The sequence below is a fragment of the Nilaparvata lugens genome, chromosome 11, assembly GCF_014356525.2.
Source record: "Nilaparvata lugens isolate BPH chromosome 11, ASM1435652v1, whole genome shotgun sequence".
NCBI lineage: Eukaryota > Metazoa > Arthropoda > Insecta > Hemiptera > Delphacidae > Nilaparvata > Nilaparvata lugens.
Genome location: NC_052514.1, coordinates 790336 through 934514, shown reverse-complemented (window position 1 = coordinate 934514; position 144179 = coordinate 790336). Strand labels below are relative to the sequence as shown.

General features: G+C 34.2%; 4 protein-coding genes across 8 annotated transcripts in view; 1 reads left to right on the top strand and 3 right to left on the bottom strand.

The window, feature by feature from the left end:
- Positions 1-2680, bottom strand: part of LOC111056180 — a 7872-nt gene extending 5192 nt beyond the window's left edge. The window contains exons 1-2 of the mRNA XM_022343514.2: positions 2265-2680; positions 581-818 (exon numbers count right to left, since the gene is read on the bottom strand). Of these exons, the coding sequence (XP_022199206.2) occupies positions 581-818; positions 2265-2326 (300 nt within the window). The 5' untranslated portion in view covers positions 2327-2680. The remainder of the gene's footprint in view (positions 1-580; positions 819-2264) is intronic.
- A 2576-nt stretch (positions 2681-5256) lies between these two features.
- On the bottom strand, positions 5257-20349 carry LOC111056184. Of its 2 annotated transcripts, none has more exons than XM_039437377.1 (4): positions 19940-20022; positions 10106-10355; positions 6936-7205; positions 5257-5936 (listed from the first exon to the last, which is right to left on the bottom strand). In XM_039437377.1, exons 2-4 carry the CDS (start codon positions 10322-10324, stop codon positions 5763-5765), a joined length of 663 nt encoding a protein of 220 aa, XP_039293311.1. In that variant the 5' UTR covers positions 10325-10355; positions 19940-20022; the 3' UTR covers positions 5257-5762. The 2 variants fall into 2 exon arrangements, with proteins under 2 accessions (XP_039293311.1, XP_039293310.1); XM_039437376.1 differs by lacking the exon at positions 19940-20022 and adding an exon at positions 20040-20349 and having other exon boundaries at positions 5258-5936.
- A 6961-nt stretch (positions 20350-27310) lies between these two features.
- LOC111060949 (zinc finger protein 622) lies at positions 27311-42643 on the bottom strand. Its single transcript, XM_022348637.2, has 3 exons — positions 41491-42643; positions 38532-38645; positions 27311-28498 (listed from the first exon to the last, which is right to left on the bottom strand). Exons 1-3 carry the CDS (start codon positions 42435-42437, stop codon positions 28387-28389), a joined length of 1173 nt encoding a protein of 390 aa, XP_022204329.2. The 5' UTR covers positions 42438-42643; the 3' UTR covers positions 27311-28386.
- Positions 42644-42970: 327 nt separating this feature from the next.
- Positions 42971-139926, top strand: LOC111050644 (eukaryotic translation initiation factor 5). 4 transcript variants are annotated; one of them, XM_039437371.1, is made up of 12 exons: positions 42971-43117; positions 43226-43362; positions 44152-44284; positions 106712-106829; positions 113095-113665; positions 120042-120347; positions 122424-122548; positions 123333-123530; positions 127325-127444; positions 131848-131985; positions 135338-135526; positions 139481-139926. In XM_039437371.1, exons 5-12 carry the CDS (start codon positions 113506-113508, stop codon positions 139604-139606), a joined length of 1362 nt encoding a protein of 453 aa, XP_039293305.1. In that variant the 5' UTR covers positions 42971-43117; positions 43226-43362; positions 44152-44284; positions 106712-106829; positions 113095-113505; the 3' UTR covers positions 139607-139926. The 4 variants fall into 4 exon arrangements, with proteins under 4 accessions (XP_039293305.1, XP_039293304.1, XP_039293307.1 ...); XM_039437370.1 differs by lacking the exon at positions 44152-44284; XM_039437373.1 differs by lacking the exons at positions 42971-43117; positions 43226-43362 and adding an exon at positions 43645-43790.
- The last annotated feature ends 4253 nt before the right edge of the window (positions 139927-144179 follow it).

Genomic DNA, 144179 nt, shown 5'->3' with positions numbered 1-144179 from the left:
CTTGTGGATTGGAAGAGAGGTCGACAATGATCTAGAAATCCACTATAAAGGTAATAATGCGGATCAAGGTCATTGATTGCAATCAAGAATAATACAGGTCCTAGAACCGAGCACTGAGGGACACCATGATTTACAGACAGAGCCCTTGAATTTGCACCTCCAATGGATATGACCTGTCTTGGATCCTTCAAGTATGATTTGAGAGCCCGGAGAACAGCACCACCCACACAATATCGCTCAATCTTGCCAATCACTACGGTATTTCATGAGATATGCAGTCAAATGCTTTACTCAGGTCGCATAATGTCAGAGACAGGCAGTTGGTACTGAATAATTATTGAGTGGTATATTTCTAATTAATTCATTAATTTCAGTCATCTAAATTAAAAATTTATAGTTTCTTTGTTTATTTTGGATTAAAATTGTATAGAAATTGTACACGTGAAATTATAATCTTATCTGGGACTGTGTCATCACCAATAAATTTGGAAGGAAAATAGCACAAGGGCTATCTTATTATTTTATCTACCAATGTAATAACATCAGTGTCATTTCTATTGTAAATAAATAAATGGAATACCTTATCAGTTTTCTCGTCAAGTGCCGCAATACTAAACCCTTCTTTCAAGTTTTTCATGCAATAGTCATCCATCTCGGGCTGGGGTTCACCCCGCTTGCAAAGCTTCAAAGCGGCTAACAGCGGTTCGTCAACATAGAAATGATTTCGAAATAGATTGACCACTTCTTCGAACCGGCTCTCGGGCACTGGATATTCGAATTTTATTCCTTCCAATCTATTTCTAGGCTTTGATGAGTATCTGTGGAGTAGAGCAGAGGTGCTAGACAATTATTATCAAGTACCTAAGTGAAGCATGTATGTTCACTTTGTTAGGACTGCCGTACTTTTATGTACAAATAAATTAAATATTATGTAGTAGGTACCCTTTTAATATATAAGGTCTTTCAGTGGAAATCATTTAGCACCCTTTTATTGAAGAACAATAAAAGTTATCAAGTAACGTACTCTTTTTTCTATCAAAACTATAGCTTAGCTTTATTTATAAAATATAATTACCTATAGTACCCTTTGTAATTAATAAAATAATAGATTAAGAATATAAATTATAACAACTAGTTTTTGTAACCTGACGATGGTGTCAACACTGAAACTAGTTGTTATAATTTTTATTCTTAATCTATTATTTTATTAATTTCAAAGGGTACCTACTATAAAATTCTATTTTATAAATAAAAGAAAGTAGCCCTCAATTCATACATTGAATCAATGAAAATTCTCTTAAAGAATTATATAGTCACTTGTGATGATGATTGAAGCTAGAAACTAGTGGTTTTTCTAAATACAAGGAGAATTCTTCAATGTTGTTTTCCATCACGAACTGCTTATTATTAAATCACTTTTTACTGTTAGAAAAAACGACTAGCAGTCAGATATTTTACAATAAATGAATTAATCACTCACTGTGACAACGACATCTTTCGGCAGGTCCGCCATCTTCTTGGTTGCAACCAATGGCGTTGTCACAGTGAGTGATTAATTCATTTATTGTAAAATATCTGACTGCTAGTCGTTTTTTCTAATAGCAACAAGGAGAATATTGTTATCAGGTGTACCTGGACATCTATATGGGATATAGAGCACTCTACCTGATCTCAGATTGTAGAGCACAAAATTACGCCCAGAGGGATTTTGAATTATACATTCAAATGATAAAAATGAAGAATTGTTAATCAAAAACTAAAATTTATCAAAATTTTTTTTTTACTCTCATTTAAAAAAATTGTAACTCAGTACTCATTGCAGGTAGAGAGTTCCAAATAATCTCATTTTATTCAAAATTTAATAATTTAAAAATAGGCGAGAGCAAATTTATCTGTCCAATTAACGGTACTGGATTTGGTGGAAAGAGCTGAAAACTAAAAAATGAACCAAAAATACTGGCTTTTTGGACCACTCTGTATCCAACACACGGAAATTTTATCTGAAAAAATTGGGTCTGGACTTCTCTTATGTAGGTAGGCTATTTAAACAATATATTAAAAATCTGAACGACAGTATAAATTTCAAGCACGCTCTATGTTTTATATCTATGTTGGCTGAACTAACTGTGGTAAAAAATACAGTAATTATATTACTACGGTACTATATTGGGTAATATAGTTACTGCAGTAAAAACTATTTTTATGCACATTGAAACCGCAATTTAAAGCTATTTATACATTATTTATTAAATCAAATTACATACCGGTATATCATAGGCTTGATTATTTTCTGATAGTTGCTTCTCAAATTTAAAATTCTAAACATTGTAAATATATTTTCAACTAGAATTTATAAATAAATATTTAGGTTATTGTGATGAATTGAATTTTCAACTTTGGAACTGAGTTGTTTGATAATACCAGCTGTAAAATAGGCCTACAGGTTTTCAGTTGAAAAGACGGATTTCCCTTTTCTGCTTTATCTTGGAAAATTTATACGGTATCTAATTTAATAATATTATTACGATACTTAATGACTTTTATTTTAGGAAAAAATGGCTTCTTGAACGTTATAACTTAGACATGACTATATAAATTTAGATAAGAAATATAATAATTGATTTAGGTGTTTAATGAATATTCGATTACGGTACTTTAATTTTTTTCAACAGGATTGATTGTCACTTAACCGTAAAGCAGTCATTTTCTTTATTGCTGGACTATCTCCTGAATAATTTTGCTTTACTGTAAAATAATTAGCATTAATAATTATTCTGATTAATAAATATTATCATTCTGCTATTATAAATTATCATCTACTAACTCTCCAATAGATTTTTTAATCATCACATTTTCACATACCTACTGGTTAAAATCTCAATCAAAGGCAGATTGACTTTTCATCAATGTTTAATTCAACATACAAATATAATATCACATATAGCGTTAATATAATGAACAACATTTGTTACATCTATTACATTTTTTAAAAATCCATCATAACCAATATACTTTTAAAATAATGATATTCCTTTTCACCTACATTTATTGTCTGTAAATAATATTGTGAACAACATTATTATGAGTACGGTATACATAATATCATATATATTGTTAATGACTAGATGAAATTCTTTGAATTTCAATAACAATATTGGTAACTTAGTTACATTCATAATCAGCTCACATTCAATAACCCATTAATTTATTACACACAATAAATCATTCATATTTATGACACCATAGTATATAATATTGTTTATTATCTAACAATAAACTTACTCTATTATTAGTGAATCTATATATGTAGTTGATTCCCAAATAACGTACGATATATATACCTAACTCTTATTGTCTCTGTTAAAAATAGAATAAAAGGACTGAAATATGTTTTTCTACTTTTTGTGTAGTTGTCAATCTCTGATAATGGTGTAATAACCGAAACCGGTCTTTCTAAGTATCAATAAATCTGTGGTTTTGACAATTTCTTAGTCTTTTTAATTCAATATGAAATAATATTTTTTAAAATCGCAAAGTTCAAATCGTCATTTCAACGCAGCATGATTTTCTACTAAAACTGGTCCATTAATATTGATGATTTTTTCATGCAAATTATTTTTATTCTTAAAATTTATTTTAATAGCCATTGAGTTTAAATACTAGTTGTTTCCCCATTCACATTTATATTTCAAAAACATTATTGTCTATTAATATAGATGTATTTTGATAGATGGCGACCTAAAACAGGATAATTTTTATGATAAAGATGAAAATGAGATAACTGATTTCCTCAGAACATGCGTATAGTAGCAGCTTATGCTGAAAAAGATTGAATTTATGAACTCCAAATGAATAGTCATACTAATATTTTAAGATCTTTCCCATCATAAATAGAAATACAAGTCTCAGTACCCTTTTTTTGAATTATTTTAACACAAAATGTTTCAACATATCACTTGAAAATGGGATGAATGTTGAAACATGTTGTGATAAAATAATTCAAAAAAAGGGTACTGAGATTTGTATTTCTATTTATATTACAAGCAGCCCTAAACAGAAGAGAGTCTTTCCCATCATTATCAAATCATCAACATCCTTGTCAACACCCCCAACACCCCCCACGCATAAGCTTGATGCGACCTTATGTGGACACTACCTTAGAGAAAATATACTGTTGAAATATGGCATTATTCGTCTCTGAGACCACCCTTATTAGAAAAAACACACACAAGAGTGTTTCGATATGTGTTCCAAATAGCTTTCATTCATCTTATATCGACATAACTTCCCCTGTCATCCAAGTACAAGCCAAAGGCTGATGTGAGAATCATCCTCATGAAAAAAATGATCAAATCAATAACAAAATTACTTGGAACGATTTTGTTTGATATGATAATTATGATATTATATAGACAGTGACTTCTTGGTGTACCACCTTATCATATAAATATAGACTATATCATATTATAGTGAGGTCCATGTTATAATGGCGGTGGAGGAAGATAGGAGAACACGTTGCTGATTCTCTGCCTCGCCACTGCCTTCAAAAGACGATAGCTGATATACTTACTGTATCTGATGTAATATCAACTGTTCAATTTTGTTAAAAATGGTCAATTATTTTGTATTTGTCGAAGAAATAACATATTTTTCAATGACTATGAATAAAAATTTTTTGAGATGAAATGTTTTGTTTAATAATTGACCGAGCGAAGTGAGGTCTAAGATTCAAGTCGACGGTTTGGCATTTCTCTTAATGTTTATATGTTGCGCATTTAAGGCGAAACACGGTAATAGATTTTCATGAAATTTGACAGGTATGTTCCTTTTTAAATTGCGCGTCGACATATATACAAGGTTTTTGGAAATTTTGCATTTCAAGGATAATATAAAAGGAAAAAGGAGCCTCCTTCATACGCCAATATTGGAGTAAAAATCAGCTATAGAATTATTCATCATAAATCAGCTGTTTAGTGGCCTATAATACTACCCGTTCAAAAACATCGAACATCTTGAAAATGTATCTTTCCATCAACGTTAGTAGACAGTTGACTACAATACTTCCCGTTCAAAAACATTGAACATCTTGAAAATGTATCTTTCCATAAACGTCGTAGACAGTTGCAGCCAGACCTTATAACAGCGCTCACACTCACATTCTGGGACGACACGTCACGGTACGATAGGACAGAAATCTCATGTTTATTTAGGTTTTTTCTAGACCCTTTAAATGATAATTATTATATATCAATTTTTGAGAAAACATAACAACTGGTCAATATAACATTAAAAAATTAAGTATAAAACTCAAGGAGTTTTTAATATCATTGTGTCTGTACTCCCTGCAGGAGTTTGCAGATAGCACTGTGCGTTTGTGATTGTTGATTATCGATTTTTGTTTATTTATATAGGAGGTAAGACTTACTACTTTTTACTCTTCTACTACATTTTATGTTTATGTTGTTTGTATATTGACGCTGTTCCTAATGTACCTGTACATGTTCATGAAAAAAGATTTTTTCAATTCAATTCAATTCAACTTTCTGAGCGCGAGGTCTGTTGTTCACAGAACTACTAGTTATTTTTTTACATTGATAAAAAACAATCTGGCAGTGTTGCGGAGCTAGAAAAGGGTAGAGCTATCTGCTTTGTCGAATGATAGACAAGGATAACAACAACAATGACAATCAAATACTGCCATTATAACGTGGACCTCACTATATATCTCCTAAGTATTTATTGTCTGTTTAATGGTTGGTGTTTTACTGTAAAAGCTTGACCATTATTTTCAGCGAATTATGCGGTGGAGGTGTGTTGAAAATGATCTCGCCATCTTTATTCGTGTAGCTGGAATATTCCATTTCGTAGACGGTTTCGTGGCCCAGACTGGCCGCTATTTTTTGCGAAAATAGTCCTGTGGCGTCTTCTTTGAATACCTTCAAGCAAACAAGAAACCAGGGTTCAAAGTTCATTCAGAAATGTATAAATGGAAACAATCAGGCTCCACAATCACCGATCAGTAGGTTAGAAACACAAGTCTATCACTAAAAGATTCACCTTTCGTCCAAAAACTCACTATTTTCATACAATACTGGAAGGCCACTACTAACTCTTACTGGTAAATACTCTGATCATGAGAAAAAAACAGCCACTAACATTTTAAATTTAAGAAAACTACGGACGCATTTCACGAGCAACCATTCACGGTAGCCAGTGCTACCAACCTCCTTTTAGATTCTATTAGATTGCATATAACTTATCATACACATGATGAACATATGTGTTTGTCAAGTTCCCGTTCAATCTAATAGAATCAATAAGGATTAAGCTATTAACATTTTGTTGATAACTTTGGTGAAACCCAGCTTGAGACTGTTTTCTACTACTTTTTATGTTATGTTTGTTTGTGTTATATTGACGCTGCTCCTGATGTACCCGTATATGATTATGAATAAATATTTTTTTTTCAATTCAATATACCGTATCTCACTTCAGAATTTTCATTCAATTACACCTCACTCAAGTTTGCTCTGAGTAGTACCTACCTAATACCATAGAGAAACAATAGCTTAAGTAGATATCCCATGGTATAGGGCGTTTATGTCGCAATTTTCAATGTTAACTCAAGCCAATAGTCCACGTAGCTCTTTCCTGTGAAGCTGTGTGACGCATGTAGTCTCTCATATTGTGCTGTTCATACACTCTCACCCCCAAAAAACAGTGAAAATCGGCAAAAATCAACAGTGATCGACACAATAATAGGCTTGAGGTAACAGTAAAAGTTGCGACATAAACGCCCTATACCATGGGATATCTGCTTATGCTATTGTTACTCTATGCTAATACTGCTAAATGACGAAATAAACTTGTTTTATCATACAACACAAGTCATAAATATATCCAAAACTCCTTTCGAGAAAATATCCAAACCTCACCTTGAATCCAGCATCCTTAGCGACTGTCTCACTCCTGCTCATAAGCTCCTTAGCCAGCCCTCTTCCTCTAAACCGGGAGTCAACCGACAGTATACGGCACTCGAAAATGTTCTCCACTTCGTACTTGGAAAACAAATCCAGCGTTTGGTTTAAACTGTAGAGTAAACCGAAGATCTGCTTGAAACTGCCGTCTGTCATCGTTTCAAGCTTCTCCTGAGCGGCGTTTAGGTCACCCATGTGCTGAACCCCGTTTAAGGCAACTCCGATCACCTGGGAAAAAATGTATTGATCATGTTATTTTTTCAAGATAAATTATAAAGATTTTCACTTTATTTGAGTTGATGATCCATTCAATTGTTGCTTATAGTGTCAAAACATGTTAAATTCAATATATGACTATTGTTATTCTGTAATGTAATTGTCATTGAATAGAGATTTATTTATTCATAATGTGGAGCGGTGAAGCTCTCCTCTGCTACCTCTACATATAACTCCTCATATCTATGCCTCCTCATCACTGTGCGCATAGAGAAACGAAAAATGTATCTTCCTTTATCTCTGATGTGTGGTTACCCTAGGCCCTAGATTCTAGACGAGGAGTACCTCTCTAGGAGTAGGCTCTGTACAAGATGTGATTATTTTAAACACTCTCCAGTTCTGGCCTACTACAAAGTTTTCATAAATATATTGTGTATGATAATATCTAATCAAGTATTTTAATAGGGCTATTTTAATGTTAAATTATTACAAAAAAAAAAACACTACCCTTATTAAAAAGCTTCAAACACGACTAGTTCCGGTGAAAATGCCATTATCATTGTGTATAATACACAATATTTAATTATATAGTACAGTATAGTACTATAAGACCTTGCCGGACAAAGGGCACATAAGGCAATAGCTCATTTTTGGGAAATGGCTTTTGAAGATTTAATTTTTGGCACTGTCTCTTTTCACATTTGTGTGATTTTTGTGTTTTGTTTTTGTTCAACTACTACTTCCATGATGATTTTATAAAACTACTAGCCGTCAGGCTCGCTTCGCTCGCCATATCCGTCTAGCCAGGGGGCTCCGCCCCCTCTGGACCCCCGACTGGTTCGTCCAAGAATAAGATCAGCAGGCTCGCTTCGCTCGCCTGCATTTTTCTTTTGAGCATTTTTATCATATGTTAGAACAATCCAGTCGGGGGTCCAGACTAAACGTCTGGCTAAACGGATATGGCGAGCGGAGCGAGCCTGACGGCTAGTAATATAATATTCCCAGGATTGAAGTAGCAGTGCCCAATCAATTTTTCCGCGATAAATGCATTTAAATCTTCAACTTGGTGCCAACCTAACAAAGTCAACTCAACTTAATGCCAACCTGACAAAATTATTAATTTAGTAGCCAGTTAACAACTGTTTCGAAGAGGTACTCTATCTAGATTATAGTTCTATAGTAACATATGATATGGAAATTTCAATTATAATTAAGAGATTGGGAGAAGAAGAATATACATGCTAAAAGACGAAATTTAAACCCTTAAAAACAACCCTTAGAGTTAAAATATTGCCAAAAGATTTCTTAGTGCGCCTCTAAAGAGCCAACTGAACATATCTACCAAATTTGAACGTTTTTAGTCCGGTAGATTTTTAGTTATGCGAGTGAGTGAGTGAGTGAGTGAGTGAGTGAGTGAGTGAGTGAGTGCCATTTCGCTTATATATATATAGATGAAATAGTAATCTCATGAACATAAAACTAACAGTTCACAAGCTCACTTAATAAAATCTCTGAACAGTGAACGAGGGAACTATTTCAAAGAACATCAGCTGCCACCACTTCAATCAAGTTTATGTTAAACATCACAGGAAAAAGATATCTATGTGAAACTTGGCAAGCATGTACAGGAAATCATGGCGGTTCGTTTGAAACGATTGCCGGAAAAAGGGCACATAGACCCATGTGCCCTATGTCAGGCAAGGTCCTATTATAATAATATAGGCCTAATAATTATATACAATGTATAATTTCCAAGGTAGTGGAAAAAATGATCAACAACACCTCAAATTATGGAATATAAAATACATAAATCCACTAGATTTTTATATTTGAAGAACCAACTGTATCTCGGTATTTATTATATACCACTGCATCACTACCCTTATTATAATAAAGTATATAACAAACACGACTAGTTTCGGCGAAAATGCCATTATCATTGCGTATGTTACACAATATATAATTATAGCCTATACTAGCCTACGTATAATAATTCTAAAGTAGGGGAATGATCAACAACATGATCAAAATGATCAACAACACCTCAAACTATGGAATATAGAATACATAAATCGACTAGATTCTTATCTTTGAAGAACTGTATCACGGTATTTTATTCTGTTTGAATTATATATGGATCAATTCATCCACAATTTTTCAAATTCATGCCGGTTATTATGAAATACTGATATAACATTCATAATAGCCAATTATATGCTTCATTACAATCTCATATGTTTCTATACAATAATTAAAGAATTACCGTATTCTTTTTGTAACATCATCCCTTTCTTTTTCTTCCAATAGGCTAATGTTATTTAATCTGAATAAGACAATAAATTATTTAGTTTTTTATTCATGAACAAAGTATCCGTGTGCTGCCAAATTGTGCGAAATTTCAATCTTTTAATGCAAGCTTACATTCAATTTGACAACACTGCTGCATTGACATTAAAAGAAGATGGCATGAAAGATATCTGATAGGGCGTTTATACTCCAAATTTCACTGTCAACTTAAGCCGATAGACCTATTAGTTGTTTTTCGTGGAGCTACGACATGTGACGCTGGTAGTCCCTCATACTGTGCCGATCTTACACTCTCACCCGGCTAAAACAGTACCGTAATAATTATTATAATATTGTGATTAATAGTAGTCGACAGTAGCCAGCTTGTATTAACAAAATAAAATCGGCTTGAAATTTGTAATATAAACTAGGTACCTATAACGTGGGTTATATTTTTATTTATTATTTATTTATTTGTGGATACAATCACAAATCATATAAATATGATTGGGAAGGAACAACAGACTTGGCCCAAACTATTCCATTATGCTATCTCTATGCTTATGCTATCTTTTCTCTATGGTGTATATCATAGATCTGATAGTTTTAATGTATGTTGAACTTACCTCTCCAGTGTGGGTGTCGAGAGCCATAACTGACATGCCGTCTTTGAGGGTGGACAAACTGTGCTCCTCCAACTCGGCATGCGGCTGGCCTGGCTCACACAGCTGCACCGACCGGTTGATCGGCTCGTCGGCGAAGAAGTTGTGCCGCAGATGCACGATCACGTCCAGGTACCTGTCCTCGGGTACCGGCCACTCGAATGTGATGCCTTCCAAAGTCATTATTCTGACCACGGTGGATGACGGCTGATTTCTGTGCAAAAACCGCGTTAAAATTTATTCTCAATTAATTATAAATAACACTCCAAGTTGTTCGTCATTCTGACCACGGTGGATGACTGATTTCTGTGCAAAAACAACGTTCAAAAACTCCAAATCTATTCTCTATTCATTACAAATGGAATTCATACCAACAAAATTTATATATAGGGGCTTGTTCACACTAGATCAACTAAATTGTAGAACAGCAGGTAGGATTTTACAAAAATTATACCTCTGGCACACTAGAGCAACTTAGTTGTAAGAGTAGCTGTAACTAAAAGGAATTCTTGATAAAATTTGTAAATCCCGGGATTGACATCCCTAACTGTAATTGTTTCAATTCAATTCAATACCGTACTAGGAGTGGAAGCGTGGTAATATTCTGTTATCCATATGCTTCACCGCACTCACCCTACAAAATAGAACAGTTATGCAGTGTGCTCAGTAGATAGGAAAAGCTTGTGTTCTATTCCTTACAGAAAAGTTGCTCTCAAAAAAGTTGACAGTGTGAACCGGATCTAAACTGCCGGCCGGGTTGGTCTAGTGTCTAGTGGTAGGAAGCATACTAACTTCGGTGTCAGAGAGAACTTCTATAATATGCTGTATTCTGTGCTTCACCCTGATAGCACCGCCTGGTTCGTGGGTTCGAATCCCGCTGTTGAGATGGACGAGGTAGCACCTATGTGAATGGGGGCATGGGATGGTCGATACAATATACAAACGTAAGACCCTTCGGCATGTAAGGGCGAGGACACATTTGGTTTGCAACGTTTTGGTCCAACTTGTTTAGTGAGGGAAAGAGCTGAAGCATTTCCAATCTGCCTGGCACACTGACAATCTGTGGTTGTTCTATTTTGTTGGGTGAGTGCATAGTGAAGCATGAATAAAATGCAACTATTTGTTCGTAGGAGGTTGGCATGTACACTATCATATCATTATCAATTATGTGGAAAATTGAGATAGGTACTTTAGAAGTACAAACAAATGAGAAAATTGGAAAAGCAAACATTTTTAATATGTTGATCATAAAATGTATTATCTTTTTCAATTTTTTTTAGAATTTCTAATCTTTAATTAATGATTAAATTATATATTAATTATACGATTGTTTATTTGATTTATCTATCTGTATTGTACTAGTCATGATCATATTATAGAGAGCTGTATAAATCTACCGATGAAAATTACTGAGATATTGCAATTATTCAAATGCTAATGAATTAATTATTATCATTATTATTATTATTATTATTATTATTATTATTATTATTAAACGAAAATTTAAAATGTTATCTAAATTTAGGAGAGAAATAGTACAAGGAGTATCCTAAGTTTTTCTCTCCCAATCAGTGCTACCTACTTTGTAAAAATTATAAATTATAAAATTCAAATCAAATGCTGTAATTCACCCCGAAGACTTCTGCTACTACAAATATTGATAACAGGGTAAACAGCTAGATGGGAATTCGATGAGCGCTACTATTCAAAAATTATTTGTCAGCCCGGGAATCGAACCCAGTACCTCCTAATTGCCGGTCAGGAATGCTTACCCTAGTCAGTTTTATAGAATTACAGCATTGAATTTGGATTTTCGTTTGATAATAATAATTGGCTGTATGAATTCTAAAATCATGTTAAATATAGTAAGGAATGTTTGAACTCGTAGCTAGAGCACAATATTTATTTTTCTAGCCACATCAATTATTAAAAAAAAATATTTTCTTGTAACACTGTTGTTAATTGGTGAATAAATTTTATTTTATTCACTTCTACTTTCCACTTTTTCATGAAATTCATATAATGTAGGTACCCAATATTGAGATGTTGTACAGTACGGTACCGTACCGGTATTGTAATTACTGTATGACGAAACTCTATGCTTGTAAAAGCTCTTGAGTTAATAATAAATTCTTATTATTTATTAATAGAATATGCTGACCAGTGATGAATTTATTAAAATTACGGACAGACAATTCAAAAAGTCAGTCAGATAAGCTGAGGAGCCCACTTCAATTTATACAATACTGCACTAGAGGTACGGTACCTATTGTAAAATAATAAGGCAAGTGATTAATTAAATTATGAGCGTGTGTATCGACAATACCGTTGGGAAGTAAATAGATAATTTGATGAAGTTTAATTAATTTAATGGATTCAAGGTTTATAGCCACCGTACCTTAATGAAATTTAAAATTTATTATTAATAATGACAAAGTGATCATCATGTTGATCAATATTTTAAAACTGGGAAATTAACAAATAATGGAAAACCTCAAAGTCTCCATTACCAGCACTTGTACACTTAAAAACAATAACAATTTAGAAGTACATTGGTTATAGTATGTTGTCATAATATTTACCTTGAGTCATAAATTTTCTTTTAAATCATCATTAGTAACTCTGCAATATATGAGTCTGGCAACGTGGAGAATTATAATTTATTGAAAAGCATTAGCCTAATTCAATGTTTTCTTTACATTTTATTTAAATCACATTTCAGAATGTCTATTGGAGAGTTAAAATTGGAAGTGCTACAATAAAATGAAGAGTACTAGATAATTATTTATTGTATTTTAATAATCAGTACCTCTAAAAAGAAGATTAAATATTCAATAATACTCACCTATGACATTACAATTGAGAATAATATTATGTGCTGATCAATTATTCGCTCGACTATTAGTTCAAAAATAAGAAAAATCAAATTCTATAATGTAGATTAAGAGGTGTTTTGTGGATAACATATTCATAGAATCAAGAATTTATTTGTCAGATGACTTATTAAATCAGTAGAAAAATTCACACAACACAAAAAAAATCAAATAAACTTTAATTGAGTCAAAATTAAACTTTAAATAACAATCAATATTATCACTTGTATATATTTCAATATTATAGAAAAGATACCAATGATGCTATCATTTCTTCACGCTAGTACCTATCCATAAACAAAAAACCTATAAGTGCATGCGAATTGAATTTTTTTTTTGAAAATGAATTAAAAATTACCAGTAGCCTCTTTTTCAAGAAAAATTCTTAACAAGTCGATATTTATTGTTCTGCTCATATTGAAGCAGAGGATCTTTCTCTTACATAGAATAAAATATATATCCCAGTACTGTGAATATTCAGTCTTGCATTCCAATAACACAGTCACTACATTCTCAAAACTACAGTTTCTACAACCCTACATGAAACGGTTTGTAGTGTAGTGTATTGAATAATATGTAGAATCCCGTATTTCTAGCACACACTGACAATACAATATCAATAACTACTATCCTATATCAAACGTTTTGTATAAGGTATTGATTAATATATTCAGATCCCGCACACTGTCAACACAATCGCGCAATAATTGTTATCCTTCATGAAACGCTTTTTAGTTCATTGAATATATTCAAATCCAGCACACTGACAATGAATGAATTTTAAATGAATAAATGTTTATTGCAAAAAAAATAAATATTTTAAACAATATTTTTGTTGTGGCTGGAATAAGAGGAGCCTTGCGCTCCAGACACGAGTTCTATAGTGAAGTCCATGTTTTAATGGTAGTGTGGAAAGTTAGGAGAAAAACGTTGCCGATCCTCTGTCTAATTGTCAATGCCTTCTATAGACGGAATGATGATACAGATTTATAGATGTAATAAACGGTTCATTCTCATTTAAAATAATCAATTATATTTTACTATGCAAGTAATTATATTTGACAATAATTTCATAATGAAGTTTTATAATTAAGATGAAATATTTTGTTAATTAATTATTAATTCTACATTTTTAAAAGGCGATCTGGCAACAGAGCAAAGCGAAAAAGATACAGCGCTATCAGCTTTGTTGAATGATGGACAAGTATAGCAATACCATTGCTAATCAAACACTGCCATTATAACGTGGACCTCACTATATGCATTTGAAATTCTGGGAAAACTATTACAAATTTACATCAATTTTGGTTTAATTGACCGAGCGAAGTGAGGTCTAAGATTCAAGCCGACGGTTTGGCATTTCTCTTAATGTTTAAATGTTTATATGTTGCGCATTTACGGCGAAACGCGGTAATAGATTTTCATGAAATTTGACAGGTATGTTCCTTTTTAAATTGCGCGTCGACGTAAATACGAGGTTTTTGGAAATTTTGCATTTCAAGGATAATATAAAAGGAAAAAGGAGCCTCCTTCATACGCCAATATTAGAGTAAAAATCAGACTATAGAGTTATTCATTATAAATCAGCTGTTTAGTGGACTATAATACTACCCGTTCAAAAACATCGAACATCTTTAAAATTTATCTTTTCATCAACTTGAATAAAAACACAAATATGTTGTCAAATTCTTCACTGTTTTATTTAGTACACGACCAAGGTTTCGTGACCACACCGGTCACATTTTCATGTTGACTTCATATTTGTGTTTTTATTCAATTATGGAACGGTTCTACAATATTGACAATGACTCAGTCGAATTTCCATCAACGTTGTAGACAGTTGCAGCCAGACCTGATAACAGCGCTCACACTCACATTCCGGGACGACACGTCACCGCGTTCGACAGAAAGCTCTATGTTTATTTAGGATTTTTCCTAGACATTTTAAATTGACAAATTATTTATTATTTTTTGAAAAACATAACAACAGGTCAATGTAACTTACTGAGCGCGAGGTCCACTGTTCACATAACTACTAGTAAATTAATAACAGAAACAAAAATTGTAGAATTATCCTGAAATGAGACGTTGATACAATTTAAGTGCTGAATAAAACAATACTATCTCAATAGCTGTAACCAATCCTAGAGAACGTTTGCCATCCTTATAACAAAACAACATTGTTGAATAAAGAGGGAGCCAGCAATCAATAAAGGATAGCAGTGAGATTCAGGTTGAGCGGTCAGCATGCCTCATAAATAGCAGCAATACTCTCCAATCAACTGTGTGCTGACAGTTTGAAGTGAGTAGCAGTGTGCCTGAATAGGAATGTATACAGGTAACCATGGAAACAATGAATGGTGAGCCTTGTAGCTTACTCCTGCAGCCTTGCAAATATTTGCGTATATGACTTTGACAGCTATCCAATACATATCTGGACCTGTTGAGAGCTTTTACTACACGGAATCAGCTCAATCGATTTTCCCATCACTTAATTTGATTGCTATACAGCTCCGCAGTTTGGGAGGAATTGAGATTTAATCCATCAAGCACGTTCCCAGACAGCACAGAATATTCTGATATTATTATCAGATTAATCAAAATGTACCCAACTCTATGTATTATTCTCAGAACAATCCATGAGAATATTTGTATTGAACTTTCATAGAGAATAAACTAATTTTATCCTGGCGAATGTAATATTAACAATAAAAATATTTATTTATTTATCACATTGTGTATATATACTTGACATGAGGAAAGGCACAACAGGCTCATGCCCAAAACTGTCCCATTTCCAATTTATACTATACTGTCCAAATCAAAATATTGTCATTATTGTCACTGCCGCCTGCCTCAACGATAAAAATGTACTATTACTTGTGTAAAACAATTTTTCCCTTTTCCTTATTATTTCATTCCTTTCTAATAAATTCTCATTTTTCCCTGTTTTTATTAATTCTGTATCAAAATCTGATGTATATACATATTATTTTATGTTTGCATTTTGTATTAGTTTTCTTTCATTTTTTACTTGAAATCTTCGAAGTGTAATATTTATTTTGTCTAAGTTTATTTATCTTTTGTAACTCATTTTTTTCCTGTAACTGGGCACCCCTCGAAAAACCTTTGGGTTTGGCAGGACCCTAACTGTTTGTATTGCTGTGAATAAAAAATTTTGATTTGAAAAAAAAATTGATTTGATTTGGTTATGTTACTTTCACTTTTCAAAATACAATTTACACTCTTCAATACTCAGATAATATTCTGGTAGTTTCAACTCCAAACTTTCTAGGAGTATCCTACGATTATTCTTCCCACACTGTTTTTTGGGCCAATGTTGGCAAATTCTGAAACTTTGTCTGTTTATACTTTTGATGAAGAGTTATAGAGATTTGGAAGAGTTTCTTCCACTTAATCTAATAATATGCTATATATACAGCTCCGCATTTTGAAAGAATTTAAGATTTAATCCATGAAGCACCGCATTTTGAAAGAATTTAAGATTTAATCCATGAAGCACAGTGTCTCTTCATTTTTGGTACAACGTTATATAAGGGATCATAATAATGCATTTTATGAATTCTATCGATCATATTTTGGTACTCATATTTGGAAGCAAATAGGTAGGTACTCATATTTGAACACGGAAAAAGAGATAATTTTACCTATATAGTTGTGTATTTCAGAATTTTTATTTACAGTATATTCTTCTGTCAAATAATGTAGGCTAATATCAAGCGAATATTCACTCAGATCTATCAGAGAAATGATCTAATTGAGTGAAAAAGATTATCATTGAGTGGAAATCATTTGATTACACTGGGATAAGAGCCATGTCAATTGAGCTGCGTTCACACCAAAGTTATCAACAAAATGTTAGTAACTTAATTTGTTAATAGCTTTATCCTCATAGATTCTATGAGATTGAACATAACTCATCATACACATGATGAACATATGTGTTTGTCAAGTTTCCTTCAATCTAATAGAATCTATAAGGATTAAGTTATTAAAATTTTGCTAATAACTTTGGTGTAAACGCAGCTCTAGGTTACTGTGTTCTATGTTGTTATTATCATTATTAATTTTTTTCCAATACTATGGAAAATATTCATGAAAAGGTGTGGAACAACCAGTGAGGAGAGTTGATTTCCTGAATCAACTTTGGTATTTTTAGACTTTTTTTTTAATTTGAAGAATATTCGAAAAAATGTGAACCTGAATCTTAGTTTGATATTCTTTAAAATTGTTTATTTTATTTCACCAGATTCAAACCTTCCTCTGTAATTAGAAAAATACAGTTCTATTTTCTCCCTTCCCTTTTTTCCTTATTACTTCTCTTCTCTTCTTTGCCTGCCTATTACATGGGAAACCATAGTTGGCTAGGTATCTTCCTCTCTTTTTTTCTCTTCTCCAACACACCCAAACACAAAGCCCATGGTTTTTAATATTTGTAACATTTTATTGTGTTTTATTTGTTTCGTAATTCTTTGTAATTTTGTTTTTGTCTTGTTTTGTGTGTTTTTAATAAATTGAAATTGAAATTGAATTGAAATTGAAATATCACATCCCGTAAAGGTCGATGTGACAAAAATAGAACTGTGTTTTACAATTAAATATGGAGAAATTCCACAATATTGATTCCTATTTAACATACCTTCCTCAGTAGGTTAGGGTAGTAGAAATGAACCCAAAATGTCGTAAAAGGCAGCTAAAAGGGTGTAACTATGACCGTTGACCCAATTCCTTCGACCAATCCCAGCACAATAATTTATTGCCTAGTATTTTTCAACCTCGAGGTGTAGCGTGATCCCTACCTCACGGTTGGTAGAAGTTTTACTTCATCCTACAAACCAGGATTTTCCAAGATAAGTTTGATTCTGTTCCTATCCCTTGAAACTCTTTCAAAAATAATGTAGATTATAGTAGAAATCATTCATAGACCTGACTATTCGAGGAAGCTTCAATTCAAAGTACGGTACTGCATTTTTATATGAAGTTATAGGATTTCAAAGTTGGAATGTTGAAGAAAAAATATTCAATAGCCTATTCAATTTCAACTGTTTTTTTTTCATTGGTTGATGGATAACAATGGAGGTACCCACGATCTTCACATACATTTGACGATATTCTTTTTATTGTAATCCCATTCCACCAGTAATAAATTCAGATATTTAACTCTTTATTTGAAATGGATTTCTTAGATTAGAATATTATTTCCTACCGAATTCAAAACTTAACAACTCCTATGAATTTTTCTTCTACAGGTGATTGTAAAGTTGGAAATATTTATTCAATAGATTAATCATGAATTGAAATAAAGAGGGTCCACTTCCTAATACCCTAATCCCTACGTAATTCGAACAAAGAAGAGATACGGTACTATGTTGATTTCTAAAATGTAATTATAAATTTTTATTTTATGAATCAAGCTATAGAGGCAGTAATTGTGATTCGAATATATCAATCATAACAATAAACTTCATTCCTAGCCATGAATTTCAAGTAATTTGAGAATATTTCCTAATCATACCATAGAGAAACAATAGCATAAGTAGATATCCCATGGTATAGGTCGTTTATGTCGCAACTTTTACTGTTATCTCAAGCCAATAGTCCACGTACTTCTTTACCGTGAAGCTTTATGACGCTGGTAGTCTCTCATATTGTGCCGTTCATACACTCTTACCCGGTCAAAACAGTAAAAATCGACAATAATAGACAGTAATCAGCATGAGATAACAGTAAAAGTTATGACATAAATAAATAAATAATATATTTATTACTATTTGATTCACAACAAACATTGGTCATTGTCACATAAATGCCCTATACCATGGGATATCTACTTACGCTATTGTTTCTCTATGCTTATACTAACAATAACTTATACTATGAATAATATGGTTCCTTGCACAACCTCACCGATAAATCATTATCCATTTAAAACTCCAGTTTCTCTTTCAAGTCCAATATTAAATTCTCCTTGTATTTCTGTTCTATTCTATCGTCATATAATTGACTTAATATTGTCATATTCATATTTTCTATTGCCTATTCATTCTATTATCTTATCTGTGAGGTAGTTACCTACTTTAACACATCCAGAGGAGTTTATTCATGAATTCAGGAGCATTACATAATATTTTTTATACATTTTCAATAATAAAACATTATTGAAAGTTTTCAAAATGATACCTCACTATATAATATAATATATGTGTCGAGGATATCATTCAATGATTGAATGATTTTATTTAAGCCAAAGTACATCAGTACATAAGCCAGGTCATATACAACATTCATTATAAATAAAAAAAATACAATATACAATGTCAGCTTTTAAAAAGTCCAGTGTCTAATTTATTGTCTTTATGTGATGACTATTTTCACTATGTCCAACGTATATTAATCATATAATATGTCCACTTCTATTATCAATATAATATCATAATATACAATATAATAATATAATAATATGCATTATGTTTAATTTAATGTATGTTACAAAGTAAAAAAGTATTAGCTATCAAATTAATACAAAATTATGATGAAGCAGACTAATACAAAAAATTCCGAAAATCGAATACTATATTGTCTCTTTTCTGTATAGGGCTACTTGTAATATAAATATAACTAAAAATAAAAATCTCAGTACCCTTTTTTTGAATTATTTTAATGTGATAAAATAATTCAAAAAGGGTCCCGGTACTGAGATTTTTATTTTTTTCTAATACGACATCTATTACCCTAATCATCACCTTGTACATTGATACTATACCGTATCAGTGATGTAGATATAAATTCACTTAAAAGTTCTATTCCACTCCAATCAACGTTTGAATACAGTGTTGATCTAACAGAATATCTGTAGCCACAAAGAAACCAGATACACAATTTAGAATGGAAAAAGTAAATCTACCTGTTGAATATGCTAGCTGTAAATCAGCGCCCAACCCAGGCGAAGGAAAGTTGCCACAAAAAGATACAGCTATAAAAGAGGAGAAGAGTTACTCACTCACCAGACTACACTGTTCTATTGTGAGGAGGAGGTTTTCCAACCGCTTTCCACGATTTTCCAAGTGCTTTCCTCGTCGCGCGATCTATTCTAGGCAGAGAAAAGCAGGGAGCTCTACATCTGTCTCGGTGGTTGGCAGTGAACTGATTGAATTTACAGATGTTGTGCACCCCCGTATTGTTTCCCACCAGGGGCTTGTACCCCCCTATAAATCAATTCACCCTGTTGCACATACAGCCCCGAAAAGTGGTGGGGGGGGCAGGGGGACACACCCTCTAAACTTAACACCCTTACACACTGTGAGACGAGACGCGAGAGACGTTCTGACTTCATCCAAGTAATGGAGCGCCTGTGTAGTAAACCCCTCCCGCTTCCCAACCCTTGAAACCACCCCCTCCCGTTGCCATGACAACGTGTTTTGTGTGAGTGTGTGTGTGTGTGTGTTGACCTACAATGCTCAGTTGATTTGTAGTGGTGGTAGTAGAGCGAGCGTGCAGAACAATAATAATTAATCATGAGCCGCGCGTTTTCCTGAGATTCACTTTAATATGTCAGTACTCCTTGTATAAATAACATTGATGCGTCCATTCAACCAATGCCGACAATTCGAATAAATTCTTACTACAATGAGATTCATTTTAAACCGGCAGCAATCCTTGTAAACAACAAACTACGCGTCTCATTCAATTAATGCTGCCAATCAGAACAAAATCTCACTACAATGAGATTCATTTTAAACCGGCAGCAATCCTCATTAATAGCAAACAATGCTTCTCATCTAACCAATACTGACAGTTTGAAGTGGGCGGACGGACAAGAGGCGCGTGGTTTCTTGATTGGAAATTCACTTGGAAAGTTTTCTGGGCAGAAATTTTGTGATGATGCTGCAGATGGGTGATTGGGTTTGGTTTTATAGAGATGAAAACTGGAGTTGTAGTTTATGATACTGTAATAAATAACTAATTATTTATTTATTTTTAAGGATAATTATCTCAGGATATTTTTTTTTGTTGAGGATGATCCTACATTAGATCTAGGCTTGTATACATTGGTATGATTATGAAAGATGAAATTATAGTTTCATGAAAACAAGAACTAATATTTTTGTTGAGGATAATTATCCCAGAATTTTATTTATTTATTATTTATATTTTTGTTGAGGATGATCCTACATGAGCAGATCTAGGCTTGTACATGGGTATGATGATGAAAGATGAAATTATAGTTTCATGGAAACAAGAACTAATATTTTTGTTGAGGATAATATTATCACATAATTTTATTTTTTATTATTTATATTTTTTGTTGAGGATGATCCTACATGATATCTAGGCTTATACATGGATATGATGATGAGAGATGATATTATAGTTTCAGGAAAACATAAAGCAGATGGATTCTGTGGAGATGAAAGCTAAAAATGATGTTAGTTGACATGATGAATTTGCGAGGAAAAATGTAGCAGGTGTTATGGGCTTGAGTGGTGCCAAACTTTTCCTTACAACTGGCATTTTTTTCTTGCAAATAACTTGTTTAGTTTTTAAGTTACAGTCGTATGAATCTTTAAATAAATGTTCGAATATAATATTGTCAATTGCAATTTCAATTTTTTCACTTGTGAGATCAGGGTGGATAAAAAATTATGAATTATACACACATACTACTCCACTGTGATTACATTTGATGCTGTAAAATTACTGGTAGTAATTAAAAAGTTGAGGTATTGTTGAGGAAGGTTAAAAATAAGATTTTTATTACTGAAAAAATCAAAACTAATACATTTCTTGTGAGGCTGTAAACTAAATAAGTAACTTATAGATTACATATACAAAGGGAGATGTAATGAAGAATTATGGGAAAGGACCCAATGCTACAAAACATTAATTCAATATAATTGAACAATTCAGTTTAGTGAGGAACTGAGAATACTCCAAGGGAATATTCATTTGTATATTAAAATCATTATTTTAAATACTGTGAGAGTCTATATTCTATTTTACCATAGTATACTGTTTTTCCTCTTGAGCTTGTGAGTGAGCACAATAAAATCTTATAACACTGTTTCTAAGTGCATGTCTATCAAACATTAAATTTATTGAAATAATCATTCATAAACGTATCAAGTTTTCATTTAACACTGAAGAACACTGGCGAACAAGAGTCAGCTTGTCTTTTTTTCTTTAGGGCCACTCTTGAACATAAAAAAAATAGAAATCCAAGTACCTAACCCTTTTAAAATTATTAGTCACAAATGTTTCGGCTATATATGATGCCATTATCAAGCCTTCAAGTTCTTGAAGAACTCTATCAAGACTTGATAATGGCGTCATATTATCGTCCAAACATGTGACTAATAATTTTAAAAGGGGTTGGTACTTGGAATTCTATTTTTATTTATAACTGTCAAAGTTATATTTGTTGCATATTACATTCTGTATTCCAAGTAATTCTGTTTCATAATTGAATAAAAACACACACATGTTTGTCAAATTCTACACAGTTTTATTCGGTACACGACCATGGCTTCGTGACCACACCGGTCACACTTTCAAGTTGACTAAGCTCAAAGGTAAACCTTTATGGTTTAAAGTTAAAAGGTTTACCTTTTAACTTTAGTCAACTTGAAAATGTGACCGGTGTGGTCACAAAACCATGGTCGTGTACCGAATAAAACTGTAGAATTTGACAACATATCTGTGTTTTTATTCAATTATGGAACGGTTCTACAATATTTACATGACTCAGTCGAATTTTAATTCTGTTTAAATGTATAGGAAGCAAACGATCTATACCTGATTGATGTCAGTAGAACTGTTCAAAACTTTACACCCAATTGTTGCATTCTACCTTAGGCCTATAACTCTATCTATCTATAATAACTGTCAAACATATCTATGCTAAATATCATATTCCAAGTAATTTTATTACAATCTAGAGGGAACAAACGTTCTATACCTGATTGATGTATAGGGTAGGGAGAACCGTTCAAAACCTTCCACCCAATCGCTTTCTGCCATACAACGAGATCGTTGAAATGAAATAAAATTGGGAGAAAATGTGTCTACTGAAAGATACGTTGAGAAGATAAGGGACAAGAGGACTTGGAATTGAGGGAACGGGGGGGTTGACTTATGGGGTTGATTAGAGGGTACACGAGACCCCCCCTCAACCCAAGGGGGGAGAAAATGGAAGGGATAATGTGATCGCTCACTCCAGTGTCCCATTCTGAACAGCAGAGAGACGGCTAATGCTTCACAAAATTGGAGGGGGCTTTGAAACCCTTTTCTGCCCCTAATCTCTTCCCCCGCCTCCAATAGGAAATGACCTTCAGTAGAGGAGGATTTTCGGGTGGGGTGTGGTGGAGGAGGAGGAGGAGGAGGAGGAGAAGGAGGAAAAGGAAGAAGAAGGAAAAATGATCTAGGCTCCAGCTAGTTTCCATGACAACTGGCCTTCATACACAATGCTTTCATAGACTCAATAACCTGACAGACGACAGAATATTATGCAGCCATAACTCAGTCGACCACCGCTTAGCCTATATTCAATGCAATGCCAATCCTTTTAATACGAATGTAGAGTCTATATACATTGAATATATACACGATTGCTATCCCTGAGATGAGATGAGGAAGAATATAGTGAGGTGGTCCACTTTATAATGACAGTGTTTATTTAGCAATGGTATTGCTATCCTTGTCTATCATTCAACAAAGCGGACAGCGCTATCTCTTTCTCGTTTTGTTCTGTTGCCAGATCGTCTATTTTACAATTATATAAGCCGACTACTAAGGAATTTATTCCTTAATACATTTATAATTTAGTAAGGGTGTAGAGTACATTGAATATACTATTGTTATCCCTGTAATAAATGTATATGGCCATGCTAGGGTCTATATATCAATATATATGGATATGAATACAGCAGAGGTATATAGTATTGGTAATAAACTATAGCATGTTTATTAAATGGGTGGGCAGACTATGAATATATCCTATATATATTAGATACGAATTCAACCCATGAGATGGATAATACAGCATAAATATTGAATATATAGGTATTTGAAAGCTATTGCAATCCTTGAGTGATCTATTCTGTGAGGTATTTGGGTGCTTGGGATATGAGTTTCAGTAGACTCGAATTATATTGCTTGAGAAATGAGTTGAACCTCACTCTGAAATTGTTGAGATGATTGGAATAGTTGTATTTCACTGAGAGCAACAACTGTCAATAATAGCTGAGTGACAGAAATATTCCCTTACTTTATAATAATAGGTAGCCTACTCTATAAATGTATAATCAGAATTTGTCATAGTCATTTCCAAGTTGAAGATTTACAGATATGAGTTCTGCTTTGTAGCCTATATTTTGTATGTCAAAACAGGATGTTGAATGCAATCACTGAGTATGTTGGGGTTCTCAGATTGGTTGAGAAATTGGTTATCTCTAATAGTGAAATAAAATCCAAAAATCTGGGGTGGTGCACTCAACTTTCCTTGCTCATTAAACTGCATTGAACAACGCAGCCTCATTCTTACTGCTCTACTAAACGAGAATGATTTAGGGGAATAACATAATGACGATTGGCGGCAACATAATTATTTGAAACTAAGATCAGACTACTGTATAAATGTGTATTATATAATAATTGTTTTCAGAGTACTTTTTCCTTTGTGTAAATGTATTGTGAAATTCTATGATTTTTTTAAAAGTCGTCAAAACAGCTGTTCCACAGATGAAATATCACGACTATGTGTTATTTTTATAAACTGCTCCACCTACCTACCTCATGCACGAGAAGGACAAAAGACTCATGTCAGTTTACAAAGTCCATTTCTCAAGGATGGGGTGGACCCCATTAGTTTCCCAGGAAATAGACTCATACCAGTTGATAGAGCTGATAAATAACTATACAGGGTATGAATTTGAAATAAAATCGGTCAAGTCTTTTGAAAGAATCGTGAAAAACATGGTTTTTTACTAACTATCCGCCATTTTTCTCAAGAATATTACGGAGCTTCTGAAATTTTCCAAAAATGAGACTCATGTCAGTTGATAGGGCTTATAAATAGCTATCCATGGTATAAATTTGAAGAAAATTGTTAGAGCCGTTTTCGAGAAAACCGTGAAAAACATGGTTTTTTAGTAATTATCCGCCATCTTGAATTGAATTTCTTATTGTCGGGTCCTCATGCTATAAATACCTTAAGTTTAAAATTTCAAGTCAATCGGTTAATTAGGAATGGAGTTATCGTGTTCACAGACATACACACACAGAGACCAACATCAAAAAATCATGTTTTTGGACTCAGGGGACCTTGAAACGTATAGAAAACTTGAAATTGGGGTACCTTAATTTTTTTTGGAAAAGCAATACTTTCCTTACCTGTGGTAGTAGGGCAAGGAAAGTAAAAATATAGAATATGGATAATCCATGATCTAGCATTACTAGTATAATGGTAGCCTTCTATTTTCGTTGTTGGTTATCCATCTTGTATTATTATTACTATCATATTATTTTTATATAACTTGGAAGTGAAAAAATACTCACATACTTTGGTGTGGCGACGACCGCTTCGTGCTGGTATTGCACATTCTCAAGCCAAACAGAAATAAACAGGAATCAAATTTTTGTTTGGCTTGAAAATGTGCAACACCAGCACAAAACGGTCGTCGCCACACCAAAGAATGTGAGTATTTTTTCTCTTTCAAGTTATATAAAATACGATACTTCTATTTTCTCTATAATGACACGACTGGCTTCGTCATCAAAGAAGTGATGAACAAATAAGTAATGAAAATCAGAGAATTTGAAAAAGTAGAAAGAATTTCCAACTACTTGAAATTTAATGAATTATTTTTTTTGTAGAAATGATTTGATTAGTGGAGAAATCTCACAAGTGTGGACCTTGCTATCAAAAATTTTGTTCAACTATCTACTTTTCAGTTTTCCATGCCAGAGATCTATTAAAGTGCACCCACATCAAAGCGATCTTCGGTACCATATTTTTTTTATATCTATATCTGGATCGCATATCTTAAATATAGATAATATATAGAAACCCAAGAGATTGTAGATCGCTCTTAATGTGGCCGAACCCTTGAGGCTCAACTCACACTTACACGACTCAGGTCGAGAAGAGACTCGACTCTAGTGGAGAGCATGTGTTTGCAAATGATGACGTCGCGGAGACTGGAATCGACTGGTCTGAGTGTCACCATTTGGAAACACATGCTCTCGACTAGAGTCGAGTCTCTTCTCGACCTAAGTCGCGTGAGTTTGAGTTGAGTCTAAGGCATGGATCGAGAAGAGACTCGACTCTAGTCAAGAGCATGTGTTTTCAAATGGTGATACTCAGACCAGTCGACTCTAGTCTCCGCGACTGTCACCATTTGAAGACACATGCTCCTGACTAGAGTCGAGTCTCTTCTCGACCTGAGTCGCGTAAGTGTGAGTTGAGCCTTTGATAAAAATACATATTTTAATGATAGAAATGAACTCTAGGCCTAATGAATATAATGAATCGAAATAAATTCATAAAAGAGTTCAATAAAATTAAGTTTGTTATCCAGTTAGGAAAGGACGGTATAAATATTGAGTGATCTATGAATTTGATAATTTAAATTCAATGATCTTCAATTCAAGTAAGGTAAGGTATAGCTTATCTGACTGTCAAATGTTGTTATAAATATTCCACTATTATGTTAGAAATATCGTATAGATGGACTTGAATTGAATCAACAGAATTTGTTGACACTTTTAGAGCCGGTTGCACAAAAGTCTGTTCAATTTCAATCATGATTAAATGCAACGAGAAGCAATCAGATATGGCTTTTTTGAGAAGAAGACTTCTCTGATTGGTTCTCCTCGAGGCATTTAATCACGGTTAAAATTAACAAGCTTTTATTAAATCGAGGCTATTGATTTCTTCAATGTTGTTTTCCATCACGAACTGCTTATTGATAAATCACTTTTTGCTATTAGAAAAAACGACTAGCAGTCAGATATTTTACAATAAATGAATTAATCACTCACTTTGACAACGAGATCTTTCGGCAGGTTTGCCATTGGTTGTTATTAAAGAAATCCTAATGATTTCTTTCCAATTTATATGATATTGTTTTTCAGTAGATTGATCTATTGATAGTGTAGAAATAGTACAGGCTCAGCCTAGTTTTTCCTCCAATTACATGACATGATTGTATTATGATTATAGTGTTTTATACAATAAATGAATGTAGAAGGCATTGGTTATAAGCCAATAAAAGTGGAATTTCAAATGAAATAAATATTTTATTCACAAAAAATTCCTACAGCAGTAACATTTCAACATGTGAATCTATAACTTTGCATTCAGAGTTGTTGATGTGGAAAAGATCTATTGATAACAAATGAAATTTCATCAATAAATATTGAATGTTTCAAAAATCTGTAAACATTGAAAGGTGTAGTGTAATTGAGGCTAAGTTTCAATTCAATTAATAAGTAGCATATGTGTAAGAATAAAATATTATAGTAAACAGAAATAATCTGTTATGTATCTATTATCTGTAAAATAATAATCTGTGAATAATAAACTTGTAAGGTACGGTAATCCTGAAATGAATAATTGTAAGTGATTTCTATATTGAGGTCCACGTTATAATGGCAGTGAAGAAAGATAGGAGAACAACGTTGCCGAAACTGTCTTGTCAATACCTTCTATAGACGGTAACTGATACAGGTTTATTGATGTAATATTAACTGTCCATTCTCGTTCAAAATAATCAATTATATTTTATTAAGCAATAAATTATATTTTTCAATAATTTCATAACCAACATTTTGATTTGGACAGTATAGAGTAGTATAAATTGAAAATGGGACAGTTTTGGGCATGAGCCTGTTGTGCCTTTCCTCATGTTAAGTATTTGTACACAATGTGATAAATAAATGAATAATCAATTGACATAATTAAGATGAAATATTTTATCGATTAATTATTAATTCTGCATTGTTAAAAGTCGATCTGGCAACAGAGAAAAGCGATAAAGAGAAAGCGCTATCCGCTTTGTTGAATGATAGACAAGGATACCATTGATAATCACAAATACTGCCATTATAACATGGACCTCACTATAGTATAAAATTATGGGTCTTATTATCAAAGGATTTAATAATATGGAGTAGCACATCTATTTTTATGACTTTTTAGTCACTTATTTGTTTAGACTGAACTATCCACTTCAAAATAGAATATACACTGTATTACGAATGGAATGAAAGTATCATTGAATATTTGGAAAGGAAGTTCACTGGACCGGCAAGACTCTAAATACAAAAACGCTTCATAATTCAACAATTCTTCAACTAAAAGTTGACTTGTGGCCTGAAATGTTTCTGAAGTTTGTTGGCCTTCGTTCCCAGCATCATTGAATACTTGTTCTGCACTCGCCGCATGAAGTTTATGTCTCTGGCTTTCCTGAAAATTAGAAAGAAAAAAATTAGGCACATTTTATTGCCGTGCTACCAATTTTTCCTTAAACGGTTGGAATAGCATATAACACCTATCACACTAAGGAAAGTTGTCGGCTCCAATAAAATAGATACTTGATAAACTGTGAATGGATCTATTGCCTATGAATGAGAAATCCAGTTTTCAGAGCAAATTAACTTATAATCTTCAGATGAAAATTTTGGCAAAAACACAGAAATATAAAACGAACAATAACTTACAAGCCTAATGATTTCAGAATTATTACGAACTAAAAAATACTTATCTAGTTTACAGTTGAAACACAGTGGCTATTGGCTTTACTACACTAATAGCGAATTTTGCACAAAAATTTATATAAACTTCAATCTAAAACATTAATAAATTCATTTAAACAGACAATAACTCAGAGCACAAAATTATACAAGCAACAGCCAGCCATGTTTTTCAGAAGAAGGTCCAACAGGAAAAAAACACAAGTTGCCAGTCACGAAAGACAACGCCCTCTTCAATATCGATCTTTACAGACACGTCAACACAAAATTATAACTTATAAGTTTAGAATTCACATTCTACATCTGTTCTCAATAAAACTTTAATTTGAAAATGTTATTTTAAATTTTTATACATATATTCTATTCAAATAAACGATTTATTTAGTAATTTGTTAACCCTGCCTCGGTGACATTATGGAACAATGCAACAAACATTTACGATAATAAATTCTCCATCAAAAAATTTGTCCGTCTATTGATAACTCTGACATTTACTATAAAGTTCCATAGATCTCGAATTGAAGATTCGATTCCAATGTGAGAAGAAAAATGTAATATTACAAATACCCCCCTCTTGACATAAAAAAATTTTACTGTTTGAAAATTCAAAGAAAAAATTTACATTGACCCTAATGAAAATTGTTGAAATTTAAATTTGAGAACAGTAACAATTTTTTCTAGAAAAACAATACATGTCACCCTATAATTGAAAATTATTATAAAAATTCATCAATAGCGTTTGTTATATGTTTCCAAACAATATTTCAAAATATAGAATATCAATCTTACTTTTGATTTAGCTTTATAATTTAAAGAAAAATATCTCAACAGAAAGTTTAATATGTAAAGAATAGTTTTTTTTTTGAAATTGCACATAAATTTAATAGATAGAAAATTTAATTTTTATTGCATAAAAAAAAATTTAGTATGTTGAATGAAAAATTTATTATTATTATTATTTTTTTTTTTTTTTTTTTTTAAATGAATTGATGAATTGTTACATTTAATTTTCACATAAAATTTCAATAAATCAAAAAATGTTCATTTCTTTCACTATTGACGCGGTTGATTTTATTGATGCACATTTTGGAAAACAGTCCGTTAAGGCACTCAGTATGATTTTCAGTTAAGTGTGACTCCAATGTGATGACGTTAAGTGTTGGGCTGATCTGGATGCACGTAGTGTTGGGCTGATACTTGTAGTCGACTGATGCATATCAAACTCGATACAGGTGACATCTCAGTTAGCATTGCTTCATGTTTGTAGTAGACGGCTGCATTCCAAACTTGATACCGGTGACATCTCAGTTAGCATTTCTTCATGTTTGTAGTAGACGGCTGCATTCCAAATTCAATACAGAGTCACATAAATTTTGTATCATATTTGTAATTATACAATGTACATTTCAGGCTTGAAATGACAATGTAATTTGTTTTTTTTTTTTGGAAAAGAGATAGACGCTGCATACAGGATTAATTTAGGTGAGGATTAATTTAGGTAAGGTTTGGTTTTTTTTGATATTTTCAGCTTTCAAGGTTTAGAGTTCTGCATACAGGAATAATTTAGGAGAGGATTTTTTGAATCAATTCTTTCATGATACTGTGACTGTTCTTCTGAATTCAAAGTTGTGAATGTGAACATGGATGGCAATTACCTCCAGGTAATGCAGTAGTGTTGAAGTTTGAGATACAGAGTCAGCAATAAGCATTGGCATTGCTATTGGTGTATGCTTTGGTGTCGGCTTTGGCATCGGCGTTGATATTGGCATTGGCGTTGGCGTAGCTATTGACATCAGCACAGGCATCGGCGTTGATTTTGGTGTTGGCATCAGCATTGGCGCAGGCATTGGTGTAGCTATTGGCATTGATTTTTGTTGTTGGCATTGGCATTGGCGCAGATTTTGGCATTGGCGTAGCTATTGGCATTGATTTTTGTTATTGGCATTGGCGCAAATTTTGGCATTGGCGTAGCTATTGGCATTGGCGCAGGCATTGGCATTGATTTTTGTTGTTGGCATCAGCATTGGTGCAGATTTTGGCATCAGCATTGGCGCAGATTTTGGCATCAGCATTGGCGCAGATATTGGCTTCGGCGCAGGCATCGGCGTAGTTATTGGCGTTGGCATCAGCACAGGCATCGGCGTAGATTTTGGCGTAGTTATTGGTGTAGGCCGCAACGTTGATTTTGGCGTAGATATGTCACACTAGTTCGAAAATCACCCAAATGTTCTTAACACTCTTCATGGCGTTCACTTGTTACTGATTTCGAGATTCACATGATAACTATTTCAATGTTAATGTCTGTGCTGTACCTGTTATCTTAAAATGCTTATAAACTAAGAAGAAAAACTTGATTAGGCTATCAATACAATCTAATACACATAAAAATTATTTTAAGTATCTATGAAATTGAAATTTGTTAACATCTTATTATACAGTCAGCAATACATAAATTGTGAAATATGGACATATCAATGATAAATTTAAAAAAAAAAAAATCATTCATTTTCATCTATTCACTGTTCAAATATCAAAATTTTAATCCATTCTTCAAAATAGAAATATAATTTCATAACACCCTGTATCATTATCAAAATTGTAAAAAACAAACATCATAACAACACAACAAAAATTTAATTTCAATACATATTTCAATAATTTCAGACATTTGGTTTTCTATTCAATCATTTCATAATATATTGCATTTCATTATTATTTAATATAACATTTCATTTATAGCATGTTCATTTCACATTTATGATTTATCATTCAGGGTTTCAAAATTATTTAGTTTTAATTTTGTTCAAAAATTGTATAAAAAGCAAATTATCTAATATTGTTAATCATCGTTTGTTGGATACTACAGTTTATTTCGACTCTTCAATGTTCTAAACACAAACTACATTTCATGACAAAACTTTACTATCAAACATTAAACAAGAAACCATTCAAAACATCAATAATATTCTGCTTCAAAGGCAAACAATATTCATAAGTAATCATCATTTTGCATCTATGGCAATCAACATTATTAATCATTAATTTGCATCTATGGCAATCAACATAAGTAATCAACACAAAAAATATTATCTCATTACTGCCTCTCTAAGTCATAACCTCTGTTATTCCTTCTTTAGGCAATAATGGGTTTCCATCTCAAAAAACAATCACATACCAGCAAAATTCTAATCAACAAACCCCACTAAAAATTCTACATACACTCCAGCATCCATTTCAAACGATAATCAATCATATCAAAATTTATAGAACAAACAGTTTTAAAATTTAAAAAAAAAATATCAATTACAAAACACTTTAGAAAAATTTTAGCCTTTAACTCATTTCAATTGATAATATAACACAACGTTTTAAATTAGACCAATTATTTTTTAAAATAATTTAAAATTTAAAGACTGTATAATAAGTATAAACATTTCAAGATTATGATACAAAGATGATCAAGATGAAATACTGGGTAAATAAGTTCCCTAAAAAATACAAAAAAGAGGAAAAGAAAATTGGGTAAATAAATTCCCTAAAACAATACAAAGAAGAGAAAGATTAATTAGAGCCTATCCTACATGTCAGTACTGAACTTTCATGAGGAAGTATATTTAATAAAATATACTACTATGGAATTTTGTAAATTCCAAGTATGACTCTAATTTGTTATAATTGTGAGCTATCACTCCCACAAAAACAACTGGTGAAGGAAAAAATATGTTGACTATTGTGACTGGGTGGAAAGTTCCTAGATGTCTGTAAGGCAATGTGATAGCAGACTCTAGTATCGGACCACAAAAACAAAAGTATGCAAAAGGTTTTACAAACATTTGTTGTTGCAGTCATAAGGTTTTTATATCGCAAACAAGTAGGTCAGATAATCGAGTCCAGCCGTATGTGGTTCACGCCCACACCTCTAAAAAAAATCACACCTACTTGTCTACCAAAAATCCAAAGTATTGGACAGCAAAGAAAAAAAAAATAAAATGCAAAATGGGTTAAAAGCCCAGAAGAAAACTATAACCTAATTACATATGGCTTATGGCACAATATGCAATGAAAGATGAGAACATGGGACATAATTGCTCTGAAAAACCTAATTACCTAATATGATACCTAAAAAAAAATAGACATGATTAAAATATGTAATACATGATGAAAAAATATACCACAAGCAAACAATTATTTACACTACAATGGATAGATTTTAGAAAAGTTAAGTTTTATCAACAATTAAAGATTAGGAAAATAAGCTACTATTTCAACTTCTAATATTATTTCAGAAAAAATACAAATTTAAATGACTATGGACAAGATTGGTTAAGATATGTATCATAGAAGAAATTTACTGAATATTTCACAAAGACAGGAAAGAATTGAAATTTGAAAAGATCAAGGGCCAAGAAAAATAGGCTATAGGAAAGAAAAAAGACACAATTATGGACTCTTACCATACACTGTGTAGCGATTATGCTATTCTGAATCCCGGCATAACACAGGATTCCTAATCATTGTGTGTTGGGGAATACCCTTTCATCATGTGATTCACTGTCATCATCTTGTAAATAAGCAACTTGAAACAACCTTTGAATACTAATACATCAATGTAAACTTTGCGTTTTGTTTTCTTCAATAGCATGATTTTCTTCATGGGTTCATTTGTTTTAACAAAGCAATTTTGCTCACAAAAGTCAATCATGCTCACTTGAGAATGCATTGCATACACCTTTTCAATTCTCAGTTGAAAGTTGAACTCATCAACTTGACTCAAAGCAACATTCATTTTGTTCACATTGTTCCTAACCTCCACAGAAACCTGTCTCATGTAATCATTCATTTTGTTTACAATCTTCCTAACTTTTGATGTAGTAATCTGATCCATAGAAACATACGATTTGTTTACTGTTTTCCTAACCTTCAATGTAGCAATAGTACTTTCTTGATAGTTGACTTTCGATGAAGACAACTCCCTACCTACTTCTTTACTCAATTCTACACTTTCACTATGGTTGACTTTTTCAACAACAGTAACTAGGCCTACATTGTCAGAAACTTGAATGAGTTGATCTTGTAACTTAACACTACTATCATCCTGCTTCAATTTGTTTTCATCTTCATGATTATCTTTCACTGATTCATTTGCATTTTTCAATAGAAGGTTTATACTAACCTGCTCTAGTCTAATGCTAGTACATTCTTGCTTCATCTCATCAAACCTAGCATCAAAATTAGCATTTAGCTCATCAAATCTAGCATTTTGTTTTTTAAACATTTGGTCTAACCTAGCATCTTGCTTATCAAACAGTTGTGTTAAGGCAGCTATTAACTCATCATCAATTTTAATATTTTTCATATTGTATGCCATTTTGCTAGTCTGCACAGATAATATATTCATTAGGACTTGATCTCTCTTGAACCGACTTCCCACTCAGCAACAAACCATTCATAACCTATCAAGATATCTATCCTACTAATAATTTTTATAACCAGGGATTTCATAGTGTACCATTTGGGACATATTTATTTTGTAATTCTGTCCCACCACAGGGCGTACCATTTGGAACAAATGTGGTGATTCAGTCCCACACCAGGGCGTACCATTTGCCGTGCTACCAATTTTTCCTTAAACGGTTGGAATAGCATATAACACCTATCACACTAAGGAAAGTTGTCGGCTCCAATAAAATAGATACTTGATAAACTGTGAATGGATCTATTGCCTATGAATGAGAAATCCAGTTTTCAGAGCAAATTAACTTATAATCTTCAGATGAAAATTTTGGCAAAAACACAGAAATATAAAACGAACAATAACTTACAAGCCTAATGATTTCAGAATTATTACGAACTAAAAAATACTTATCTAGTTTACAGTTGAAACACAGTGGCTATTGGCTTTACTACACTAATAGCGAATTTTGCACAAAAATTTATATAAACTTCAATCTAAAACATTAATAAATTCATTTAAACAGACAATAACTCAGAGCACAAAATTATACAAGCAACAGCCAGCCATGTTTTCAGAAGAAGGTCCAACAGGAAAAAAACACAAGTTGCCAGTCACGAAAGACAACGCCCTCTTCAATATCGATCTTTACAGACACGTCAACACAAAATTATAACTTATAAATTTAGAATTCACATTCTACATCTGTTCTCAATAAAACTTTAATTTGAAAATGTTATTTTAAATTTTTATACATATATTCTATTCAAATAAACGATTTATTTAGTAATTTGTTAACCCTGCCTCGGTGACATTATGGAACAATGCAACAAACATTTACGATAATAAATTCTCCATCAAAAAATTTGTCCGTCTATTGATAACTCTGACATTTACTATAAAGTTCCATAGATCTCGAATTGAAGATTCGATTCCAATGTGAGAAGAAAAATGTAATATTACATTATCTACTAAGAAATTTCATATTTTAAAGTCATGAAGTCAATATTACAAAATCAAGTCATGCATCACTGAAGTTAATACTCCCATGGAGAAAAGATAGCGTAACAAGATATCCCATGGTTTGAAGAATTCATTCAAATGTTGGATGTTTTGTATCAAATCATGGTGTTGTGTATCAAGATCAGATGATACTGTATCAGGTGTGGTTAAAACCATAAAGGGAAAGATATCTTAAGAAGATATCCCATTGTATAGGACGTGTATGTTCCAAATTTCAATTTTAACTCAAGCCGATAATCCTAGTTGTTCTTTTTCGTGAAGCTATGTGACGCTGGTAGTCTCTCATACTTTGCCGTTATTACACTCTACACAGAATAATAACAGTAGTCGGCTTAAGTTAACAAAGAATCGGCTTCAAAATTGGAACATAAACGATCTATACAATGGGATCTTTGGGGATCTATGCAATCTTCGTCTCTATGATAATTCTACCATGAATTAATTGCTTCCCTGGAAATTTGAAAGACAATTTTTAGGAACGTTTTTTAACTGAAACTATACCATAGTTGAAAGTCATGAAAATAATAACAAAATCAAGTCATACATCTGTAAATAGAGAATACTTCTACGTTTTAGTACCATTAGGATTTAGTGAAGTGGTATAAACTGTTTCAAATTTTACATGTATATTGAGGATCATACTGATATTTTTATACTGAAAACTAAGTTCAGTCTCTTATTTACAATAGGCTATACGATAGAGGATCTAAGCTTTTCTTGTCAACCGTATCAAGCCGTAGTGCATTCGTGTGACGTCAGCACAGGTAGGCCCCCTACAGCAATGAAAATTCGTTGATTTCAGCTGATCTATATCAGCTAGTGTTTTTATTGGTGTAGGAGCCCTACCTGTGCTGACGTCACACGAATGCACTACGGCTTTGTTTACGGAGGTAGTGACTGATGGTTTTAAGTATGCTGATTACAATTTTTGAGTCTTCAAGTTTGTATTACGTTCACAGTCCGTGCAAGCCCACGATTGAATCACTGGGCTCTAAAGCCAATTATTCTTTCCATATAATAGGAGCACACTGTTGCTGTTTCTAACGAAAAGGACTACGCTCTATTTTCATCTGTTTCTCTTACACAATTAGTTGATAGGCTCTCTGGATTCTGTGAAATCTGGCAACACTGTACTCCATAATAGCAATGCTGCAAACTAAGGTTTGCACAGACAGTATTTGCAAAATTCTGTCAATATACTTTCAGGCTTATATTGTTCACTTCATATTCCAGATTACTAAGTAATGTCATAGAGAAACAATAGCACAAGTAGATATCCCATGGTATAGGGCGTTTATGTCGCAATTTTCAATGTTAACTCAAGCCGATAGTCCACTTAATTCTTTCCTGTGAAGCTGTGTGACGCTGGTAGTCTCTTGGAGTCGTTCTTACAGTCTCACCCCAACAAAACAGTAAAAATCGACAATAATAGACAATACTCGGCTTGAGTTAACAGTAAAAGTTGCGACATAAACGCCCTATGCCATGGGATATCTACTTACGCTATTGCTTCTCTATGGTAATGTACTAATGTAGTTACTATAATAAAGTAAATCATGAGGAATCAAGAATCTGACTATTATCAGGAATCTGACTATTATTCCTCAAACATCCTACATTATATGGATAATTTACCTTCCATCTTTCAGCTTTACGATATACTGAATTTAATTTGTGATTGTGAAGTTGATCAGAGAATTGAGATCATAAAAACCAGAATGATACTGGCATTTGAAATCATTTCAGATGTGGAATAATATTTTGTGAAGAAGGAATAAAAGTGGATTTCTACAGATCAGTGTCAGATTCAGTGACCGGTACAGTGAAATATTATTCCCATGAGTTATAATGGGACTATTCCCACTCAGTCTGAACGAACGAGTATGAATAGCCCCATTATAACTCATGGGGAAGAATATTTTCACGATACCGGACACCTACACTTACAGTATACTGATATATGCGAATACAGCTTTCCTCTGTGAGAGTGGATTTATTTATATTTTTTGCGGTTGATACCCACATAAGCGTTTTGCTTGTGCGTTGGTAATGATGATTTGATGAGATGGTCAAACGTCCATGCCTACCGGCGGGACTCGAACCTGCGACCAAGTAGCTCTAGCAGACTGAAGGGTGTAGCTCCTTAGTCGTCTCGGCTATCCTGGCCGAGCAAGGTCTATAAATACAGGTCATGATACAATCCCGTGATGCATTGCAAAATCTCCATTTTATGGGGTTCTAGTTCACCAATTTTCAAATTTATCAGCTGTTCTCATAATGGATTGAACGACATGATGTGTTATTTTGTAATATTGTTCAAGGGATATTGCTTGACTTTGAATTGTAATATAAATTGTTCCGACAGAATAATAATAAATTTAGATTCCAACTAGGAAATGAATTGTTGGTTTTTAGATTTAATTGATCGGGAACTTTAAACTCTTTTTGAAATTGGCCTCGCATATTTCTGTCTTGTCCCAATGCCTTTTGAATCATAATCCTTAATTTACAAGAACAAGAACAATTTTTAAAAATAAATAAAAGAATAATTGAAGCATTTATTATTGAAATTTCATTATTAAAAAAATTGAAAACCTGAATTCACATATTATCTGAACTAAAATATTGTTTTTTAAATGCATAATTTTGTTACGAGCAAATTGAATTAGATTGGATTTTTAAATGTACCGCCATAAAGACCCCATAAAATGGCCGCTCCATAAGGGACATGAGTGTCATGACCTGTATTTATAGACCTTGTGGCCGAGGTATGTTCCCGATGTACTATCGGGAGTACTATCATCCCCGAGGTAGGTATTATCCCAGTATACATCCTTAGCTTTTTGGATAATTCACTAGAACATATTCATTTTTTGTGTGGATAAGTTATTTTCAATTTACCGCGAGTTTTGAGTTGACAGCATATTCAATAAATCCTCTTCGATAAACTTTTTGTGTAGTTGAGAAGTTGATATTGTGGTAATTATTCATATTGAATAATAAAAATACTAATTAATTGTCAAAAACCACAGATCTATTGATACTTAGAAAGACCGGTTTCGGTTGTTACACCATTGTCAATCTCTGATAGAGATTGTTGTGGTGTAACAACCGAAGCCGGTCTTTATAAGTAGGCCTATCAATAAATCTGTGGTTTTTGACAATTTCTTGGTATTTTAATTTAAAATCCGATAAACTTGAGTCAATATTTTCATAAAATTGACTCGGTTTTATTCAAATTAAGATCAAAGATTCAAGAGTTAATACTTACTTGACGACCAGTTGCTTGTCGCTCTCCTTGTAACCAAGGGCACGGTACTGAGACAGGACTCGGTTAATCTTCCCACGGTAAGGAGCTACCACACGGTCAGGATCAAAGTTTTGTCTGGAAACAAGAATTTAAATTCATTCAACACATAGAAAATACGAACGTACACCAGTAAACATTCAGATTGGATGAGATTAGATTTCTTTATTTATGTATGTTACAATATTTACTGGCTTATACACTAATTTACATTAAATGACGGTTATGCTAATTATTCAACAAATTTTACAAAGTATAAACAATTAATCAATGACAATAAAGATTGAATGCAATTAGAATAACGATAATATAATAATGTGATGTAACTTCATAAATCGGCGGTGTTTCAACAAATAATAAATTATTGTTTATAGAATTGAATTATAGAATTACAATCAAAAAATTATTGTCGATTCTCTAAGGATATAAAATATCCTCCCCATTAACACACGACAGGGAACTCAGATAGACACATTTGTCGAAATCGGAGAAACCCTATACAATCAGACCTCTCGGCTAGGTGATTTCAGGGCGCGCTGAGGGGATTGCTGGTGATAACCCCATTGTATTACACCGATGAGATCTTTTTGAGGGTAAAGTGGAAGAGGGGGCTCTTATTGCTTCAACTTCGCTCACATCACTTTTTGTAATGTTATAAAGTGAAAATAAAAGCCATTCATCTATCTATCTATGTTGGACAACACACTGATGAGTCCATATTTTTTACTTTTTTGTTGTGACTAGCTATTATTAGTTATAAAGATAATTAGCTAGGATATTAGCTTTCTTTCTCGTGTTCATTTTATGACGTGTCCTTCTGGTTTTTGTAATCATATTATGAACCTAAAATACTAAATTGTCCTTTCGATGACAAAATCTATCCAGAATGAGGCTGGGGTCCTGATCAACGATTGAATTGAAATGAATGACAACGGTCAATGATTGAATTGAAATAATGTGCACAATTCAGTACATTTCATGAAATATCTAAACAAATTATTGAAATTTCTCAATAATATTGTTTGGTGGCACCAATATGCTCTAGAATAGACGTCATAAGTAAAATTTAATTTGGAGTCAAATACAACCGGTCCTAAATTCATATCTTCAATGATAATTAAGATATTTTGAAAAAAAATGTGCAAAATTCAATATATGAATACGCAAATACGTATTAATCAAGTCTGGCTGTATAGTTGATACTCCATGTTTGTTATCGTCTGCGATCTCTTGTCAAATACAGCGTGTTCGGAGAGTGACTACTCTTAGTAGAGCACTTGAATTATGAAAATTGAATACTTGGTAAACAGTTAATTTCCGAACACTATACTATCATAAGAATATGTACTCATTTAATAGAATAAATGACTAGGCCTACTTTAAGCCCTAATTTTCAATTAACGTTTCTTCAGCTGAACAGAAAAATTAGACCATATAGAAGTGATCACAATAACACAATTATTGCAGTCTCAGCACTTCCATAAAAAACCAATGATATTATCAAGGCCAAGCAACATGAGGCGTTATTCAGACGAGCTGTCAGAGCAGGAAGCTCTCCGATTGGCAAATTATCAGCTGATTCCCGAACGCCAAACCCAATCAGCTGATAATCATCCAATCGAAAAGCTTCATGCACCTTCGAAAAGCGCTTCATGTGGCTTGACCAATGGCCTTCACAGAGATTCTTTGGACAGTAGAAATCAAGCATTTTCAAACGCATGGTAAAGGTGCAACTGGTGAAACGGTCCATCTATCCGTTGACAGAACTAAAGGATAAGCCTTGATTCTCCAATTTGGTCAACTGTCTTACTAGAGTCTGATGAGAGGGAGATACCCCAAGTCAGTGGCGGCTCGTGTTAAGGTTGCATGGTTGCACAACCCCCTTCATTTTGATGATAATAAATGAATTATTTTTTAGGAGTACCTAAATGAAGTGACTGAATTTATAAGTGAGCTCTATTATTATCTCAATTACTGATATTAGCTTCACAATTTCATCATAATCCTATAATAAGAGCAGCAAACTGTAGAACGTGAACACAGTTCACGCGAAATCAGACGCTTTGGTGGAACTGAATATTGAATACATGGCATTGGAGGTTGCAATCCTCCTGCAACCAAACTCATGTACGCGCACTATTATTATGTATATTAGTAGTGTGATATATTTTTCTACTCGAGCCCATAAGACCAATGTGGTGGCAATTTTTCTGCAACCATCCGCCTGAGGCGCCAGCAGTCCATACCACTCTAGAGGTGAAATTACCCCGTACCAGATTCTGATGAATGTGAAAGTCTGCTATCTGCTCTCCCATGAGTATAAATAATCTTTTGATGGAGCTATATTATAATATTATAACAGCCTCAATAGCATGACGTAATAATTTATCATCATGATAAAATAACATTATAATAAATATCATGTTCAATTGTTTTGATAATTCGAAACAAAACAAGTTGGTCCAATAAAAAATGGACTGTCCTGAATTATTTTTGTGTAGTAATATGCAATCTCCATTTGTCCAGGAAACATGAAATTCAATATAGAATAATTTATCATTTTGTAAAAAATTACATTGTTTATCTTTATTAGAGTGAAAAATTCTCAGCTGCCAATTACGCCATGGTTTCACTTGGAGAGTGTTTTGTTTGGATGGCTTTTATTGCTGTGTAAAGATAGAATCAGAAATTGAATAAATATTTGTTTTAATCATTAAGTTAAACTCTTTCCCCCCCTCCCCACACATCAGACACATGTCAATAAAGGTACCAGTTATTGAAGATTATATTGTAAAAACAGCAACCGCCAGTATTTTTAATCACCAGCCGCCCCTGCCCAAAGTTTTTCTTGACACAGTCTGTCCGGTCTTCTCAGCGAAGGATTCAAGTATCAAATAAGTAAGTATCAAGTAATTCAACCCACCTGTAATACTTCATGAGTGATCGATGCCCAATCGTGGCTCCAGACGGTAGTACCAGTTGATAATCATTTCCATCAATGATATTCACGTCAACTTCCTCATCAACCTCCATACTTTCGGCATGATCCGGATAACTGGAGCTGTAATCGTAGTACTCAGCATATTCGGCAAGCGTCTCTCCCTCGTGTAGCATCTTGCAGTGACCTTTGTCGGTCATATGTTGTTGTGCAGACTCCATCGAGTAGAATGCCTTTCCCTTGTCGTTACACCACAGACACATAAATCCCATGCATACTTTTTCTCCTAAATACAGCAGTAAACCTTTCAAATCTACCAGATACTCAGCGTCTGGAATGAAGAATGAATGTATCAGTGTCATGTGTTCCAAATTTCTTATCTGACTTCTGCTGTGATGGGAGCAGAACAAACAGTTGTTTTTCAATATTGGATTGTTTTCACTTATCTCAACTTCCCATCCAGAATCATCTGAATCAACCTCAGAATCTGTTTCATAGTCATCGCTTTCATCTTCATTTTGAGTGACATTATTAGGAATCTTCTTAGAAACTTTCCCAATACTGGGACAACTGATCTCCAAGTGCTCATTGATGTTTTCTGTGCCATTTGTTTCACTATCCTCAACAGAATGTGAGTTCTCTTCAAGTTTATCCTGATGTTGTTTTGAGTTGGAATGATTAATGAACGCTTTGGCAGTCTTGTAAGATTTCTTACATACCATACAATAGGTGGCGGAAGGCTTGGAGATTTCAGCATCATCGTGACGTTGTTTCAAAACCTTCTTTTGAAAATCCTCAGCTGTAACAGGAGGCAGCTCGGCAACCTTTCGTTTCAAATTGTATCGATGCCAGTCAGTTTTGTAATGTTTTCTTTGGAATTCAACGTCGTTGAAAGCAACACGACAAGTGATACACGTGTATTTTGATGTCATTTTGAAGATCACTTCTTGATAACAGTTAATTAGCACAAAACTAATGTACTTTAAGCACTACAATATATTTATAAAATTTTAATTTACAGATTCCTTTAATTAAACCATATATCCACACGAATTTTGAAGTTATTTCATAATAAAATGTAATATTGAACGCACTTCCGTAGACGACAACATAACCTAAAAACGTTTTATAACCTTCAAATTAAATTATTGATCATCTGGTAATACTAGTACCAACATACCAGTTTCCACCATATTAAAACCATTGCCAGTTGACTTTTAATATAAATTTTCATTCATATAAGGTAGAATTAAATCATTAGACTGAATTATAATTGTATTAAAATAAGTATATAAATGAAATTTGATGAAAATCTCATTCTCAATTCATTTTTATGCTGGCTTTGTATATAACACATACCCTTAATATCTTCAATTCCATTAAAAGTTATTCAAATACTCACTTATTGCTTATAAAATTCATTAATATCGATTTATTTGATGATTTTTACAAAAATATTATACTTTTATCAAGACCTCATTTCCGTCACGGAGGAAATAGAACAGAAAATAAAATATCAAGAGAGGTGATTTTATTCATTTCTGTTTTCATAGAGTTGTTACGTGAGTAGCTGACGAAGACGATTTTTGTTTCGTTTCTTTTTTATTGGAAAGTAAGTTAAATTTATGTTTATTAGTACAATTTGATTCCTCATATTTTAAATTTAATTATCGTTAGTCATTTCAATGTATTAAACACATGTTATTCTTTATTGTTACAGAAGTGGTGGATCCTGTAGATTCCACCAGAGCCAGTTAGCATTTTCGCTTTTGCAGTTCACGCCGTATTTTTATCCTGCAATTTTGCTTCCGTCCCGGAGGGCGTTACCATTTTATATGACTTTTCTTAAATACAAAGGTAAGAAAATTTCTGAAACTCATTATGGTATTTTCTAGTGGTGAAGTACAGCCGAAAGGTGTGCTTGCATCACATCCTCTGTTAGGTTATTTTTAGATTGGGATTCTGTACCATGTAACATGAGATTAGCCCCATTTTATTACAATGGTTTATCTGCTCTGAATTTATTATTATTTTTGCCTTTCAGAATAATTTGGCTTATTTTTGTTAAGGGTTGGTTGTTTTTTACAACAAACATATGGCGTTACATGTGGGAAGAAGAACATTTTCAACATGCGTGTTGTTTGTGTCTTGCCCCTCGCGTAAATTCCTGAGTAACATTTTTGGCAAAATATTTGAAATTTTATAGTTTATCAAAGCTAGTTGAAGGTGTGCCATGAGCAGTTTGATAATGAAATATATGAATGGATGTCTTCAAAAATGTTTAGGTACCTACCAACTTAGTCATCCTTATTTGCAAATATTTTTATAGTTATTGCATAGCCTACCACTATTTTAATGAAGTGATTTTAACTTACACTATTTTAAACTTACTATATTTTGTGTTCATTGCATAAATTTTATAATTGAAAACAATATCCTACAGTAATTTTATGGTAGATCACTTAGAATTATTTATCTTACCAACATTCGGTTAATCATTTTACGATTTTTCGTTTATCACAGTTATTAAACATTTTTATCTGTAAAGCTGGTTGCTTTAATGATGATGTATAAGCATGTTGCAGTAGCCAAACAATTTTTAGGTAGTGCTTTATAAAGCCTAATTTTCAAGTATTTTGCACCCAGGTTTTTATGGTGAAGCGATTGAAGACAATTTTGATCCTAAACATTCAATACCAACAATTGTTCAAGATTTAAATGCATGCTCAGGGTAGTGACAGTCCACCAACTTGAATTTCCAAAGTTCACCAACTTTAATGTAAGTCCTCATTCAACCAGAACTTTGTCAATTACCAATGTTGGTGTATGACAATAAAATTTATTTATTTATTTGTTTACTTTAATAATGTAAAATATGACCAGAATGTGGATTTGTTTATGTTTTCCATTTGGCTTTTCTACTATCTGTGTTATTTTCCAAACCTTACTTTTTCGAAATATAATGAATTCCTCAATTTCTGGAGACCCCTCCTTATGTTTCATATCAATTTCCTGAATTTTTATAATTTATGTTATTTCCTCAAACATTATTAGAACATTGGACATTCACCTTATTGAGTAAATAGTAAATGAATGTATGTAATAGTGAAGATAACCTCGTGCATATTGTGTTATTAGAGACAATGATAATCATAGTTGGAAGTTTCGGAAGTAATTGAACCTTATATTGGCGTAATTGCTCACTCGAGTGCAATAATTACTCCCTGTTGTATAATTAATCTTACTTGCTATGAACTAATTTCGGCGTTGTCTTCTCAGTTCTCTTAGAGTTATATATGCTCTACTCTCTAGGTTTTAGAAAGCATCTCATGATGTTTCCCACAAACTAGAGTTATCTATAATCTCTAAGCATCTGTTTTATTTATTACATAATAATTGAAATTTGTTTATATTATTTACATTAGGGATAGAAACATCTGTGTGAATGTCTGTGATGTTTATTTGTAGCCTACATTCCAAATTTTGTATTCAATAATTGTTAACCAGCAGGTAACCCGGGTATATTTTAAATTTTGACAAACTGAAAACTTGATGTAATGAATTAAAAATAAGTCTATAACAATCCTAGGCTAATTAAGGATGTAATATCGGGGCACCAAGCTTCGCTCGTTATTTTTATCTATTGACTAGTAGTTCTGTGAACAGTAGAGCTCGCGCCGTTATAACGACGTCCCAAACCATAAGCACATCCACACTAATACACTAACAATTTATTTGATCAGATCATGCTTTCACAAGATTTAATTATCATATAAAGCTTTCCGGAATTTAGCACGAGAAAACCAGTAGACATCTAGGCGCCCAGACGAGCTGTTATAAGCATTCAATGAGGCATGCAATTTATAGTCTACACAGCTGCTAATTTTTTACGAAGTTACATTGAGATATTGAATTGCATGCGTCATGGCATGAAATTTATAGTCAACTCGACATCTGATTATTTTATGATGAATAATTCTATAGTCTGATTTTCACTCTAATATTGACGTATGAAGGAGGCTCCTTTTTCCTTTTATATTATCTTTGAAATGCGAAATTTTCAAAAAAACTTTTTATATACGTCGACGCGCAATTTAAAAAGGAACATACCTGTCAAATTTCATGAAAATCTATTACCGCGTTTCGCCGTAAATGCGCAACATACAAACATATAAACATTTAAACATTAAGAGAAATGCCAAACCGTTGACTTGAATCTTGGACCTCACTTTGCTCGGTCAATAAACAGAACACAATTCTCTAAAATATCGTGTTTATATTTCACAGCTGGCTATACGTCATGTTATGAATTTCGGGGATCCATGAGATATTTTGATTCTTCAGCCAAGTTGAATCTGTTTCAGCCAAGCATGAATTATCCGTTTAATGTCGTTCAGCGAGTTTTCCCAAGGATGAAACCTAGAGCAATCGAATCTTAATATCATAAACCTACTATGTTCCAAATTTTGTGAAAATCGTTAGAGCCGTTTTCGAGATCCGTTAAACACAAATAACCAGTTATAAAAATAGCCAGATATAAAAATAACCAGATATATAAATACAGAAATTGCTCGCTTAATATAATAGGATATATATGCAAAATTTCTCGTTAATCAGTCCAGTAGTTCAGACGTGATGATGCGTCAAACATAGTTTTCCCATCCCGTACGTGTATTAGCCAGTTTTTTACTTTATTATAGTATAGATGGATGAATAAATGGAATAAAAATGAGTTGTAATAGTCAGATTTAATTACGGTATTTATGAAACTGTTTTTTACTGATAACTAAATCACCTTCACTATTATATACTAAAAGATAAAAAAATATTCTGTTATTGTGTGTTACCATTGTAATACAATTCCAAAACTAATTATATCAATTAATAGTCCAAATTTAGAAGCAAACTTGATTTGTCTTATCACAGTTACGGTGTGAATGAGATAAATACTTTCAATGAAATTCGTGGCAATACACATCAATCATGCCATTGTGTATATAGATTTATTGTCTACTCTTTAGTCAATTTAATTTTGATGAACATTCTTTAAAATATCAGTTTTGGTTGAGCTCCCAATCATTGTCAAAATTATTTCTTGTAGGAATTCATAAATATTGTAATTGATTAAAAAATCGTTGTTTGATAAGTGCTTCTAGTATAATAAATGGCATTTGAATAATTATTTAGTTTCATTTAGGTTCTGTCCCTTTCATTTTATTCCTCATTCAAATGAGGTAAATATGCGGTGTATAGGTATGGCACCTTCCTCTCAGTAAAATATACAGTAGAACCTCTGTGATTCGTAGTTCAGGAGACTCAGCGTTTACTACGAGTTATAGAGGTCCGAATTATCAAGATTCTACAATATTGAAAGTAGTGTTGACGAAGAATCAATCTAAAGGTGCATTTTCATTTGTGCGTGAATTTCCGCAGTCGACGACGACAAGCATTGTTGACATTCATATTGTCCAAAATTTCAAGTGTGCTAAAACAGCTGATCAAATAAATTTTCATTATTTGTCTTTATTACTAGTACTTCTGTGAACAGTAGGCCTCGCGCTCAGTAAGTTACATTGACCTGTTGTTATGTTTTCTCAAAAATTAATAAATAATTTATCAATTTGAAATGTTTAGAGAAAATCCTAAATAAACATAGAGCTTTTTGTTCTATCGTACCGTGACGTGTCGTCCCGGAATGTGAATGTGAGCGCTGTTATCAGGTCTGGCTGCAACTGTCTACAACGTTGATGGAAAGATACAATTTTCAAGATGATCGATGTTTTTGAACGGGTAGTATTATAGTCCACTAGACAGCTGATTTATGATGAATAATTCTATAGTCTGATTTTCACTCTAATATTGGCGTATGAAGGAGGCTCGTTTTTCCTTTAATATTATCCTTGAAATGCAAAATTTCCAAAAAACCTTGTATATACGTCGACGCGCAATTTAAAAAGGAACATACCTGTCAAATTCCATGAAAATCTATTACCGCGTTTCACTGCAAATGCGCAACATTTAAACATTAAGACAAATTCCAAACCGTCGACTTGAATCTTAGACCTCACTTCGCTCGGTCAATTATAGAATAAAACATTTCTAATGATATCAACATATTGCCATTTGAAAGTATAAAAAGTATAAGCTCAACCTGCCCCATTAAAACATAATTGAACATAATCTTCTAGGTTATGTACACAAATTAAAATCTACCCAATCTGAGATTCTCTCCCTGTCGTGGTCGACGACGGCATTTACGCACAAAGGAAACCCCAGCTTTAGGGTCGTTTGCACAGTTGAAGCTTGAACTGAATTTTATCAGCTGGTGGCTTGAAATCAAAATGTACCACATTGTAACGAACGATACTTGATATGGATTTAATCCTGTTTGAAATGAGATTAGTTTCAATTGTCACTGTGTGAAAATGGTACTAATTGACTTGTTTCATAATTAGCTATATAATAATATCGAGTGACCTGGCTGGCTCAGGTATGGTGTCAGAGTTTTCAGGGCATCTGACATGACCTAACTACTGCTTTTTAGGCAGTCAGGACTGACGGCTTAACGTGTTCATTGACTATTATAATAGTAGAGAGATTCAAGTTGTAAAATCAGTGAAAATGAAGGGTTTGCGTTACAGTTGCCAATTTTCTATTACCACCGCCTTCTATATTAGATAGATGTGAGTCAAGTCATCCCGGTTTATCTGATACTAGCTTACCCGGCGAACTTCGTACCGCCAAAAAGTCAATGCATCTCATGTCACACTTGACTTTATTTAGTGAATCATGAAATTTATGACAATCAATATTTTCATTTATATCTCAATACGGACTTCCTATGTGCTTAAAACAACTACCGTTTTAATACCAGTAAACAATTTCATCACAGAGTGACGTGTTTATTACAGCTGGTAAGTTAAGATGCTAAATCATGATCTTGAATCATGATGATCTTCCCGTTCTACATTAGCCGCTCGGCCGACAATTTCGAAAACTTAGGTCTGTAAAATGAATTAATATATAATTATTATTAGCCCCCCTATTAAAATTTCTGGTCAGAAACCATCCCCATTCACACAAAATATTCCCAAAGTTTCATGCCGTTCTGTCAAGTAGTTTTCGAGTCTATAGGGAACAAACTAACACACAAACAGACATTCATTTTTATATATGATATAATATTTGGGATACGATATTCACGATCTTGTGAACCAGTCAGTTATATGCTAAAACAGTTCTATAGTAGTACATTACAAAAAAATGTTGCAGCTTATTCAAATACAGTGTAGCAACTAATTCGACTTAGCTGACTTTCTCGAAAATCGTGAATACCCCTATTAAATTAATTATTGATACTAGTTATTATTATGAGTTTTATCTAAATAATATTTTATGTTTCGAGAAATATATATATTTCTCATGATGTAATAATACATTTTCATAATTGAGATGAAATACTCTGGCAGTTCATTATGTTTCTTCATAGTATACAAACGATTTGGCAACAGTGTGGAGGTAGAAAAGGATAGAGCTATCTGCTTTGTCTAATATCAGACAAGGATAGCAAACCAATATTAATCAGGTGCTGACTATGTGCGTAATCAAGTCCAAAAATAGTCTAGACTATCTAATAATAAGATAAGGAAGGGCTCTGTCCTCTGTGCTCTTTATCTCTCTCTACCTTTCAACTAATCAATGAGCCAAGGATCCATGGTGACTTTTTCTGTCTATCTTTGGCTGCAATTAGGTCCTAGTTTCTGTCCTCTTCTTTACGGATAGCACTGCTACCAACTTGGAAAATGGTCTCGAAAAATGTCATGCCAACTGTTCAAATTGAAAGCGGGTGTTACAGTTGATTGGAATTTTAGATTTGTCACTTGGTTGAAGTTTAATCAATCAATATATTTCATATCGATTGTAGTCGACTCATGTGGTTGGACTCTGAATCTCATTGTAGGTTATTATTTTATTATTAATATTGGTTTATAGATTATCAGGGTACAGAGCTGGTTTAGTTTAGACTGCTGAGTGCCGTTTGCACAATGACAGTTTGAACTAAATTTCATTTTAAACTGGATTAAATCCATATCAAGTCTTGTTTGTTATAATATGGTTCATTTTGAGTTTAAGCAACCAGCCAATTAACTTCAGTTTAAGCTTTGACTGCGTAAACGGCCCTAAAAATTGTATTTTTGTTTCAATCTTGTATAGGTTAAACAAAAATAGTTTTTATTTGAAAAGGAATGAATATGAGCTCTCTACTGTGAAGTCAAAATTATTTCAATTTATTTTATTTGTGGGCTAGAAGTTTGTTGTTTCTATTTAACTATTGCCATAACTCGTGATTGTGATTCATTGCAATATAAAGGTGCGTACAGATATACGCGCCGCGAACATGAGCAATTCAATTTTAATCAGCTGACTATATCTGTATTTTTACAGGAACGGTAAGATACAGATATAAAAAGCTTGGCATCTGCTGATTAAAGGTGAATATTGCTCATGTTGAATTGCTCAGCTGATGCCAAGCTTTTTATATCTGTATCTTTACCGTTTCTGTAAAAATACAGATATAGTCAGCTGATTAAAATTGAATTGCTCATGTTCGCGGCGCGTATATCTGTACGCACCTTTACAATGAATGTTCTAGTAATGGCAAGTACCCTATGTCAAGTTCGAACCCACAGTACAAAGCTTTTTCTATATTTGTTTTCTGTTGAAAATTGTTTTATGTGATCGGTTTCATTTCGTATTAAATTCATCTTTTAAATTAATGCCGTACAAGCACTAACAATAAATTAAATTTTGATGAAAATTGTGTTGAATTATTTAGAAATCGTTTAGTAATATTGACAAGAAAATAATAAGTCATGATCAAATATAGTAAAATTTATAATTATGTAGTAACGCCACAACATCAATGATTAATATAAAACTGAACTTATGTGTTAAGAAAAAAATCTGGTGTTCCATGTAACTTTATTAAACTTGAAACGCAAATAATTAAATATCAATTACACTACGTTCAGAAAATATTATTTTGATGTGAAGAAGAAGAAGACAAGAGGAGAAGAAGAAGAAGATCTATCTCCAGACTCATTTAAAGATCATTAGTCCCATTCATTGCCTCGACAATTTCTTGGGAAGAATGCCATACATTGAAATCTGTCCTCAGGTAATGGAAAAGTTTGTTGATAATAAGGATTCAACATTTACTTTCCAAATATACAAACGTCCTACCCACAAAAGTGTTCTAACAAAGCCTAATTCGCTCTAATTACCTTGTAAATCTACGATGAGGTTATCGATATGCATGTATTATTTGTTGGTAGATAAGCTTTCACTTTAGGTCCACGTTATAATGGCAGTGGATAGAGATAGGAGAACAACGTTGCCGATTCTCTGCCTTAATTTTACTATAATTCTACATTGTAGAAATTTTGACAACCTTGCGAAGCTATAGAAGGATAGCGATATCTTTTTTGTCGAATGATAGACAAGGATAGCAACACCAATGTTGATCAAATACTGCCATTATAACGTGGACCTCACTATAGTATTGGCGACTTCTTTATAGTGAGGTCCACGTTATAATGGCAGTGTTTGATCAACATTGGTGTTGCTATCCTTGTCTATCATTCAACAAAGCGGATAGCGCTATCTCTTTCTCGCTTTGCTCTGTTGCCAGAACGTCCTTTAACAATGTAGAATTAATAATTAACAAAATATTTCATCTTAAACTAGTAGTTCTGTGAACAGTAGACCTCACGCAGTATTCTCATCCACAAGTACCTGATTGAAACTATAGACCTTATGGAAATACAGCAATAGACTGGCTTCTCCACACATCTGTCTAATCACTTGTCAGCTGATTTATGAATAATAATTCTATAGTTTGATTTTTACTCTAATATTGGCGTATGAAGGAGGCTCTTTTTCCTTTTATATTATCCTTCAAATGCAAAATTTCCAAAAACCTTGTATATACGTCGACGCGCAATTAAAAAGGAGCATACCTGTCAAATTTCATGAAAATCTATTACCGCGTTTCGCCGTAAATGCGCAACATATAAACATTTAAACATTAAGAGAAATGCCAAACCGTCGACTTGAATCTTAGACCTCACTTCGCTCGGTCAATGAAAATTCATTAATTTCTTGCTTGAAAAAATATAATTGATTTTTTTAATCGAGAATGAGCAGTTAATATTACATCAATAAATCTGTATCAGCTACCGTTTAACAGCTACAGGACAGAGGATCGGCAACGATTTTCGCCTATCTTTCTCCACTGCCATTATAACGTGGACCTCACTATAGTGAGATTCACTTTAATAATGTCAGTATTCCTCTGAAATTACTTCAATGCTTACCATAGAACCAATTCTGCCAGTTTGAAGCGTGTCGTTGCTGGCCTTGAATTTAGGTGCAATGTAATTCTTGTGACCTTGAAATTTGAAATTAGGTGCAGTTGTGCTGGTCGATTGTCTGAACTCTGCCACTGATGCAATGCAGGTTGTAGACCTTGGTGCAATCAGCTGATTTACGCTTTCATAATATTCCAGTTAGCGGTGAATTTATTGTGTCGATTCATTTTTGCTCTCTTGAGCCGTGAACCGGATTCAATGCGATTTGAGCTTTTGTTTTATTGAAAAAAATGGAAATCTTGTTACTGATTATTTATTTATCTATTCATGTAAATACAACCATAATTTATTGTATTTTTATTAAACTCACTCATGTTTAACTAGTAGTTATGTGAACAGTAGACCTCGCGCTCAGTAAGTTACATTGACCTGTTGTTATGTTTTCTCAAAAATTAATAAATAATTTATCAATTTAAAATGTCTAGAAAAAATCCTAAATAAATATAGAGCTTTCTGTCCTATCGTACCGTGACGTGTCGTCCCGGAATGTGAGTGTGAGCGCTGTTATCAAGTCTGGCTGCAACTGTCTACAACGTTGATGGAAAGATACAATTTCCAAGATGTTCGATGTTTTTCAACTGTCTACTAACGTTGATGGAAAGATAAATTTCCAAGATGTTCGATGATGTTTTTGAACGGGTAGTATTATAGTCCACTAGACAGCTGATTTATGATGAATAATTCTATAGTCTGATTTTTATTGGCGTATGAATGAGGCTCCTTTTTCCTTTTATATTATCCTTGAAATGCGAAATTTCCAAAATCCTTGTATATACGTCGACGCGCAATTTAAAAAGGAACATACCTGCCAAATTTCATGAAAATCTATTACCGCGTTTCGCCGTTAATGCGCAACATATAAACATATTAACATCAAGAGAAATGCCAAACCGTCGACTTGAATCTTAGACCTCAATTCGCTCGGTCAACAAACGTTTTAGTCTGGTCGATTTAAAAAAAAATAGAAGTCTGTTTCTGGTTATTGATCTGTCAAAAGAATTTTTTATTTAGCTGTAGTATACACAATTTTCTTTGACAATGTACACTATTTCATTTTGTATTGTCAGGTACGTTATCACCAATACTATTCTCAATTCATGATTTCCAGTGTGTATTATCAGGTAAGTTAACACTAAGGCACTATATAAAGACGCCCAAAATACAGAGCTCTAAGTTACCACTAATACTATAGTTAGGTCCAAATTATAATGGCAGTGTTTGATTAGCAATGGTATTGCTATCCTTGTCTATCATTCAACAAAGCGGCTAGCGCTATCTCTTTCTCGCTTTACTCTGTTGCCAGATGTATATGTATATAATTTGCTATTTGTATGTATATGAAGTTGTATGTGAAAACGAGTGGTGTGATCCTGAATTCAGATGTTCATGAGTATAATACGCGAAACAGAGCAGATTATCATATAATGGGTCACAATAGTAGGTTATTTGAACAAAAACCAGATTATATTGGTAGGAAATTTTATAACAATCTACCTCAAATCTTGAAAAGTAATGATGATTTGAAGATTTTCAAAAAACAAATGAAAAAATATTTAGTTGATAGAGTTTTTTATAGTGTACAAGAATTCCTTTCAAACCTAAACTAGGTTGAACTACTTAGTGTTAGAATTATTATGTAATAACATGACTTGTCTTATACTCCATGACTGGAGTCTTTAGGACGTGATCGTCCTTCAACAATGTAGAATGAATAATTAACACAATATTTCATCTTAATTGTGGAAACTCATCATGAAATTATTGGAAAATATCATTTCTTGCTTGATAATATATAGTTGGTTATTTTAACAATGTAGAATTAATCATTAATCAACAAAATATTTCATCTTAATTATGAAAATGCATTATGAAAATATAATTTGTTGCTTAGTAAAATATAATTAATTTTTTAAAACGAGAATGAACAGTTAATATTACATCAATAAACCTGTATCAGCTACCGTCTATAGAAGGCATTGACAAGACAGAGGTTCGGCAACGTTGTTCTCCTATCTTCTCCACTGCCTTTATAACGTGGACCTCACTATATTCTCGTGTATCTCTATCTATTGCTATTAGCACTTTTGAATATTTTCTAAAGCTAAATTAGAATTTTCTCATTAACTACTGAATCCAGTTCAAAGAATTCTATTCAATCTTTAGGTTGTACTGTATTTATTTTCTTTTAAACGTTTTCTGGAATAGTTGACCGAGCGAAGTGAGGTCTAAGATTCAAGTCGACGGTTTGGCATTTCTCTTAATGTTTGAATGTTTATATGTTTTTATGTTGCGCATTTACGGCGAAACGCGGTAATAGATTTTCATGAAATTTGACAGGTATGTTCCTTTTTAAATTGCGCGTCGACGTATATACAAGGTTTTTGAAAATTTTGCATTTCAAGGATAATATAAAAGGAAAAAGGAGCCTCCCTTCATACGCCAATATTACCGTAAAAATCAGACTATAGAATTATTCATCATAAATCAGCTGTCTAGTGTACTATAATACTACCCGTTCAAAAACATCGAACATCTTGAAAATGCATCTTTCCATTAAATTTACAAACAATTGTTATCTTTATCTTAACTATTAACTTAATAGGAATCTCACCATATACATTTACTCCTACTAGACACCTTTCAGTATCAATTGCAATTGGATTACCCATTTGAATTTCTTTAATGACATATCGTTAGTAGACAGTTGACTATAATACTACCCGTTCAAAAACATCGAACATCTTGAAAATTGTATTTTTCCATCAACGTTGTAGACAGTTGCAGCCAGACCTGATAACAGCGCTCACACTCACATTCCGGGACGACACGTCACGGTACGATATAGGACAGAAAGCTCTATGTTTATTTAGGACTTTTTCTAGACATTTTTAATTGATAAATTATTTATTAATATTTGAGAAAATATAACAACAGGTCAATGTAACTCACTGAGCGCGAGGTCTACTGTTCACAGAACTACTAATAGCTTTGGGTACATTCCTTCACACCGATAACATTTTGAGTTTTCAAGGCAGTATTCATATAAATCTCGCCCTTCTCTCTGCTAATTAGTGTAGGAGAAATATATTGATTGCAATGTGTAGGTATATTCTGCAGGTTTCAAATTCAAATTTCTTCATTCAAAGAAACAAGCATATTGTTTACAAGCATTCCAATTAATCGCCCTTATGGACCTGAAGGGACTGAGATATTTGGGTTGATCAGTTTGACATTTTGACAAATAGATGAGTCCCAATTTCAATTAATTATTTTCTTGTGTTACGGTTGGGTTATCAAATCTAAATCTGGTTACTCTGCTTAAACAGTAGTTGATTAGAGTTTGAATCTATACTTGGATTTTCCTTTGAAAAAAGGATTCCAAAGACTACGGATTGGAACCGGTATTTCAAAGCAGGATTTGCAGGATAGTGGATAGTAGTTTGGAAGATTGCCAAACCCTTCTTCTCTTCCTTTACCTCCTCCTCCTCCTTATTCAACTTCTTCTTCTTCTTCTTCTTCTTCTTCTTCTTCTTCTTCTTCTTCTTCTCCTCCTTCATGTCCTCCTCCTCCTCCTCCTCCTCCTCCTCCTCCTCCTCCTCTTCCTACCTCCTATTCATCCTTCTCATTTTCTTCCTCATCCTCTACTACTTCTCCTCTCAACTCCTGTCTCCTTCTCCTTACCCCCTTTTCATACTTTTCCTTTTGTTCCTCATCCTTTACTCTACCTCCTCCCAACTCCTGTATCCTTCTACTAACCCCCTTTTCATAATTTTCCTTTTCTTTCTCATACTTTACTCCACCTCCTCTACTTCCTTCTCCCCCTCACCACCATCACCTCTTTTTCTTCCTCTTATTTTGCTCCACCTTCTTATCCTCGTCTTCTCTATATCTTTATCCTTTTCCTTCTTTCAATTCCCTATGCGTCTTTTGAAATCTCTCTCTCTCCTCTCTCTCTCTCTCTCTCTCTCTCTCTAGTTCCCTTTTTACCTTCCTCCTCCTCACCATCATCTCCTCCTTTTCTTCCTCATCTTTTGTTCCACCTTCTTATGCTCGTCTTCTCTATCGCTTCATCATTTTTCATCTTTCAACTCCCTCTGCGTCATTTGAAATCTCACTCTCTCTCTCTCTCTCGCTCTCTCTCTATCTATCTATCTCTAATTTTGGTAGAGAGTTAGTGGGGAGGATATTTTTAATATTCTTTCCGAAGAATGGACATTGATATGTCCAAAGCTCCGCCAATTTATGTAGATGTATAACAATATAATTATCTATAGTTATTATATTACAAATTACTTTTTCATATCATATACAGTTCAATAATTATTTTCTTCGTCTATATTATGTAAATTCATGTATAATTTTGCTGTATTGTAAGCTATTGTATATAAGTGTATAAGCCAGTATATATATTGTAATCTACATAAATAAAGTAATCAATCTCTCTCTCTATCTCTATCTCTCTCTCTTATTTCCCTTTTTACCTTTCTTCCCTCACCACCATCTACTACTTTTCCCCCTCTTGCTCTGCTCTACCTTCTTATCCTCGTCTGCTCTATCTTTCTCCGTCTGCATCATCTCTCTCACTCGCTCTCTCACTCTCTCTCTCTCTCTCTCTCTCTTGTTTCCCTTTTCACCTTCCTCCTCTAGACACACATGTGCTAACCATTGCAGTCTGGGAGCTTCTGAACTCTTGAGCTTGCATTGAAGCAGCTCTCAACCAGTGTCAAGGTCTTATCCAGTCGATACTCTAGGATAATGCCCTATAGAGATTGAGTCTGTCCCACAGTGACGTCCACGTTATAATGACGGTGGAGAAAGATAGGAGAACAGCGTTGACGATTCTTATTAAATAACAAGACTAAGAAATTGCCAAAAACCACAGAATTTATATTACACAATTTCTTAGTCTTGTTATCTAATATGAATAATTACCATAATATCAACTTCTTAACTACACAAAACGTTTCTGATTCTCTGCCTTCACACTTCCTTCTATAGAGGATAGTTGGTACCGGTACACAATTTCTAAGTCTTGTTATTATGAATAATTACCATATCAACTTGTCAACTACACAAAAAGTTTCTGATTCTCTGCCTTCACACTTCCTTCTATAGAGGATAGTTGGTACCCGTATATCGTATTTAATATTAACTGTTCATTCTTGTTTTAAATGATCAAAAAAATCAAAAACGTATTTATCCTTTTAATGTCCTTCAATCAATTTATAGGTATTTTATTCGTCAAGAGAATGTATTTTACAATGATAAATTATGCATTTCAATGATAAATGATGCATTTTCATAATTGAGTTAAAATATTTTGTTAATTGATTATATTTTTATACATAGTTGAAAATCGATCTGGCAACGTAGTGAAGTTAGAAAAGGATAGCGCTATCTGCTTTGTGGAATGATAGACAAGGATAGCAACACCATTTTTTATCAAATACTGCCATTATAACGTGGACCTCACTATAGTTGTTGTAATCTTGGGGCAATATCAAGTATGCTCTGGTTCTCAAATATGAACTCCAACAATCATTCCATATAAGGGAGAAATGAATAGTATATAAATAAGTAAATAAATAAAACATTATTATATAATAATGGTGCTCCATATATTTAAAACCAACTTTACAATCTTGCTAACTGAAAGTTGTTGACTTATAAATCAAAAAGTATATAGTGAGGTCCACGTTATAATGGCAGTGTTTGATTAGCAATGATATTGCTATCCTTGTCTATCATTCGACAATGCGGATAACGCTATCTCTTTCTCGTTTTGCTCTGTTGCCAGATCGTCTTTTAACAATGTAGAATGAATAATTAACACAAATTATTGAATTACACAAATAATTAACACAATATTTCATCTTAATTATGAAAATTCATCATGAAATGATTGAAAAATATAATTTCTTGCTTAATAAAATATAATCGATTATTTTAAAGGAGAATGAACAGTTAATATTATTATTACATCATTAAAACTGTATCAGCAACCGTCTATACAGCATACAAGACAGAGGACCGGCAACATTTTTCTCCCATCTTTCTCCACTGCCATTATAACGTGGACCTCACTATAGAATATATACATTTTGTACTCATTCTATATTACATTCTTTACTCTCTGTTATATTCGAAGACGGAACTTGTGTGAATCGAGCCATTCACTATCAGAATAAATACTTGGAGCAGAACCTACATCTTGTTTCATGAATGAGATGATTGTTTTCGTGTGACGTAATACTTTTGATGAACGTGCCTCTCAATAGTAAATTAATATGTGGTGTTCAATCATCACCTATTGATGTTTATCGACAACTGTAGTTGAAATTTTACTTTTCGTATCATACAGTGCATTCGCTGATCGATCAGTTGCAGTAGTTTTTATATAGTGAATAATCAGTTTGAAAGTGTCCAGTCTTAAAAGTGTTTTAATAAGTGTTCAGTGACGTTACTAAAGTGCGAGATAAATTACTTTTAACACGGCTCTTTCTCGAAGACGAAGAGGTCCGATGCTCTATCCTCCACTAGTTTGTCTTTTATTTTCAAAAATAACTTATAATTGGTGTAAAATTTTGAAAAGTTTACTAATGGGTCCACGTTTTTACACTTTTATTCTTGAAGAATATTTTTGTTGTTTAGGAATTCCAAGTTTATGAGTAGCAATATGACATTTGTGTTTAGAAACTTGAGTTTGTTGTGATTCAAAGACATATTATTGTATCAGTTATTATCTTTTCAAAAATATGCAACGTACCCATGACAATACGCTAGCACAATTTCAGGTATATTTCCTCTGTTGATTGATTTTACTTTGTGATTTATCAATATTGTTTTAAATGGGTGAAAGTTCTCTTTTTTCTGATAAGATACATTGGAATAAATGTAGCTGGGATCTGAAGTAATTCCGATGTAAAAGTATCTATAAAAAGAGAGGATATCTACTGAAATATGATTCTAAATTATTATCTTTATTCAGATTACCTATCTCCTGAAATATGATTCTAAATTATTTTGGACAACATTAACATTTTATCAAAATTTTTGGAGAGAAATAGTACAGGCTCAGCCTAGTTTTTCCTCCAATGTCATAATTGTATTATGATTATAGTATTTTATACAATAAATGAAATGAAATTATTATCTCTATTCAAATTACCACTATCTTATATATTATCAATCTACTGAAATATGATTCTAAATTATAGTCTCTTTCGTTTACCACTATCAAAAATATTATTAAAGTGGAGATGAACGACATATAGTTTTGTTACTCTATGATTAAAGGGAAATGTTGATTGACCCTACTTCATGATTTTTTTTAAGATAGTTTCAAATGAGTGAAATCATTTCTTTTCTTATTAGATACATAGGAATAAATGTAGCAAGTATCTGAAATAATTCCAACGTTTGAGTATTCATAAATAGAGTATATCTAAAATAAGATTCTAAATTACTAGTAGTTCTGTGAACAGTAGACCTCGCGCTCAGTGAGTTACATTGACCTGTTGTTATAATTTCTCAAAAATTAATAAATAATTTATCAATTAAAAATGTCTAGAAAAAATCCTAAATAAAACATAGAGCTTTCTGTCCTATATCGTACCGTGACGTGTCGTCCCGGAATGTGAGTGTGAGCGCTGTTATCAGGTCTGGCTGCAACTGTCTACAATGTTGATGGAAAAATAAATTTTCAAGATGCTCGATGATGTTTTTGAACGGGTAGTATTATAGTCAACTAGACAGCTGATTTATGATGAATAATTCTATAGTCTGATTTTTACGGTAATATTGGCGTATGAAGGAGGCTCCTTTTTTCCTTTTATATTATCCTTGAAATGCAAAATTTCCAAAAACCTTGTATGTACGTCGACGCGCAATTTAAAAAGGAACATACCTGTCAAATTTCATGAAAATCTATTACCGCGTTTCGCCGTAAATGCGCAACATATTCAAACATTTAAACATTAAGAGAAATGCCAAGCCGTCGACTTAAATCTTAGACCTCACTTCGCTGGTTAATAATCTCTATTTTGTTTATCACTGTCATGAAATTGAATGAAAAAGATTTAATTATCCAAAGAATATCGTACAATAACAGAAAAATCAGTATCTTATCATCGAAACAGAATTTTCTACAGTACTATAATGATGAGGTTATTTTATATGAATGAATATAACAAATGTTTCTTCTATGTTTGGTTTTGAAGCATCTAAATTTAAAAATCTACTTTGTGAAAATGATTAAGAACTGAAAATTTTGTGAAGTGATCAACTACAAGATTATTTAACATATTTCGGACTATGTGTAACCTTATCTAAATTTGGGAGAGGAATAGCACAAGGTTACCTTATTTTTTCCTCTCCCTATCATTTTTGATGATACTTATTGTATGAATCAATCAATATCATAATTATCATATATTATCAAAGGGAAAACGTGGTAGATGTCGTTACATTGATAACAAATTGTAGAGGTTTTTAGTATATGGCAATATTTACTTTATCAAAACGTGGGACTAACAAAGACTGTTTTATATAACATTATTTTTCGGTTCCTATCAGTTCTAACGGTTTGCCTTAAATTCACTGTGATAGCCAAGGTTATCTATTCAATGACATTTAGGAGGAAAATAATTGCTCGTTTTTCACTTTTTATCATCGTGTATCGAACACAATAATTGAATAGGCGAATGTGGTTGAAATGCATTTTCAAAACGTGCATTAATGCAGGATTTGTAAATAATCGTTATTTTTAATCAGGATTGTTAAATAATAATGACGTGCTTTGTTTAATAATATTTTCAACTCTATTGTGATTTTGTCACTATGGAATTTTGTTAGGCTAGGCACACACTAGTTAGTCAAGATAAGACAAGACATGATCAGACACAATACTTCACATAGTTGCTTATGACGCAACACACACTGATTAGTCATTGCAATTAGACATGTCTTCATAATCAACTATGAGAAGTATTGTGACTGATCATGTCTTGTCTTGTCTTGACTAACTGACTATAGTGAGGTCCACGTTATAATGGCAGTATTTGATTAGCAATGGTATAGCTATCTTTGTCTATCATTCAACAAAGCGGATAGCGCTATCTCTTTTTCGCTTTGCTCTGTTGTTAGATCGTCTTTTAACAATGTAGAAGTAATAATTAATTAACAAAATATTTAATCCTAATTATGAAAATTCATCATGAAATTATTGAAAAATATAATTTTTTTCTTAATAAAATATAATTGATTATTTTAAACGAAAATAACAATTTATATTACATCAATAAACCTGTATCAGCTACCGTCAAGAAGGCATTGACAAGACAGTGAGGATCGGCAACGTTGTTCTCCTATCTTTCCACACTGAAATTCATTAATCAATGAAAAATATGTTTTCTTGTCGAATAAAATACAATTGATTATTTTGAACAAGAATGAACAGTTAGGCTCAACTCACACTTACACGACTCAAGTCGAGAAGAGACTACGACTCTAGTCTCTTCTCGACGCAGCATGTGTTTTCAAATGGTGACACTCAGACCAGTCGACTCTAGTCTCCGCTATCTCTTTCTCGCTTTGCTCTGTTGTTAGATCGTCTTTTAACAATGTAGAATTAATAATTAATTGACAAAATATTTCATCTTCATTATGAAATTATTGAGAATTATAATTTCTTGTCTGATAAAATATAATAATTGATCATTTTAAACGAGAAGGAACAGTTAATATTAAATGAATAAACCTGTGTCAGCTATCGTCTATAGAAGGCATTGACAAGACAGAGGATCGGCAAATTTGTTCTTTTATATTTCTCTTCTGCCATTATAACGTGGACCTCACTATAGGAAGTTGAACCTTGGCATAGTTTGCTGTGGAGCAGTGATGCAGGAAATGTGTCAGCATTGATTAAATGGGCAGTAATGATGTCATCCCATAAGGAATGCTGTCAATTTGAAGTGATTATGAGGGCGGGTCTGGTTGGATTGTTTGGGGGTATCAATGCATGCAATTGCACAGGGAAACTCCCGCTATTTAGTTGGCAATAGTACCGGAAATATTTGCGGAATCTAAATGATGTGCAGCCCAGAGAGAATAACTTTGTATTGTCGTTATTGGTCGAATAACATGGGTCGCTTCCCATTTACAGGTGAATCCATGACTGATTGTCTGATAGGTTTTCTAAAAATTAGGCTCAACTCACACTACCTCGACTCAAATCGTACACTCACACAACAAAATCTGGTGTGGTACACTCACACAACTCTCCTTGCTCATAGATCTATAAGCCTAATTCTTAAACGAGGATAATTTAGGAGAATAACATTATGCCGATTGTCGGCTAAATAATTAAAACTACGATTATACTTTTCTTATTGTTTTCAAAGTAAATTTTCCTTTGTTTGAATTATTATGAAATTTGAGCATTTTTAAAAGTTGTCAAAACAGCTGTTCTACAAATATAATATCGACTATGTGTTCTTTTGAATAAACTGCTCTATCTACCTACCTCACGCACGAGAAGGAGGTTACAAAGTGAATTTCTCAAGGATGGGGTGGAACCCCTGTTAATTTCTCAGTGAGGAGACTTATGCCAGTTAATAGAGCTGATATATAAATATACAGGGTATGAATTTTAAAAAAATCGGTCAAGTCATTTTTGAGAAAATCGAGATAGAAATTTAACAAAATTCATTTTACTCAGTGATATTACGGAGCTCCTGCAATTTTCTCAGAAATGAGACTCATGTCAGTTGATAGGGCTTATAAATAGCTATCTAGGGTATAAATTTGAAGAAAATCGTTAGAGCCATTTTCGAGAAAACCGTGAAAAACATGGTTTTTTAGCCATTATCCGCCATTTTTTCCGTCATTTTGAATGGAATTTTATTGAATTTCTTATTGTCGGATCCTCATGGTATAAGGACCTTAAGTTTAATCGGTTAATTAGGATTCAAGTTATCGTGTTCACACACACACACACACACACACACACACACACACACACACACACACACACACACACACACACACATACACACACACAGAGAGAGAGAGAGAGAGACCAACACCCAAAAATCATGTTTTTGGACTCAGGGGACCTTGAAACGTATAGAAAACATGAAATTAGGGTACCTTAATTTTTTTTGGAAAGCAATACGGTACTTTCCTTACCTATGGTAATAGGGCAAGGAAAGTAAAAATAAGAGATAAAGTTCGTCACTACTGCCATGCAACTAATTTCATAATAATATTATGAATATACTAGCTGGCCCGGCGAACTTCGTACCGCTAAATAATTTAAAGCATCTCATGTAGCTAGATGCACACCTGAGGAGGCGCAATGCGGCATTTTATTTATATAAATAATTTTCCAACTGCAAAATAAATAATTTACTAAAAATCAATTAATTCTGAACATCGAAGACAGCACAATTATTCGAAACAAAGCAATGTCTTTAGAGCATGTAAGTATTCAACCTGAGGCCGCACTGCTGGATGGTTACACACAGAACAGTCATTTTGTTTTTAGTCGGGGCGTTTAGAATAAAATACATGGGCGGTTATGGAGCAGCACACACTCTTGTCTACTATCTACCGACAGCTGTTGTTTGACGCAATGATTATAACAGCTGATTTTTATTTATGTGTGTGGCCAGCTCACAAATCTTCTCCCATAAGGATTACATGTAAACTTTAAAGGACCGTAGGAAAGAGTCCTGCAGTCGGATTATAAATTTGATAGGCCATAAACCTGTTCCTGAACATAACAAACACAACTAAAAAAATCATCAAATCTTCTCCCATAAGGATTACATGTAAACTTTGAAGGACCGTAGGAAAGAGTCCTGAAGTCGGATTATAAATTTGAAAAGCCATAAACCTGGTCCTGAACATAACAAACACAACTAAAAAAATCATCAAATTCGGTGCACACATAAAAAGTTATTGAATGACAAAATTTGAAGCTCGATTTTTATCTATATAGAAGATATAGATTGTCTTATCTAATTCTTATTATTGTCTTTAATGTTTAATTTGTTGTTTAGGGAGCTACTAATATCTACATAAAAATTGAAAATCACAGTACCGTACCCTTTTAACAATTATTTATTTATCATTAATCCATTTTTAAAAGCATTGTGTTTTTTAATTTTTATCAACTAATTACTGTTTTCTGAGAACTATAGAGGGTGTTGAAGGAAAATAAACACTGCTTTGTAGATAAAATTGAGCCTCATGTGCATTGTATATTCTGTATTATTAATCATGTATATAATAAATTGATACGGTGAACTGTAAGTCACTGTAGTTGAAATATGTAAACTGTTTTCAGTCACGCAAAGAAACGATTTATGTTCTAGATATTTACCAAGAATCATCTTTGTTATGTTCTTATCGAAGTTTACGTCAGGGGTATGTTTCATAGAAAGTCTTGTAATACATAGAGGGAAACGACTACCTTGTACTAGGTTATACCATGGAGAAACAATAGCGTAAGTAGATGTCCAATGGTATAGGGCGTTTATGTCGCAACTTTTACTGTTACCTCAAGCCTATAGTCCACGTAGTTCTTTCCTGTGAAGCTTTATGACGCTGGTCGCTCTCTCATATTGTGCCGTTCGTACACTCTTACCTGGTCAAAACAGTAAAAATCGACAATAATCGACATTAATCGGCTTGAGATAACAGTAAAAGTTGCGACATGAATGCCCTATACCATGGGATATCCACTTACGCTTTTGTTTCTCTATGCTTATACTCATACCACATAAATATAGGCTATACATACAAATTAACGAAGATTCTAATCTTGAGATTTTTCAAATTGGATATTTTCTTTATGGTTACACATTTGTATGTTGTGGACGTTGATGCCTTTTTTGTATTACAGGACTCTTTCATGAAACATCCTCATAAGCTTTACATTTAAATACCGTTAGTGTGCTTTCTAAGAGCATGTTTATTTATTTATTTAGTCGTGTACAATAAATTATTACACCCAACATATAGGATGTACTGTTCCTATTTCAATGCTTTCCCATTGTGATTCATACATAAATTATTAAATAAAAATAAAATATACTTGAAAATTGCAGTAATGTCCGAAACAAGTTGTGATAAAATAATTTAAAAGGGTACTGAGACTTGTATTTCTATTTATATTACAAGTAGCCCTAAAGAAAAAAGACAATAAATTATTAAGTTTATAAATGAATTTGTTCACAATAAAATCGTTAACTTTTTATGTGATGATTTTATAATGATTCAGACTCAATTATTGAATCATTATGAACTTTGTTACATTGAATCATTTGTTATGTCCATGATGATTTAAATAATTGTATTATTTTTTCTTTTGCAGGTAAGTTCCATCAATTAACCCGGATGTATCACTTGAATTTAATACGTGAGTAGTAGTATTCAACTTAGCTGTCAATCATTTATGTAGAACATTCAATGCGAACGTCATTCATAACTTGGGGAGTGTCTCGATTGGACCAGGTTTCGTTTGCACCAGGTCCTATTCTACAATGAAGCTGAAAACCTTGTCTAAACGCACACCTCCGCTAAACGAGATGGAATGCTTTGACTAACCCAGTAGTTCAATTAGACCAGGTCCTGTGTCTCGATTTAGACCAGGTTTCGTTTAGACCACCTGGTGTAATCGAATACCTGGAGTAATTGAAGCATTTCGTCACGCCGTTTATTTATTTATTCATGCATTGATACATAGTATCATTTATACATTTATACATTGTGCGTTTATACCAAGTCCTGGTCTAATCGGAAAAGTCCGACCTGGGGTAATCGAACACCTAGACTAATCGAACACCTAGACTAATCGAACACCTAGACTAATCGAACACCTAGACTAATCGAACACCTAGACTAAACGAACACCTGGACTAAACGAACACCTAGACTAATCGAACACCTGGACTAATCGAAATACACCCATAACTTAGAGCAAATACTTCACATTTAAAATGACTTGAACAGGGAATCCAAGATTTTAATGCCGTTGAACTTGGATAAATTTTATTCTATATACATAAATCATAGGAGCATTTATGATTTTATTTTGAACCCTCCTGACACGATCTATTGAGGGAGGCTTGGTCTTGAAGACTACATTGGATATTTGAAGCAACTACCATTTTATATTTGAAAAAAAAAATTATTCCATTGGAATGCTCGTAGATTTTACTATTCAAAAGATAATTGAGAGCGAATTTGTCATATTTAAAATTAATTGAACAGGGAATCCAAGTTTTTAATATCGTGCCTGAAAAGTGTCCGTTTCTAGCTATTTTTATTTATTAGAATCGTCATTCTTCTTCTATACATAGGAGTCCAAAAAAAAATTCCTCTTTTTTAGGCAATTTTGTCAGTGTTCTCTGTCCTTCAGGTCGTCCATTTTTCTAGAATTGTCACTTTTTATAGATTAGATACCAAAAAACCATTTTCCTCTTCACTTATTTGCAATCTTGTAAGTAGTATTCTTTGTCCTTCAGGTCGTCCATTTTTCTAGAATTGTCACTTTTTATAGATTCGATACCCAAACACCATTTTCCTCTTCACTTATTTGCAATCTTGTAAGTAGTATTCTTTGTCCTTCAGGTCGTCCATTTTTCTAGAATTGTCACTTTTTATAGATTCGATACCCAAACACCATTTTCCTCTTCACTTATTTGCAATCTTGTAAGTAGTATTCTTTGTCCTTCAGGTCGTCCATTTTTCTAGAATTGTCACTTTTTATAGATTCGATACCCAAACACCATTTTCCTCTTCACTTATTTGCAATCTTGTAAGTAGTATTCTTTGTCCTTCAGGTCGTCCATTTTTCTAGAATTGTCACTTTTTATAGATTCGATACCCAAACACCATTTTCCTCTTCACTTATTTGCAATCTTGTAAGTAGTATTCTTTGTCCTTCAGGTCGTCCATTTTTCTAGAATTGTCACTTTTTATAGATTCGATACCCAAACACCATTTTCCTCTTCACTTATTTGCAATCTTGTAAGTAGTATTCTTTGTCCTTCAGGTCGTCCATTTTTCTAGAATTGTCACTTTTTATAGATTCGATACCCAAACACCATTTTCCTCTTCACTTATTTGCAATCTTGTAAGTAGTATTCTTTGTCCTTCAGGTCGTCCATTTTTCTAGAATTGTCACTTTTTATAGATTCGATACCCAAACACCATTTTCCTCTTCACTTATTTGCAATCTTGTAAGTAGTATTCTTTGTCCTTCAGGTCGTCCATTTTTCTAGAATTGTCACTTTTTATAGATTCGATACCCAAACACCATTTTCCTCTTCACTTATTTGCAATCTTGTAAGTAGTATTCTTTGTCCTTCAGGTCGTCCATTTTTCTAGAATTGTCACTTTTTATAGATTCGATACCCAAACACCATTTTCCTCTTCACTTATTTGCAATCTTGTAAGTAGTATTCTTTGTCCTTCAGGTCGTCCATTTTTCTAGAATTGTCACTTTTTATAGATTCGATACCCAAACACCATTTTCCTCTTCACTTATTTGCAATCTTGTAAGTAGTATTCTTTGTCCTTCAGGTCGTCCATTTTTCTAGAATTGTCACTTTTTATAGATTCGATACCCAAACACCATTTTCCTCTTCACTTATTTGCAATCTTGTAAGTAGTATTCTTTGTCCTTCAGGTCGTCCATTTTTCTAGAATTGTCACTTTTTATAGATTCGATACCCAAACACCATTTTCCTCTTCACTTATTTGCAATCTTGTAAGTAGTATTCTTTGTCCTTCAGGTCGTCCATTTTTCTAGAATTGTCACTTTTTATAGATTCGATACCCAAACACCATTTTCCTCTTCACTTTTTTTTGCAATTTTTGAAGTATTTTCTGTCCTTCTGGTCGTTGAATTTGTTTTTTTGTGAGCTGTAATAGCAGGATATACACTGATCAACCGAAGTGAGCTTCTAATGCTGTCGCTTTTGTATGTGAACGCTCTCGTTCTATCCTGTGTGTTTTGTATGGAGTCTCAGTGTGAACGCTCTCGTTCTATCCTGTGTGTTTTGTATGGAGTCTCAGTGTGAACGCTCTCGTTCTATCCTGTGTGTTTTGTATGGAGTCTCAGTGTGAACGCTCTCGTTCTATCCCGTGTGTTTTGTATGAAGTCTCAGTGTGAACGCTCTCGTTCTATCCTGTGTGTTTTGTATGGAGTCCCATTGTCAAGTTCACAGTTGCAATCAATAGGTCGATAGGCTAGAGTCAACATTGGATGCCTGACGACAATAAACACTCACACTCGCACACTGAATGACACGATTGTTAATAAGGTCACACAAGTGTTGGTGGCTGTGTTATTATACGGTTGGTGTTTTGCATGATTAAGGTGCTGTTGTTAATTCGACTCTCCAAATATTCAATGTGAAATTTTGTCGCAATCTGATTTTGCATTGCTTCATGAGTATTTTTGATTCAATTGTAAAATAACTAGGTTCCTTTAAATGTTCCTTTTAGATTATACACTCTGATATTATAATATAAATATTTTTACTGTATTCTAAGTGTAGGCCTATAATATTTGAAATAAATATTTCAAAGGTACTAGTTATTTTCTATGATTGAACAACCAATTAGCCCTATTAGAATACTTCTTTTGATTGATAAAATATAATTATAGTACACTTTAAAATTGATAAAATAATAAAACAAGAATACAAATCGTTTTATTATTTTATTAAATTTTTATAATTCTATTTTATAAATACAAGAAAGTAGCCCTGAATTCATACATTTTTCTTTTGATTGATTTATTAGAGTGTAACAGAGCTATTTCTACAAGTGCCGGAGCCTGTGAGCAGAAATGAGAGAGGCATAACACCATTTATTGTAAACTAGCGGGTAACCCGTGCTCCGCCAGAGTCTAATTTAAAACTTGACATTACTGAAATCATACCTACTTGACTAAACTGAAAACTCGACCTACTGAAATCTTGAAGAATTTTAAATAGGCCTATAACCATCGTCGGTAAACTAGTAGTTCTGTGAACAGAAGACCTCACGCAGTATTCTCATCCACAAGTACCTGATTGAAACTATAGACCTTATGGAAATACAGCAATAGACTGGCTTCTCCACACATCTGTGTAATCACTTGTCAGCTGATTTATGATGAATAACTGTCTGATTTTTACTCTAATATTGGCGTATGAAGGAGGCTCCTTTTTCCTTCTATATTATCCTTGAAATGCAAAGTTTCCAAAAACCTTGTATATACGTCGACGCGCAATTGAAAAAGGAACATACCTGTCAAATTTCATGAAAATCTATTACCGCGTTTCGCCGTAAATGAGCAACATAAAAACATTTAAACATTTAGAGAAATGCCAAACCGTCAACTCGAATCTTAGACCTCACGTCGCTCGGTCAATTAAGAATCTATATTATGCAAAATTTCAAGTTGATCAGTCCAGTAGTTGAGACGTGATGATGCGTCATTCGTGAATTTCTTATCCTGTAGGTGTATAAGCCAGTTCTTTCCTTATAGATTATACGGAGCCTACTTGAAAAATAAATCATACTATGATTAACTTGGACATGAGATTACATGGAATGTTCCATTTCTTGATAGAGAAATGAGAAATTTTTCATTTCTCAAGAGAACTGTATGAAAAAGAATGTAGAAGAAATAATGAAATAGAGCTAGATTATTTACATTAATAAATATTATTAAACGAAAATCCAAATTAAATGCTGTAATTCACCCGAAGACTTCTGCTACTGCAAATATTGACAACAGGGTAAACAACTAGATGGAAATTCGATGAGCGCTACTATTCAAAAATTATTAGTCAGCCCGGGAAACTTTTAGAATTGTAGCGCTCATCGAATTTCCATCTAGCTGTTTACCCTGTTGTCAATATTTTCAGTAGCAAAAGTCTTTGGGGTGAATTACAGCGTTTAATTTGGATTTTCGTTTAATAATAATTATTAAATCATAGGCATTTGAATAATTGCAATATCTCAGTAATCTCCTCCTGTATTTTACATTATTTTGTTAACTGTTTCTTTTTGATGATAATAAATTCGATTTGATTTTGATAGATTGCATTTCAAGGACTTACCTCAAATGAAAAAATACTTTTGAAATGATTATTCAATAGTAAAACTTGGGCAAAGGTTTGGTGATGAATGTAAGGTTTAACTGACGATTTAACGTTAGGTTCAAAATTGTTTAGAGCCTACTAGTTTTGCTATTAATGTTTTAAAATACAATAATTAATCCCCTTAAGTTTCTCATCGATAAGACGCCTGGAATACAAACAACATATTCAATAAAATTCATCATTATTAACTAGAATTCATTCTAGTTGTATTCTCTTGTAGTTGATTTGCTAACGTTGGTCTCATTAATGAAATTTTCAATTTCCTCGACCTACGAACATTATTTGAAAGTTTCGTTGTGGTAATGATTGGTTGTAGGTTGGAAAAACTAGGTTGTAAATCGGAAGTATTACTGAGTTTTTTTTTGTAAAAATAGAGTATTGGTGCATGAAGATTGGCGTCGTATCGCAGCAGATATTGATCAAACTAACGGTTTAGGGTATAGCTGGGGTGTCGCTGGTGCGTGTTTTTATTGTCTCGGTTGGTTCAACTGTGTAATTTTGCACAGGAACTTTCCAGTTTGAGCGCTGAATTGTTGAAATTTGAATATCAATTCAAAGCAGAAAGTAACTGCCGTTGAAGAGATCGTTTATCTATACAAACTGATTGGAAACACTTGAAAATGTTCTGATTTTTACCAGTTTCAGTACTGATTGCAAACACTCGAAAATGTTTTAGCAGTAAAATATTGAAATTTGAAAATTTTTACCAGTTTCAGTACCGTACATATCTCACCAAAAAAGTACAAATTCGGGGAAGGAACAGTTTTAGGCTGTGCCTGTTGATCCTTACACAATCATTTTAATGAATTGTGTTCTGTATAAAAATAAATAAATGAATAAAACAAAAACTTGGTTTGAGCTACTGTACAAACATCAATTAACAACATTTTGTTAATTTTAAACCACCAAAAAAATCATATTACAGAACTATTTTTAATTCATCTGAATAGACGCATATACATCACTGCCGTTCTTGTTTTTTGTGAAATCTAAATTTGGGAGAGGAATAGTACAAGGTTACATTATTTTTCCTCTCCCTATCATTTTGATGATGTACTTATTGTATCAATCAATAAAAAACGAAGTATAATATTTGCCTTCAAAATATGGCCAAAGCTATGAAGTACAGTATTTAATTTTGTAATTTCATAAACTTGAGGATATATAAGTATGCGATTTAAAAATTGGAAAACTGGTTTATATGTTCAGATGATAGAATAATTGTAAGTTACACTCAACTTATGAATTCTTATTAATATTATTATCTTATCAAAGATGGAAGATGGAATTTCAGTTTAACCAACTGCTGGAATATTATTACTGTGTGATAATTATTCCAAATATTCAGTTAAAGCTAGGCTATATAAATCTCTATATATAAAAAAATGTCTGTTTGTGTGTTAGTTTGTTTGTTCCCCATAGACTCGAAAACTACTTGACAGAACGACATGAAACTTTGGGAATATGTTGTGTGAATATTGGGGATGGTTATTAGGGGGGCTAATGATAATAATTATATTGATCCATTTTACAGACCTATGTTTTCGAAATTGTCGGCCGAGCGTCGGGAAGATCATTATGATTCAAGATCATGTTGTGATAATATGATTTAGCATATGAACTTACCAGCTGTAATAAACACGTCACTCTGTAATAAAATTGTATACTGGTATTGAAACGGGAATTTTAAGCACATAGGAAGTCCGTATTGAGATGTAAATAAAAATATTGATTGTCAGATAAATCTCATGATTCACCAAATAAAGTTAAGTGTGACATGAGATACATTGACTTTTTGGCGGTACGAAGTTCGCCGGGTAAGCTAGTCATTTAATAATTTTTCAACTATCATTTTGATAATGTACTTATTGTATGAATGAATAAATAATAAATAGAACTAATGGCTTCTGCCACTGTAAATATTGTAACTAAGTTCTTAGTTCTTTGATAAATATTTTCAGTAGTTAGTTCTATTTATATAGCTTTGATTGGATATTTGGAATAATTATCATACAGTAACATTATCTTATCAATTGATTTTCCCATGGAAGTGGCCATCTTCTTCAAGCTCTCCTGACCTTGACATTTCTCTTATGACATTGTCAATTTATGACATTACAAATAGAATCATTCAGATGTCGAATGTGCCGCATTTTCATTGTTATTCAACTTGGTTTATTTGCTTTAGCTGGTATTTTATTAATCTTTCTTCTCTTATTCCGTCACTAAAACATTATCAAATTGAATCGGCCTGAGGAGAAAGGGAACATGTCAAAATTTTTCATTTTTTTTTTTTTTTTTGTTGAAATGAGTTGTTTACTGTGGGATACATCGATTGAAGTTGAAAAGGAACATTTCAGTATTCTCTTTATTCGAGAAACAGATATGGTAGTTTTGCTGTAATGGAGTGAAAGGGAACTAGTCATGACACACATGTTTCCTTTCAACCCCGAACACAATTCGAAAATCAACTGTTTGTCAGTTTTGATTTTTATGCTATTGTTAGGTTACCTTTGATTCAAGCGTTGCTTTGAGGTTAGATTGCTTTTGGTTGAGGTGTTTATTGTGAAAGTTGAAGAGTGATCATTTGTAATATCATCATGAGTAAAAGGAAGTTAACAAAAAACTCAATTTTAAGGGGTGAATCTTATATAAGTGCTTATACTGGATTAAGATTGTTGTCTTAAAAGAGTTTGCACCCTAATGACAAAAAACAATCTTGAAATTATTATCAATACTTTTATCTGTATTCAGTTTTGAAAAATTCTGATTTTTGACAATCAATTATTATATGATTGTCCCATGGAAGTGGTTATCTTCTTGAAGGTCTCCTGATCTTGACATTTCTCTTATGATATTTTCAATTTATGACATTACAAATAGAATCATTCAGATGTCGAATGCCGCCTTTTCATTGTTATGAACCGATTCAATTATGATTTAGGGGGAAATTGCCCATCAAACAATTATCTATTTTCCTGGTTGCACCTTTTTCTGATAAGAGCAAAAGTTATGCAAGAATATTTTCAATTGAACGATTATTTCTTTTTGAAAGGTTATGCAATTTGAAAATTGATTAGATTGTTGAATTGAACTGCATTTAACTTGTTATACAATTTGAAATTCACATACTTATTGCATGCAATTTGACAGGCGGGATGCATGCAATTTAACAGGCGGGAAAATCATGCATTTTTGTTGTGTGTCATAAAATGTGATTATTTTCTCCCCAATACTAAAAACTTGACTTGATTTCGTTTAAACTTGTGATGAAACTACAGTGAGATCCATGTTACAATGACAGTAGAGAAAGATAGGAGGACAGCGTTGCCGATTCTCTGCCTTCTATAGAAGATAGCTGATACCGGTATATCCTTTTGTACAGTCAGGGATGGAAGGATTTCCTATAGTGAGGTCCACGTTATAGTGGCAGTGTATGAAATCAGCCTTGCCGAGTCTCTGTCTAGTCACTGCCTTCTATAGTTGATACCGGTATATCTTATGCCATATTAAGTGTTTTTTTTTTAGGAAATGTTCCAAATGAAGTAAATCACAACTAAGATTTTTCATTCTTATTTATTGATATGGAATAAACTTCTAATAGAAAGAAATATTTTTAAAGAAAAAAGCAAACATTCTAACCTAATTAACCTACTTTTTCAAACAAAATAGCACCATCAGAATGGGGTTTCAGGAACTGAAATGGAGTGGGTCCACCAATGTCAGAATAACTATTGTAACCAAGAACAGTCCCAAATGTTGAGTAACCAGTTTTCATGTATTTTTGACTCAATTTCATCATGTATTTTTCGCGAACACTCCGATTTACAACGATTATTATTATTCATTGAAAAAGTGCATGCCTAAATAACATGTGTAGGAGTAGAGAGCCTATGTAACCTAGAAACCACGCTCAAACGTTTGACACTGCCTTCTTAAAATCGTTGTCGCATCGTTCAGAAAAAACATAGAGGTATGAAATTTTGTAGACATAGAAAAAATAACGGCGAATTCAAAAAGCACTTTGACGGAAAAAGGGCCTAAAGTTTTTAGTGCCCTTTCTCCATCAAACTCCTCAATTGAGATTTAAATTATTTTGTCAAATAATAATATTTCTACATTGTTAAAAACGATCTGCCTACGTTGCGGAGTTAGAAAAGGATACCCCTATCTGTTGTGTCGAATGATAGACTAGGATAGCAAACCAATGTTGATCAGATACTGCCATTATAAGGTGGACCTCAATATAGTAACCTTTCGGTGTAAACTCGTGGAAAAGTTCAAGTAATTTGTATAAATTCTCGTGTTTGAATTTGCGTGACACGTTTGGCATGTGCAGGCTAGTTTGCATGTGCTAAAGGAGGCGAAAAGTTGTACACTGTTGTCTTGCCGGCAGTAGTTGTAGCAGCAAATTTGTTGCAGTTTTCATAATTATAGTTGAGCGTTTGAAGCGGCAACTAATTGCCATCAGTTTGCCGCAGTATCGAGCAACATTTGCAGCGCGATTTTTATCGAAAGCTTTCTTTCAAGAAACTGTTTCACAGTTGATTGCTAGATTCAGTAAAAAGCTGAGTATGCAATGAATGAACTCAAGTTCATGAACTATATTGTTTTATGTTCCCAATTGAATTTTTTCACTAGAGTATGTCCAGTAATATTTTAATATAGACACTTTTTGTTTAGTTGAGAAGTTTATATTGTGGTAAGTATTCATATTAAATAAAAAGACTAAGAAATTGTCAAAAAACCACAGATTTATTGATAGTTAGAAAGACCGGTTTCGGTTGTTACACCATCGTCAATCTCTGATAAACTGGTTTATCTCTGATTAATACTCTCTTTAATTTTAATTATAGACTAGCAGGTAACCAGTGCTCCGCAATGGTTAAAAACTTCACCTACTAAAATCTTGAAGGATTTGAAATAGGCCAATAACCATCCACGGTAAATTAAGAATCTATATGCAAGATTTCAAGTTAATCAGTTGAGACGTGATGATGCGTCATTCGTGAATTTCGTATCCCGTACGTGTATAAGCCAGTTCTTCTTTTATTATAGTATAGATTATCTATATAATATAATACAGGAAATAATCGAATTATACATATAGGGGATAGGAGACTCACGAATGACGCATCATCACGTCTCAACTACTGGACTGATTAACTTGAAATCTTGCATATAGAGTCTTTACCGAGGATGGTTATAGGCCTATTTCAAATCCATCAAGATTATAGTAGGTGAAGTTTATGATCAGACCCTTGCGGAGCACTGGTTACCTGCTAGTCTATAATTAAAATTAAAGAGAGTTTAATTAGAGATAAACCAGTGTATCAGAGATTGACAATGGTGTAACAACCGAAACCGGTCTTTCTAACTATCAATAAATCTGTGGTTTTTTGACAATTTCTTAGTCTTTTTATTTAATATGAATACTTACCACAAAAATCTGGTGTGGCGCACTCACACAACTTTCCTTGCCGTTATGAAAATTGATCACTGACGCTAGTTTTCCCGCGCATCTCAAGTCTACTATTCAAATATTTGAGCCAGCTGGTGACAGGGCAATAACGCTGGAGACACACATGAGGTCTGCTATCTCTTCATAGTGAATGATTTAATAGAATCAACAATAATTTGCAATTGAATAATCACATTTTCTCGAATTTAAAGCTTATTTTCAATTTTAGGTGAAAATGTTACTGAACATTAATTGTAGAGATTTTCATGCTCAATCTACTCCACTTGTTTTTTTTTGTTTCAATTGTATCTGAAGCCTGATAATTGGGAATCTATCTGCATTGATGGGGCGGAGCTCCTGAAATTTTTACAGATATGGGACTTGTGGCAGTTGATAGAGCTTATCGATGACTATTTTAGGTATGAATTTGATCAAAATCGTTGGAGCCGTTTCCGAGAAAATCACGAAAAACCCCGTTTTTTGACAACATTTTCGCCATTTTAGCCGCCATCTTGAATTGCATTTGATCGAAATTGTTCGTGTCGGATCCTTATAGTGAAAGGACCTTAAGTTCCAAATTTCAAGTCATTCCGTTAATTGGAAGATGAGATATCGTGTACACAGACGCACATACACTCATACACACACACACACACACACACACACACACACACACACACACACACACACACACACACACACACACACACACACACACACACACAGACCAATACCCAAAAACCAGTTTTTTGGACTCAGGGGACCTTGAAACGTATAGAAATTTAGAAATTGGGGTACCTTAATTTTTTTCGGAAAGCAATACTTTTCTTACCTATGGTAATAGGGCAAGGAAAGTAATATAAACTTCTCAACTAAACAAAAAGTGTCTATATTAAAATATTACTGGACATCTAGTAGGTCAAGTTTTCAGTTAGCCAAGTCTTTAATTATTAGAGCCTTGCGGATCACGAGCTACCACATTCTAGTATAAATAAGTTGAAAGAACTTAAGTTATTCCCTGCATCGGGTAAAAGAAAGAAAGTTTCTCAGAAATAATTGAGATATTTTAAGTCAAAAGTATTCTTATTTCATATACAGTATAATGATGAATTTAAAATATTAATATCATTCATATAATGCTTGTGGCAATGCGCAGTAATGGGTGATTTCATAACAATATAATTATTTCATAATAATATGATTATTTATTTATAAATAAATGAATAATATTAAATAACCTAATAAAATACTATGGACAACATCAACTTTTTATCAAAATTTTGGAAAGAAATATGGTACAGGCTTAGCCTAGTGTTGTCTCCATGGTCATAATAAATTATATTAAGATTATGGTGTTTTGTACAATAAATGAATAATTCATCCAATGCTATCAGTTTAAAGTTGAAAAACACCACTTGAACTTGCATGAACTTGCAATGAGTTACGCATTTTTTCTCGATCAGTGAGGCCATGATCAGGGCCGTGAAATTTCCCATTCATTTTCTGGATGACCAGATCTCATTACTTCCGGTATTGGTCACACGTGATTCTGAACAATGCGCATGCGTGATCTATAACTATATATAAAGTACATACATAAACATATAAAAATATGTAGTTTTACACATTGAAAGTATATGTACATGTGAGTGATATATAAGTATATACATAAAAGCTATTTAGTATATATAAAAGCTATTTAGTTTCACAGATTGTAAGTATTCTGAACAAAGTACATACATGATGTATAGAATGTAGTTTTACACATAGTGGATGACAAAACAGCTATAGTGAGGTCCACGTTATAATGGCAGTGGAGAAAGGTTATGCAATTTGAAAATTGATTAGATTGTTGAATTGAACTTGATTTCACTTGTTATACAATTTGAAATTCACATACTTATTACAGGCAATTTGACAGGCGAGAAAGTCATGCATTTTTGTTGTGTGTCATAAAATGTGATTATTATTTTCTCCCCAATACTAAAAACTCGACTTGATTTCGTTCAAACTTGTGATGAAACTACAGTGAGATCCACGTTACAATGACAGTAGATAAAGATAGGAGAACAACGTTGCCGATCCTCTGTCTTGTCAATGCTGATACAGGTTCATTGATGTAATATTAACGGTTCATTCTCGTTGACGAGCGAAGTGAGGTCTAAGATTCAAGTCGACGGTTTGGCATTTCTCTTAATGTTCAAATGTTTGAATGTTTAAATGTTTATATTATGTTCATATGTTTATATGTTGCGCATTTACGGCGAAACGCGGTAATAGATGTAATTTGACAGGTATGTTCCTTTTTAAATTGCGCGTCGACGTATATACTGTACAAGGTTTTTGGAAATTTTGCATTTCAAGGATAATATAAAAGGAAAAAGAAGCCTCCTTCAAACGCCAATATTAGAGTAAAAATCAGACTATAGAATTATTCATCATAAATCAGCTGACAAGTGATTACATAGATGTGTGGAGAGGCCAGTCTATTGCTGTATTTCCATAAGGTCTATAGTTTCAATCAGGTACTTGTGGATGAGAATACTGCGTGAGGTCTACTGTTCACAGAACTACTAGTTTAAAATATCAATTATCTTTTATTGGGCAATAAATTATATCTTTCAATTATTTCATAATGAATTTTCATAATTAAGATGAAATATTTTGTTAATATTAATTCTACATTGTTAAAAGACGATCTGGCAACAGAGTAAAGCGAGAAAGAGATAGCGCTATCCGCTTTGTTGAATGATAGACAAGGATAGCAATACCATTGCTAATCAAATACTGCCATCATAACGTGGGCTTCACTATAGTGTGGCATGGATGGGAGATAACGTTCATTGAGTGGGATCTTTTTCAACTTCCCGTATACAGTTTACAAAGCTTCCTGAAATTATCGAGTGATGTGTGAATTTTCAATTAGCATGCTTGTTGGATGAGTTGCTCTCTGTTCAGTTGTCCCCTGTAACATGATCAGTAGCCAGCCTATTTTAACGCTCCTTGTGCTGTTAAGTATTCTGCGCTGTTCTCCTGTCTTGGAAGGTTTGTTTTTTGAATTTTGAATTTATTTTGGAGGAAAGCTCGTTGAGGTACGGGATAGAAGCAGTTTTAAGTTGGCCCTCTTCTATAAGAATGTTTCAGAAGTAGTGTGGAACATTTTAGGGTATTTTTCCTGTATGATAGGAGACTACAAAATGTCGTATTTGAAGTGTCCAAAACTCAGCGGTCATCCTTATAGCTGCCATTTTGTTTTTTCACTTAGGAATTTTTATCTCAGGAACGTAAAGATGTATTGATCTGAAATTTGGCATGAATATTGATGCTATAAAGACTCAACTTTAAAAAATAAAATAAAACATTTTTGATGTAAATTTTCAAAATGGCGGCCATTTTAAGTTTTTTATTGCAAATTTCACAAAACCATTCACTTGACCAATAAATTACAAGAGACAAAAAGTTGGCAAATTTTATCAAGATTTCAAGGATACCTCATTTATTAAGATTGATGTAATATTAACTGTTCATTCTCGTTTAAAATAATCAATTATAATTTATCAGGCAAGAAATTATATTTTCCAATTATTTCATAATCAATTTTCATAATTAAGATGAAATATTTTTCAATTAATTATTAATTCTACATTGTTCAAAGCTGATCCGGCAACAGCAAAGCGAGAAAGAGATAGCGCTATCCGTTTTGTTGAATGATAGACAAGGATAGCAACACCAATGTTGATCAAATACTATAAAGTGGACCTCAGTCTGTCTAGTAGACCTACATTTAGTTTCTCATAAAATTTTTTTCTTCACTAATATGAAATAGTTTTTTCCTTGTTTTTTTCTCTCAATTTTCAATTTCTTTGTAAAGTGATTATTGTAGTTTTTATTTTTTTGATTAGGGAGCAATTTTTGGGGTTTTCCCGTATTCTCTCATATTGTTCTAAATAAATAAATAAATAATAAATTATATATCATCGATCATATGTAAAGGCTTACAGAATTCCTAGTCGCGTTTCTCACTAAGGTGTTGTAAACTGTGCATGCTTTTATAGGATACAATAACTAGTTATGACAATGAAAGTGATGCTTGCAATCATCGGCCGAGTGATAGGTAACCTTATCAGCGGAATTTTGTGTGTCAAATTGGCGGTATTTTGTGCATAGCATAACGGTCACGTGACCTCTACTGACTTCGGTCAGCATTGGATGAATGGGGGGAGTATTGATGCTATTGATAAAGAATGCTGACAGGATAAAGTGCATCTCGCTGTACCTGTTTTGCTGCATGCTATTTTGAAAGGTTGACTGAAACTGTACGCTATACTACTTTGTATTGAAAATAAGTATATAGTTATGTTAGTGTGGTGTATAGTGAGGTCCACGTTATAATGGCAGTGAAGAAATATAGGAGAAAAACGTTGCAAGTCTCCATTTTGCCACTGACTGTACACAGCTGTTACTCAATTCATCTTATTAAATTTGATCTAATAATAATTATCACTTCCTTGATAAAATAATGAATTTAATGTCAAATTAATCAAGAATATATATTTTTCCATATTTTGATTCAAGAATTTGCTTCCATAATATCTGAGATCAGATTCTATTTTTGTACAAACCTGAAATGGCGGCTAATTTAAAAAGCTGTGATATACCAATCTGAATTTGAAAACAACAGAAATTAAGTTATTTGGTAGGCATTCTATTTCAATTTCTTTTATTATTTGGTAGGCATTCTATTCCAATTTCTTTTAAAAATAATAGAAAAATAGAAATCCTATTCAAAATAAGTAATTTAAATGGAAATAATTCTGAAATAAACTTTCAATATTATTTATACCGGTACGAGTAGGTCTAACCTATACGTGTAGGCAAACTGAAGCATGGATGAAGTCTAGTTAGGAAGGATGGTTAGTTATCAACTTTTAAAATGTCATTCAGGTATTTTAATTTGTGTTTCTCATACAGTAATGTCTAAAAATTATTCAATTGTTTCAAAAATACATTTTAAATCTATTATACGACTTGTGTACTCAAGTATTTTGATAGAATGAAGAAAAAAATGGCGGCTGAGAATTTTTTAGTCAGTTTTGTACAGTCACTGTCAAAAGTGAATATAAAATATTCTGACAATTAGACAACATTGCAAAGCGAGAGAGAGATAGTGCTATCTGTTTTGTTGTATGATAGAAAAGTACAGCAACAGTATTGTCAATTGTACACTGCCATTATAATGTAGACTTCACTATAGTATAGTATCCAGTTATAGTGCAGAATATTGTCCTTATAATGTGGACCTCACTATAGTTATAATTCATTTTAGTACCGTATGACGTGGACTGGACACCTATCTATGATAATGCAGTTTTTATAGAAAATGTTATTCATATCTTTAGTGCTATATCCATATTCATTTATGTATTTTTCGCCTTTAATGTGCTCTGTGATATATATGGACTATTGGGGAATGTGTCAGAGTCTCGTGATAGCAAGTAGACGACCTTGTCTATGACGTAAGCTACCTTGCGCCATTCTTTCACTTTACTCTTTATTATTTTTCTTCTTTTTGAATAGTCTAATACATTTCTCTCACTTCTGTGGCTCTTTATCTCTTATTTTTCTATTACTTTTTATCGATTTTTGTTGATGCAGATTTTGTTCATTCTCAAGCCGTGTCCACACTGAACAAATGTTTGACAAACATGTTTGTTGAAAAAGTTTGGACAAATTTTATTATGTTTGACAAACAATGTTTGCCCGTGGCCAGTGTGGACGCGTCACCAAACAAAATATTTGTTAGTGGGAAGAACAGGTATTATGTTTTACAGCTGTCTACACTGAAAATGTTTGGAAAAACAGTAATTTTTTTGTTTGACAAACAATAATTGTCCAAACTTTTTAAAAAGTTTGTCCCTAAGCTCCTCAACAAACATGTTTGCCGAACATGTATGTCGAACATTTGTTCAGTGTGGACACGACTTTATAAATCTTTTGTTTCATAGAATATGGCCCGGTTGCACAACAGCCGGTTAAATTTTAACCGCGATTAATTTCACGACAACCAATCAGAGAAGGCGTTTTATAAAAGACGGCTTCTCTGATTGGTTCTTATGGAATTGTCACGGTTAAAATTTAACCGGCTGTTGTGCAACCGGCACTATGTTTTTTCTCATTTGCCAATTTTTTGAATAGGCTAATATTGAATATTTCTCTCACTTATGTGGCTCTGCCAATTTTTTGAATTGGCTACTATTGAATATTTCTCTCACTTATGTGGCTTTTTATCTCTTATTTTTCTTGTAATTTTGATCGATTTTGTTGATGCAGCTTCTTTTCATTCTTATAAATATTTGTTTCATTGAATTATGTTTTTTCTCACTTGCTGATCAATGACCTCTAGAGACCTGTTGATGCTCCACCATTTTCTCGTTGTCTTTCTCTCATTTTTCGTTTTTCATCCTCTTACTTTCTACTTTTTCTTGATTTTGTAGTTTCAGCATTTCTTCATTCTTCTAACTTTTCTGTATCAATTTGGTTTATCTAATTATATGTTTTTCTCTCTTTCGGATATATTCTTTTAATTCTCCACCATTTTCTCATTGTTCTATGGTTTCTTCGATTCAATTTATTGATTTATTTATTGACACCTAATATCTGAGTGTCCACAACACTCCTATCATGGAGGGCTGACAGCCAGCTGGAGAAGATGCATGTCAGTGGCTGCAGAACTTACGAGATTCCATTAGTATTTAACATATTATGTGTAAAACTATGTTTTTTCCAACTTTGGCCTATGAATGCATATATATATATATATATATATATAATATATATATATATATATATATATATATATATATAATTTATTGATCGATTGAAATGTAATTCTTCATTTTGAATTATATTCTATCTGAACTGTTGTAGGCCTAATATAATATGAAGTATATAACATCTCAGAACTCATGAATTTGTGATTCCTTTGATTTTAACTGAGACAGTGCAAAGGAGAATTCAATTAGAAGGGAGTTGAAAGTAGGAGATCTGGGAAAATGAATAAGAATTGAAATTTCTGCTTGATATTTTTTATATTTGAATTTATTTTCTCAATAAATAGGCCTATTAGAATAAAGTAACTTATAGATAATTTCTAGTACTATGTATATTATTGTTGGAAGTTGAACAATGCCCGAGTGAAAACTACTAGATTATCAAAATTACCTACAAAATTACCTACAAAATTACCTACAAAATTACCTACAAAATTATCTACAAAATTATCAAGACTACCATAATATAATAAAATATTGGTAACAAGTCTTTGATGTAGATTTATCAAATGAATTTGCGGAAGAGTTCTGCTAACCCAGTTTTTGTTGTAATGTGGCGTTTGGTCGTGTTTTTTCACACTCTCCTTTTTTCACTAATTATCCTCGCCAGTTCAATCTGTTGGAACTACTCTATTGAAATTGTCAGCATTGGTTCAATGAGAAGAATGTTGGTGTTATGTATAAGAGATGGTGACAGTGTGAAGTGAATCACATTATAGTTGTTCATAGTTGTTGTTCAATTTTGGAAGGATTGCCGGTCAGTAGTGTAGTGTATTGCAAAACCATTATGATTTGACGCATTGTTGTAGCGTTCACTGTGGAAATGGGCGTAGATCTCTTATCTTTTGTAACGGGTTTCACAGATTGTGATCAAATATTATAATGAATTGCTGAAATGAAAACTAAGTATCAAAACCACTGGTTTATTAGAACAATTTGAGATACTACAATCGGTTGTTATCATCAATCTCTCTCTATCATTGGACCTGTTGTCCAAAATAAAATTTGTGATATTTGAATATCGGTATATCTTCGTGTTTTCATCTATACTATAATAAAGGAAAGAACCGGCTTATACACGTACGGGATAGGAAAATTATGTTTTCCTCCACCTACTGTCTAAAGTAATTACTTTACTTCCTGAAACCTAATACTAAAGTGTCACTTTTTCGCTCTCGGTAGTAAAAAACATAAAAACTCCCTAGGGAGTAAAAGTGACTCCATTTAAATAACATGGGGAGCATCTCTATTTTGAAACTTACATTGTAATAGGTTAGAAGGTCTAAGCTCAGATGAGAAAGCATAATAGAGGTGTCTGTCATTGAGTCAACTGAATTCAATACCCCAACCAGAAATTTGATTAACTCATGAAATATATGTTTGTATGATAATTATTATATTCTTAATATTAGTAGATGATAAAAATTTCTACAATTTTTAAAATATTTTATTCTATTCAAAATACCAGCCAACAAATATTTTTGATCTGCAATTCAAATCTGAACCGCGTGATCTGGAGTCAGCCATTTTTGGTAGCTGCTCAGCTGATATAATTGTTACAACTTTTGCCTATAGATAGCGCAATCGGCAGTGCCAATCAGACGACCGGTTTTTAGGTTTTAGTTTTAGGTTATGTTGTTAGGAATCATTGTCACCAATACTTAAGTTATTAGAATGATTTTATTTGCAGTTTCTTGAAAAAAATGGCGGATAATTGCTGAAAAACCATGTTTTTCACGATTTTCTCAAAAATAACTTGACCAATTTCTTTCAAATTCATACCCTGTATAGTTATTTATCAGCTCTATCAACTGGCATAATAAGTCTCCGTCTCCTTTCTGGGAAACCAATGGAGGGTCCACCCCATCCTTGGGAAATGGACTTAGTAACCTCCTTATCGTGCATGAGGTAGGTAGGTAGCGCAGTTCATAAAAAGAACACATAGTCGAGATATTTCATCTGTAGAACAACTGTTTTGACGACTTTAAAAAAATGACGACTGAAAAAAATAATCGAATTTTACAAATCACACAAAGAAAAAGTACTCTAAAAACAATTATATATACACATATACTGACAGAAGTCTGATCGTAGTTTTAAATATGAGCAAGGAAAGTTGTGTGAGTGTACCACACCAGATTTTTTATATTTAAATTTATTTTCTTAATGAATAGGCCTACTAGAATAAAGTAACTCATAGATAATTTCTAGTACTATGTATATTATTTTTGGAAGTTGAACAATGCCCGAGTGAAAACTAGGTGATTATAAAAATTACTTACAAAATTACCAAGACTATCATAATATAATAAAATATTGGTAACAAGTCTTTGATGTAGACTTATCAAATGAATTTGCGGAAGAGTTCTGCTAACCCAGTTTTTGTTGTAATGTGGCGTTTGGTCGTGTTTTTTTCACACTTTCCTTTTTTCACTAATTATCCTCGCCAGTTCAATCTGTTGGAACTACACTATTGAAATTGTCAGCATTGTTTGAAAGGGAAGAATTGGTGTTATGTATAAGAGATTGTGACAGTGTGAAGTGAATCTCATTATAGTTGTTCAATTTTGGAAGGATTGCCTGTCAGTAGTGTAGTGTATTGCAAAACCATTATGATTTGACGCATTGTTGTAGCGTTCACTGTGGAAATGGGCGTAGATCTCTTATCTTTTGGAATAGTTTCCTCTGGTTGGGCTCAAATTATCATGAATTTTAATTAAAACGAAGTATCTAAACCACTGGTTTATTAGAACAATTTGAGATCGGTTGTTATCATCAATCTCTACCATTGGACCTGTTGTCCAAAATAAATTCGTGATATTTGAATACCGGTATATCTTTGTGTTCCCATCTATCTATATATATAAAAGCGAAATGGCACTGACTGACTGACTGACTGACTGACTGACTGACTGACTGACTGACTGACTGACTGACTCACTCACTCACTCACTCACTCACTCACTCACTCGCAGAACTAAAAATCTAACGGACCAAAAACGTTTAAATTTGATAGGTATGTTCAGTTGGCCCTTTAGAGGCGCACTAAGAAATCGTTTGGCAATATTTTAACTCTAAGGGTTGTTTTTAAGGGTTTAAAGTTCGTCTTTTAGCATGTATATTCTTCTCCTCCCAATCTCTTAATTATAATTGGAATTTCCATATCATATGTTACTATAGAACTATAATCTAGATAGAGTACCTCTTCGAAACAGTTGTTAACTGGCAACTAAATTAATAATTTTGTCAGGTTGGCATTAAGTTGAGTTGACTTTGTTAGGTTGGCACCAAGTTGAAGATTTAAATGCATTTATCGCGGAAAAATTGTTCGGGCACTGCTACTTCAATCCTGGGAATATTATATTACTAGCCGTCAGGCTCCCTTCGCTCGCCATATCCGTTTAGCAAGACGTTTAGTCTGGACCCCCGACTGGATTCTCCTAACATATGATACAAATGCTCAAATGAAAAATGCAGGCGAGCGAAGCGAGCCTGCTGTTCTCATTCCTGAACGATCCAGACGGTTGTCCAGGGGGCGGAGCCCCCTGGCTAGACGGATATGGCGAGCGAAGCGAGCCTGACGGCTAGTACTATAATAAAGGAAAGAACCGGCTTATACACGTACGGGATAGGAAAGTTATGTTTGACGCATCATCACGTCTGAACTACTGGACTGATTAACTTGAAGTTTTACATATAGGTTCTTAATTAACCGAGGATGGTTCAAGATTTCATAACGTTAAGTTTTCAGTTTGCCAAGCTCTAAAATTGACCCTTGCGGAGCACGGGTTACCTGCTAGTCACTAATGAATATCACTCTATATCACAAATTATATTATCAAACTGTTAATGAAATGTGTTTCTCACAATTTCGAGCTTTGCTTTCCCACATTATCTTCAATTCATTAACAATATTTTTCTTTTCAGTTTCTTCATAACTTCTACAATTCTATAAATCTGATAATACAACCTAATGCATATCTAATAATATCACCTCATCTCATAAAACACTGTGTCTAAACTGATTTCTATTTTATCTATGTGAAAATTGTGTATCCAACAATTCCTAGCTTCTCTTTTCAATCTTTCTTTTCTAATAAAATTAGTAGAATTGATGGTGATGTTGAGAAATCTCTCCATAATAAGAAAACAAAGATATCGTCAAATTTCACTGAAAATTTATTAAAAACTTTAAAACAGAACCATGATTTCACGTTGTTAACCAACGCATCATCAGCTGTACTGAGGAATGTCTTTCTTTTCTAGCTTCTCTGATCTTCAATCTCTTCTCTCTTTTCTTTTCAATTTCTTTATTACTTCTAAGTTTTACAATTTCATAAATCCGATACTGCAATATGATTTATATCACACATCTTTCCTGGCATTGCTTTTCCATGTCAACTCTTGGATTACTGATTTCATGAAGAAGAAGATATGAATGATGATGATGATGAAGAAGAAGAAGATGATGAGGATGATGAAGAAGAAGATATGAATGATGATGATGAAGAAGATATGAATGATGATGATGATGAAGAAGAAGATATGGATGATGATGAAGAAGAAGAAGATGATGAGGATGATGAAGAAGAAGATATGAATGATGATGATGATGATGATGATGAAGAAGAAGATATGAATGATGATGATTATGATGATGATGATGATGATGAGGTAGTGGATGATGATGTTCAAGAAGAAGAGAATGAGGATTATAAAGAAGCTGAAGGTGAAGAAAGAGCTGAAGAAAACAAGAGGAGAAAGAAGGAGGAGAAGAATAATAAGAAGACGGTGAAGAAGAATAACAAGAACAAGTGTAAGAGGATGATGATGGTGATGATGATGAAGAAGAAAAAAGCAGAACATGAGGATGATTAAGAAGAAAAAGGAGGAGAAGAAGAAGAAGAAGGAGAAGAAGAAGAAGAAGAAGAAGAAGAAGAAGAAGAAGAAGAGGATTATGAAGAAGAAAATTATAATAATGAAGAAGAAGAAGCTGAATATGAAGAAGAAGAGAAATAATTGTATCAATGAATGATCAAGGGAAAAGAGGTGATCATTTGCGCAATTTGCGAGGTTAGCCTGCCAATTGCTGCTGATTTATTGTCGTATTGCGTCGATTCGAATCGATTATTTGTCGGTAGGTGATTCATCCATCTAATTCCCACTTCTGTCATCAATATTACGACGCTAACATTGGTCGAATGGGAACCAACAATGTTATAACACAAGGAATGGTGACTGTTTGCAGTGAATGTCTGCAGCGAGAGAGGGAGAGAGAGAGAGATGACGTTGATTAAGTGGATTACTGTTGCATTGTGGGTGGTGCGATTGATTGCTTGTCCAGCCGTTGAGACACAAGATGGCGAGTTTATGTTGAATGATCAATTCTGAGGAGTATTGATGTCAAATTTATTCCCAATAATCTCTACAAGATTATTCTTTTGTAGCAAATGACTGAAACTGTCCAGCCCTAGAACGATCACATGACAACCATCCCCCACCCATCCCACAAATATAAACCTATACATCTATATATATATATAAAAGCGAAATGGCACTCACTCACTGACTGACTGACTGACTCACTCACTCACTCACTCACTCGCATAACTAAAAATCTACCGGACTAAAAACGTTCAAATTTGGTAGGTATGTTCAGTTGGCCCTTTAGAGGCGCACTAAGAAATCATTTGGCAATATTTTAACTCTAAGGGTTGTTTTTAAGGGTTTAAAGTTCGTCTTTTAGCATGTATATTCTTCTTTTCCCAATCTCTTAATTATAATTGAAATTTCCATATCATATGTTACTATAGAACTATAATCTAGATAGAGTACCTCTTCGAAGCAGTTGTTAACTGGCAACTAAATTAATAATTTTGTCAGGTTGGCATTAAGTTGAGTTGACTTTGTTAGGTTGGCACCAAGTTGAAGATTTAAATGCATTTATCGCGGAAAAATTGATTGGGCACTGCTACTTCAATCCTGGGAATATTATATTACTAGCCGTCAGGCCAATACCTACTATTACTTCAGGCCCCACAACTAATTAATGACGTCATAACATGTAGATTGATTCTTCATAGATCATAGTAGTTTCTACTAGCTTATCGATGTAACTTTTGTTACTGTATCGATTTTTTATTGGATGGAATACTATCTAAATTTCATATTAAAGACACTTGTATTTTATCAAATAGAAATTTTATTGAAATAAAACACTTTATTCCACAAATGCAATGATTTATCCATACTTCCAGCTTGATAGACATAGGCCTATTCGATTCAGTGATAGAGCTATTGATAAATTCATCTCAACCAAAAATACTTAATAATAGCCTGTATCAGAATCGAAGGAGAGGTAAATCAAAGATAAACCAAATTTGATGTAACTCATTTTTAGGAAAGAGGCTCCCACAAACTTGATCAAAATAAATCTGTGGTACAAAGAAACCCATCAGTAGACTGTTTTTTAGTTAGGTAAGACCTTTAATATTATGATGTTATGGACAGTTCCAGCACTTTGCATTTACTTTTTAATTTATCAGTACAAAAGTTTTCCCACACTTTTTATTTACACTGTTCTTTCACACTCTAGTTACACTGTTATTTCACATTTTATTTACACTTCAATTAAATTTTCCACTCACACTTTATTCACACTGTTCTTCTACACTTCATGTAAACCGCTGTTTTGTAGAATTAAAGTTCTTTCTTCTTATCGCTCGTATGCATTCTCGGTTCAAAGTTTCATCTTTCGGAAAAGAAAATAGCGTACGGATCGAAACTTTTGGAGTCTTGTTATAATTCCCGCAACAATAGCCCATGGTACACAACAGTATCCCATTATTTAAAACCCAAATTCATTATTACCTTTCACAAATGAATATTAGAAGAATGATAAACAAACCATATTGTTTGAAATGGAAGACCGTGAAAATTGAATTTGTAATTCTAATTTTGTTGATTACCATATCAGATGTGATAACAAGCATCAGCGCTCTTATTTCGATTGCTTACCGCCAGTAGATCATGGATCTACATGTGATGACGTCATAGTTTATTAGAGATCAGTTGTGAGGCCTGAAGTAATAGTAGGTTACTCGCTTCGCTCGCCATATCCGTTTAGCCAGACGTTCAGTCTGGACCCCCGACTGGATTGTTCTAACATATGATAAAAATGGTCAAATGAAAAATGCAGGCGAGCGAAGCGAGCCTGCTGATCTCATTCTTGGACGATCCAGTTGGGGGTCCAGGGGGGCGGAACCCCCTGGCTAGACGGATATGGCGAGCGAAGCGAGCCTGACGGCTAGTAAACCTATAAATCTGTTATAGAATAAATTGTATATTATATATATTATATAAACTCATGTTATTTTAATTATCCAATGCATACTGCTGTATATTACTGAAAGTTGATAACCCTAATCTACTTTCAGCCTACTCCATTTTAATAATTAATGATTTGATCTTACTTATATAATCATTTTACTTCATTGATTTTTTGTTTTTTTTCTCTCAAATCTTCATATTAATTGAAACTTTCACAATATTCTCATTTTTAAATAAATCCTTAGTTGAATTAATGAAATTAACGTTATGGTAGAGAGTTAGTGGGAAGAATACTTCGAATATTCTTCCAAAGAATGGACATTGATATATCCAAAGCTCCGCCAATTTATGTAGATGCATAACAATATTACCTATCTATTGTTATTACAAATTGTTTTTTTTTTTTCATATTCTGTACAGATCAATAATTATTTTATTAATTTATATTTTGTAATTCATCCATAATTTTGCTGTATTGTAAGCTATTGTATATAAGTGTATAAGCCAGTATATATTGTAATCTACATAAATAAAGTACTCAATCAATCAATCAAGATTGATAATATTTGGAAATGATGATGGAATAATTTTGAAATGATCTCGGAACAGAAATGTGAAGTGTGTAACATACACATAACCTTTTGGACTTCATTACATTCAGAATTTGATAGAGGAATAGTTCAAGCTAAGCTTAGTTTTCCTCTTTCAGATTATATTTCTTATATATAAATCATTGTAATGCCTAATAGTTAGTATTGATGAATGATCTTACAGATTTTAAAGTATGGAAGTTGTGGTGAAGGGTTAGTCTCCTCTACAGTGAGGTCCACGTTATAATGACAGTATTCGATTTTAATTGGTGTTTCTATCTTTGTCTATCATTCGACAAAGCAGATAGTGATATCCTTTTTTAGCTCCGTATGGTCACCAGATCGTTTCTCTACAATATTTTGTTTATGAATAAACAAAATATCTACCTGTAATTTCAATCATGAAGATTCAGTATTTATTCATATAAAAATAGATTTTCTTGGCAAATAAAATATAATTGATTATTTTAAACAAGAATGAACAGTTGATATTACATCAGGTATCAGCTATCCTCTATAGAAGGCAGTGGCAAGGCAGAGAGTCGGCTACGCTGTTCTCCTATCTTTCTCTACTGTCATTATAACGTTGATCTCACTTTAGTGTTGAGGGGCTTTACAGACTTCGGTCTGTCAGGCTCGTGGGTTCGAATCCCGTTGATGGCATGGACGTTTGGTTATCTCATCGATTCACCAACGCACTTTCAATCACCCACGCACAAGCAAAAAGCTCATGTAGGCATCATCCTCAATAAAAAGGGTCTTAAGATGTTTGCAGTCTCACAAACGTTATGTACTAAATTAATGTAGGTGCTATTCATATCAATCAATAATAAACTAGTTCCCCCTGGGTTGTAGAACTGTTGTATTGTAATCTTTGAAACCCGCAATTCTTAATTATACAGAGTTGGTTAAAATTAGGGAAACAGCTAAATATTTCTTTTACAAGGATAATTTGACTGTAGGTTTCATAGGAACTATTTTTATTGCATGCAATAAATTCTTCAGCTGACTAAATGATAAATCCAAAGACCTTAAAGAGATATAGACCCACAATGCCCATGCCTTCCCAATGATAGCTCTTACTTGAAATTGAAGGCCGCCATTGGGGTATTTTAGCACGAGATAGTATATAATATTTATTTGTAATATTATAGATTACAAAGGCATTGGTATGCCTTAATAATCCTTATAGGTTGCCCCCTCAATGGCCGATTCCAATTCCAAGTATGACACTAGCGCTGCCTGTGAGTCTATGCATCTTTAAGGTCTTTGGATAAATAACAATTGTTTTCTTATGCACTTTCAATGTTATTTCTATATCCTGAAAAAGGACGAAGTAGTGGGTCAATTATTTGTCCAACGCACTTGACCTGTAAAAATTCGTAGAATACATGTTCAGAGTTTGACGCTGATGATTATTTCTAAAGTAATTGTAGAACATAGAAACAGACGGACGACTTTGGCCTTCTGTAAGTCTAAAGGTGCGTACAGATCTACGCACCGCGAACATGAGCAATTCACTTTTAATCAGCTGACTATATCTGTATTTACAGAAACGGTATAAGATACAGATATAAAAAGCTTGGCATCAGCTGATTGAAAGTGAATTGCTCATGTTCGCGGCGCGGAAATCTGTACGCACCTTCACACTCTCACTCAGCCAAAACAGCAATAATAGGTAGTTATTTTTCGTGAAGCTATGTGACGCTGGTAGTCTCTCATACTGTGCAATTCTTAAGGTGCATACAGATATAAGCGCCGCGAACATGAGCAATTCACTTTTAATCAGCTGACTATTGTATTTTTACAGAAACGGTATAAGATATAGATATAAAAAGCTTGGCATCAGCTGATTAAAAGTGAATTGCTCATGTTCGCGGCGCGTAAATCTGTACGCGCCTTTAGGTGAGAACTCGCTAACGCTCTTTCAATATTATTGATTGGAATTCTACAATCCTGATACTTGGTGTCTGTTATAAGTTGGTGTGAAAGACAATGTGCGGTTCAAAAATGTTTAGGCTACATGATGATAATGTATGTGTTTGAACAAATAATTAGTTTGATGTCACTTATAAGAGTGTGCTATTCTGTGAAATGCACTCTAGCTACGCAAACAATGAAGCTACTATTACATCATACTGGTTAAAACACAGTTGAAGACACGTTTTTTCGTAGAATATTGAATATTCCAGTTGAGAGTTTTCATTAATATTGTAATAACATTTTTAAACTGACAGCGGTCTATAATTCACGCTAAAGAGCGACAAAGACAAGAGCCTGAAGTAGACAGAGCCTGAAATTTTATTTCATTATTTAAGGATTTTATTATTGCAGACAAAGAGTGTATAATTTTACATTCCATTCTCTGGTTGCATATTACTATTATCCCCATCTACTTACAATATTTTCGATCAATCTTTACATTCGAGAACAGTCTTACATACTAGTAGCTCTGTGAACAGTAGACCTCGCGCTCAGTAAGTTACATTGACCTGTTGTTATGTTTTCGCAAAAATCAATAAATAATTTATCAATTTAAAATGTCTAGAAAAAATCCTAAATAAATATAGAGCTTTCTGTCCTATCGTACCGTGACGTGTCGTCCCGGAATGTGAGTGTGAGCGCTGTTATCAGGTCTGGCTGCAACTGTCTACAACGTTGATGGAAAGATACAATTTTCAAGATGTTCGATGTTTTTGAACGGGTAGTATTATAGTCAACTGTCTACTAACGTTGATGAAAAGATAAATTTTCAAGGTGTTCGATGTTTTTGAACGGGTAGTATTATAGTCCACTAGACAGCTGATTTATGATGAATAATTCTAGTCTGATTTTTACGGTAATATTGGCGTGTGAAGGAGGCTCCTTTTTTCTTTTATATTATCCTTGAAATGCAAAATTTCCAAAAACCTTGTATATACGTCGACGCGCAATTTAAAAAGGAACATACCTGTCAAATTCATGAAAATCTATTACCGCGTTTCACCGTAAATGCGCAACATAAAAACATATAAACATTTAAACATTAAGAGAAATGCCAAACCGTCGACTTGAATCTTAGACCTCACTTCGCTCGGTCAACTACATTAATAAGAAGCTGCATATTGTGCTACATATAGTACTACAGTATTGTTCTAAGATAGTATAGTTGCTATGCTACAGTATTGGAAGAATAATATGTTATAATGCAGGTGATAGCAAGTCCTCAATGACAAGGAGCCTCCAATTTTGTATGTTCATTTTTTCTTATTCATAAACCAGTGTGTGTCGAAAAAATGTCTTGGTTTTTGTGGGTAGTGAAGGAGTTTTCCCCTGAGTAATCAGAGGGTCTCAGAGTCCAGTCACTGGGGAAATGTAGAGATATTTCTCTTTCTGCAACGGAAAATTGACGTACAAGGATTTCGAGACGGTTGTATTGCTCTCACATTGAAAGTTGGGGAAATTTGGTATTTGTTTCAATCTTGTTCAAAGTAATAATGTTTTCGCCACACTGCACAGAAAGCAGCTGTTTTCCAGTCCCTACGTAGATCTGAAATACATTGTTTGCAGACGACTCTCGTCTGACGTCAGAACAGGTTTCTTTCCGGCCTAGGCCGGAAAGAATACCCTTTCCAGCCGCTAACATGGAACTAAGAAAGGTGATCAAAAAACAGCTGATCAAAAAACTTTTCATTATTTGTGTTCATTATTCAATAATTAAAACATTTATAATAATATCATCTTATTGTCATTTGAAAGAATAAAAAAGTATAAACTCAACCTCCCACATAATTGAACATAATCTTTTAGGTTATTTAGACAAATCAGAATAAAAAATAAAAATACTTTGACAATTTCCTGATATTCAGATTACCTCAGATTTGCTAGAGCTATGACCTTCCACTTCTGCTTTTGGAAGGGCTTGGTAAACAATTATTATTATATATATAATGTTTATTTTTCTGTGTGGCGAAAAATAGCGTTCGCACCACGGGCAAAAATGTTTTTCCGGCTCTCAATCTTTTCTAGTCCTCGGCCTACGGCCTCGGATTTGAAAACTGATTTCGAGCCGGAAAAGTCTAATTTTCGGCCCTTGGTGCCAAATATACTATTAGAAATAAAAATAAAAATCTACACGTTATCACTTAATAATGACATCATAACGGAAACATGTTGTGAGTAAACAATTTTGAAAAAGGGTACTTAGATATTTTTATTTTTATTTATATTCAAGAGTGAGTAGATCTAACGAAAATGTTATTCTATTTTATCAATGTAATTTTTACTTGTTGAATTTCGTCACTTCCGTATTCCTTTTTCTCTTCATGTTTATCTGGCAAATTTTGTCAATTAATCCAATGTAATTCCCTCAAAATTCTTTCTTCATTCCACCTTTGTTTCAATTTCTGATTCACTCTTCTCCCAATTATGTTATATTTGTTAAAATATGTCATTGTGTAGAAAATCGTCTTTACTTGGTACAGTAGTTCTTTAAAAATAGTTCGGTGACAATATAATTCAATTGGAAAAATCAATGAAAATACTTAGACTCATACAGAAATAGAAACCAAATCATCCTCTAATAACAGCATTCAATCAATGAAAATATTATGCTTGTGGAAAAAGTATATTAGATACCCTCACTCCAGTCATTGTATTCTAGTGTTGATACCATGAAACGTATTTGTATATTGTATTATCTTATTGTGATATGTAACGTTTCTGATAATATGCCTTGAAACCTTAAAGGAATTAAACATTCTTAAGTATCCTTATTCTTGGTTTCTTCAGCTGCCTGAATCCAGTTAAGACCTGCAATGCTCTATAACCGCTGAAACCACATATAGGCATAGATATAAAATCAATAACTTATTGCCTTGGACTCTGTTATCTCTATTTCATTCTCATTCATTTATTGTACAAAACAGTATAATCATAATATAATTATGACCATGGAGGTAAAACCATAGAGAAACAATAGCGTAAGTAGATATCCCATGGTATAAGGCGTTTATGTTGCAACTTTTACTGTTATCTCAAGCCGATTACTGTCAATTATTATTGATTTTTAATGCTTTGTTGGGATGAGAGTGTATGAACATCACAGTATGAGACACTAGGAGCTTCACACAGCTTCACGGGAAAGAACTACGTGAACTATCGGCTTAAGATAACAGTAAAAGTTGCGACATAAACGCCCTATACCATGGGATATCTACTTACACTATTGTTTCTCTATGGTAAAATTAGGCTAAGCCTGTACCATTTCTCTCCAAAATGTTGATTAAAAGTTAATGTTGTCTAATGGTTATGAAATCACACATCACTGTTTCGCTACTTAGGTTTCGGCCCAGAAATAGAGAATAATAGAATCATAATTACCTGTGTAGGTGCTTTAATTCTCTGACGTGTTCTTATGCATCTATATTTCTATTCACTCATGAAAAAAATAAATTTATCCGTAGATGTTGCTTGCAAAAATAGCATTCGATCAGTGAGAATTTTCACTGAGTAGGTGACTGTTGATGACGAATATATCCTCGTTTATTATTCATTTGTGCTAAATTTATTCAGAAGCTGAGAACAAAGGGGCTACTTGAAACTGTCAGCATTGCTTAAATGGGAATCATTTATGCTATTTAATGAAGAATGCTGACAGCTTGAAGTGAATCTCTCTGTTTATAAATGGCAAAGTATGATTTCCGGTTGATTGATTGGTTCAGTGTCTGCTATCTCGGTTTGCACCTCTTCTGTCTCTGTTGTGTGTGTGGGATTCTGTTTAGAGGCGCAAATAATGTATAATTGGCTACTTGGTGATGATGAGCATCTCCCTCAATCAACATACATGTTGCTAATGAAACAAAGCAATAGCTTGCAGATCACTCTACTGTGTGACGGTGATACTATCTTTGGTCTGCTTTGAACAGTGCTGTGGTCATAATCTGGGTTATATCAACGGATGATTTTGCGGGAAACAGTCTGAGTAGTATTATTAGTTACTAGAGGTAACCCGTGTTCAGCAACGGTCTAATTAAAAACTTAACAAACTGAAAACTTGACCAACTGAAATCTTTAAGAATTTTAAATAGGCCTATAACTATCCTAGGTAAATTGAGAAATCTATATGCAAAATTTCTAGTTAATCAGTTGAGTAGTTCAGACGTGATGATGTGTAATTCGTAATTTTTTCCCGTACGTGTATAAGCCAATTCTTTCCTTTATTATATTATAGATTATGTTCCTCAATGTCGAGACATTTCGAGCAGAAAACATAACATTTTCAACATGTCAATTCTTTTCTTCATTATATTATAGATAGATGTCCCACGAAAGGTGAACTAGCCGAAGACCATGGATTCTACATGAAATTTGCAAAAAAAAAAAATGTTCAGTAAAATTTTCTTTTATCGACCTTAGTTTTCGAGATGTAATTGATTCTTCGATATTTTTGAAAAACGACGATTACTAGAAAACTATCAGTCAAAATCTAAATCTAAGGATATGATTGAAAAGAGGAAGATATTTCCTATAAGATTCACACAATTTGTTTCTTTGAGCACTTTTTATGAGCATTCAAAAATGGGAAAAGTAAATTTATCGAGTTCAAACCCAAGTCTCTAACAGTTTGAAATTTCTGCATAAAAATTTGAAAGATTTCAAACAAAGGAGCAAATTATATGAATCTTAGAAAAAAATACTAAGTACTAGTCCCCCTTAGGAACGGAACAGCTGATACTGAAAATGTCCCATATTTGAAATAATATGGTTAAATATTTCATGGTCAGTTTTCAATTAACACAACTCTCATTCAAATCAATCAATCAATACAATTATCACAATGATCTGAGTTTGACTTGTACTATTCCTCGTCTAATGGAAATGTTAATGGAAATTAAATCCAAAAGGTTATGTGTAGGCCTATGTCACACAATATTTACATTTCTGGTCCGAGAATACTCCTTGAGAATAATTGACGATTGATAACTGTATCATACATTGTAACCATAGAAATTTACACGTACAATTCTATGGTTGAATTCCCTCCGGCAGCCAACGTGATAACATGCAGTTAATACGGAATTTCATTTAGAATTCTCGTTGATTGAGAATCAGGAAGGAATTTAAATCATGTGTTGAGAGAAAATTGCCCTTTTCGATGAGTGTAATAAAATATTTTCAGAATGAAATTGATTGCTACAACCTCCATAATTGACGCTTAGAAAGATTGGACTCCCCATTTCGGAGTCAACTCAAATACTTATCAAGAAAGAATACAACTCTCATCGTTTACAAACGTATTTGTTATTTATTTATTCATCATTGTACAAAACACTATAATCATAATATAGTTATGACATTAGAAGGAAAAACTAGGCTGAGCCTGTACTATTTCTCTCCAAAAATTTGGAAAGAATGTTTATGCTGTCCAAAGGTTAAGTTTATGAAATCACACACTGCTTCGTCAATTTGTATAGAACAATTATTACGAAAGTTAATAAAAATTTATGAATTTTCATTCAATTTCTCATAACTGATGACATTCACCAATACATTAATGAAGATTTCCTAAAAGGCATCGCTCGCTTATCTAAGCAAAACACTTGAAGAGAAAGGTGCTTCACTGCAGAAAAGATGATTGCAGTGCTTCAAGTGAAATTGATAACGGCAACGTAATTAGCATACAACAATTCGGAACAACCAAGAATAACAGCAATATTAATGACTTTCCACTTCAAAAGCAATCACTTCAAGTAATTATAGTCTGTGCTCGGTACTGCACTACAAATTCAAGTACTGTCACAAATAAAGGTCAACGTTTCACCGTACGGTATTTACTGAGAAACTTTACAGTGGTAGGGATACTTCGATAAGCAATTCTATGAGAAATAATCAAGGAATGCTGATTGATTAACTTGAATCCCAACACAACACATGCTTCAAAATTATCATTATCAATGCATCTCAAATAGTGGTAATCGGAATAATCGAAATCAAACGACGAAATATTATTGGTCAATATGGTTCATCTAACGACCTCCTGTGGTCAGATCAACTGTAAACTTCTTCTTCTTCTTCTTCTTCTTCTTCTTCTTCTTCTTCTTCGTCTTCTTCTTCTTCTTTTAAACAGGGACTGGGCTATTGCCTGTTCCGACTAACATTAAGTTCTAATTAGAATAAAAAAATAATTATAATGAATAAATTTATAAATTGATAACATCAATATAATCTAATCTAATAACATCACTTTAAACGTTATTCTTTTTATTCAAGTTTGTTATTAGACTCTAGCGGAGTACGGTTTACCTGCTAGTTCTGTATATATTTGAAGGTGTTGAAAGTACTGTACATCCAACGTGTTTCATACACTTGTGTTGTGCATGAAGGTGTATTGATTTCGCACAACTTGTAATACATGTAGTTTGTTGTTTAACATAATATATATTGTATTACATGGTAGTTTGTTGTACAACTTAACTTGTAATATGTGTAGTTTGTTGTACAACATAACTTGTAATTCATGTAGCTTGTTATACAACATAACTTAATACATGTAGTTGTGAAGTTGTACCATCCTTTATCGTTGTTATAAATCTACACCCCGTATATTTGAAGGTGTTCAAACTAACTGTACATACAACTTGTTTCATACAAATGTAACTTGTCGTACAACATAACTTGTAACACATTTGACTGTGATGTTGTTCCATCCTTGTTGTAACCTATCGACTATCTCGGTCAAGTATATTGTGAGCACCTTAGCAACGTCTTTGTCTGCTGTGACACATGGAGGTTAGTGCTGTGCCTATGCTCTGCTCTGCTGATGAAGATTATATTATTGATTGTTGTTAGGAGAGCCAGCCAGGTCGATGGCTGCCTGCCTGCGTGCTGACGTTTTATTTGGTCCCTAGCAACTCTCTTTCACTCTCTCTCGCGCACCCTCCACCCCCTACTATTGTGTGGGAGGGTGGTATTAGGACCCAACGGTAGGGGCGAGAAGGGAGCTCGCACTCTCACACACTCACTCTCGGCCTCTCTCTGTCTCTGTCTCTTGTGTGAGAGGGTGGTATTAAGACCCAAGTGTAGGCGGGTGAAGGGTGGGGGTAAAGCCTTGTACAAACGTTGAACTTGTGGGTGAGCATGCCTTGCTACAGTGTTTGATATGCGCAATGTCTCTGTACATTGCCTTGTTGTTGCAAGCAGGAAACTCTAAGGGTTGTGAAGCAACCCTAGAAGATTTTAGGATCATCCAGATCTCTAGAAGATCATCTGGGAGATCTGTGGTTTTGCAGGGAACTTAGTCTGATTTTACAGGAGAACTTCTAATTTTTACAAAACGCAGAGGATTGGGAAACAACCCTTCCCTTCTAGGGAAGCAACCCTAGAAGATTTTAGGATCATCTAGATCTCTAGAAAATCGGCTGGAGATCTGTGGTTTCCAGAGAATTGAGTTTAATTTTACTGGAGAACTTCTAATGTTTACAAAACTCAGAGGATTGGGAAGCAACTCTTGTAATTTATTCTAGAAGAACATCAAATCTCTAGAAGATCATCTGGGAGATCTGTGGTTTTGCAGGGAATTTAGTCTGATTTTCCAGGAGAACTACTAATTTTTACGAGGATTGGGAAGCAACCCTTCTATTTATTCTAGAAGAACATCAAATCTCTGGAAGATTATTTGACAGATCTGTGGTTTTCATTTCAGGGAATCGACCTTAGTTTTCGAGATGTAATTGATTCTTCGATATTTTTGAAAAACGACGATTACTAGAAAACTATCAGTCAAAATCTAAATCTAAGGATATGATTGAAAAGAGGAAGATATTTCCTATAAGATTCACACAATTTGTTTCTTTGAGCACTTTTTATGAGCATTCAAAAATGGGAAAAGTAAATTTATCGAGTTCAAACCCAAGTCTCTAACAGTTTGAAATTTCTGCATAAAAATTTGATAGATTTCAAACAAAGGAGCAAATTATATGAATCTTAGAAAAAAATACTAAGTACTAGTCCCCCTTAGGAACGGAACAGCTGATACTGAAAATGTCCCATATTTGAAATAATATGGTTAAATATTTCATGGTCAGTTTTCAATTAACACAACTCTCATTCAAATCAATCAATCAATACAATTATCACAATGATCTGAGTTTGACTTGTACTATTCCTCGTCTAATGGAAATGTTAATGGAAATTAAATCCAAAAGGTTATGTGTAGGCCTATGTCACACAATATTTACATTTCTGGTCCGAGAATACTCCTTGAGAATAATTGACGATTGATAACTGTATCATACATTGTAACCATAGAAATTTACACGTACAATTCTATGGTTGAATTCCCTCCGGCAGCCAACGTGATAACATGCAGTTAATACGGAATTTCATTTAGAATTCTCGTTGATTGAGAATCAGGAAGGAATTTAAATCATGTGTTGAGAGAAAATTGCCCTTTTCGATGAGTGTAATAAAATATTTTCAGAATGAAATTGATTGCTACAACCTCCATAATTGACGCTTAGAAAGATTGGACTCCCCATTTCGGAGTCAACTCAAATACTTATCAAGAAAGAATACAACTCTCATCGTTTACAAACGTATTTGTTATTTATTTATTCATCATTGTACAAAACACTATAATCATAATATAGTTATGACATTAGAGGAAAAACTAGGCTGAGCCTGTACTATTTCTCTCCAAAAATTTGGAAAGAATGTTTATGTTGTCCAAAGGTTAAGTTTATGAAATCCCACACTGCTTCGTCAATTTGTATAGAACAATTACGAAAGTTAATAAAAATTTATGAATTTTTATTCAATTTCTCATAACTGATGACATTCACCAATACATTAATGAAGATTTCCTAAAAGGCATCGCTCGCTTATCTAAGCAAAACACTTGAAGAGAAAGGTGCTTCACTGCAGAAAAGATGATTGCAGTGCTTCAAGTGAAATTGATAACGGCAACGTAATTAGCATACAACAATTCGGAAACAACCAAGAATAACAGCAATATTAATGACTTTCCACTTCAAAAGCAATCACTTCAAGTAATTATAGTCTGTGCTCGGTACTGCACTACAAATTCAAGTACTGTCACAAATAAAGGTCAACGTTTCACCGTACGGTATTTACTGAGAAACTTTACAGTGGTAGGGATACTTCGATAAGCAATTCTATGAGAAATAATCAAGGAATGCTGATTGATTATCTTGAATCCCAACACAACACATGCTTCAAAATTATCATTATCAATGCATCTCAAATAGTGGTAATCGGAATAATCGAAATCAAACGACGAAATATTATTGGTCAATATGGTTCATCTAACGACCTCCTGTGGTCAGATCAACTGTAAACTTCTTCTTCTTCTTCTTCTTCTTCTTTCTTCTTCTTCTTCTTCGTCTTCTTCTTCTTCTTTTAAACAGGGACTGGGCTATTGCCTGTTCCGACTAACATTAAGTTTCTAATTAGAATAAAAAAATAATTATAATGAATAAATTTATAAATTGATAACATCAATATAATCTAATCTAATAACATCACTTTAAACGTTATTCTTTTTATTCAAGTTTGTTATTAGACTCTAGCGGAGTACGGTTTACCTGCTAGTTCTGTATATATTTGAAGGTGTTGAAAGTACTGTACATCCAACGTGTTTCATACACTTGTGTTGTGCATGAAGGTGTATTGATTTCGCACAACTTGTAATACATGTAGTTTGTTGTTTAACATAATATATATTGTATTACATGGTAGTTTGTTGTACAACTTAACTTGTAATATGTGTAGTTTGTTGTACAACATAACTTGTAATTCATGTAGCTTGTTATACAACATAACTTAATACATGTAGTTGTGAAGTTGTACCATCCTTTATCGTTGTTATAAATCTACACCCCGTATATTTGAAGGTGTTCAAACTAACTGTACATACAACTTGTTTCATACAAATGTAACTTGTCGTACAACATAACTTGTAACACATTTGACTGTGATGTTGTTCCATCCTTGTTGTAACCTATCGACTATCTCGGTCAAGTATATTGTGAGCACCTTAGCAACGTCTTTGTCTGCTGTGACACATGGAGGTTAGTGCTGTGCCTAGTGCCTCTGCTCTGCTGATGAAGATTATATTATTGATTGTTGTTAGGAGAGCCAGCCAGGTCGATGGGCTGCCTGCCTGCGTGCTGACGTTTTATTTGGTCCCTAGCAACTCTCTTTCACTCTCTCTCGCGCACCCTCCACCCCCTACTATTGTGTGGGAGGGTGGTATTAGGACCCAACGGTAGGGGCGAGAAGGGAGCTCGCACTCTCACACACTCACTCTCGGCCTCTCTCTGTCTCTGTCTCTTGTGTGAGAGGGTGGTATTAAGACCCAAGTGTAGGCGGGTGAAGGGTGGGGGTGAAGCTCTGTACAAACGTTGAACTTGTGGGTGAGCATGCCTTGCTACAGTGCTTGATATGCGCAATGTCTCTGTACATTGCCTTGTTGTTGCAAGCAGGAAACTCAGAGAGTTGTGAAGCAACCCTAGAAGATTTTAGAGATCATAATCCAGATCTCTAGAAGATCTGTGGTTTTGCAGGGAATTTAGTCTGATTTTACAGGAGAACTTCTAATTTTTACAAAACGCAGAGGATTGGGAAACAACCCTTCCCTTCTAGGGAAGCAACCCTAGAAGATTTCAGGATCATCTAGATCTCTAGAAAATCGTCTGGAGATCTGTGGTTTCCTGGGAATTGAGTTTAATTTTCCAGGAGAACTACTATTGTCTACAAAACTCAGAGGATTGGGAAGCAACCCTTGTAATTTATTCTAGAAAAACATCAAATCTTTAGATCATCTGGGAGATCTGTGGTTTTTAGGGAATTTTAGTCTGATTTTCCAGGAGAACTACTAATTTTTACGAGGATTGGGAAGCAACCCTTCTATTTATTCTAGAAGAACATCAAATCTCTGGAAGATTATTTGACAGATCTGTGGTTTTCATTTCAGGGAATTGAGTTTAGTTTTCCAGGAGAACTTCCAATTTTTACAAAACTCAGAGGATTGGGAAGCAACCCTTGTGATTTATTCTAGAAGAACATCAAACTCTAGAAGATCATCGGAGAGATCTGTGGTTTTCAGGGAATTGAGTCTGATTTTCTAGGAGAACCACAAATTTTTCCCACAGCATTAATAATTTTCCTAGATATGTTGTTATCTTGTTGTACTTTATAGAAAATTATGGTTGATTGAGTCAACTATAGTCTCACTTGAGCTGAAGTTTTAGACGGGATCAGCTGATCGATCATTCCTACTTGGTATTGTGCTCATCTCGGGGTAGAAATAATTTCAACAATTATTACCTCAACAATTATTGTTGATCTCTGTTGTTGAAACGAGTGCAGTATTTGAGTGATTCTGCTGTATTTAGAAATGTTTGTCTATCACCTTGAATGATTGAGAATGTAGAGTTAATAAAATGATGAAAATACTAAAAAAATTCTGCTACATAAAATGGATTTAGTTACCTATTCTATTTAGCTTGTGTAAATCTCATCAAAGCTTCTCTCAGTATTTTCCACTTTCCACTTCATTCAATATTGTAGGATAGGTATATAGTATTATTCCTATTCATTGATGGATCCAATTATGAATTGTTTTTACTATGTTTATTAGTATTACCATTGAGAAACAATAGCATAAGTATAGGGCTTTTATGTCGCAAATTTTACTGTTATCTCAAGCTGATAGTCCACGTAGTTCTTTCCTTTGAAGCTTTATGACGCTGGTAGTCTCTCATATTGTACCGTTCATACACTCTTATCCAGTAAAAATCGACAGTAATCGGCCTGAGACAACAGTAAAAGTTCCTATTCCATGGGATATCTACTTATGCTATTGTTTCTCTATGGTAGGGGTACTGAATTGTACAGAAGAATAATACGCATTCAATGTGATCACACCCCTATGTTAACTCTTCTGTAGTGGTTCAAATTCTAATGTATATTGCTTTGAATATAATTCAAAGAGAACTCCTTTAAATACTGTACTATTTATGAGTTTGAAAATCGCTTCTCGGTGGTTCAGAACCTACCTAAAGCTGTAGGTCCACTCATCACCCATGCACAAGCCTAGGGCTCATGTGGGTATCATCCTCAACAGAAAAAGGAGAAGTACATAGCACGCCTCTCATCATAATCTGGTTCATTATTGATGCACAAGCCTGGAGCTCATTTGGGTATCATGCTCAGCAGGAAAAGGAGAAGTACTTTGCATATTTATAATTTATAATCCGTCTCTATTGATGCACTAGCCTAGAACTCATTTGGGCATCATCCTTAACAGAAAAAGGAGAAGTACATAATTCAAATTCAAATTCAAATTTTATTCAATCCAATTCACAATATTTACAAATTATGAGAAAAAAATCATACAGCTTAACAATATTAGAGTAATAAGTTATATTATAAAGTACATAAAAGTCTAATTTATTAAACAATAACTTCAGACAAGAATTCGAACATGCTAAACCAGGACTAATTTGTGAATTTGGATAGAAAAATACTGCTTGCTGAGAGTACAAAACTCTACGTCTGCGAGCAGGAATGAATATCTGATAATTTATTAATTTATGGAGAAGTAGAAAAATAGAAAAAGAAGAAGGAAATAAAAATTAGCAACCAATCACTCACACATTCACACTAACCATGCTCACTTTCCAAATCCGGCTCATTTCCCAATACATAGCACATCTCTCATCATAATCTGGTTCATTATTGATGCACAAGCCAAGAGCTCATGTGGGTATCATCCTTAACAGAAAAAGGAGAAATACTTTGCTCATTATTTTAATCATAATCCGTCTCATTATTGATGCACAAGCCTACAGCTCATTTGAGCTGCATAATCCTCAGCAAGTACTTTGCAGCAACAGGGTGAATAGCCTTGAAACGCATGTATCAATCCTAGGTGTGAGCTTCCTCTGTGCAAGGGTTGTTCTTAATTTCCCCCCTCCATCCCTGAACACCCACTCTGTTCCCTCTTTCCCTAGAGTTGTGCACTCCCCGATCAATCCCTGCCCGGGCTCCAACCACCCCTCTCGCCCTGGGCTTTCCACATTTTCCCCCTCAACTCTTTTCCCTCGGCCGTTTGCCTTCAGTCTGCTGTCAGCGTTCCAAACAGTCGGTGTGTGTTGTAGCTCTGCTCTACAAAATTTCTATCCTTTTTCCAAATTTTCCAAATCTCAAGATATATCTTATCCTTAGATCTCTACTTAACACCTGAATATTCAACCCTTCTTCACTAGTTTCCTTCGGTTTGTGGAACTGAACAACGAATATCGATTAATGCCAGCGCGCCGTTAACCCCGTGTTCTAGAACATTCTTGGAAAATTCTCCCTTGTTTTCTTTAGATAGGGCGTGAAAAGCGACCGGGAAACTTGGAGTTTCCCAACGTTGACACGTTTTCACCCCCCTCTACACACCGCTCTGTGTCGTCAGTAACTTGGTCGTGCAAGTTTCCACTGAACCCAAGGTCATAATCAAAACGTCTCATAAAACATATGCTGCTACTAGCTCCAGGTATGCTCGATATTCTGCTTCGAATGATTTTCTTGGAAAATTTGTCATGTTTTGCTGATACTATTTGCAAGTTTATCTTATGGAAAATGTTAGTTTGACAGTAAAATATGCTACAATTTATTTTGCGAATCAGGAATTGATTTAATCCAATTCTGTATCTCATGTATTTCATACTAACTGTATCCTCTATCCTAAAAAATTGTACTTCACTTTCCATCAGCTGACGTCAAGCTTATCATATCGGCATTTGTACAGAAACAGTACAGATGAGGTAATTAGCTGATAATACCATAGATAACAGATAATATAAGAAGATATCCCATCTTCAGCATAAGTCGTTTATGTTCCAATTTTCAAGCCGATTTATGTTAACTCCGATTACTGTCGACTACTGTCTATTATTGCTGCTTTGGCTGAGTGAGAGTGTAAGAATTGCACAGTATGAGAGACTACCAGCGTCACATAGCTTCACGAACAATAACTACTTGGATTTTCGGCTTGAGTTAACATTGAAATTGACGACATAAACGCCCTTTATCATGGGATATCCTCCTATGCTACTTTTCTCTATGATAATACAGAACAGTATCATCAGATAATCAGCTGATGAAAACCAATGCACGTGTTCGTGGTGCACAAGTCTGTACGCCCGTTTAGATCTTTACATCTTTACTGGCTCCGTCTTGAATCTTTTACATGTTATTTTTTATTATTTTCTAGCTCACATTTCGTTATTCGTTGATGTGCTCTTTCTTTGTATTTTTGTGTGTGTGTGTGTGTGTATATGTTTTTGTTTTATTACAATTATTCTTTAATGTGACATAATTAACATAAGTTTGTGTTTGTTTGTTGCAGAAACATTAACATTATCCAGAAGAAGGTCTGGGAGTTTCCATACTGCTGTAGAGCCAATCCCTGGCCTTGTCTCTAGGTGTATGATTTCATTGAAGCATCAGTGGCCCGTCAGTTATAGGTGAGCTTCTGCAATCTTTATTTATTTATTCAGTCAAGTACAATATTATTAATTACACTCATGGGAAAAGGCACAACAGGCTTATGCCCAAAACTGTCCCTTCTCAAATGGTTACTACAGTCCAAATTAAATTGTAGGTCATGTTACCATCACTTATTAAAATAACAATTCACACTTCGAAAAACTAACAAATCTTCAATCAAAAATAGATATCATGAATAACTACATCTCAGAGAATTTGAAACAATTACCCAACAAATCTGAATTTCTAAAAAACTGGTAAATTTTGAACCGAAAACTTCACACAATATTCATGAACTGGTTACTATGATAGATATTTATCATAGATTTCAAGAGAAATGGATTCACTAGCCTGTAAAGTAGCCAAAAAATGCTACATCTTGAGCTGCGTACACATATACGCTCTTCCAACCCGCACCGAGCACGCTCCTCCCTCGTACCGCCCTCGTACCTCTATCGAACCACAGTCGCTCCGCCCACGCACCCATCATGAACGTTACGGAAGATGTTAGATCTTCTCGCGTTCCCCGGTCGAACCACTGTTGCTCGCCGGTCGATCATCAATCGCTCTGCTGGAGTGACGTTCGGTTGCGGAGCAGAGCGACAGTCTGTACGCACCTTTAAATTTCAAGAGAAATATCTTTCCTGTAGCCTGTAATATAGTGCGAAACTGCTATACAATAGACATAGTAGTACAAAAACGATGTTATAATTTCATATGTGTAAAGTGTAGTGGTATTTTCCCTTAGGTCCATGTTATACGAACGCTAATGCCGCGACGTTTTTAGCGCCGCGCGTTAACTGGGCAATGGTTCTCTCATAGTGCGCGCCAACAACGATGTGTATAATGTGGCTCAGCGTAGCCAACGCCACGGCATTAGCGCTCGTATAACATGGGCCTTAAGCTGGGTTTACACCAAAGTTATCAACAAAATGTTAATAACTTAATCCTTATAGATTCTATTAAATTGAACGGAACTTGACAAACACATATGATCATCATGTGTATGATAAGTTATGTTCAATCTAATATAATCTGTAAGGATTAAGCTATCAACATTTTGTTAATAACTTTGGTGTAAACTCAGCTTTACAGTACTAAATTTAGCATAAAACTTTTTATGAATTAGACTCTGGGGCTAATAGATTTGTAAAACGGTTTGGAAGGTGTTATATTTTATTTGTAGATTATTATCAATCCATTAAACTTTGGCTATTGGATGAGAACTTGTTGAACCCTTACTAGGGGATAAACTGTGCAATGAAGTACACATTACCAAATGGGCTAATTTTACCCATGAAAAATTCGTAATGTGAAATTTTCAGTTCAATATTATCATCAAAATTTTATATTTGTTTGCTTTTCAAATTTGAATTTGTGTTTAGGAATGAGTTTTAATGTTTTTAAACTTGATGAAATGAAAACTCAGGAAGTCAAAGTGCAAATTTTTAGTGAGAAAACATAAAGAACCCAATACATAGTACCCTATAAACTACTCTTTTTGGAAATGACATTGGGTAATAATGCAAGGCAGAACATCCAAAAGGATCTCTCGGCCAATAAGAATAAATAAAATAAAATAATGGGCTAATGGATTATACTGTGTAAAAGTTGATAAAATTAAATAAAATTCCATCAGTAATGATCAGTAATCACTAAATAGTAAGGATATGCTACAGAGGAGTTCAAGAAACCAGTTGATTTTGAGGTGTTACAGTTGAATAATGGAGTATTGTATGAAGTTATTAAAGATTTACTGTTGTTGTTAACGATATTATTTATTGTGGCTTGTTGGCATTGTTATATATTACGATGCTAGTTAGTAACTGTGCTGAAGTTATTAACGATATGCCGTTGCTTTGTGTGTTGCAGGACATCAAAATTTTCAAGTAATCGGCACAGGATCGCAGCCGTTTAGAGAAACGTGACTGTGGAAGTTGCAACTAGTTAAATCGTACAAAAACCATTGCTACCAGCGTCATTGACAAACGTCCTCCTCCCGCTCCTCCTTATCCTCCTCTTCCTTCTCCTCTCTCTCACTTGTACTCACTTGAAAACAACATACTTCCCTCCTCCTCCTCTCACTCGAAAACTGTTCACCAGCGCCCTACCAGCAGTAGGGGTGGCACCGCCGTTTTTTGTTGTTGATAAAAATTTCAACGAAAATTGCAACAATTGCGTCGTCTCTGACACTGAAATACCTCTCGCAAGACCGGCGACTGAAGAAGAAGCGGAAATCGGCAACAAGGAAATCGATCTAATAGGAGCAGAGCAGCAGCAGCAGCAGCGGCAAGATGGAGAACACGGTGAACGTGAAGCGGAACGTGTCGGATGCGTTCTATCGCTACAAAAATGCCCCGCCTCATGGCCAAAGTGGAGGGCAAAGGAAACGGCATCAAAACGGTCATTGTCAATATGGCCGAGGTGGCTAAGGCGATCGGCCGGCCGGCTACTTGTGAGTATTTCACTACAGTATTTGTTACTAAAATATTCAGTCACTAGCCGTCAGGCTCGCTTCGCTCGCCATGTCCGTCTAGCCAGGGGGGCTCCGCCCCCTGGACCCCCGACTGGATCGGCCAAGAATGAAATCAGCAGGCTCGCTTCGCTCCCCTGAATTTTCCATTTGAGCATTTTTATCATATGTTAGGATGATCCAGTCGGGGGTCCAGACTAAACGTCTGGCTAAACGGATATGGCGAGCAAAGCAAGCCTGACGGCTAGTAATATAATATTCCCAGGATTGAAGTAGCAGTGCCCAATCAATTTTTCCGCGATAAATGCATTTAAATCTTCAACTTGGTGCCAACCTAACAAAGTCAAACTCAACATAATGCCAACCTGACACAATTATTAATTTAGTTGCCAGTTAACAACTGTTTCGAAGAGGTACTCTATCTAGTCTAGATTATAGTTCTATAGTAACATATGATATGAAAATTTCAATTATAATTAAGAGATTGGGAGAAGAAGAATATACATGCTAAAAGACGAATTTTAAACCCTTAAAAACAACCCTTAGAGTTAAAATATTGCCAAAAGATTCCTTAGTGCGCCTCTAAAGGGCCAACTGAACATACCTTCCAAATTTGAACGTTTTTGGTCCGGTAGATTTTTAGTACTGCGAGTGAGTGAGTGAGTGAGTGAGTGAGTCAGTTAGTCAGTCAGTCAGTCATTCAGTGAGTGAGTGCCATTTCGCTTTTATATATATATATATATTATATATATATATATTATATATATATATATATATTATATATATATATATATAGATTCATAGTTGGTCAGTAATCTTTGGCTTGCCGCACACTGATTAATAGTGAAGTTCACGTTATAATGGCAGTATTTGATTATCATTGGTCTTGCTATCCTTGTCTATCATTCGACAAAGCAGATCCTTTTCAAGCTCAGAAACATTGCTACATCGTCCTTCAACAATCTAGAAGTATAATAATCAACAAAATATTTAATCTCGATTATGAAATTTATCATTGAAAACTATATTACCTTAACGGATGAAATATAATTGATTTTTTAAAAAAAGAATGAACAGTTGATAGTGCATCAGATAGGCTGGTATCAGCTATTCTCCGTGGAAGTCAGTGGCAAGGCAGAGAATTGGCAACGCTGCCTCCTATCTTCCTTCACTGTCATTAAAAGGTGGACCCAACTATAGGCAAAATATTCCTCGACAAAACGTTTTCTCTAAAAATGTCGAATCGGTATGTGGTGGCTTCAGACAAATGATGAGACAGGAGAGGAAACAATTGAAAGTCATGGTCAGTGGACCAAAACCGTTTTTCGACTAATCAAGTGTTTTAGCTCCTGTCTCATCATTATCATAGAGAAACAATAGCATAAGTAGATATCCCATGGTATAGGGCGATTATGTCGCAACTTTTACTGTTATCTCATAGTGCGCGCCAACAACGCTGTGTATAACTTGGCTCAGCGTAGCCAACGCCACGGCATTAGCGCTCGTATAACATGGGCCTTAAGCTGGGTTAACACCAAAGTTATCAACAAAATGTTAATAACTTAATCCTTATAGATTCTATTAAATTGAACGGAACTTGACAAACACATATGATCATCATGTGTATGATAAGTTATGTTCAATCTAATAGAATCTGTAAGGATTAAGCTATCAACATTTTGTTAATAACTTTGGAGTAAACTCAGCTTTACAGTACTAAATTTAGCATACAACTTTTTATGAATTAGACTCTTGGGCTAATTGATTTGTAAAACGGTTTGGAAGGTGTTATATTTTCGTTGTAGATTATTATCAATCCATTAAACATTGACTATTGGATGAGAACTTGTTGAACCCTTACTATTTTTTTTATAGGGGATAAACTGTGCAATGAAGTACACATCACCAAATGGGCTAATTTTACCCATGGAAAAATTTGTAATGTTAAATTTTCAGTTCAATATTATCATCAAAATTTTATATTTGTTTGCTTCTCAAATTTGAATTTGTGTTTAGGAATAAGTTTTAATGTTTTTAAACTTGATGAAATGAAAACTCAGGAAGTCAAAGTGCAAATTTTTAGTGAGAAAACATAAAGAACCCAATACATAGTATCCTATAAACTCTTTTTGGAAATGACATTTGGTAATAAGGCAAGGCAGAACATCCAAAAGGATCTCTCTGCCAATAAGAATAAATATTCTGGAAGTGATGGAAATGATGAATATTAAGTTGTGATGGAATCCCTACTAGAGTGATTAAAAACAATATTGACATATTAATACATCCTATCCTACATATAGTCAATCTAAGCATTCTGGTTGGACACTTTCCTTGCGCTCTCAAAACAGCCAGAGTAATACCTATTTATAAATCAGGCCCCAAAGGCATATTCTCCAATGACAGACCTATTTCTTTGTTGGCAACATTATCTAAAATAATCGAAAAGTGTATAAAAATACAACTGACTAAGTATTTAAACGAGTACAATCTCATCTCCAACTCACAGTGTGGTTTTCAAAAGTCCAAAAATACATCTGATACTCTTTTCAATATGTCTAGGGCTATCTCAAGTAGTATTAAATCAAGAAGAAAAGTACTGATACCTTTTTGGACTTGGCAAAAGTCTTTGATACAGTTGACAGGAGAATTTTAATAAAAAAACTTGAATCATTGGGGATAAAAAATATCTCTCTCCGATGGTTTAAGAGTTACTTTCACAATCGACAGCAATCAGTTTGCATAAATGGTGAAAATAGTGATAAAGAGAATGTTGAGTATGGGGTAGTCCAGGGAAGCACCCTTGGGCCACTGCTATTCCTAATCTATATCAACAAAATGTTAATAACTTAATCCTTATAGATTCTATTAAATTGAACGGAACTTGACAAACACATATGATCATCATGTGTATGATAAGTTATGTTCAATCTAATAGAATCTGTAAGGATTAAGCTATCAACATTTTGTTAATAACTTTGGAGTAAACTCAGCTTTACAGTACTAAATTTAGCATACAACTTTTTATGAATTAGACTCTTGGGCTAATAGATTTGTAAAACGGTTTGGAAGGTGTTATATTTTCGTTGTAGATTATTATCAATCCATTAAACATTGGCTATTGGATGAGAATTTGTTGAACCCTTACTAGGGGATAAACTGTGCAATGAAGTACACATTACCAAATGGGCTAATTTTACCCATGAAAAATTCGTAATGTGAAATTTTCAGTTCAATATTATCATCAAAATTTTATATTTGTTTGCTTTTCAAATTTGAATTTGTGTTTAGGAATGAGTTTTAATGTTTTTAAACTTGATGAAATGAAAACTCAGGAAGTCAAAGTGCAAATGTTTAGTGAGAAAACATAAAGAAACCAATACATAGTATCCTATAAACTCTTTTTGGAAATGACATTTGGTAATAGGGCAAGGCAGAACATCCAAAAGTATCTCTCTGCCAATAAGAATAAATAAAATAATGGGCTAATGGATTATACTGTGTAAAAGTTGATAAAATTAAATAAAATTCCACCAGTAATGATCAGTAATCACTAAATAGTAAGGATATGCTACAGAGGAGTTCAAGAAACCAGTTGATTTTGAGGTGTTACAGTTGAATAATGGAGTATTGTATGAAGTTATTAAAGATTTACTGTTGTTGTTAACGATATTATTTATTGTGGCTTGTTGGCATTGTTATATATTACGATGCTAGTTAGTAACTGTGCTGAAGTTATTAACGATATGCCGTTGCTTTGTGTGTTGCAGGACATCAAAATTTTCAAGTAATCGGCACAGGAAATCGCAGCCGTTTAGAGAAACGTGACTGTGGAAGTTGCAACTAGTTAAATCGTACAAAACCATTGCTACCAGCGTCATTGACAAACGTCCTCCTCCCGCTCCTCCTTATCCTCCTCTTCCTTCTCCTCTCTCTCACTTGTACTCACTTGAAAACAACATACTTCCCTCCTCCTCCTCTCACTCGAAAACTGTTCACCAGCGCCCTACCAGCAGTAGGGGTGGCACCGCCGTTTTTTGTTGTTGATAAAAATTTCAACGAAAATTGCAACAATTGCGTCGTCTCTGACACTGAAATACCTCTCGCAAGACCGGCGACTGAAGAAGAAGCGGAAATCGGCAACAAGGAAATCGATCTAATAGGAGCAGAGCAGCGACAAGATGGAGAACACGGTGAACGTGAAGCGGAACGTGTCGGATGCGTTCTATCGCTACAAAATGCCCCGCCTCATGGCCAAAGTGGAGGGCAAAGGAAACGGCATCAAAACGGTCATTGTCAATATGGCCGAGGTGGCTAAGGCGATCGGCCGGCCGGCTACTTGTGAGTATTTCACTACAGTATTTGTTACTAAAATATTCAGTCACTCGCTTCGCTCGCCATGTCCGTCTAGCCAGGGGGCTCCGCCCCCTGGACCCCCGACTGGATCGGCCAAGAATGAAATCAGCAGGCTCGCTTCGCTCCCCTGAATTTTTCATTTGAGCATTTTTATCATATGTTAGGACAATCCAGTCGGGGGCCAGACTACGTCTGGCTAAACGGATATGGCAAGCGAAGCAAGCCTGACGGCTAGTAATATAATATTCCCAGGATTGAAGTAGCAGTGCCCAATCAATTTTTCTGCGATAAATGCATTTAAATCTTCAACTTGGTGCCAACCTAACAAAGTCAAACTCAACTTAATGCAAACCTGACAAAATTATTAATTTAGTTGCCAGTTAACAACTGTTTCGAAGAGGTACTCTATCTAGTCTAGATTATAGTTCTATAGTAACATATGATATGAAAATTTCAATTATAATTAAGAGATTGGGAGAAGAAGAATATACATGCTAAAAGACGAATTTTAAACCCTTAAAAACAACCCTTAGAGTTAAAATATTGCCAAAAGATTTCTTAGTGCGCCTCTAAAGGGCCAACTGAACATACCTACCAAATTTGAACGTTTTTGGTCCGGTAGATTTTTAGTACTGCGAGTGAGTGAGTGAGTGAGTGAGTGAGTGAGTTAGTCAGTCAGTCAGTCAGTCAGTGAGTGAGTGCCATTTCGCTTTTATATATATATATATATATATATATATATATATATATATATATATATATATATATATATATATATAGATTCATAGTTGGTCAGTAATCTTTGGCTTGCCGCACACTGATAATAGTGAAGTTCACGTTATAATGGCAGTATTTGATTATCATTGGTCTTGCTATCCTTGTCTATCATTCGACAAAGCAGATCCTTTTCAAGCTCAGAAACATTGCTACATCGTCCTTCAACAATCTAGAAGTATAATAATCAACAAAATATTTAATCTCAATTATGAAATTTATCATTGAAAACTATATTACCTTAACGGATGAAATATAATTGATTTTTTAAAAAAAAAATGAACAGTTGATAGTGCATCAGATAGGCTGGTATCAGCTATTCTCCGTGGAAGTCAGTGGCAAGGCAGAGAATTGGCAACGCTGCCTCCTATCTTTCTTCACTGCCATTATAAGGTGGACCCAACTATAGACAAAATATTCCTCGACAAAACGTTTTCTCTAAAAATGTCGAATCGGTATGTGGTGGCTTCAGACAAATGATGAGACAGGAGAGGAAGCAATTGAAAGTCTTGGTCAGTGGACCAAAACCGTTCTTTGACAAATCAAGTGTTCAGCTTCTGTCTCATCATTGTGCAATGCATACATTTGATACCTGGGAAAATATACATGTTATTTTTTGTTTTATTCATATTTCTTGCATTATCTACAAACAACACGATGAAATTGTCATATGTAAAGAGGTGCTGCAAGAGATGAATGCAATCAATTTGGTTGCAGACTAATGCCAATGAATAATATAATGAAGTTTATTAGCCAGAAACTTACAAATCTTTGTAAACATACAAGAATTTGCACATTGAGACCTGGGCAAAGTGTTGATTAACTTGACTTTGAACAGTTGGCAAAATTACTGTGCTAGATTAATTCATAGTTCTGAACCATTGTTGAAGTTATTATCAGACTTCTACTCACTGATATGAACTGTACATTAGCTTCTACCACCTTCTTGTAGTATGGCATATTTTGAAATTGAATCATTAATATACTCTTATATTCTGGTTTCAATACATGAAAATTATCAAGAGTATTTACTTAAGTTACTGAGAAAGTGAGACTTTTACTCACTGATATGAACTGTACATTTGTTTATTCTATCGTCTTCATTTTTTATGATATTTCATACAACCTATTTCAGTGTTTTCGTATTTTGAATGACTCAAGAAGCCTAGCTGATACTAATTTGATTATAATAGAATATAGGGTTGAAAAAGTATGCACATTGAGACCTGGTCAAAGTGTTGATTAACTTGGCTTTGAACAGTTGGCAAAATTACTGTGCTAGATTAATATACAGTTCTGAACCATTGTTGAAGTTATAATCAGACTTCTACTCACTGATATGAACTGTACATTTGTTTTTTACTTTCCTTGCCCTATAGGTAAGGAAAGTATTGCTTTCCAAAAAAAATTAATGTACCCTAATTTAATGTTTTCTATACGTTTCAAGTTTCCCTGAGTCCAATAACATGATTTTTGGGTGTTGGTCTGTGTGTGTGTGTGTGTCTGTGAACACGATAACTCTATTCCCAATAAACCGATTGACTTGCAATTTTAAACTTTAGGTCCTTATACCATGAGGATCCGACAATAAGAAATTCAATAAAATTCAATTAAAAAAGGCGGATAATTGCTAAAAAAAACATGTTTTTCACGGTTTTCTCGAAAACGGCTCTAACGATTTTCTTCAAATTTATACCCTAGATAGCTATTTATGAGCCCTATCAACTGTCATGAGTCTCATTTCTGGGAAAATTGCAGGAGCTCCGTAATATTCTTCAGAAAAATGATTTTGTTGAATTTCTATCACGATTTTCTCAAAAATGACTTGACAGATTTTTTCAAATTTATACCCTGTATAGTTATTTATCAGCTTTATTAATTGGCATGAGTCTCCTTCCTGAGAAACTAACAGGGGGTCCACCCCATCCTTGATAAATTGACTTTGTAGCCTCCTTCTCGTGCGTGAGGTAGGTAGGTAGAGCAGTTTATTCAAAAGAAAACATAGTCGATATTTTATTTGTAGAACAGCTGTTTTGACGACTTTAAAAAAATCATCAAATTTCACAATAAATTATTGAAACAAAGGAAAGTGTACTCTGAAAACAATATAATAATTATATACAATAGTATGATCGTAGTTTTAAATATTAGCCGCCAATGGGCATTATGTTATTCCCCTAAATTATTAAGAATGAGGATTACAGTTCAATGAGCAAGGAAAGTTGTGTGAGTGTACCACACCAGATTTTCCTATCTTCTTTTTTGATGATATTACCTACAACCTATTTTTGTGATTACATTCGAATGTTGAATGAGTCAAGTAGGTAGTTGATTCTAGTTCTAATTTTATGATAGCATGAACAGAATATGGAATTGAAAAATTATGCACATTGAGACCTGAGCAAAGTGTTGATTAACTTGACTTTGAACAGTTGGCAAAATTACTGTGCTAGATTAATTCACAGTTCTGAACCATTGTTGAAGTTATCATCAGACTTCTACTCACTGATATGAACTGTACATTTGTTTACTCTACCTTCTTCATCTGGAACGATATTTTCTACTATCTATTTCTGTGTTTTCATTCGTATATTGAATGAGTCAAGAAGCCTAGTTGATTCTAATTTTATGATAGCATGAATAGAATATGGAATTGAAAAATTATGCACATTGAGACCTGAGCAAAGTGTTGATTAACTTGACTTTGAACAGTTGGCAAAATTACTGTGCTAGATTAATTCACAGTTCTGAACCATTGTTGAAGTTATCATCAGACTTCTACTCACTGATATGAACTGTACATCTGTTTACTCTACCTTCTTCATCTGGAACGATATTTTCTACTATCTATTTCTGTGTTTTCATTCGTATATTGAATGAGTCAAGAAGCCTAGTTGATTCTAGGTCTAATTTGATGATAGCATGAACAGAATATAGAGTTGAAAAAGTATGCACGTTGAGACCTGGGCAAAGTGTTGATTAACTTGGCTTTGAACAGTTGGCGAAATTACTGTGCTAGATTAATCTACAGTTCTGAACCATTGTTGAAGTTATTATCAGACTTCTACTCACTGATATGAACTGTACATCTGCTCAATTGATTTTTCCTCGTGTTAAGAATTATTCTTGGACTGCATGAAATAATGTTTGATAATTGTTCATAAATGTTGGCATTTTTTGAAATTGAATGATTAATATACTCTTTTATTCTCGTTTCAATGCATGACAATGATTGTCATGATAATTATTATCAAGACTATTTAATTGAGGTACTGAGAAAATGTGCACATTGAGACCTGGGCAAAGTGTTGATTAACTTAACTTTGAACAGTTGGCAAAATTAATGTGCTAAATTAATCTAAAGTTCTGAACCATTGTTGAAGTTATATCAGACTTCTACTCACTGATATGAACTGTACATTATTTGTATATTTTACCTTCTTCATCTCGAACGATATTTTCTATTATTTCTGTGTTCATTCGAGTTAAGAAAGCCTAGTTGATTCTATTACTAATTTGATGATAGCATGAACGGAATAATAAATAGTTGAAAAGGTATGCACGTTGAGACCTGGGCAAAGTGATGATTTACTTGACTTTGAACAGTTGGCAAAATTACTGTGCTAGATTAATTCACAGTTCTGAACCATTGTTGAAGTCATAATCAGACTTCTACTCACTGATATGAACTGTACAATCACTTTTCTCAAAGTATTGTGTATCCAAATTAAATGCTGTAAATCACCCCGAAGTCTTGTCACGACTCAAGTCGAGAAGTGACTGCGACTCTAGTCTCTTTTCGACGCATCAAGTGTTTTCAAATGGTGACACTCAGACCAGTCGATTATAATCTCTGCGACCTCACGACTGTGAGACTGAGTCGAGCGTCGACTCGACATGTTGGTCGAGCCTCGACTTGAGTTGCGTAGTACCGTGAAAGTGAGTATAATTTTATAAGAATTAGATAAGACAATAGATTCATAATAATTATTATAAAATTAGTAACATGCTAAGTAGTGACGAATTAGATCTCATATTTCTAATAAAGTAAGGTTAGAAAATGGAGTAGCATTGATTGATTGATTGATTGATTGAGTACTTTATTTATGTAGATTACAATATATACTGGCTTATACACTTATATACAATAGCTTACAATACAGCAGAATTATAGATGAATTTACATAATATAGACTAAGAAAATAATTATTGAACTGTATATGATATGAAGAAGCAATTTGTAATATAATAACTATAGATAATAATTATATTGTTATGCATCTACATAAATTGGCGGAGCTTTGGACATATCAATGTCCATTCCTCGGAAAGAATATTAAAAATATCCTCCCCACTAACTCTCTACCAAAGCATGAAACTGAAGTAGAGACAATGGACCATATGAATAAAGTTGAGCATTTGCTTATACTTCTAAAATATGGAGCATTTGTTTCATTTTCTATGAATATAAACGTGAGCAAAACCTTTTGCTCATGCTCATCAAAAAAATAGTTTGAACATTTGCTCAAAAGTAAAAGCTTTTGCTCAAAATTGTATGAATAAACTGGAGCATTTGCTCAACTTTTGAAGCAAATGCTTCAAAAAAGGCGAGTCTAGTCTAGAGCAGCTTATCACCTTTTGCTCATAGTAAAATGGCTCAACTAATTCGTATGAGGAAAAGGAAACTATATCAGATACCATCACAACCAATAGTTGAGAACTATAAAACTCTTTTTAGATTCAACCATGATATATATCACCATTATCCCTACAAAAGAATGAATACAAAAGATACCTACCTGTTATATAACCTACCTGAATACCTAAGAAACTACCTGTTATAAAGATAGCCATCACAAAATAAGAAATAGGCATTTAAGAAGATGAGAGTGTAGACGATTATAAGAAGGCTATTGATATTATAAGAATATGCTGAAGATTATTATAGAGATGACATTTTTTCACGCTATTCTTTCAAAATTCTAAACTCAACTAACCTAAAACTCTATTCGTAAATAGAAAACAGAGCAGACGACACAAACACAAGCGGTGCACTCTATTTGCATATTTAGCGCTTCCGTGAGCTATAAAAACAAAGTAAGGCTACAAAAGCGAATCAGCTGATGGAAAATCTTTAAAATACGTGAGCATTTGCTCCAGAGTTCAGGAGCATAAGGTAAGAGTATAAGGTAAAGCTTATTCATATAAAAATGAGCAAATGCTTTTGCTTCTACCTTTTGCTCATGAGCAAAACCTTATGCTCCATGCTCTTGCTCATGAGCATTTGCTCTGGTTTTATTCATATGGGCCAATGAGTAAAAAAGTCGTGAGGTCGAGATATTGGAGTATCCTCGACTGGAGTCGTACGATTTGAGTCGAGGTTGTGTGAGTTGAGCCTTATGCTACTGCAAAAGCATTTAATTTGAATCTTCGTTTAATAATCATTATTAATTCATCAGCATTTGCAATATCTCAATGCTACTGCAAAAGCATTTAATTTGAATCTTCGTTTGATAATAATTATTAACTCATCAGCATTTGCAATATCTCAGTAATTTTAATTTTCATTTGAATTGTTTTGTTGTAGATCCGACCAAGTACTTTGGCTGCGAACTGGGCGCGCAGACGCAGTTCGACTTCAAGAACGACCGGTTCATCGTGAACGGGTCGCACGACGCGGCCAAACTGCAGGACCTACTGGACGGTTTCATCAAGAAGTTTGTGCTGTGCCCGAGCTGCGACAACCCCGAGACCGACCTGATTGTCAGCACCAAGAAGGGCACCATCAGTCAGGGCTGCAAGGCGTGCGGCTTCCACGGCCCGCTCGAGTTCAATCACAAGCTCAACACGTTCATACTCAAGAATCCGCCCAACCTCAATCCGGCCGCTCAAGGTAGGCCTACACATTGTTCACACTTTCTCTTTTTCTTCTTGTATTCAAATTTTTTCAAATAACTGCAATCTTTCTTAATTTTTTTATTCATTGTGATACATTCCGTGATTCATTTGTAGTATCATGTCAACCTTCAAAATTCTAAATCTTCAAATCATTATTCCTGGACCAAAAATCAAGCGACGAAGCAGTGTGTGATATCATAACCTCAACCTTTGGACAACATTAACTTTTTATTAAAATTTTTGGAGAGAAATAGTACAGGCTCAGCCTAGTTTTTCCTTCAAGTCATAATTATTCTATGATTGTAGTATTTTGTACAATGGATGGATGAATAAATTTCTTCTTCCATTTCTCCTTTCTCATCATCATTATCATTTGAAAGCATGACCTCATAGTGACTTGAATGAGTCTTTATTATTCAGAGAACTTGAAACGAGAATTATGAACTTAGATCGAGGACTTTGATAATTATAATGATTCTGACAGCTTGAAATCTAAGCATAACTTGTACAGGGTTGTGCAGAGGAAACGCATGTTTTTCGAACAGCCAGTACTCGTCAACGAGAGAGGGTATTGCCATAAAGAAACAATAGCGTAAGTAGATATCCCATGGTATAGGGAATTTATGTCACAACTTTTACTGTTATCTCAAGCCGATTACTGTCGATTATTGTCAATTTTTACTGCTTTGTTGGGGTGAGAGTGTATGAACGGCACAATTTGAGAGACTACCAGCGTCACACAGCTGCATAGGAAAGAACTACGTGAACTATCAGCTTGGGATAACAGTAAAAGTTGCGACATAAACGCCCTATGCCATGGGATATCTACTTATGCTATTGTTTCTCTATGGTATTGCCCTGGAACGAATGTTGGCAGACGACCCATACTATGCCATTTCAGATGCTATGAGCGTTGGAACGTACAACATCGTGTGTTTGCTGTTGAGCAGTTTTTTTTTAGAAACAATTAATCTGTAGTCACAGTGCAACGCTTTTTCGTCAATATTTTAGAGTAGGGCGTCGAGGTGCAATGCCCGATCGAAATACTGTACTCCGATGGGTTGCAGCGTTTAGGAGTACTAGTTCTGTGATGAAAAAGAAACCACCTGGTCTTTCCCGTTCAGTTCGTACTCCTGAAAATGTAGACCGAGTCAGTGTCGTCGAGTCGATCGTCTAGGACTAGTAACAACTGCCGTTTTGACTCTGTCTACAATTTCCGGGGAACGGGGAAGACCAGGTGGTTTCTTTTTAATAAGAACATAACATGAAAATATGAACCAATACCTAAAGGTGCGTACAGATATAAGAGCCGCGAACATGAGCAATTCACTTTTAATCAGCTGACTATATCTGTATTTTTACAGAAACGGTAAGATACAGATATAAAAAGCTTGGTAATCAGCTGATTAAAAGTGAATTGCTCATGTTCGCGGCGCGTAAATCTGTACGCACCTTAAGCTGAACCTCTTTATGATTGAACTATTGGTTCTTGAAAAATGTGATGTAACTAATCAAAAAGCAATGAATGACTGGGAAACCAGGCGTGATTTGAGGACTGTTCCAAAATCCATTGAGTAAGTGCATAAAAATATGTCAGTTTACTCGCGAAAACTCCGGCACTCAAACGTGAGCGTGCGAAGAGCTTGGTTGTCGGGACGTCTTGGAGCGTTGTCGGGACCTCTCTCAGGAGCTAAGTTGACGCCGTCAACCAATCCCCTCGAAAGTGGGTTTAAAAGGAGCTCCGCTGACGGGGAGCTTGGTTGGCGCGTTCCCATTCGCACTCAACTGTGACAGTGATCATATAATTCCCACGAGTTCTAATTGGATCAGCCTGGCCGAATAAGTGTGAATAATACCATCAGAACTTATGGGAATTATATTTTCACTGTCACTCTTGTGTGCGAAGGTAGGAATCCGCCTTTTTGAATTTTGAATTCCATACAAAACAACCCAGATGAAAAGGCACCTCTTCCTGTTTATTGTTCTCTTAGGCTAGTTCTGGGTCTTATTCTCTACTCTTTCATTTGTTTTGGATTGAAGTGGAACTAACTGGTTTGTTTGTTTGTGGTAGGCTCGTCTCTGACGGAAGGCAAACGTGGCAAGCGCAAGAAGAACGGCGAGACGAACGGAGACGCGCGCTCAGGGTCGCCGCGATCCGAGGAGGAGCCTGATCTCATTGTGGACGCGCCCCAAAAGGTAACAAACATAACATACACAGAGTGTTGTCCCTCGAAGGTGTAACAGCCAAACATCATTGATTCTACATGAAATTAGCAGCCAAAATGTTGTCCAGTAGCATTTTCCTATATCGACCTTAGCTTTCGAGATATTTAGAGTGAGTCGTATGGGAACCCCTCAATATATTGGAGACTGTTGTAGATATAATACTGTTAGTACTGTTATACTTCAGTTAGCCTACACGTATAGGTTAGACCTACTCGTACCGGTATAAATAATATTGAAAGGTTATTTCAATTGAAATTACTTATTTGAAATAGGATTTCCATTTTTATATAATTTTTAAAAGAAATTGGAATAGAATACCTACCAAATAACTTAATTTCTGTTGTTTTGAAATTCAGATTGGTGTATCACAGCTTTTTAAATTAGCCGCCATTTCAGGTTTGTATACAAATAAAAATTTGATCTCAGTTATGAAAACAAATATTTGAATCAAATTATGAAAAAAAATTTTCTTGATTAATTTGACATTAAATTGATTATTTTATCAAGGGAATGATAATTATTATTAGATCAAATTTAATGGGATGAATTGAGTAACAGCAGTGTACACTCAGTGGCAAAATGGAGAGACTTGGCAACGTTTTTCTCCTATCTTCACTGCCATTATAACGTGGACCTCACTATAGCTTCATTTGGACTGTTGTATAAATTAGAATTGGAAGTGTTGGGTCTAAACCTTGTGGTGTTTATTCTAGAAGTTGTGTAATTGTGAATGATTGATGGATGTTGTTTGTAGGTGGCCCCCAAGGAGACTGAGGAAGACCTTGACTGGGCGGTGGACGTGTCTGAGGAGGCTGTGCGCGCTCGCCTCCAGGATCTGACGGACGGAGCCAAGGGTCTCACCATCTCTGACGACCTGGAGAAGTCGGAGAAGGAACGCATGGACATATTCTACACGGCCGTCAAGGCGAAGTGCAGCAGCAAAGATCCACAGGTAACACAATAATACACATTCTCACATGTTCACGATGTGTTAGGTTAGGTTATGTTCAGCAACGATACTTAATGTACACTTTGTTGTTAAACAAGTTTGTATTTTATCGTCTGTGAAGACATGTTCACTTTGTTGCTAAACAAGTTTGTATTTGATCGTTTGTGGAGACCAATAACTTATGTGTTAACCTGTTGTCTCCATACATTACGTTTCTTATATTTTCTTGCTAAAGAAATAATATTCCATCGTTTGTGAAGGAGACCATTATCTGTTGTTTACCTACTGGCTCCATATTAAAGCCAGTTGCACACACATAGATTTTTGTAGGTATGATTTTTACTGCCCTTATAAATTCTATTAGATTGAACATTACTTGACAAACATATAATTTGATCATGTGTTTGTCAAGTTCCATTGAATCTGGTGAATTTATAAGGACGGCAGAAAATCGTAGGTCCAAAAATCGATGTGTGTGTTAAGCTGCGTACACATATTCGCGCTTCCAACCTGCACCGAGCACGCTCCTCCCTCGTACCACCATCGAACCACAGTCGCTCCGCCCACGCACCCATCATGAACGTTACGGAAGATGTTAGATCTTCTCGCGTTCCCCGGTCGAACCACTGTTGCTCGCCGGTCGATCATCAATCGCTCTGCTGGAGTGACGTTCGGTTGCGGAGCAGAGCGAAAGTCTGTACGCACCTTAAGACATCAGGTAAACACATAAGTTATTGGTAACTGGCTGAATTAAGGTAAGCGCACACAGATCGTCATCGGACGGACAGCACGCATCGGACGATTAGATTTGATCTATTTGATGTACGATCCGCATTGTATAGGTATACTAGCCGTCAGGCTCGCTTCGCTCGCCATATCCGTCTAGCCAGGGGGCTCCGCCCCCTGGGCCCCCGACTGGATCGTCCAAGAATGAGATCAGCAGGCTCGCTCCGCTCGCCTGTTTTTTTTCATTTGAGCATTTTTATCATATGTTAGGACTGGCTAAACGGATATACGTCTGGCTAAACGGATATGGCGAGCGAAGCGAGCCTGACGGCTAGTAATATAATATTCCCAGGATTGAAGTAGCAGTGCCCAATCAATTTTTCCGCGATAAATGCATTTAAATCTTCAACTTGGTGTCAACCTAACAAAGTCAACTCAACTTAATGCCAACCTAACAAAATTATTAATTTAGTTGCCAGTTAACAACTGTTTCGAAGAGGTACTCTATCTAGATTATAGTTCTATAGTAACATATGATAATTATGGAAAATTTCAATTATAATTAAGAGATTGGGAGAAGAAGAATATAAATGCTAAAAGACGAACTTTAAACCCTTAAAAACAACCCTTAGAGTTGAAATATTGCCAAAAGATTTCTTAGTGCGCCTCTAAAGGGCCAACTGAACATACCTACCAAATTTGAACGTTTTTGGTCCGGTAGATTTTTAGTTATGCGAGTGAGTGAGTGAGTGAGTGAGTGAGTGAGTCAGTGAGTGAGTGCCATTTCGCTTTTATATATCAGTTACATTACATGTATACCTATACCTCACTCCAATTGAAAACAATACATCAAATCTAATCGTCCGATGCGTGCTGTCCGTCCGATGACGATCTGTGTGCGCCTACCTTTAGGGGGTGGCCACTGACGACAGGACAAGTTAGTGTGTACACACATGCACGTCATGCATGTTGTGTCATCAGCGAAAGGCATAGAATTATTCATAATCTTTCGGCCGGGCTGAGTGGAATAGTCATATTAGAACTCATGGCAATTTTTATAATTTTTACTTGCCTCCACGTTCACTGATATGTGTGAATAAAGCTTAAATGGCTTTATTTTGTGTCATGTATATCTTGGAAGGTGAACGACTTGTACCTTATAGAAAGATAGATAGGTAGAGATGCATTTATTTTTACAACTTCAAAACATCACAAGTTTTCAAATAGTGAAAGACACTTTGTGTCTGTATTTGAAGCTGTGTGTCAAATTTTAAAAGTAATATACGTTATTAGTTTTAGGTCTGGTTGCACAATAACCGGTTAAATTTTAACCGTGATAAATTTCACGAGAACCAATCAGAGAAGGCTTTTTGGAAATTACGGCTTCTCTGATTGGTTCTCATGGTTGTCGTGGCTTTTGTGCAACCGGCACTTACTCGTTGATCATGTCATAATACAACGTTTATGACTTGAAACAAATACACACAGATTGAAATAAAGACAGAGTATCGCTCACTATACGAGTATAATTATAGTACATATTTTATAATCTTGTATTTCTTTTTGTATTTCATATCTTAATCCCCGTTGAAATTTAACAGTGTTTTGCAACCGGGTCTAGGTCAGAAACCCGCACTTACTTAAATGAAAGGTATTGTCTGACATTGTCTACAATTCGGTTTAGACAAAATTTGGGTTACTCGATAAAGACACTATTGATAGTTTGATGTTTATGTGAAATTCAATTTTGTTTATTCATTGACAGACATTGCATACAATTCAGCTAAAACCAACTTATTCGCCCAAAACTGCTTTCAACCCTCAGAATAGACAGTCTAGAAGTTATGCAGAGTTGATTATTTGACTCACACAAAATTCCAAGTCCAACAAATGTATAAAATAAAATTTGGAACTTATCACATCAATCAACTTTCAAACTAAACAAACAACTTCATCGTAATTGCAGAAATATTTAAAATTCCAATTGAAACTACAATGAAAACGAAGTTTTGCCCTAAGTGTGCTACTGTAGCTAATTATTTATGTATGAGGATGTTTTATGACTGTGATTGATTGAGTACTTTATTTATGCAGATTACAATATATACTGGCTTATACACTTATCTACAATAGCTTACAATACAGCAAAATTATAGATGAATTTACATAATATAAACTAAGAATATAATTATTGAACTGTTTATGATATGAAAAAAGCAATTTGGAATAACTATAGATAATATTGTTATGCATCTACATAAATTGGCGGAGCTTTGGACATATCATTATTCATTCATTAATTTATACAATAAGTACATTATCAAAATCATAGGGAGAGGACATTTTTTATTCATTTATAAATTTATTTTTTTTTCTATTCTTTTGTTTTTTGTATTGAATCTATTGCTGTAAATGCTGAAAATAAAAAATGCTTTCCTTGTAAAATAGAACTCACTGCTGGCGCTCAAGTTGTACTTCTGCCGGCAGTGCCAAAAAAGTTAATAAGGTGCTATTATTAGGCCAAGATAGGCTTACAAGTATTTTTATTTGATAATATTAAAAGTTGTATTGTGTCAAATTTTGTATATATTGTTTTTTGCACTTTGTTGCTTCAGTCTGCATAAGAATTTTGTTTATTGTAATTTGTTTTTTTGGCAATAAATAAATTCAATAGGGAGAGGAAAAATAAGGTAGCCTTGTGCTATTCCTCTCCCAAATTTAGATAAGGTTACACATAGTTCGAAATAGGTTGAGTCTTGTAGTTCTTCAATCCACAAAATTTTCAGTCCTCAAATTTCACAAGGTTAATTTTCAAATTTAGATCCGGTGCTTCAAAACTAAACACAGAAGAAATATTTCACATTATTGTAACTAAAATCGGAAATATTTACATAGTTATTAAAAATATAATTTTGAAGAATTACTGAAAACAAACTCAATTCTAAAAGCGATATGTTCATTCTTCGGAAAGAATATTCAAAAAAATCCTTCCCACTAAATCTACCAAATTGTGATATGTGATGTGTTGAATAAATTATGTATTATTGATTTATTGATTGTTTGTTTGTCAGGTGTTGACGCAGCCGAGCGCTGCTAAAGAACTGTTGGTGGAGGCTGAGCGACTGGAGATCAAGTCGAAAGCACCGCTTGTGTTGGCCGAACTGCTTTTCGATGAGAAAATTCACATTCAGGTGAGTGATGTGATAGATGGTAGATAGATAGTGAGTGATAGATGGAAAACTATACATCACCCATTCAGTGAGTGATAAAAAACTATCAAGATTTGGTTAAAGTGAACGAGCAGAACAAATGCTGGCTCTAACCGCGGTATGTAGAAGTTGACGTAAAAAATATATTGTATAGATACAGTCGAACCTCCACTTAACGAAATCCTCTACACAACGAATTTTTACCTGGTCCCATGACATTTTGGAGTTTTGGCTGCTTATTTACCTCTATTTAACGAATTTCGGACCTCTCAACAACAAAGTTTTCTCTTCAACATACAAAATGTAGTGTGTATAGGAAGCAGACGATCATTTTCAAGGAATTGTTTAGTTTCAGCAGGAAGGTCAATAGACTAAAAATAATGGCAATTCAGGTAGGAAGAAGATGGGTGGTGGACAGTCAATAGAGGTTGAAAGACATGTTGGAAATTGAATGGAAGTTACTCTAAATTGGATTTCAAGAACTTGTCATTTGTAGACCAGGCAGGTGAACGACTGGACTTTCTAAATCTTGCTTTTGTCACACATTTCAATTCTTTGAACTGACTAAGATGATGATGGTTGTGACGAACTTGAGGAGAAGAATCCGTCAGATCAAGAAGTTCTAGAAGCTTTCAAAATTATCAGGTAGGGATTTAATCTGAAAAAATAGTGTACCAGCCTTTTTATGTTCGACTGTTTGAATAGATGTGAGTCGTTTATTGAACATGATGTTTCATTCAAATGCAAAATTCAACCGAAACTTACTCACTTTTCCAAATAAAACATTAAAAAATAGGGAAGTTGAGTTATTATAGTATTTATAGTGAAGTTATTGACAAAATTACCGTATATTGCGTTTAATCTAATACAGTAGTAGTGTAAAAAGTATTAAAAAATCTTTGGTGAAGGAAGTTGAAAAATATTGTTACTGAGTATGTACTTTGAATAATACAAATCAAGCTTTCTAGAAATAAATTGGTGAGTTTACTTATCTATTACATTCTATAAATATTCAAAAAACAAGTTTTTTTTATTTTAAACAGCATGAATTTTCAAATTTCCATATTAATATTGGCCTAATAGGTACCCTACCTACATTCGCGATGATATTGTTTTACGTACCATATTCATTTAATTACCGATGTGATACCATATTACACGATCCATAAGATCGTGGCAGTTTTCTTGACAGAACAACCTCTCAATAACGAATACTTTTCAGCAGCGAATTTTTTCTCGGGATAATCGACTTAGTTATACAGAGGTTCGACTGTATATGTAAACGTTAACACTGTACTTAATTATAATAATTTTAGTTTAACATTATGTATACTTTTGTACAGTATCATTTTTGTTTGTACCACTATGGGTCTCATCAGACTCAGTGGCAAGGATAGTGGTAGATAAATCTTTTGAACATTTATCAATCTATAGATCTATGGTATATTCTATAAGTAGAAAAATAATAATCTTGGAAAATGTTGCACTTCGAGAACTGGGCAAAGTTCTCCATATTTGGCTTTTGAACAGTTGGCGAAAAATAATTGTGCGAAATTAATTAACAGTTCTGAACCATTGTTGAAGTTATTATCATACTTCTACTCACTGATATGAACTGCACATGATTTCACTTATCTGCAATGCTTGTAGAATACTAATTCAAATCAATTAATCTAACTTTACTTAATAACTCCTCAACTCCTCTAAGGGTCTGATCACAGTGGATGCGTGTATGTGCAAGTGCACGTCAGATCATGCATGAGCCGAGAAACAAAATCTGGAAAGAGTCATTGAAATACGTTGTGACTTGCATGTAGCTGCTCACACTAAACGCAACCAGCAAGTGCAAGCGTTCAGTGTGAGTGTACTTGTGCGCAATAACTTATAGTAAAAATATCAGTCTTGTATTGAGAAAACTTTTTACAATATGCCTTTGTCTAAAACAAATTACCAATGTGTTGGTAGTATTATTAAATAATAAAGTCGTTCATTTCCAAAAGTGACTCTCGTCCACTGAACCAAGTTTCTAGAAAATCACAAAAAACACTGAAACAGATTATCTAAGGATAATTATAATGTTTTTTACTACTTATACTTTCTCCACATGAAATCATCATCATCATCATTATTGGCACTACAGCCCATGTAGAGCCTTAGCCTTCACAACCACATCCTTCCACCCCTCTCGACATTCTGCTTTTCTTCTCCATCTTCTCACACCCAGTCTTCGCAAATCCTCTTCCACATCGTCAATCCACCGCTTTCTTGGTCTTCCTTGTAATCTTCTTCCTCCGGGTTTGCCTTTCAGCACCATTCTTGGCACCCTTCCTTCCGGCATTCTGCACACATGACCAGCCCATCTCAGCCTCATACTTTTCACAACAGATAAAATACTGGTCTCTACGAACAATCTTCCTAGTTCCTTGTTTGTTCTTATCCTCCATATTTCATTTTCCTTGATTGCTCCAAAAATTCTTCTTGAAATCTCTCTTTCCCATCTCTGAAGCAGACCTTCTTCTCGTGTAGTCAATGTCCAAGCTTCGGCCCCATATGTCACTGATCTCCTTGTGGCATTGTTCTCCACATGATATAAATACATTAATTAGTAGTAAAATACCTCAATTTCTATGAATTTCCCAAAAATCATGGAAAATAGGATGGATAAGAGTCATTTAACGGACATTTTGGAACTGGAGAGATGGGACATGAGTCACTTTGTAACTAGTATAGGTTTCATTGAGCAATGACTGCTTTTTGTGAGTTAGGTACCTAATAACTTGTGTGTGAATGGAAGGTAACGCTTTAATAAAAATATAGTGTAATGAAATAGTTTGCATGTATTATCCAAGATATTATAAAAGAAAATAATTAAAAAAGTAAACACTAGAAAAGCAAAAATAGCAAAAAAACAATGGGATTTAAATAGCAAAGTCATCGTCTTCCATAAAACCACCCTCATTTTCATCCTCAGTATCTTCTTGCCTATTATTTTGATAATTGAGAATGTCTCTGTAAAAATGTAGATCACCAACTCCTCTCCATTCTTCTGCAAAGTGTAAATGTAGCAGCTTTTCCACATCCTGTTTCCACATTCTTTTCCTTCAAAGGCACTCCCCTGTGGATGACTTCTGGATTTGCATGATCAAGATTCACATTGAGTTTTAAAACCTTTTTTGGTACACCACAATCAACATAATACCCAGGTTCCCCTTGAACAGCCCTTGGTGATGTACTGCGAGTGATTATAAGTTACAAATTTTGTAACTCGCTCTACATTTCTGGTTACTCCAATATTGTTCAAATCCTTTATTCTGCAAATAATACTTATTGTAAAGAGTATACTATAAGGAGTTTCAATTAATTTCAGAATTGTATTATGCTGATTTGAACAGTATTGAACTTGATCTGCATTGAACTCACTCCATTGAACCGGTCATTAATATTGGAGACTCAAAGGTAGAAAATGTGAAAGAAGCAAATCTTCTAGGTCTGGTAATTGACAGAAGCCTTTCTTGGGATGCTCATATTGAAAAACTTGCCAGCCATATAAGTACTAATTTATTTGTCCTGCGAAACATCATACGCTATGTACCCCTAGACACGGGAAGAGTCCTATATTTTGCATTGATTTATTCACACATTTCTTATGGCATTGAACTTTGGGGAGCTACAACTTTGCAGAACATAAATAAAATATTTATTTTGCAGAAAAGGGCAATAAGATACTTAGCAGGTTTAGGCTTTAACCACACTTGCCGAGATGCATTCAGAAATCTTTCAGTTCTCACAGTTCCTTGTATTTTCATTTATAAAGTGATTATGTTAGTGGTAAAAAATATAAACAGCTTTACAACAAATTCAGATATACACCATCATAATACCAGGCATAGAAATAATATCAGTGTTCAGTATCATAGACTTTCTCTTTATAAGAAAAAGCCCAGTTATATGGTGTGAAATTATTGAATAGGCTGCCAACTCATTTAAATCCTAGGACGCATTCCTTTAAAACAGACTTATATAGGTTCTTAGTTGATAAGAGTTACTATAGTATTGACGAATTTTTAAATGGAATGTAGTGTGTTTCAATGTTACTTATGTATGCCAATGTAATTTTAATGTATGATTTATATAATAACTTGCCGTGTGAATTATCTTTTATAAAGTTTTTGACTGTAAATCTTCCTGACGTTATTCAACTGTATGGAAATTTTCTGTATTATTGTTGAATAAAATGAATATTCTATTCTAAAAAAATGAATATTCTATTCTATTCCACATCTCTGGTTAATTCAATAGTCAAATTCGTTTATTCTGTAAATAATAATATTAAAATGAATATTTCTATCAGGAATCTCAATTGATTTTGTTTTGATAATTTCCAGATCAAGAAACATCGCCTGCTGTTGCTTCATTTCACCCACGAGGACACGAAAGCCCAGCGCTATCTGATTGGAGGCATAGAGCAAGTCATTGGCTTGCACAAGGAAAGTCTGCTGCCGAAAGTTCCTGCTATTCTCAAGGTAATTGTTACAGCTCTTTAAATCAATTTTCCATTATTTGAAATATTCATAAAATTGAAAAAAAACTGTGCTGTCGTATCAGCTTTAAAAACCCAACTAACACACAACCAGCTCTAAACTGGGAAATCGACATGGGATTTCAAGGCATTGTTGTACTTGTTATATCCATTCTTTGGAACTATACTATAGTGAGGTCCACGTTATAATGGCAGTGGGGAAAGATAGGAGAACAACGTTGCTGATCCTATGTCTTGTCAATGCCTTCTATAGACGGTAGCTGATACAGCTTTATTAATGTAATATTAACTTTTCATTCTCGTTTTAAATAATTATACGTATTTTGACCCCCTCTTAAAAGTGCAAAAACTAATAATGAAGATCAAGCAGAGGCTTGTCGATTCTCTGCTCTGCCACTGTATAGAGGATAACTCATACTTGTATAAAACTTTGAAATATTCTTGTTTAAAATAACAAATTATATATTTTATTCGTAAAGAAAATATATTTTTCATTGATTGAATATTGAGCTTTCATAATTAGTTGAATATTTGTTAATTAATATATTTCTACATTGTTAAGAACGACCTGGCAACCTTGATGAGCGAGAAAAGGATAGTGCTATTTGCTTTGAGGGCTGATAGAGACAAGGATAGCAACACCAGTGATAATCAAATTATAATGTGGATCTCACTATATCACAAATCCAGCTCTAAATAATTTGAAAAAAGACATGGGATTTCAAGGCTTTGTTGTACTAGTTATATGTATTCTCTAGAATTCTATACTAGAATGGCAACAGAATTCTTATAAATGATCAAACATGGTGTTTGTAAGTAACTGTTTCTGCACATTGAGACCTGGGCAAAGTGTTGATTTACTTGACTTTGAACAGTTGGCAAAATTATTGTGCAAAATTAATGAACAGTTCTGAACCATTGTTGAAGTTACCATCAGACTTCTACTCACTGATATGAACTGTACATTTGTTTATTTTACCTTCATTTTTTATTATATTTTATACAAGCTATTTCTGTGTTTTCATTCGTATATTGAATGAGTCAAGAAGCCTAGTTGATTCTATTACTAATTTGATGATAGCATTAACAGAATATAGAGTTGAAAGGGTATGCACGTTGAGACCTGGGCAAAGTGTTGATTTACTTGACTTTGAACAGTTGGCGAAATTACTGTGCTAGATTAATATACAGTTCTGAACCATTGTTGAAGTTATAATCAGACTTCTACTCACTGATATGAACTGTACATTGTTGTATTATTGACCTAACATTTTTTATGAATGTGGTGCTTTGTTTCCCATAAAAAAATTGTTGATAATTTGATTAGTTTCTCAATAAATTTGATGTAAATGATTGTTATTTCTTGAATGAATACAAGCACATTGAGACCTGGGCAAAGTATCAATTTAATCCACTTTGCACAGTTGGCAAAATTTTAGTGCTAAATAAATCTACAGTTCTGAACCATTGTTGAAGTTATAATCAGGCTTCTACTCACTGATATGAACTGTACACTCATTATTTTATTCATATCTTTGATTTCCCAAATTCTCCTCGAATTTCCAATTTGTTGTAATGTATTTATTCAATTGATTTTGTTTTCTGTGTTAAAGTATACACACCAAAGACTTCATCACATAAAATGGCATCTGAAATATATTTGGGATTGATAACCCATTTGTTTAATAGGTTTTGTACTGATAATCACAATGTGATTACTCATTTATTTCATGTAATGTCAGAAATAAGTAGTGGAAGAAAAAACAGGCATAGCTCTTATGTCTAACACAATTTTGAAAAATGTAGACGATTTTTATGTTGACAATTTTTATATTTATTATTATTAATAAAAACAATATAAAAAAGTAGTAGTACCCTTTTATTAAAATATTTTGAAAACTTTTAAAAACTCCAAAGACTTCATCACATAAAATGGCATCTGAAATTGATAACCCATTTGTTTAACAGGTTTTGTACTTTATTATTATTATGATTGATCTGTTCCATAATGTGAACCACATTGGATGGTCACAGATAGACAAGTCATTAAAAATGAAAGAAAAAGCATGTACTCGAGGCAAGAGCAGGCATCAAGTAAAATACCGCTCCAAAGCAGCACTTTCACAACTGAAAAACTCATTCAGCGCATAAAACGGGTGATCATCAAGGAACAGCCTCAACTTTCTCCTCAGGCTTGCCAGTGGCAGAGTCCCCGCTGTAATGGGGCTACTGATAATCACAATGTGATTACTTATTTTAAACATGTAATGACATAAATACGTTGTGCAAGAAAAACAGGCATAACGCTATTTATATTAGGTTAACGACAACAGACACCCAATGTTCGGCCACACCCCTGCAAATCACCGGCTGAAGTCCCGACGCAGCTTTCTGACAGAGACACAGGAGCTTGGCTCCTCGGCTCCACAGGAAAGAATTAGATTATGGCATGAGAGTACAGACGCCACTGACTTGGTGTTGAGGGAGCAACTTCCAACAGGAGCAGAGCTGTCATTTGGCAAATGGAAAACTCTGAACCGCCTCAGAGCAGAGTGTGCCTGCACAAAAGAAAATCGCACAACTTGGACGCAGATAGAGGACCCGTACTGTGACTGTGGCGATATCCAGTCAGATGACCACCTCCTGAAATGTTGTCTTGCTCCAGCAGGCACTCGACAAGACCTCTTTGAATTTAATGACGAAGCTGTTAAAACAGTGGATTTTTATTTTAATTTAGGCATTTAATCACCTATCACCTGACACGCACGAATGAAAGGCATAGCCCTTACTACATCTAACACAATTTTGAAAAATATAGACAATCTGTAGGTTTTATTTATTATAATATTTTGTTTATTATTTTCATGCACGTTGAGACCTGGGCAAAGTGTTGAATAACTTTACTTTGAACAGTTGGCAAAATTTCTGTGCTAAATCAATAATTATTGACGGTTCTGAACCATTGTTGAAGTCATTATCAGACTTCTACTCACTGATAAGAACTGTACATTTGCTCGATTGATTGTTCCTCGTGTCAAGAATCATGTTTGGACTGTATGAATAAAGCTGCGTACTCATATTCGTGCCTCCAACCCGCACCGAGCACGCTCCTCCCTCGTACCGCCCTCGTACCACCATCGAACCACAGTCGCACCGCCCACGCACCCATCATGAACGTTACGGAAGATGTTAGATCTTCTCGCGTTCCCCGGTCGAACCACTGTTGCTCGCCGGTCGATCATCAATCGCTCTGCTGGAGTGACGTTCGGCTGCGGAGCAGAGCGAGAGTCTGTACGCACCTTAATGATGTTTGATGTTTGTTTGTTTGTGTTTAGTTGCTGTACGACATGGATGTTCTTGAGGAGAAGGTGATACTGGAGTGGGGCTCGAAGACGAGCAAGAAGTACGTGTCGAAGGAGTTGTCGCAGGAGATCCACACCAAGGCCGAGCCGTTCATCACCTGGCTCAAGGAGGCCGAGGAAGAGGAGGAGAGCAGTGAGGAGGAGGATGAGGACGATCTCGAGGTGGGTCGTACATACTTATATACATACTTACATACTGTACATACATACGTACATACCAGTCTGGGTCCTTTAGCAAAGCCTTTCGGCGGAGGGCCACTAGACAACAATACTACCCGTTCAAAAACATTGAACATTTTATAAAATGTATCTTTCCATAAGCAACAGATGCTCTTTTGTATCTTCTCAGAAGCAACGTGTTGCATCCGAAAAGATGCACAAGGAGTTCTAATTAATGTATCTTTGCATAAGCAACAGATGCTCTTTCGTATCTTCTCAAAAGCATCGTTTTTCATCCGAAAAGATACACAAGGAGTTTTAATGTATCTCTTCATCAAAGTTAGTAGACAGAAGGTTGGTCACTCATCTATTGAATTTAAGTTGACATGCAATTAAAGTAGAGGAACTGCAGCCGTGACGTAGGCTGTAGTACAAAGTAGGCAGAATTTCGCATTCTTGAATATCATACGGTGACGTATAGTCAAATTATATAACACAGACATGTTCTGACATGCAAGCTTCCTGTTTCTGCTTTACAATAATTATCAAAACATTTAAATAATACAAGCCTTTTGCCATTTAAAAGCAAAATCCCCACCTCCTAACCTACCCTTTCAAACCCTTAAGGTTTCTTCATCTTCTAGGTCGAGTTTATATTTTGTAGTTTGGCTATACATCAGCTTGTGAATTTCGGGGATAAGATATTTTGATTCTCGTAGAACATGTGCTCGATACCAGCATGTGTTCAGTGCATTTATATGAATGTAATGCATTGGATTTATCGGGATTGGTTTATCGGTTTATTGCAATGCATTGGTTTATCAAGATTGTTTTATGAGTTAATCTGAAATTATAATAATATAACGTTGTCCACCAACGCTTTTCCAGCGTATCAATTTTTAAAGGCACGTCACGTTTCATGTCACGTTTTTAGATTCTTGAAAAATTTTCAACTTCATTTTATTCATACAAGTTGAATGAACTTGAAATATCTAACAACATCATTAGAACAAATTATTCATTCGCTATAAGTACGGAGAATTTAAAATTTCTAGGTCAATCTTTAGGGGATTAAACGATGATGTATTTGAAGATACAGTGAATAAACTGTATGCTCAGTGTGGTTACTCTATCACTTCCTTACTACACGTGACGTCACGCTGGCGTTCCCCCCACTACTTTGAATCTCACACCTATGAGTGATCAACCTTCTGTCTGCTAACGTTGTCTCTTCATAAGCAACATTTGCTCTTTTGTATCTTTTCAAAAGCAACGTGTTGCATCCGAAAAGAAACACAAGGAGTTTTAATGAATGTATCTTTCCATAAGCAACAGATGCTCTTTTGTATCTTCTCAAAAGCAACGTGTTGCATCTGAATAGATTACACAAGGAGCTTTAATGTATCTCGTCATAAGCAACAGATGCTCTTTTGTGTCTTCTGTAAAGCAACGTGTTGCACTTGGAATGATACACAAGGAGCTTTTTGGAGTTACATCCTTTTAGCACAACACACCCTAAGAGCTGACTTTCGTTCAACATGCTGTTTCCATTGTTGGTGTGATAAGTTGGTGCAACTGTCTCATCATGAAGAATCTTTGTGTGTAGCATTTGTGTTACTATCCTTGTCTATAATTCGACAAAGCAAATAGGGTTATCCATTTCTAGCTCCGCTACGTTGCCAGATCGTTTTTTAACAATGTAGAAAATATTCCATCTCAACTAAGAAAATTAATTATTTAATCATTGAAGATTCGTATCTTCCTGATGAATAAATCATAATTTTCAGCAAGAATGAACAGTTAATATTACATACTAGCTGGCTCGGCGAACTTCGTTCCGTCAAATAGTTTAATGCATCTCATGACAAACTAGCTGGATGCACACCTGAGGAGGCGCGATGCGGCGTTTTATTTATATAGATAATTTTCCAACTACAAATAAATAATTTACTAAAAATCAATTAATTCTGAACACCGAAGACAGCACAATTATTCGAAACAAAGCAATGTCTTTAGAGCATGTAATTCTTTAACCTGAGGCCGCACTGCTTGATGGTTACACACAGAACGGTTATTTTGTTTTTACTTTCCTTGCCCTATTACCATAGGTGAGGAGGAAAGTATTGCTTTCCGAAAAAATTAAGATACCCCAATTTCTAAATTTCTATACGTTTCAAGGTCCCCTGAGTCCAAAGAACTGGTTTTTGGGTATTGGTCTGTCTGTGTGTGTGTGTGTGTGTGTGTGTGTGTATGAGTGTATGTGCGTCTGTGTACACGATATCTCATCTCCCAATTAACGGAATGACTTGCAATTTGGAACTTAAGGTCCTTTCACTATAAGGATCCGACACGAACAATTTCGATCAAATGCAATTCAAGATGGCGGCTAAAATGACGAAAATGTTATCAAAAACAGGATTTTCGTGATTTTCTCGGAAACGGCTCCAACGATTTTGATCAAATTCATACCTAAAATAGTCATCGATAAGCTCTATCAACGGCCACAAGTCCCATATCTGTAAAAATTTCAGGAGCTCCGCCCCAGCAATGCAGATAGATTCCCAATTATCAGGCTTCAGATGCAATTGAAACAAAAAAATAAGCTTTAAATTCGAGAAAATGTGATTATTCAATTGCAAATTATTGTTGATTCTATTAAATCATTCACTATGAAGAGATAGCAGACCTCATGTGTGTCTCCAGCGTTATTGCCCTGTCACCAGCTGGCTTAAATCTTTGAATAGTAGACTTGTGATGCGCGGGAACACTAGCGTCAGGTGATCAATTTTCATAACGGCAAGGAAAGTTGTGTGAGTGCGCCACACCAGATTTTTAGTCGGGTCTTTGAGAATAAAATACATGGCGGTTATGGAGCAGCACACACTCTTGTCTACTATCTATCGACGGCTGTTGGATGACGCAATGATTATAACAACTGATTTTTATTTCTGTGTGTGGCCAGCTAACAAATCTTCTCCCATAAGGATTACATGTAAACTTTGAAGGACCGTAGGAAAGAGTCCTGAAGTCGGATTATGAATTTAATAGGCCATAAACCTGGTCCTGAACATAACGAACACAACTAAAAAAAATCATCAAATTCGGTGCACACATAAAAAAGCTATTGAATGTCAAAATTTGAGGCTCGATTTTTATTTATATAGACGACTAGCCGTCAGGCTCGCTTCGCTCGCCATATCCGTCTAGCCAGGGGGCTCCGCCCCCTGGACCCCCGACTGCATCGTCCAAAAATGAGATCAGCAGGCTCGCTTCGCTCGCCTGCATTATTCATTTGGGCATTTTTATCATATGTTAGGACAATTCAGTCGGGGGTCCAGACTAAACGGCTGGCTAAACGGATATGGCGAGCGAAGCGAGCCTGACTGCTAGTAATATAATATTCCCAGGATTGAAGTAGCAGTGCCCAATCAATTTTTCCGCGATAAATGCATTTAAATCTTCAACTTTGTGCCAACCTAACAAAGTCAACTCAACTTAATGCCAACCTGACAAAATTATTAATTTAGTTGCCAGTTAACAACTGTTTCGAAGAGGTACTCTATCTAGATTATAGTTCTATAGTAACATATGATATGGAAATTTCAATTATAATTAAGAGATTGGGAGAAGAAGAATATACATGCTAAAAGACGAACTTTAAACCCTTAAAAATAACCCTTAGAGTTAAAATATTGCCAAAAGATTTCTTAGTGCGCCTCTAAAGGGCCAACTGAACATACCTACCAAATTTGAACGTTTTTGGTCCGGTAGATTTCTAGTTCTGCGAGTGAGTGAGTGAGTGAGTTAGTGAGTCAGTCAGTCAGTCAGTGAGTGAGTGCCATTTCGCTTTTATATATATAGATATCAGTATCAGCTATAGATGACAGTGGCAAGTCAAGCTATAGATGACAGTGGTTTTGTCAATTTGCTGTTGTTTAATTTGATGTTATGTTTCAGATTGAGTACGACGACAGAGCAAAGGCATCTCCACTGAAAGAGAACAAGGTGTCGGCTCCCGTCAAGAAGAGGGTGGTTGATGAGGAAGAGGAGGGGGGAGACGATGTCGACATCGATGCCATCTAATCACATTTCGCTCCTCATATTATATCAGCAACTAACCTAAGTCTTTGTTTCAAATAATAATCTATCCAATCCAATAAATTACTGTTACTCCTCAATAGTTGAAACATCATCCTTCTTCCTTCTCAAATCAATGTTATTCAATACGCTTGAATGTACTAAATTATTTATCTAGGAAATGGAAAAATATGAGATGTGATTTCAGATTGGCTATCCACGTTGAGTACATGTGTCTGTTTAGTTGTTTGCTACTTGAAAGTTTTGTGGTAGAGGTTGAGTCGATGAATGTAGTTATGTAAATAAATTATCATCTCCAATCTCTTTCTTGATGTTCGTATTTTGTCTGTTTTAAACCCTTCAATCATGCCTCATCCTTTCCTTGTTTACAGACAAGAAAACAAGAATGTATTTTGAAGAATTTGGTTGAAAATGAATTGATTACAAACTTGAAATATTAGTAGTCAGATGGTTATTAGAATAGGAAATAACTTGATATATTAGCTTGTATTTTCTCATGCACCGTGGCCTAAGGCCCGCCGCAAAGTAGACCCACGCTAATCCACAAAAAGCAACCCACGCCGTGGGATGTTTCGTAAACCATTGCTATAGAATTATTCATAATCAATCAGCTGTCAAGTGGATTATTCATTGCATTTGCATGTATTACACACATGTCTTTGTAAGCCTAGCAATGATTTACAAAACGTTGCTTTTCGTGGATTTTCCTACTTTTGAAAAAAATTCAGCCTCGGGGGCTCTTATGAAGAACAGAAAAATATTGAAAATAAGATGAATAAATTATAATTTATGATTAATTGATTATGATTAATCAATTTCTAAGCCTCCCAATAAGGGAGGCTTATTTCTAAGCCTCCCAATAAGGGAGGCTTATTTCTAAGCCTCCCTTTATGGTGCAAATTTCAGCCAAATCTGAGATGCTTTTTGATCCACGAAGTCCATGATTTTCATCAATTTTTTGTGAAGAATAAAAATCGCTCCAACTTCGTGATCTTATGCTCTTTGATGTCCATAAGTCCATGGTTTTCATCAATTTTTTGTGAAAAATAAAGAAAGCTTAAAATTCGTTATCTTATGGACTTTGATGTGAGAAACACAAATCTGGAATCATATTAGCAAAATTCCTTACCGTTCAGAAGATATTGATTTGATATGATTTGTTTCAGTGTGATTTTGGTACCAAATTAAAGTCTTACATTTGATGAAATTGAAAATAAAGACACATTATCAACTGAACTAAACACATATAGTATTTAATGTGTCTAAGCATTAATCGGTAATGCCTCAGTTACCACTTGCTATGTTTTAACTTCCTGTTACATTTCTAAAATACAAATGAGCTCAGTAGTCACATAAATCATGAGAAATTTGAATTTCCCGTTCAAATAGTATAAATCATGAGAAATTTGAATTTCCCGCTCAAATAGTATAAATCGTGAGAAATTTGAATTTCCCGTTCAAATAGTATAAATAATGATAAATTTGAATTTCCCGCTCAAATAGTATAAATTTGAATTTCCCGCTCAAATAGTATAAATCATGAGAAATTTGAATTTCCCGCTCAAATGGTATAAAAGAGTCATGTGAAATTTGAATTTCCCGCTCAAATAGTATAAATCATGAGAAATTTGAATTTCCCGCTAATCATAAGAAATTTGAATTTCCCGCTCAAATAGTAGCTCATTTGCATATTAGAAATGACCAGATTTCTACCAGGGCATCAGAAACATGCAAGAGGTACACAAACTAGATGAGTGTTGCGGGTTGCCTATGCTTGCATTGGAAGGCGTTGAAAAAACCCTGCTACCTCTTCAAGTGTTCTAAATCCCTGGTACAGAATTGAAACCAACTGAAATACTACCAGGGCAACAGAAACATGCAAACTGACTGACTGATTAAGCGGGAAATTCAAATTTCTCAGGATTTTTGTGACTACTGAGCTCATTTGTATTGGATTAGAACAGCACAGCAGACAAGAGCAACATTTTTCATGAATCCAAAAATTAATTAAAATCGCTAAAACTCTCAGCAATGATATAATTAATATTTGACGAGAGAAATAATATATAATTTCATCACATTGGCGAAATTCCTTACCGTTCATTAGATATGGCCGTTTGAAAATTTGCAAACTTCATGTTTGAAGCTGCATAACTCACTCACCATAGATAAAGCTTTACCTGAGAAAAATTGTAAGCCAAATTTGGTACCCCAGATTATATTTAACGGTGAGGAATTTCGCAAATCGGATTCCAGATTCGTGTTTCACGCATCTAAAGCTGCGTACACATATACGCACTTCCAACCCGCACCGAGCACGCTCCGCCTTCGTACCGCCCTCGTTCCTCCATCGTACCACAGTCGCTCCGCCCGCGCACCCATCATGAACGTTACGGAAGATGTTAGATCTTCTCGCGTTCCCCGGTCGAACCACTGTTGCTCCCCGGTCGATCATCAATTGCTCTGCTGGAGTGACGTTCGGTTGCGGAGCAGAGCGAAAGTCTGTACGCACCTTAAGAGCATAAGGTCACAAAGTTCGATCGATTTCTATTTTTAACTAAAAAAAAAATGAGAAAAATTTTGGACTAACATCATTCGTCTTAAAACAGTTAAAAAAAGTATCTCAGATTTGGCTGAAATTCGCATCATATATGAATCTTCACCTTAGAAATGTCGTAGTCAAATTTGTCACCCCTAGCTACAATTAAGAGTGAGTAATGCAGCTTTAAACATAAAATATGCAAATTTTCATACGGCCATATTATCTAATGAACGGTAAAGAATTTTGCAGGTTGGATTCTTGAGATATAAGCATTTAAAAATGCATTATTTTCCCAATCTTAAAGTGGAGGAAATATTTTTTTCCTACAGATACCTTGAAAAGTGACCATTTGTGCACTGATTGCAGGCCGCAAAGAATCACTTTTCCGCACTAGTGCGCAAAGTGAGTACTTTGCATACTCCAGATTTGCAGCATGACAATGCAAAATAGTTAATAGGTTATATGGAGCACCAGTGCAGCAAAATTAAAATTAAGTTGGTAATACTCATAGTGAGGCCTACGTTATAATGACAGTGGAGAACAGTGTTGCCTTGCCATTATGTGCCTTCATTATAGTCATTTCAATAAAAAAAAGTAAATTCGTATGGCTTTTGTTGGTGGGGAGTCCCTTTCGGAAGGTCCCACCGCCTGAATATATAATTTAAGCCGTCAATGGGCCTCACGACTGTCATACTTCAGCCGGGACCGACAGTTTAACGTGCTCATCCGATAACACGGGAGTGATCTGGTTAAAAAACTTCTGTCATTTTAAGTCATTTCAATGCTTACATAAGATAGACCCCCTTCAAGCAGTCACATAAATTTTCAATTGAATTACTAATCATTATAATTCAATTATTATTATTATTATTATTAGCCGTCAAGCTCCCAGATGGAAGACGCTGAGCAAAATTTGGTTCATTTTTTGTTTTTCTTGTTCTTTTTATCAATCCACCAGTTTTTCATTTTCAGTGAGAACTCCGCTTTCCTTGCTTCACTCCATTTTGTTCCCACTCTTGGCACAGTCATCTCTGGTTTAACTTCCCATTTTTCAACCTTTTCTCTGAAACTGTTCCTGTTGTATATTTCATCATTGTTAATGTTAGCAAGTATTAAGTCCTTCTTGACGTTTTTCATCCATGCACCTCCATTACTAAGGGTTGCTACATATGTTACTATTCTTTTTGTAAGTCTGTGATCTGGAAGCCTCATTATGTGACCATAAAATTTAAGGCGCCTTTTCCTGATGTCTGCTTCTATGTTAGAGTATTCTTCAATTATTATTATTCAATTTTAAATAAATTAAGGCTTTTATTAATAATAAAATGACACAGAAATTTCAGGGAATTTTACCCATAATTACCCACTTTTCATATTCAATGGTAACTGTAGGAAAAATTTAATGTGAAATACGTGCGCAAAGTTAGTTTGCTGCACTCAAGAAACCATTCCACTCAAGTAAACGTTTCTTTCGGTGCAGCAAACTGTCACTTTACGCACTAGTTGCACAAATAACTAATGGCAGATGGAATTAAATAGAGAATGCATTTATTCAAATGCTAATTGAAATATAATTATTATTTAACGAAAATCCTAAATAAATGCTGTAAATCACCCCGAAGACTTCTGCTACTGCAGACATTGACAACAGGGTTAACAGCTAGATGGAAATTCGATGAGAACTACTATCCAAAAATTAGTTGCCAGTCCGGGAATCGAACCCGGTACCTCCCAATTGCTAGTCAGGAATGCTTACCCTTACACCAAACTGACAATCTGTTGTCAATGTCTGCAGTAGCAGAAGTCTTCGGGGTGATTTACAGCATTTATTTAGGATTTTCGTTAAATAATAATTATATTTCAATTAGCATTTGAATAAAATAATGCATTCTCTATTTAATTCCATCTGTAACTGGTTGGCCGCTATGGCTTCGTATAAAATGAGCGCTGCTATCCAGAGATTGTCAGTTTGGTGTAAGGGTAAGCATTCCTGACTAGCAATTGGGAGGTGCCGGG

Coding starts and splice junctions, on each gene's coding strand:
- LOC111056184 (XM_039437376.1), bottom strand. CDS start 10,324: ATGACTTTGGAAGGCATCACATTCGAGTGGCCGGTACCCGAGGACAGG. Junction 7,206..10,105: donor TCGACACCCACACTGGAGAG/GTAAGTTCAACA, acceptor ATTTTTTCCCAG/GTGATCGGAGTTGCCTTAAA. Junction 5,937..6,935: donor CTAAGGATGCTGGATTCAAG/GTGAGGTTTGGA, acceptor GTTTGCTTGAAG/GTATTCAAAGAAGACGCCAC.
- LOC111060949 (XM_022348637.2), bottom strand. CDS start 42,437: ATGACATCAAAATACACGTGTATCACTTGTCGTGTTGCTTTCAACGAC. Junction 38,646..41,490: donor TCACTCATGAAGTATTACAG/GTGGGTTGAATT, acceptor TCTTGTTTCCAG/ACAAAACTTTGATCCTGACC. Junction 28,499..38,531: donor GACAAGCAACTGGTCGTCAA/GTAAGTATTAAC, acceptor TCTAATTTTCAG/GAAAGCCAGAGACATAAACT.
- LOC111050644 (XM_039437370.1), top strand. CDS start 113,506: ATGGAGAACACGGTGAACGTGAAGCGGAACGTGTCGGATGCGTTCTAT. Junction 120,348..122,423: donor CCTCAATCCGGCCGCTCAAG/GTAGGCCTACAC, acceptor TGTTTGTGGTAG/GCTCGTCTCTGACGGAAGGC. Junction 131,986..135,337: donor AAGTTCCTGCTATTCTCAAG/GTAATTGTTACA, acceptor GTTTGTGTTTAG/TTGCTGTACGACATGGATGT.